The 144,179-nt window shown below is 40.9% G+C and overlaps 1 protein-coding gene and 1 long non-coding RNA gene across 2 annotated transcripts; one reads left to right on the top strand and one right to left on the bottom strand.

The window, feature by feature from the left end:
• Positions 1-31,464: 31,464 nt before the first annotated feature.
• Positions 31,465-37,953, bottom strand: NPY2R (neuropeptide Y receptor Y2). The gene is made up of 2 exons (XM_063337067.1): positions 37,864-37,953; positions 31,465-34,780 (listed from the first exon to the last, which is right to left on the bottom strand). The coding sequence occupies exon 2, from the start codon at positions 34,742-34,744 to the stop codon at positions 33,587-33,589; it is 1,158 nt and encodes a 385-aa protein (XP_063193137.1). The 5' UTR covers positions 34,745-34,780; positions 37,864-37,953; the 3' UTR covers positions 31,465-33,586.
• A 6,576-nt stretch (positions 37,954-44,529) lies between these two features.
• LOC134516125 (uncharacterized) lies at positions 44,530-128,523 on the top strand. The gene is made up of 3 exons (XR_010071227.1): positions 44,530-44,841; positions 126,860-126,914; positions 127,513-128,523. It is a non-coding gene; the product is annotated as an uncharacterized LOC134516125 (long non-coding RNA).
• The last annotated feature ends 15,656 nt before the right edge of the window (positions 128,524-144,179 follow it).

Genomic DNA, 144,179 nt, shown 5'->3' with positions numbered 1-144,179 from the left:
AGGACCAAGAAGTATGAAGGTAACGCAAGAAAATTTAAGTTTAAGGATGCCCTTTGAAAGTACCAGGAGCACTCTGTGATGTGCTCTGTACACGTGAAGCCGATTCTGCACAGCTTTTGAGAAATAGTATGAAACAAAAAGAGTTTAAAAGATGGTCTGGTCTGATCAGAGGCTGGAAGCAGAATCATGCCTGGGGTTCCAATACACTACCTGGGAAGAAAATTAAACATATGCATCAAAAAAGATTTTATTATGGTTCAGAGGTACTTGCCATTGAATAAATAATTAAATAAATAAATGGGTCTTTGCTGAATCAAGGCTGAACTCGATATTGTTCTTGCCTCCCACTGGAAAGGAAAATCCAAAGAAATTATTTTTGTTAATTTGCTGAAGAGATTAGAAGTACTCCTTAGGATGTTCATATGCTACTGAGATAATCTTCTGAACAGTAGCTGGTGTGGAAAAACAGTGTCCTGGCTATTATGGTCACATCTGTTGATTCTTCTGAGACCACTTTTGGATTCCTTCTGTTCAGGAAACTTCAATCGTAGCTAATCACAGCTCCTCACCATCTGCCTCTAACCCCTACCATACAAAAAACAAACTGTAGCAGGAAGACTAATGGCAATTGATATCAAGGACTGAAGTTGTTTGACTGAATCTTTTAAGCCACTTTATTTTAACCGTGGAGTGTGTGTTTGTTTCAAAATGAATTGCATTTTTGTTGAAAAAAATTTTCACTTGCAACTGTTCCTTTCAAGTATAGAGAGAGTGACTGTGGAAGCTCTAGATTTGATCTTCTGAGTTATAGTACTTGAAAAGCTACAGGGGCCGTTTCTTTTTTTATTTTTTTCTTCTACTCTGTGCTGAGAGACCAAAGTAAATTGACCTCATTTTCTTTCCTTTACTGATTTTTTTTTTTCTCAGAGAGCATTAACAACTGAATACTATGCTTTCATTTTTGTACAATTATGAATGTTTTCAAGTACTAGTAAGGTCTGAAAAACTCTAAAACTTTCTCCTTACCCATTATCCTTCCCCAGTACCATGGCATATGTGCACACAAATACTGTTCCAGATTCTGAAAGACTTCAAACTGAATCATGCTTTCAGACTCTTTTAATGAAGCAGACATTTTCATAAAAACAGTTTGACGTTGATCTGGCTTTAAGCCAGACTCTAACACATTTTTGTTTTTTCATTATCAAGATGTAAGAAAAATGACCATTTCAGAATATTTATGCAGTTAACACAATAAAATAGATAAAGAGGCTTGAAAGAATTTCTATATTCTGTACAGAAAAAGTCAAGCTTTCATTGAGTTCTTAGACCCTTGCGTTTTAACGTTTATATTTAAAAGTAATTAATCTCAGCAATTTACAATAACCACTTGGGGTCTTAGAATTATTCTCTGTAACGTTTTGGGTTGTCTTTTTTTCCAATGATAGCATCTGCTCAATAACTATTGAGCCACAGCTTAAGGAGTGAAAGGAGCATAGACATTTCCTTTGATATATCATACAATTTGTGATGAGTTCTATTTATTCTTCAAATTTGCTTTAAACTAGTACGTAATGTTCTTAACGTATGGTTAATATTCTTAATGTATGGTATGAGGCCTATATGAAAAATAGGTTTATTTCTTCAGTGAGTGGTCCACACAGGAAAAGTTTACCTCTAGTACAAAGTTTTTTACTTACTGTGTCAGTTTAATGATGTTCCCCTTCCATTAGCATCTGGTTCCCAAATGCTCTGGCTGCCCAGTTCCACAGGGGGTCAGAGTTGAGAGCTCCGGGAGCAGGCAAACCACTTCTTTCTCAGCCATTAGCAGGGCTTGGCTTTCATTTGGCTCTGGGCAAACGCCTTTTTCAACATATTTAGAGTTCACAGTTTTGCCTGATAAAACATAGCCCTCAAACCCAGTATTCCTCAACCTTTTAAAATTCAAAGGATGCGTTAGCATTTCTGAAACAATGGACAGACTGTCTATACGATGCTGCTGTAGCAGCTTCCTTTTATCAACTTCTGCAATTTTTTGGCTCAACATTGAGTTTTCATTTCATGTCTTATTCCTGCTGTTCTCACCTTTCGTGCTCGAGTAGAGATATTTATATGGCTTTGGGGGCTTTTATTTACAGACGTTTTCTGAGCTACATTCAGATGCTTTTCTAAATCACAGAACGTGAAAAACAAACATTTGGAAGCCATTAGAAACACAAGCCCTGTGCTTTTCCTAATTCTTTCATACATCACTATTAATATTTTTGGAAAATCGCATTGTGTTTGCACTTCAGGATCCAGTTCCTGGAGTCTTTATTAAGCTGATGAAATAAGAAGCTATTGCTTAGTACTGCCAAGAGCACTGCAAAAAGTGATCTGTTTTGCTCCTTCAGTGCCCCAGTGCTTCACAGCAGCTTTTACTATGTGTTAATCTATTTATTTAGGCCACATTGCCTACTATAAGGAAAATTAACAGTGAAGTTTTCATTTGACCGCATTTCCATTTTACAAAGTTGAAATGGGAATTAAAAGATATTACAGGAGACTGCAGAATAAAGATACTCAGTGGCCCGCACCATAAGCACACCAAAGTCTGCGTGATACTGAATCCTTACTAAAAGCTTTCCTAACTTGAGGACACCCATTGCCTTGTTGACTTGCATCCCTTCTGAAGAACAGAGGAAGAGAATTACTGGCATGCAACTAAAAAAGTAGTCTTACCTTCAGATCCAAGTGTTTTGAATGTACAGTAACTGCCTATGTCCCTAAAATCCATTTACAATACTTCCTGCATAAGTTTTGTATACCTTTCAGCTGTTTCTGATGTGAAGCGTGCTGAGATAGCACCTAAAGTTTCCATGAAATATTGGCGTTTATGTGTATGATTTAATAAAGCATGCTTATAGTAAGTACAGAGCTAGTTACACTTTATCTTTTGCATCAGAAATAATTCAAAACGGACGGGTCAAGTACGATTTCTATATTATTTCGAATTTCATGAAAAAGCTTTTGGCAAGACTCACAAAGAATCACTTCGCATGAGCATATTTTTCATGATAAAAGCAAGACAATAAAGTGACTGGACTAAATACATGATTGTCTCTTGTCAATAAGTAAAATGAAAGGAGAACATCTGTGACCACAGAAGAATTCAGATAATAGAAAACTGAACACATTTTACTTTGGAAGACTTGTACTGCATCCAAAGAGATGTGTCTTACTCTGCTTTTCTGTCGTCATTCTATAATGAAAAATATACTGGATATTACTTTTCTCTAGACAAAAAGTTTTTTATTCTGTTGAATGTTAGAATAATTTAGCCCCTAAACAGCCAGAATAAGCATCTTGCTACAAAAGCTGTATTTTGGAAACTGGCATCAGGAAAGCACATGAGTTGTAAAATATTTCACAACTGCTTGAATTGAAGTTTTAACTTTAGATACAAAAAAGCCTGCTTAGCAAAACAAGACATAAGTAGAAACTGCTATTAAAGTGTAGTTTAGCACAGCTTTGTCAACTCAGCTTTGAAAATGATGCTTGCATGGTAACATAACCACTGGAAAGAAAAGGTGATGGCATGTGTTTATGTTTATTCTGGATGTCATAAATATCATGAGGGGATTTTGAAAATCTGCTTTTCAGTTGAGGGTACAATGTTGTGCTTATCTAATAATCACTTTTGTTATGAATACTTGTATTAATTACTGGCATTTTATGTCGTAGAGTTAGTAGCACATTCCAAGCCACCAGCTGAAAATGTGAAGTGGAAGGCCGGATTTTATAGCCTTTAGGTGTCCCAGTATGTTGTGGGTTCATTCTTAGAGTAACGCTGTCACCATTCAGTTGGGAACCTCTGCTTCATTGGGTGTTTCAGCGGCGCTCTCCTCTACGATGTCTTCATCTTCTAACTCTTCAGTTTTGATGGCAGAAACTATGAACAGATTAAATTCTTCTCTCTAGTGGTGTTCTCTGTGCACGTCCTTCCCCACCAGCCCACCCTGTGGCTTTTGGGTTTTCATGGCACTGAAACCACATGTCTCAGTCATAGGAAATCGTGTGCCTGGCTCAGAGACCAAGCAGCTTCTAAAAATGAGTCATTTATGTTTTTCTATTGGGGCCATGTTTGTAAGTTCTTCAGGTAAAAGATTAAACAGCCTTTTATTTTTAAAGGAAAGCAGAGTTGCTGGCATATTGTATAATACCAAGATCTGGATTTTTTGGGAAAAAAAGCATGCCTAATGCTTGTCGTAAAATCTGGGGAGGAGCAACCCTGATTTTGAGCTCTCTGAGAGATCGGACCCCACTGCGCAGAGTGACTTGATCTCTGCTGGAACTGCTTCTGTTGAGACCGTGTTGGAAAACTGCTCTCAGTCCTAAGTCCTCAGTCTAATTCTGACCATAGATATAGAAGCCCAGGTCCCATCAGTTTCTCTTGCACAGCTGTTGCTAATGGAAAAACTTCAGTCTTTTAAACATAGCTCAATGCTATTTATAGTTAGTCTCAAACCCTAGAAATTACTTACAAGAAAAGAAAATTATTCATGTCTTACAATACTGTCTGTGTCCACTTGTTGCTTCATTTTTTTAAAGGGCAGGAGAGGGAGAACCCTGACCATTGGGATTTACTCTTCCCCTTCTTAGTTTAGTCCAGTAGCCAGAAAAATAACCAAACAACTCTCTGGTTACGGGCAGTAAAAAGGAAAAGACTCTACCAGTCTTGGTACAGTAGCAGTAATGGGACATTTGCTCTCTGTTTCAGCTTTAGTGGAAGGGAAGAAAGAAGGAGTGTGCAGTTTATCGGGAAGATGATGCTCCATAATTCAGGGCCAGGCTTCAAGTCCTTGTGCCAAAATTGGCAGGATTTTTCAGATCCACAGTTCTGCTTTGGCATCAGTTCTTCCAATAAGCTGAAATCCCTTTCACTACCTCTTTGCAGTTTGACAGATTTTATTAATTCATGCTTACTTCAATGAGTGACTTGGCACCTTAAAAGAATATACGGGAAAAGAATTTTCTAGCAAACACTGTCTTTGTCTTAAGATACCGAGAGGGGCTCACACTCCATCCATCCTTGTGCCTGTAACAAGCAGCTGATGGGGTCACTCCATTGGCACCGGGGGCTGTGGCAGCCACAAACCTCCAGGACGGAGTGAAATGCTGGAGCCCTATGCCTGATGGTCATGGGGAGGATAAAGGTTAATGCCTCGGTGTGGACTTTGGGATGGATATATCCTCCACCTCACCCACGTCTCCATTCCGATTGCTAGCCTAAATCATACTGCAGTTTATTTTAGCTGCCTGACTGCTTATTTAGACAATCAGTGTTTGTACAAAAAAGAGAAGTTGTTAAAGATTAATTCCTACTCAAACTACAGCTACTCTGGAGAATTTTTACTTCATTTTAACTCAAATATTGTTTCACTGTTCCATTCCCATCACTGATAAACAAAGCCAAGTTGAACTTAAAAATATCATGGACTTCATAACTTGAACATTAGTTAAAACTACCAATTTCTATCAATTGAAGTGTATCAATTAAAGTGATGTAGGGAACATGGTGAATTATTTTAGATAAAGTTAATAAGATAAGCTCTTGAAACTAATCTGTTTCATCTTGCACTTCTTTGGTAGCATAAAATAATTATGGACTAAATCTGGAAGAAAATTGTGATTCACCTAATGATTTTAAAATAAGATTTACCTTTGAAAACAAAAGTCAGTCTGTTTCTCACACGCAGCTTCCCAATTCTACCTACTGCTGCTTCTACTGGATCAACAAATGAGATTTTCCTTAGAGGAGAGGACATTTGAGTTACACATGGCAGGTTTTATTTTGTTATGGAGATAAACATATAATTTTATATATGTACGTGTATGTTCTGCAAGAATGATGGTGTGTAGCGTGCCATCTGCTCATTTCCACTCTTTCCATTTTTGTCACCAGTAGAGACTGAAGTTTTTAATTTTTCTCAGTGTTCTAATTGAATTTCTTGTATATTTAATTTTCTTTTTCCTAAGTGCTAGGAACGGAGCCCACAGACAGAACTGAGTGGTCAGCAAATCCACATACTCAAGGGAACAAAAAGGACCAAGTGTAACATTGGTTACTGGTTTAATACCTGACAAATCAGTCCAGAGACAATAGCTGAGGATCCGTACACACGAAAGAGCTTCTTTGCATTGAGACGAGCCTTGTAAATCTGTTTTCTAGAGAGTCTTTATAACACAGTTGCATCCTTAACTTCTATGACTCAATACCATTTTTGATTCATTGTTTATTCAACTAAGAGATCTTCTTATGAACACTCTTTGAGGTTTTAAGTGTAAAATAAATTAAAAAATACTGTCATTCTATTCTTCTGTTCTTATATTCACTGAATGTCCCTGAGATCTGTGGTATAATTTTTTCCTGTGACTCCTCTGTGTGCTTCTGTGCAGGGAGCACAATGCGTTTGTCACCAATAGTTACATTTTGGAATAATGTCCTCATTTCACTGTGCTCCAGTGTCAGTACCCAAACCAGTCACTTAAGGATGTTCAGCCATGGGTTCCTCAGGCTGTCTTCTTGGTGGTTTCTGGTCCAACTGTACATCTCTCTTATTCTAAAGGTCTGCTACTGGACTAACCCATCCCAGAGAAGTACAACAGGTAATTTTATATTTATTTTTTTTCTGAAGTGATCTATATTCTCTCAGGCACAGCTACTCTTGCAGTGTGGTTAAGACCTGCCTTTCTGCTAGACTGACCATGCTGCCAATAGAGCTTTTCCTGAGGTGCCACAGCAAAGCTGTAACTGATTCTGAGGACTTCAGAAATAAAGGGCAGGGCCATTTCTTCTCTCTTCCTTAATCTATAAAAGGCTTAGTCTTAGGAATGTAGTCATTACCAGGCTGCATGAACACAGTAACTTTCACAACAGTCAGGTTCTTAGCATCTATTCAATTTACAGAGAATCATCTCTGGGGATGAGCTGTTGCCTGCGTTTCTAGTTTGTCCTTCACAAAATATTCATCTTTTTTTTTTTTTAATAAATAACATTTGATGCAATCAAGAAAAAAATTGACTATTTCTGCTAGAGTTTTAAGAAAAGTTGACCTTGTTTTCTCATTTGCAGTCAGAGATGAAATCCTAGCAACTTTGAGTGATTATACGAACAAGGGATTTAGATAATAAAGAGCTAGAAGAACTTCTGTTAGAAATAGAAGTAGTTGAAAAAAGGTAGAGAGTAGCAACCTGTGAGTTCTCTGTCCCTGTAGCTCTCATTCCAAATGCTAAGGGGTAGAGACAGCCAATTCCTAACAAAGAGAAATTGCAGTAGCAAAGAAAGACAGGTCTCCACTGAAAAAGGGTAATAATGTGGTGATCATTTGTATTACTGTTAAACTCACCTCTAAATCTGAGATGCTTATATAAAGCTGTGAATCTTTCAAGGCTTATGAATCATGATTTTCATGAATTATGAATCATCATTTGATAAAAAACAAACACGCAGAGATTCCAAAAACAACCTATCAAAGCACAATAATAAGAGACGGAAACACCCAAGACAAACATTTAGAGCTAAAATGTGATTAATCTGAATGTTTGTGGCTAGTAAACCACCCTCTCTACTAATGTACTTCTAATTTGTATCATTTTCATGTGATTTAGTATATAGTATTTGAGATAATTGTACTGTAGCTTGCTAATTAAAGAAAAGTAGCAATTGCAGACCATGGCATAAGTTACGATAATGATTGAAATTGCCATAAAATACATCGTTAAATAATCTGAGAATTTTTTCACTCTTAAAAAATACTGTTACATCAGAACTAGCAGTTAGTATTTCTCTTTTCACAACGCTATTCAGGATGGTGGGACCACAGCATTCTAACCACAACTGGCTGCAGTGCAGGCAGAAAATACTACAGCTGAAGAAATAACCTATAATGAAGAATTTGTTCCGCAAACGAATCATTTTCTCATTATGGAACACGATAATCAAGATTCTTACTAATTTAATCATTCTTTAATTATATTGGATTTGGGGAGGAAGGTGTTCCATTTTCTAACCGTCCAGATTCACTGATGGCCAATTCTTCCCTGCAATTTGTCTTCATTTAAAGTACTTGGATGAGTTGTTGCTGCACAGATAAGTTCTGTAAATACAAAGTCTTTGGCTACAAAATAAAGTCAAAATTAGCTTTGAAAGTACTGGTATGTAAACTATGCAATTTCATTTTTCATTAACACGTCACAATTAAAATTTAATTATTTGCATGTTAGTTGGAAGCTGCCAGAAGAGAAGATGCTAGTTTGAATTTTAATGTAAACACACAGTCACAGGATTTTGTGTTATTCATCCTCCTCTGAAAAATAAATTTAGTCAACCTTGCAACTTTATGTTGCTGTAACTCAGGCTGGTCCCATGGTAATACAGGCTGTTGAATATTTTACAAGATTTTCTGTTTCTAGAAGTCACCGGTAAACATCCAGGGCATATGCTGAATATGTTGTAACCTTCCTGGACAGCAAAAACATTGTATGTGACCCCTTTCTGCCCCATACTGCCAGGAACGAGATTGGGAAAAAGGACCAAAGTTGAATAAAAATACCAGCTCTGGTGTGGGGGATACCTCACCCCAGATGAGTTCCCTGTGTCTGGCAGCCCCAGAGCATGGGACTGGGGACAAGCACCCAGGGATGGGGCCAATGCTGGTGCTCTCTGGAGCTTCTACTGGTGCTGCTGGAGCCCTCACTATGTTGAATCATGGCTTGAGGCACCAGGGAAAGAGAAAGGGAAAACACATGTTTTCCTAGGAGAGTAAGCAGTGAGCATCCTGTGATTGGTAATGAAAGAAGAAAGGAAAACACGGTCAACTAGTAATGATCTCTGGTGAATTACCTGGCTCCTCCCAGAAAGTGGTACTTTGGCATCGCATTGCATGAGGTTTTATGAGTGTGCCAGCTCACACCAGCCCCTGCCAGAGCCTAAATGCAGGTTACAGTCGCTGATCTTTCTTTTGTCTTCTCAGTGTACGTGCTTATAGCCTAATGTAGAGGTCTATTTTTGCTTTGCTTTATGCTATACCATGCTCTCCTTCTTCTCTCCCTCAATACCCTGGATAATGTAAAATTAAGTCCGTGCCACATGACACAAAATAGTAATAATGCATCACAGTGGTTAGAAATCACACCATAGACTTAAAAGACAGACAATCAGCTACCAGCAACAAATTGCTCTGAATTGCAGTTTAAATTTAGTCTAAATGTCAGAAAAGATGGATTCTTTAAAGACTGTGGGTAAGCTACAGCTTTGCCATTTGTCTCAGTGTGAGTGTTATCCTGGAACAAGTCAGGAAACAGGCTGTAATTGGAGCCACTGTTCTTTCATTGATTACTTTCTCTGACTCCTAAGTGCGTATGGCAGAGGGGAAGGGAAGTAGAATAAATTCAATACGTTGTTTTTGTGCAAAATCTAGGGCTGGAATGGTCTATGCTGGTTGCACTCCTCATGAGTTGGTTGGACCCTGCTTCTCTTAGTCTCATATCTCAGATCTGAGAGACCTCCAGCAGCAGTGACTTCTTCCCTTCGCTTCTTGATGAGAGGTGTGCTTCATAGAGACAAGGGAAGGGGATTGCTGCTGCTCCAAGGCTGACATATGCCTGAGGTTAGACCTCTGTGCCGTTTACCACGGTCTTGGCATCAGTTTACTCCCTCGCAGCATCCCTCTGTGTACCTTGGCCAAAAAAATCAAGGGGGTCCAGGTGTGCAGACACTTTTGTTTCCTTCTCATCTGCCTAGATGCTACTGGATATATCTGATCTACCCATGTCAAAAGGAGGAGAGGCTTACATACCTTTCTTCCACTGTGCAGTTCAGGGCTGTGCAACAAGCTGCCTTCGGATAAGTAAAGGAAAGAAATAATCTCTTGCACGTGTCCAGATTGGCCAGCCGGCTGACTGACTGACTGCTGGCAGCGTGTCTCTCCCCAGGCAGCCTGCTGACAACCTGACACACATCAGGTGCTTCATTTTCTGCGTGAGTCCCCTTCCTTAGAAATAGGAAAAGTGCATTTGAAGGCTCCTTTTTGGGCTCACAGCTGGATTTGGGAACTAAACAAGAAGTTACCTGGGGCTGACATGGCAGTCTTTGAGATGGCTGCACTTCTTAGGAGGGCTCACATCCCAGACAGCAGCAAAAGAAAGAAACAACAGTATTGCCATGGTGCCATATCTCTGACTTCTCTTCAGATGCGTGCTGTCAGTCTGACCCAGGGCAGGAATAAACAGCTCGCCTGGCAGTCTGTGCCGAAGGTGAACACCTCGGGCTCTCCTCACCTGTGCCTGTGCCTTCACTGCGAGATGATCTTGAGGAAAATACAGGATTGGGACCAAAATAAAGCAGCATGAATGTAGTAATGACTACGTAGAATAATAATAATTAGTAATACTGTGTTTGTATTCACTAATAACTCATGGGCAGCAGCCACAAGAATGCATTTTACTATTTGATGACAAGAATTACTATCCTTCTTAATAATACTGTTCACGTTTTCTTTCCCTATCGGTAACATGCACTATTTGAGTTCTCTTTCTTAACATTATGATAGACGGTGTTTCTTTTTTAAAGCTAATTTGCCTTTTTTCCCTATATTCTCTCCTTAAAAGGAGTCAAAATTTTCCTGCAACCTGGTTGTAGACTGGTTTAGACTGTCCCAGTCTAAAACAGACAGCCAGTTTTGTTTGTTTGCCAGTTAGTGATTTTCTGATGCTGACAGACGCGCGAGTGATAGATCAAATTAATTCTAATTTCTGAAGTGAGCTGGCATTTGAACCGAGCTAATTTAGAATGTTCTTTCTGTGTTTAGTCTGCTCAAGTAATTTAACTGCAAGTGTCTTCCGCTCAGTACTGTCTTTACAGCTTGGATGGTTGGGTACACCGAGCAGTGAGACCTAACTACTTACTCATTATGGCAAACAGATGTAAGGAAATCGGAAGCTCATATGCATGTGATTCCCTACATTAATTGCCCGTTCTGTTTTACAACAGCTTTGTAGGACCGTGGGGCTGCTCAGCTTGCCCTTCGCTGGGGGACACCTCCTCCTCAGGTGGCCACCCAGGGTCCTGAGGGCCATCACCTGGGGAAGGGCGGTGGAGAGTATAAGCTCTATCCATCTCCTGAGACAGTTCTCTGTTTGGTCCTATTATTTTCTTGCTTTCCATGACTCACAAGCCTCGCAATGTTGTTTGAATCAGCCTAGCATAAATATTTTTTTAAAACACTCATTCGTCTTTGTTTCCACAGCTGTCCTTTCCAAAACTGCTTTCATTTCTCTCCATTCCTGTCTTTGCTATTTCATCAGGAATTTACTTCCAGGCCTCTTTCCAAGGCATCCAAAGGTATCCGCACCAGAAAATAGCTCTTTTTCTGAAGAGCCTCTACAATTTTCATTTCAAATAATGAAAGACTAAGCTTGTTTTTCAGTGAAAATTTGATATATATTTTTAAATGGAAAATAGGTACAGCCTACAGAAATTGCTTTAATCAAAATCCCAATTTTTCGGTGAAAAAGCTGTGATGTAGCGTATTTGACAAGTAGACATGGGCAGGAAGAGAATACCTTTTCTTTTGGCAACACTCGTTTAGCACATCTAGCCTCTTGCAGTTCCTTACACTTTAAATTTACACAATATGAAATCATTGTCAATTATGCTAATCTTTTTAATACACATTCTTAATGTTGATAATACTGTAATCTTTAAGACATTTAATTGTTTTCACATTTTATCTTCTTCCAGGCTTGATAGGCAATGAATCCCTTTCCACACTTTCTTTACTTTTGGGCTTTCCCTTATAAAGCATGTGGTCTTCATACAATTTGACCTAGTTCTTCATCTATGTAATAAATGCAGTTCTTCCGTAGCCAGCTCTCCTCATCCGTTTACTTTACTCTCATCTGATTCTCAGAGGGAAATGGAAAGTCTCCCTATGGCTTTTCAAAGCAAAACCAGACAATTTTTCTGGTTATTCCACATTCTGGAAGATGTAGGTTTTTCCTATAGTTTAGGCTATGTTGAAATAAGGTTAGGAGGCTACCATTCTATATTACTGGAACAATGACAAAAACAAAATGCCTCAGAGAGCTAGTTACTGATTTTTAATTTAAAGAAGTCATTTTAGTTGGTTTAGAAAGTTTTGCCATTTGTTTCTGAGCACTTGGAAAGCTTCCAGAGGTCTTTGTAAAAAAAGATTTTTCAATTTCTTCAGAAGTTTTCTTTGGCCAATGCCAATTTCTGCTCAGTCACAGCCCTGGCACTGCAAGTCTGTTTATTTGCATTGTTATCTACCCCAATGTCTACGGAACACGTCTATGGACAGCAAAGGGCTACCAAGATGATTAAGGGACTAGAACATCTCCCTTATGAGGAAAGGCTGAGGGACTTGGGTCTTTTTAGTTTGGAAAAGAGAAGACTGAGGGGGGATCTTATCAACACTTGTAAATACTTAAAGGGTGGGTGTCAGGAGGATGGGGCCAGGCTCTTTTCAGTGGTGCCCAGCGACAGGACAAGGGGTAACAGACACAAACCTGAATGTAGGAAGTTCCATCTAAACATGAGGAGGAACTTCTTTACTTTGAGGGTGGCAGAACACCGGCACAGGCTGCCCAGAGAGGTGGTGGAGTCTCCATCTCTGGAGACATTCAAAACCCGCCTGGGCGCGTTCCTGTGCAACCTGCTCTAGGTGACCCTGCTCTGGCAGGGGTTGGACTAGGTGATCTCCAGAGGTTCCTTCCAACCCCTGTCATTCTGTGATTCTGTGATTCTGTGAGGCAGAGACTGCAGCATGCTCCTGTATGCACACATGCTCTTGGCAGACCATGTCCACGCCGTTAGTCTTTCTGCAATTACAGCCACAGCTCTGTGCACAGAATTCACATTTCAATCAGTTTTTAAATTGCCATTTTTAATCACTTCTTCCAAGAGGTTATATGCCTTTAATCCAGTTCCATTTACAGCTGTTGGTAACTTTGATATTTCCTTCAGTCTTTTCTTGACATTGTATTTTCTTTTTGTGATCTGAGACTGAAGAATGCTGTTATCTCTGTTAATTGCGGATGCTTTCAACACCACCTTGGGGAACTTTAGCAGCTCCTAGGACAGCACTGTGAAACTGTATGGTCTCATCTGTTAGTCATCTTGTGTAAAATTTATATTAAAAACAAAAGTGAACTAATACTATTTTGTTTCTAAAGCTGCACCATTTAAATGAGTGTGTTTCCTAACAGAAGCATATTGTTTACTACTTTGGAGAAATGATACCAGTATGTGGCAGGTAATAAACAGAAACATTTACCTTAGTAGCAAAGTCTTTTTTCCATAAGCTGCATACATTTATTTTTCTCTTTTGCCATGACACCCTATTACATTTTAGCTTTTGTCAAGCTCTGCAGAGAATGCATCTAATTTCTGTTTCTACTGCATAGTATTTCAGAGTTCATTACGAATGTAGTATGCTGCTGGTGTTGTTCCTGAGCAGCGCTGTTTATCAAATCTGTAGTGTCCTATAAGGAAATGGTCTGTTTTGACACAGTGAATATGGAGTTTCAAGTGAAAATCACTTGGGATTCATTCCAGCTCTGATTTTTTCATCATCTAACTTGCTCAATGTCTTGATTTTCTTTTTGCTTATCTGTAGTCGGATATTTAATCATTTACCCCCCAAACCTTAAAAAATGAAAGAAGAGTCCCCCTCATGTTGGATCAAGTGTATGTACATATTGAACAATCAGATAATAAAGCAGATTAGAAGAGACCATGATCATACAACTGTTTAATGAATCATTTTAAATAGTGTTTGCTTCATTGTCTTCAGTTGCTATCGCTGACTGGTCACTTCAAGGGCTAGAAAATGCTGAGAACAGAAATTCCATGGGCAGTCCTACTGCCTACTGTATAATTTGAATTGATTTTTCCTTTTGTGCCATTGGACGCTGCAGCTGCAGAAGGTGACTGGCTTCAGTTTTGTACAGAAGATTATTGCTAGGCATTTTAGAAGAGAAAAATCTCTAATGCACTCCATGGGATTGTTTTTTTTCTCCTTACATGCAGGACTGCAGGTAAGTAGGGAGCCTTGTGCAACTTCCAAGCTAACAGTGCTGGGTTCTTTATCACAAGTAACGGATCTTCCAGACAGCAGGCAGAGAAGTCAGAAATTCTGTAGGAACTATGCCCATAACACCAAGCCAGACCATCCTTATACTGATTAAGGTTTCAGTGCATTTCAGTGAGTGTTTAGGGAAAGGCAGCTCTCTCCCCTCACAAGGTCATCACGCTCTGGCCTTCTATATGGAATCACAGAATCACAGAATGGTTTGGGTTGGAAGGGACCTTGAAGATCATCTAGTTCCAACGCCCCTGCCATGGGCAGGGACACCTCCCACTAGACCAGGCTGCTCAAAGCCCCATCCAGCCTGGCCTTGAACAATTCCAGGGATGGGGCATCCACAAATTCCCTGGGCAACCTGTTTCAGTGCCTCACCACCCTCACAGTAAAGAATTTCTTCCTAATATCTAATCTAAATTTCCCCTTTTTCAGTTTAAAACCATTCCCCCTCATCCTATCGCTCCACTCCCTGATAAATGTGTGTGGGACTGGAAGGTCTCAGACGATTTCCCTAGTCTGGTTCATGGTTGATACGCGCTATCAAAGTAGGATTGGAGGGTCTGTGGTATGAAATGAAAATGCTTTCAGTGTGCTTTTGCAACAGCTTGGCTATGTTCAGCTCCTCAATCAGGATGAATTGCAAAGTGTCAACTCAGTCCTTAAAGAATTACTAAATTGGAGAACAAGTGCTATGTACAGGAGGAGTGACAGAGGCTCCCGCTGAAGTACAAGGACAGAGGTTGCTCATCCATACTGTACCTTGTGCTCCTTGTTTGTATATTTATATGAAAAAAAATGGATTTCTGAAAATAGAGAGTCAGCTTTAGAAAAACTGATGACTGAAGCAGTGAAAGCGTTAGCTTTCTCATTAAATGCTAGTTACTGATAACACTTGACTGACCTATATACTTCTTAAACAAGAAAAAGGTATTTCTAGAGTGTCTGGGGAAATCAGCCGTGGCTAAATTTTCTTTGGATTTCAGAAATTATGTTAATCATTTTATGCCTTCATGTTTCATAATGTGGTTCAGGTTGAGGCTGAGCTAGGCAGCTGTTACTTATGCTGCTGGTCTCAGGCAATGCGGTCGGCTTATTGCCTGAATGAGAGCTTCAGGACCTAGCCATAGCATACTGGTATGAGTATATTAAAGAGCTGGCTAGCTAACCTCTGTGGTGCACATGGAAAGTGTGTAAACCCCAAAGAAGATGTGAAATACTGAAAGAGCCCATGCTACGGTATGGAGCCCCAGCACTGAAGTATCTTAATCTGTATTGCCTTCCTGCTGCTGCTGCCCACCAAACTCCCTGCTGTCCTCCATATGGCGACTTCAGAAGTGACGGGTAGATGTGGGGTTTCTGTGCTCACCAGAAGCTGCCGGGGCATTTGGCACCCTCACTCCTGCTCTCTGTGCCCCTGCTCCAGCCAGGAGAGCCTGCTGATCTCCTTCCCAGAGTACGGACGGGTGCCAGGCAGGGGAATGCAAGGTGATGGGGCACAACACCGTTTCCATTCCTTTCCACAGGACTTCCCCGGTGCTTTGTGTGTGGGAGGATAGCACCTGCAAGAGCTAGGCAAAAGGGAATTTTACCACTCCACGTCTGAAAACTGAATTTTACCAGTATTGTGGAGAAACCTTGGGTCAGCTCTGGCTGTCCACTTAACAGTCACGTTTAGAAGTCTTCTGTAAGCTATGGTAAGGGGTTGTGTGCATCTGCCTGTATACCTCAAATGCTGAACTAGTCATGTTTATGCAGTGTGATATTTATGAACAACCATCAGTGACTTGGGACAGGCAGCAACTTTAAAGACCAGCCTTTAGCCTTGTCAAAAAAAGGTCATAGTTCAGCATGATCAGACATCCATAATTCAGAAGACCAGACATCCAAGTGAATAAACCTCATCCTGCTTCAACCACTTGCTTCAAACCTGCCATCTGACTCCTAGGGGTAGACGTCTCAGGTTTGAGTGGATGTGCACATATCCTAAGCCTGTGCTTCTGCACACAAAAGTCCTACCATTGGACACAGAGAAACCTGGATTATGAGATATGGCATGTAATTGGCAGTACGTAGCATCAAGCTGACTGGCACATGTCGTACTGCCACTGCTCTTCCTGGCCCTGGTGGTGCAGAAGACAAGTTCTGTTTTCAGCCATCTGTTGATGCCAGCCCAGCATCTTTCAAAAGCACCATATTCATAGCGACGGTAATAACTACAGACAGCAGAGGAAAGATTTGGAAGCAGCAGTATTTTCCTGTTAGATTCTCGTGTCTCAAATAATGAGATGCTTGATGCCTGCCTTTCGCTGATAGCTGGCCTACTGCTTGCTTTTATAAGAAATGATTTGCTGACGAAAAGCCAAGCAGCAAAATGCTGAATGTATTACTATGTAATTTCATGTGAAAAGAGATAAAAACAGCCTGTATCCTTGGATAATAACTAAATATTGATTTTCTAGTAGTTGTTTTATCTTCACCCAAATCATCATTTATTGATGGAAACAGTTCAGTCTCTGGTTTAAATAGGATTTGCTGAAGTTTATGTAAACTGTACATACTTTGTATGCGTACCTGTAAAACCTTTAGATATTGGAGTAGTTGCGTTGTTGCGTATCTGATACCCTAATAGAACTTTAAGTAATTAGTAAATATGACAGGGAGAGGAACTAAGGAAATGTAGTTGAAAATATGATACTCATGAAGTCATTATAATGCTATGTTACAGTAATATAATGATAATCTACAGACTAAATACAGTTTCTGGGTGCCACAAGAAAGGATGGACTGACTCAATTGCCAGCAATTTCTGTTTCATATTTTCTAGAGTTGCTAGCACAAATAGGCAAGATATAAATCTACACCCTCTGTTCAGTGTATATTAGGGTAGTAAATCAGTATGTGGAGGACTGGGGCTCACAGAAGCCAGGCACTAGCTGCTGAGCTGTGCCAAATGTGGGGAGGTGACCCAACCTGGTTGTGAAAACCAACCCAAATCTCTGCAGAAGTCTGGGGGAGTCACCCTGGAGGAGCGAGCTGTAGTCAGCCCTTGCCCCTCGCACCTTACTCCCCCTGGCCCCTGGGTGTGAATAGTAATGGCTTCACGCAAACCAGCTTCTCCGTATTTCTCTGACAGTGCAGCATTAGACAAGTGATTTGTTGGTAGATTTTTTTTTATCAATAGGCACAAGACGATGGTATTTCAGGCCTTGTGGTGAAGCTCCTGGGCTTTGTTTGTTGAGGGAGGCAGCAAATAAAACTGACGATTATTCAGATGAAGAGGAACCAAAGGAGCCATTTGTCTTTCATGCAACACATATTTAAGCCTTGAAACCCTTGGCCTTGGAGAGTGTTAAGTATTTGAACAGGCTTAAAAAGCAAGACAGGTTGGCTTGGACAAGTTTGTGGAATTGAAAACTAACAATTTTGTAACATTCAAACATTTATTTAATATAGAGATATTACATCCAGTGGGTGTAGCTCTGGAGAACAGAAAGTATTGTGGGGAATTGTCATATGCCTATTCTGTCGCTGTTCTCCCCCTTTCACATCAATTATTCACCCTTTCTGGCCTTTTGATGTTAAACAGACCTTTGATGCAACCTTGTCCAGCCATTATGATGCTCCGAAAAAATGAACTCTTGCACCTGGTAGCTAATTTTCTGTGTGACTTTCTATACACAAGGTGCAATCTCTGATATAGGCAAGGCAAGTGAAGAACTAAGAGTTTGCCTTGCTATCCTACTTAAGTCTCACTTTATGCATATAAATAAGTTACATTGAGTCCATGTTCAGCAGAGTTCAAGTTTCTGACTCACTTATAATGGAAACTGAATAAATTGGTGTATAGGGCACCAAGAAGTAAAGAATACTAAAGCAGAGAATCTAGGTTCATCTACCTCCTAAAAATAAATAAATAAATCTCATTTTTTACTCTCTTAGCTGTTCCAAACCGAAATTGCAGCGTTCTGTCTATGAGATTCTAAGAGACAGGATTCACCATTATTTGACTTCTTATAACATGTAAAACTACTTCCTTCTACTGCAAGGAAGAAAATGATGAAATGAAAGTAAGTAAGTGCTTTTGTTAGCAGTTACTCTTAAAATAAAATCCTAAAATGTTCATTATTAATGAAAGCCATCAAGAAATCTCTCCTGGATGCATTACAATGTGAAAATGTTATTGGAAATAGGTGTTTCTCATGGGAACAGAGAAGAGGATTTGGTTTTTCGTAGCCATTTTATTACTCTTGTCAGTCACCAGCTCAGTTAGACGACTCATCCACTGCCTCATACCTCAAGGCTGCCTAGGCTTGAAGACCACAAGAATTAGTGTCTGCCTATATAAGGTTCTAAATTACCACCAAAACCCATCAAAAAAAAATTGTGAAATTATGTCACAATTTGAAGATTAGCTCCCAGAATGGTGCTTTTCTTTTACAGTAACTTTTGGGATGGATGCCTTCTCAGCTTGTTAGTAAATCTATCTGGAGACTGGCTTTAAATGGATTTCCACCTGTTAGTGTTAGTGCAATGTCTCAATAAGAGAACCAACAAGTGTCAGCCTACAGGGCTGATGGATGCACTTCAGGAAGAAATAAGAAGTTAGCCAGGGAATGCATACATTGTGGAAATATCACCTGCACCATGAATCTGAATCCAGATGGAGCACTGTCATTCATATGTGATATGTCTGTCTGAAAGATCAATGACTGTAGTTATGAAATACACCAATTTTGAGGCAGGAGGGACCCCATCCTGGGAAAGATGTTGCATATTTTCTTCTCCTTTCTGGCACATCTAAATGCCAAGTAAAATTGTCGTCTTCTTTCAGGAATGTGTGCCACAAAACATACTCACTGGGCCAAATTCTGCTCCTCTGCGCTGTTAAAGAAATGGAGTGATTTCAGTAGGAATAAGTGAGAGCAACATATTGCCCAAAAGATGTGTGAGCACAAGCATTCGCAAAACAACAAGACTGTAGCTTTTCAGAAAATGGTTATAACAAAAGGAAGAATTTGATTTCAGCAAATGTTTTGATCATTTCTGTACATGGTGTAATGAAAGAAACCCAAACAATATATTCTGTTCCTTACTCACTGGGGCAAATGAGTACAATTAAGTTACAAAGAAAAAAAATCACACCTACAGGTGCTTTTTCCTGTTTTTTGTTTACTTTTTCATCTGGTAAACTCCTACTGATCTTTTACTACTGTTGACTTAATGTCTGTATGCTTTACTGAGGAAATATCTGAATATGTCTGTCCCACTTGAGCCTGTACCTCTAGTAATTTCCACAGGATCATATGATTCTGTAGCTGGCTGCTTACTTTCTGCCAGTTCCAATGAAAAAGAGCCCCAGGTCACAGAAAACAAGCAGCGCTTCATGAACATCTTTGCTGTTGTTCTTTCTTTCAGAAGAAGGGAGGAAAAAAAAAAGGAAAAAAAGCTTTACCTAAGTTTGACTATTTCGTCCCTGTTTCTATGGGAACAAGAACAGATGAAGGAGCAACTGCCAAACATCAGCTGTATTGCTGAAACTCTGGCCAATGCAACTGGCTGCTGATGAGGAGCACCAGACTCCATTTGGACTGTCCACTGGCTTGCTAAATTTGAAGTGGTTTCATCTTGCGGTGAGGAGAAACAGGGAACTGCCTCATGTTTAAACAACAGTGAAAATATTTTTCCCTGGCATCTCTTCAAAGCTTGTAATTATCAGCACAAGCTCAGAATAATTTTTTTTTTTTTTTTTTGCTAAGAGAAAGAGCACAAAGACAAGTAAAACCTTTCTGCTTAGGTGATTGAATGCCCTTGGACTTTTCAATTTTTATAGTACTTACAAAGTATGGATACCGCTATTAACACAGGTGTGCCAACTCAAACACTCATCTGAGTGAAAAGGGCACCAAGTAGATACAGGATTAACAGGCCTGGGCCTTTCTATTACCTTCCCCTGACCATAGCTCCAATCCCTGACACTCTCTACTACCATACCATGCAGCTGTTTTTTTATAAAACTTAATTTTCTGGGTCCAAGCCCTCTACTTCTCCTTTCTATCCCCATAACATGTACCTTCAAGCTCCTTTGCAAAAAATCCCTTATCTTCTTGTAATCCTGGTCCCAGACATCTCCATTCCTACTAAATCTTCCACACTAGAGCCCCCAACCACCAAGTTACTCACCAGCCTTTCTTCCTGCGTGCCTGTTTCTGGTGGCACCTGATGTGACCATAGCAGTGGCTGCTCTGGCTTGCAGAGCCCGCTTCCCCTCTGTTCTCCATCCTGCTTCAGGAGGTATTTCAGATATGGGTACACAAGCTGCGTTTAGCAACAATCCATCCAACCAATGAAAAGGTTTTTCATAGGGCTTATGAAAAAGTTTTTCATAGCACTAACGTAGTGCATTTCTTTTTATTGCCTCTACCTGAAATTGAGCACGTGAAGTGGAGAGTTCTTCAGCCTGGTGCCACAATGTAATATAAATGGGCTTAGTGTTACGATGTGCAGTGGAGCTACACTGACCTAATTTATGGGAGCTGAGAATCTGATCAGCAGCTTTACAGTACCTACTGTTCTGTTTGTTTGTGCTCTGCTTTGGAAAAAGCTGAACAGAAGTGTTTAGCTGGACTTGGTGCCAGCAAAAGAGTGTATGGTATAGATTTCTGCATGAGAAACACTCTTCCTTCTTTCCCAATGGTTCGTTCCATTGTCTTCAGGTACATTTGCCAATGCCTGACTTCTTTCTCTCCTTTTTCTTACAACATCCCAGCCAAAAGCATCTCTCAGAAAAAAATGATAGGCAAATCTCTGTCTTAGGCAGCTAATAATTTTTTATTAAACATAACAAAACAAGTGAGAGTAAAATAAGATAATAAGACATCTGGTTTGCCTTTAGTTCTGTCCATGCCAAAGAATACGTTGGTCTGGTATAATTTTATAGAGTTCAGTAGAGCTCTTCAGCATGGATTTACAAACCAATCATACTCAAGTGGCATTCTGTTCATCTGAATAAAATACCTGCCAAAGTACAGTACGACTGAAGTACTCCCGAGTTGCTAGGTGCCACAGTGTTCTGATCTAGCGGGGTCTGCATTAAGTGCTTCCAAGATTACAAGCAACAGGAGCACATCTGTGCCTTAATGGCCTACATCTCCCTTTTGCCAGTCCTGCAGTCACATCATAAATATATACTAGGAACACTACTTAGGACCATATTTTTAAAATGAGCTGTTGTAAAAATCAATTAAGCCATGTGTATTAATAAAAAATGAAAACCCAACAAATTGTTGAACCCTAATAGCCAGTTCTCCCTGCATAGGCTTTGTACTTCTTTAAGGCTGGATGACAAAACTAGGCTGTTTATGTTAAGGCTTGGCTTTCAGCTCTTTCCTCCTGAAAGGTGTCTAGTGACAAACCAAAATCTGCAGCAGGCAAAGGCTCTCAGCAGTCTCTGAGAGGATCAGACTGAATGTGGCTGTATATGACTTTCAGACATTGTAACAACGAATTCATACACCCTATTTCTAATGCTGCCTGTGCTGGGCTTGTTTGTTTTTCTAATTGCAAAAGCCATGTCATGGTGTTTTGAAGAAACCGGTTCCCTGTTTTGTATCCATGTTATTGAAGAGGATTGTTTGGAAATGAGAGTCAGCAACATATTTCTGGGGGAGGCAGTGGGGAGGAAGAATGAGAGCTGTCTTGCCTAAAGATCCAAGCCACCCAAGGTATTTCTGAACGTTAAAGCAACATTAAAGCCCGACTTATTGACTGTCAGAAGAGAAGTACCCAGGAGTGATCGGTAAAGTGCCACAGGAAATGAGGCAGAGGTAAAAGCCTGGCCACACAAAGGACCTTCCCTCTTGTCATGCTTTTTGGGAAGGTTATTGTGGGGTGTTTCTTAACAGGTGCTACAGACAAATACATGGTCTCTAAAATACCATGCAGATACAGAAAATACTACCCACTTTTTCCAAATAACACTGCTAAAAGCCACTCTTCATTGACATCCTAAGGTGTAGGCCCCACCGTAAGGAAAGAAGTGTGGCAAACTATGCAAACTGCATGCTTTCCATTGACTTTGCTAGATGTTAGCCTTAGGGAGACCTGCTGAAGGACTGGGCTCTTGAGGTCATTCAGACTTGTTGCATCCTCATGGACGAACCAGAACTTTACCAAGGACAATCAGGCATCTGCAAGCTTTCCATCCTGAGAGTGCTACAGCCTGAGAGGGTATATGCTTACTTAAGGCCACAAAGCAGCCAGGCAAAAGGAAGACCCACTACTCAGCTACCTCCAGTGAGAGTGGTCCCACAAAATTTCAGTTAGGTGCTGCTGATCCTTCCATGCAACTGAAGGAGTGCAGGCAACGTGAGCTGAAGGCATGCATATGTAAAGGGATGAAATGGCTTATGGGAAAATTTTCAAAAGAATAAAAGCGATTTAGAAGACTAAATTCAAAATTGGTTTTTACTGGATTTTGCCTTCCTCTTAGCTCTTAGCTCTTTCTGGTAACAGAAGCTGGTAGCCATCCATCGTAGTTCAGCAGTAAGCACATTAGCTTGCAGGAGTTCAGATACAGACACCAACACCAAGGATCACACGCCCACTGGTACAAAGATCAGAAGTGCAGTTCAGTCTGTTTGTGTTGGAAAAAACAGCCCTAATAATTTACCTCTTTAATCTGCTGTTCACCTCAGCAACTGTGAAATTTAGTAGAAAAACATGAATGCAGTTTCTAACCTGAAATTTTCAACGTAAGAACAAAAAAATAGGCATCAGTGCTCTCACCTTCCCCATTTTACCTGTTTTTTCTTTGACGAGTCAGCATTTCATTTTCTTTAAACAGGAAGCCCTGCTGTGATAGAGTTGTAGTTCTGTTTGCACTGTTGGCTCTTCCCTGCTGTTTAAATGTCAGTTGCTTTGGATTTGCAAAGACATAAGGCTGTAAAACAGTCTGTGAAGGACTGTCACTCGTATATCCCAAGAGGAAAATCTCTTTTGTGGGGAGATGGGCAACGAAAGGTGGAAGAAGGGATATTTCAAGGACACTACAGTGCCGCCATCATCGCACGCAAAGGTATGTATATTTTTTTTCCCCAGGAACCTACCCTTTCAGCAGCAGAGCCCACACAAGGAGTAAGCGTGTGCACCAGCAGGCACAAACAACTGTCTATGTAACAGGACAGAACAGGTAAGCAAACCACCTTCTTGAGCCAAAGTTCAGTTACAACTTTCAGTTACATCATTCAGTTACAAAGTTCAGTAACATCTTTTGAGTTACATGACTGCCAGGAGGCGAGTGGTACGGACTGCCTCATCCTGCTGCCTTGTCCTGTCAAGCACCCATGCATCTCTTCCTGCTGCTTTATTGGTGCCGAATTACTGGCTTTTGCATAGTGATTTAAGTAGTTGTTGAAGTTGTAGGCGTGGGGCTTTTATACAGAAATCAAGATTTAAGCACTATGTAGCCAAAGACTCTAGTCTCCTTTATAGTACCAAGCTATACGTATACCTAGCTACCACAATATGTCCCATACATATAATCTCACTTGAAGGCTCTCACTTGAGAGCTTGAAAATTTCTGGCATCACCTGTATGATGTCTCAGACAAGTAGTAAACTAAGCAATAAAAGTGAGGGATTGGATTTTATTTTTTTAATGGATTGGAACAGCTATATTCTACTATAGGAAAATCAGAGAAGCCAGAAATGAGCTGTATCATACATATGCAACACATGCATATGAGATTATGAAGTGTTGTAAGAGTTTGTCAGGAATAGCTAAATAATAAACACGAAGCAAGGTTAGAGGAAGTTACTGCCTGATACTATAGCCCAAGCTAGAAGAAGAGATTATGAGGCACACTAGACAGTAGTTTATCAAGAATAAGCCACCAGACCATTAGGGTTTCCAGCTAACTTAAGGGTCAGAAAGGCAGCTTCTGATGTTTCAAATCAGCATTCATCACATAGGCACAAGTACTAAAAGGGAAAGGATGATGAATGGGATTGATAAACCTTTTAGGGTTTATTTCCTGGTGTATTTTAGGGTGTATTTCCATTTTAGGCTTTTGAATAGCAATTATGGAGGGCATTATTTTTCATTTCAATTTATGTCCTTAATCAATTATATACAGGGTTGGATAGCAGCCTTTTTGCTTCCCCATTAGAAGAAAGAAAGCAAATAAAAATGAGGATCCTGAATGTAATGAGTTCTCTTTCTTTCCTTTTTCTTCCTTTGATTCCAGTTAACTGAGCAAACCATGGATTTTCAAATTTGAAGGAAGCAAACTTGCCGTACGTAGTGAGGCTGCCTCCATTACTGTCTAACCCTTTCTTCATTTCTAGTTCTGCTTGTCCTTGCATTATTCCTCTGGCTTAAGGTGACTCATGTTAGATCTCAACACTGGAGACCATAAACTGTGCATCCCTATTGTTAAAGTTTCACCAGGCACCTACAGAAGCAGGAATTAATGTCACCCAGTTGGGGTATCTTGACCCATATTGACTAGTCATACTGACTAGTACAAATTCCATAATTTTTTGTGTCACCTTGTCCCTCTACTACAAGTAACCATGCAAGTAACCATTACCTCTAAGGTTACCCAGTATTTAGGCTTTAAGCCCTTTGAGACGGAAACCTCACTTTGTTTTATACAGATAGAGATAGATAGAGACAGAGATGATAGAGACAGAGACAGAGACAGAGATAGATAGAGATCATACACATATACACATACACATGTATGCATAGTTCATACCTGTTACAATAGCTGTGCAATGCAAATAAACAATAACAACAATAATGAATCAGGCTGGCCATATAGACAACAGGACAGAAGTATTTTGGTTTTTCATATTTTTGTTTTTGGAGAGCTACATCATCCTAGTGTTAGCTCTGTTTGTTCACAGCAACCAGAACTGCACTACTGAGGTAGATTGAGGTTTGAGTACAGTACTCAGGAAAATCCTTGCTGCCTACACATTGGCTTACCCTTTGTAGAAGGATGGAGAATCTTCTTCTCTGTGCAAGGAAATTCAGAAACAGAGGCTATAGCTCAATGAAACTGGGAAGTGCACTGTTCTTCTGGCCCTGTGGTCAGATAATGTGTACTGGCAGTAGCTCTCCTATAAATTTTGTGGTATTTAGCCTTCGGTCTCCTCTACACCTTGTGTGGTGTCCCTCTATCCACCAGACATATCTTCAGAGATTTTGCAGTCAAGGGAGAGCCATACTGCAGCCCACCAGGCAAGGGTTTTCATAGCGTGAACCAAGTGGCACTGAGGACATGTTTGAGGTCTCTCACTCTCCGTGATAGGACAGTGCTGGAGAACAGAGAGAACCTTATCAGTCTTGGCCACATGATCTACTGGGAACAGTCTGTTGTGTGTGTGCATAAGCTCTCTCTGGGAGAATGTTAGTTGGCAGAGTCCAAAACAGTGCCAAGAGGCATGCTAATTCAGTGGTGTGGACTGTCAGCGGCATACTGCTCAGCTTCACTTTCTATTCTTGCTTTATTTAGCAAAATACTTGTAATCGGAGGGACTCCCAGCCTGTTTCTACAGATAGTGTGGAAGCCTTTAGCTCCAGCCATCTGGCATAGCAAGCTGCGCCCACACACGGGCTCACAGGCAGTGAGCATGGACCACATGATGCGCAGCAATCCTTTTACTTGTCTGTAAACCTGGTTTTCCCATCTCTGGTACAGGGATAGTAATGCTCCATCTACTTTGCTAAGGGTGACAATATCTACTGGACAGTATTGATATAGTGATTTCTTAGAGGATCGTCATCGTTTTCCACAGTATTATTCCAATAATTAAAAAAGGAAAGTTTCATCAGAAACATTTCTCTCCACAAACAGCATTTTCGGTAGGGCTCATAAGCTTACAGGAAAAGACTACTGAGTTTAATAAAGGGACCTAGTAGAGTTATGCTTTTTGCTGAGCTTGTCTGAAAAAAAAAATAATTCCTAAGCCAAATCCTAAGTCCTAAAGCCAGATTCATGTTTTAATTTTAAAAAAATCCATAGTCTTCAGCTTTCATTATAAAGCATCTTTACAATCTTAGGTATGAAATCTTACTATTTGTTTGTGTGCTTGCCTCTTGTAAGTAATGATGTCATTTTCTTAAAGTGTGGGATTCATAAAACTTTATTTTTACAGCCCTATTTTGTGGTCTCATTTCAAAATAGTCCTCCAGTGGTTATACTGTTTTAAAACTCAAGAATGCATGCAGACACAAAAACCTGCTGCCTGCTTCTGCGAGGTTGTGCTCCTGCCCACTCCTGTCCCACCACAGCTGCATCCAGCTCTGTCTTAAAGTATTTATGTTTTGCCGTCACCACCCGTCACCCGGTGTTTCTGTCAGTACGAGAACATTATCACTTCTTAGGTGTAAAATATTCTTCCCTGCGGATCCCCCTGCCAGTTCAGTTCTGGCACCAGAAGGATGGCTGATGGAGGCGCGGGGCAGAAATGCACTGCTGGAGTGGTGGAGTCTCCAGCACTTCGCTTCACGTATTAATACAAAGTGGCCGTCCGCTTTTGGTGCCTCGGGGCACATCAGTGCTAGGGCCAGCGGGAGGTAGCAGAGCTAGCCTTAATCTAGCACTAAGGCACGCAGGATGAGGCAGCCTGAGGGGAACTCTGCCACGGCCACAGTGTCACCAGCTGTCCTGGGTTGAGCGACACAGGACTAATTTCTGTTCTAATGCTGGGGAAAACTCCACTTTTGGAAGACTCTAGTGTCTGAATTTGTGAAAATACTTACTTTATAGCCAGCTAGGCTATGTGGGATTCAAGGTCTCAGTGTTTTCGATCTCGCCAGGTGCAGGGATGAGGAGGAGCGAGGCCTTGGCAAGGCTTGGCGAGGCCGGCCAACAGGATTCTTTCATACCATGAACGTCACATTCTATATAAATTATGAAGTTCGCTGTGTAGTTTCTCTCTCCCTTGATGGTGGTGGTCCAGAGAAACTCCTTGCCCTGGTGCCAGACCCCTGAGCCCTTCCCTTCCTCCTGAAGCTGCAGTGCTCACAGTGTCCCACATTTGCTGTCCCTTGCTGGGAGTGCACAACTTCCTGCTGATAGAATTGGCTGAGTATAATTCTTGTGTATCTTATATTAGTATTGGGATTAATGCTGGTTCTTTATTATTATTGATAATTATTTAGTCTTATCCTATTAAATCTATTTATATTTCAACCTTCGTGTTTCCTTGCTTTCCTCGATCCCCCTTTCCGGGTGGGGAGGGGTCATCGGGTGATAGAATAATTGTCTAAACGACAATAAATAGTTACAGGTTTTCTCAAACCATAACACCAGCCCAGCCGAACTGACGAACAGCTGTCTTAGCTCTCCCTGCGCTGGTACGCAGTGTCCATGTGCTCGGTACACGGGTGTCTGTGGACGCGTACTGCCAGCTCTCTCTGAGCTCTGGAAGCTGGGCTGTGCTGAACTTGAGAGGCAGCAAACGTGTGCCACTTGAACGCTGGCACTCTGTGGTCATCCGCATCGGTGTAACTGGATTAAACACCACCAAATGCAACATGAGTGGTCTTCACAGCGGTGTAAACAGGGATTTGAAGTGCTAAAAAACTGATTCACGTTTCCCCAAGCCCAGCTGCTGGCAGCAGTGCTCACAATCTTTTGGGAAGGGTGTCTCTGCCTCAGCCTCTGCCTTCAGGTTTGGTTTGGTGAGGAATGGCCTGGGTCACTGTGGCCATGCTCCGCTAGGATGGGCTTGTCCTCAACCAGCGTGCAATGAGAGCAAGGGCAGCTGTTTTGCCGGCTTGCTTACCTTAAATAAGTTAAAAAGTCACAGTGCTGCCAACAAACTTTGAAATCCAATTGGGTATGAACAACTCTAATTTTGGTGGATGCCAGGAAATAGAAGAATTGCCCAACACCTCTAGTTTTCAGTGCGACCTGGAAGGGACAGAAAGTTTGGGCCCATGGATGTGAAAGCATAGATTCTACTGCTGAAAATATCCTGTATAGCAGAGTTAGTAGATTATGAGAGTTGTGAAGTATACAAATAAAAGTCTGTTTCATATAAACTCCAGTTGTGCAAATTCAGATCCAGGTCCAAGAGACAAACCGCAGCCTGTTTCTCCTAAGCAGTTATCAGCACACACACAAAAAATTATAATAATTTTTCCAAGCTAAATTCTGCCTCCGTCATCAGATATGTAATTTGACAGTCTTTAAGTCTTATAGCTTGAAGCTCTCTCTTTCTACAGCAGCTCAGTGAAGTCTGAGAGGGGAAAGATTTTAACGCAAGCACCAATTTTTTTCACATATCCCACCTGAAATGAGCTTATGAGGAGTATGTATGCATTATTCATCCCATGTACTGTATAGAATTAATAAAACATCCATTGCTTCTGATACCTTATCAGTACGGAGCTGTCTACCTATATTGCATTTAAGTGAAATAATGTACAGACACAGGTTCACTTGCTTGAGAATATGATGTGAATTTTAAAGCTCAAATGGTGACGGGAATTTCTGCTTAAAGTTCCTCAGTTTCCCTGGGCAACACCGTCCGTTGTGCACACAATTGATCTGTGCCTTCATTTGCCCTGGTTTCATGTTAACACGTTTCTCTCACTGCTCAGACTAAGGGAAGAAGGAAAGTCTATAAATCAATTACATCCTCACTAGCCCCTTTCTTGCTTGCTCTTCTCCTTGAAGTAGCCGCTCATTCTCTGACTTCCTCACTTGTCCAGTTTTAGCAGCTTCAGATTTCCTCACTAGCCTTGTATCAATTTTCTTTTAAAATAACATCCAATTTAATATTTTTTAAGATGAGATATGAAAATCACTATTGATAGCATAAATAAGCTTTTATACTGTAGTGTTAAAAAAACGGCTTTTCAGCAACACTAACCTTGCATAGATTTACATACATCTTCTAGCTTCTTAGGGCAAAGAACCTGTAATTTGGCACAAAGTAGCTCCCTTAATGTGGAGTGGCATTTACAATGACAATACCAGGTAAATAACTCAGGGATCCAAAGACAAAATTCATCCCTTAAGGTCATTATCTGGATTAATATAAGAAAAATCCCTGAGTGACTTTAGAAACTATGAAGCAAGGAAATGGATTATACTAATCTGTGAATTCTGTGATTCTTTTGCAGTCTGACAGATAAAATGCAGATAATATTTACTATTCAGTTATTACTCTTAGTGTTATTTAACTTGTTATGTATTTTGGCAATGTATGTATGTCCATTACATATTTTATACAAGACCCAGTTATACCAACTGTGGGGCAACAGAATTATTTCCAACAAACTTAACGCTACCAAACAGCTTTTGCACAGCTCTGCCATACAATTCATATATAAAAAGATATGTATACTAAACCCATTTGTTGTCCAAGCCTAGTTCCTCTATTTTAATTGCTGTGCTCTCAAGCCTATTTATCCTCAGATTCACAGTCATATACTTTCTGCTCGGTTGTCGTCTGCAGTTCTATGTGGAGATCACAATTCTCAATGAAGACTATTTATTCATAGAGCTAGATGGGAGGGTTCAGCACTGTCCCCACATACCAAAAACCCATCGTCACTGGCCTCCCATAAGACCCTGGCATGCTTACTCAGGATTACTTCTCCACTTGTGGTCCAATGGCCGTAGCCCTGAACAGGCAACATGGCTTTTAACACTCGTCTGGAAGCAGCACGACACTGTGCCTGCAGTGCTGGTCCCAAGCTGCCATGTCCTCCTCCAAGGCAAAGCCTGAAAGCCTCAGGAGAGTCCATGAGTGCAGCTCTTCTGCCGCCAGGCTTGAGCTGGCTTATGCCCAGCCAGCGCTGGGAGAAAGTGTGGCTGCAGCTGTACATGTCTAATTATGTCCTGCTCAGTACTCCGCTGCTGCCTAAGCCTGGAGACACGCTTCTGCCAGTAAAATTCGCAAGGCATCAAAACATGTTCTTTCAGCAAGGCCCAGAACTAAGTGCTGAGCAGCTAAGATTCGAGATTACATTTGATGGGATCCGTGTGGTGGATAGGTCTCCTTTTTATAAGCCAACCCCAAAGGAGAGCCCCCAGTAAGACCCTTCCAGAGATTATGGGCACAAACTGGAACACAGGCAGTTCCATCTCAACATGAGGAAAAACTTTGTCACTTTGAGGGTGGCAGAGCACTGGCACAGGCTGCCCAGAGAGGTGGTGGATTCTCCAACTCTGGAGACATTCAAAACCCGCCTGGACGCGTTCCTGTGCAACCCGCTCTAGGTGACCCTGCTCTGGCAGGGGGGTTGGACTAGATGATCTCCAGAGGTCCCTTCTAACCCCGACCATTCTGTGATTCTGTGATTAGCATGGTGCCACTTTCTTGCTCTCCTTCGGCCAGCAGTGCAGCATCTTCATAGTAGAAATACTTATGAAGAACATGGGAGGGCTAACTCAAACTCTGGCTGTATCTGTTTTGAGATCCTCGGCCCGGAAACCCAAGTGCCACACAAAGGTCGTAACCACCTGCACATAAAATCATGATATTCAAAGTTTAATTATTTTATATACAATCAAACAGCTCTAAGAAAATGTATGTTGCTATCTCAGGAGAGGCCGCAGTGTGCTGGCTAAGCCACTCTCATCAAAACTGAGGCGCGTTGGTTCAAACTCTTGCTCTGAATCAGCGATGACATTTCATTTTGGGTGCCCCACCGCCTCCTTGCAAATTCTTCAATGAGGGTTGCTCCTGGTGTTCTCTGGCTTTGTATAAAACTTGTACCTATTCCATGGGAAAAGAATATAGTGCTTCTAAAAAAAACTAACTGAAGCACGACAGGTGAATGGGGAGACCTACATTCCAGTTCCTATTTCAGGCAAAGCAGAGGCTCCCCTGCAGACCCTTCAGTCCGGTGGTTAGAGCCTGTTTATGGGTTTACTTTCCCTCAGGGGGAAATGGGGACAAACCCCAGCTTTCCACATCCTTTTGACAGCTGTGATTCGGGACAACTGAGGGGTGTTGCTACCTCATTGCTTTTGGTGAGAAACTGCCTAGTCTTCTTACAACGTGAAGGGGTACTCAAGTGTGCAGCTGTGTTCGTGTGGGAGCCAAGTCGCGAGGAGCGACTAAGCAAAGCGTGTGGCTCTTCCACATCCCACCTTGAAGTGCCTGCGGGAAAATCCACACCAGGCAGTGGGACACGGTGCGGAGGTCTGTGTCCCTAAAGCAGGCACTGACCCAGGCACCACCTCCACACCGCTGAGGAAAGCCATGCAATAAATTAGCGCACCAACTCTGGCTCAACACGGTGGCTGCAGAGAAAGCTCAGGAAGCAGTAAAATAAAGATGCCATGAAATAGACTGAAAGATAATTTGTAATTAATCACTTTTACACAGGATGACGTAAAGCAGACTTAAAATTACAGAGAATTAGCCCGGCAATTGTAGCTTTAGCACACACTGTCACGGTTACTTCAAAACCGTCTATATACCACACTCTTAACAGGCTTAAAAGAGTTGAAACAGAACTTTTAAACTATTTGCTTTTTAAATAAAGGAGGCTATTTGTGGCAATAATACTTTTGATGAAGGGTTCAGAGTCAACTGTAACTGATACATATGACTGATGCCCATAATAATTGCACACTTCTGTAATCCTTCCTCACCCATAACAGTTTTGAGCTTACATTTTGGATATTATTAATACTCAGACAAAAATAACTTGTGGACAATATCATGTTCTCAACATGGTTGAGAATTAATCTATTTTTGTAAAACTGTTTAAGAATGATGGATACTTTTTCCTGCTTGAGTAAACACTAGCTAATTCTCTAGACCTCCCTTCTCCGCTCATGAAAATCCAAGTCCAAATGATTTCATGGATATTTAAAGGATGGTGCCAAATACTGCACACACAAAGAAGAATTTCTCCACTTGATAAAGATCTGATACCATTCACTACTACATTGCTAACGCTTCAGTACTGGAGTTTTGTTGTTTTTTAATTTGCCAGAGAGTACACAGTGAATTTAGGAACAATGAAAAATGGAGAGGAAAAAAAATGAGGCGGCTGAAATTTAGCTGTGGAAAGAGACTCCAAGTGAAAGTATCATGCTTATTTTCATTCCAGATAAGCAACAGGGCAGCTTGAAATAAACATGGATTGAAATTTTCTTTGTCTCTTTAATAAGTTCAAAGAGGCTAAACAAAGACACAGAAGAGTTGAACATTGCTGTTTACAACACAGTAAACAGATTAAAATTTTATACCTGAGCAAAAAAGGAATTTAACTATTAACTACAGCATGCAGAATAACTGATAGGTTATCACATAAAGCTAGCATACTGTTATTAGGTTACAGTCATTCAGATGTTCTTAATTTTTACAAAGGCTAAAGACAGAAAAAGCTCCAAGATGAGATGAGTGTGTGACATAAAACCACAATAAGTAAAAGCACATTTCCATCTAGCAGCCTTTCCAGAGGATCAAAATTATCTGCTGTTTTATTATCCAGGAAGAAAGCAGCAACAATTCAAAGCCTGTGGAGTTAATAACACGTTAGACATTTAAGCAGGTCCTGAAAATTAAAATATTGGCAGTTTATGAAGTGCTCACAGAAGACCTGAGCCTGCATCCCCTGCCCTCAAACGCCACTTTAAAGCACTGCATTTGTGAGCTGTTCCCAGCGCAGAATGAAAGGGAGGGATCTGCAGGGAATAACTGATCTGGTCACAGGCTTGCAATTTCCTCACCAGCATAACCACAGCCAACTCTTAAGGAATGACTTTTTACCCCATTTGATTGACCAAAACCCACATTTCATTTTATGTAGAAACTTGACCTTTCTTCACATTCAATCTGTTGGGGTTTTTGGTTTTGTTTTGTTTTTTTTTCTTCTCTTTTTTTCCCCTAATCCATTTTAAATGCTTTGGTTTGAAGTACTTCAGTACAAATCAAAACCAGTAACATATTTCTCTTCTTAATTCCCTTATCTTCACAAAAGGTGCCTGTGGGAGAGAAGGGGTCTGAAAAGTTTAACCAGCACAGCCCATTCTTCCCAGACAGGCTTCGTTCTCCTGGCAGATTTCTGTTCTCCCTGATCTCCGTATGCAACATAAAAATTACCTGCTCCTGCCGTCAATATTCCTACGCTCCAAATCAGCCATTTGCCTTCCTATAGCAAAACCAGCAAACTCTGTCATTTAGACTTGTGAAAAAGCGATGGGAGGGATGGGAGCGTCTCTTACCCCGTCAGAGACAGCCATAAACAAAGTCTCTCCCTTTTACTTCCTTGGAGTTGTAGAGTTACACACTCTTGATGCCAATCAACTCCCCTCAAATCATACCACCTGCCTTGACTTCCCTGCTACTTTTCTTTCACCATTTATGAATAAAAATATGCATTAAAAATGCATGTGTCAAAATGGATCTATCCCTTGGTCTGTAACATATATAATTTCTTCTTTAAAGTCAGACATCTTAGACATTGGTAGGTTGTGTGAAAGAGTCTCCAGGGAATTGAATCCTCTTTGCTTCCAGTTTCTTCCTGGCTTTGAAAGCTGCTGATACTTCAGGGTGGATGGAGTCCAGCCGCTGTTCACACTGGAAGGCCGTGAGGAAGGCCGTCCTGTAGTTGTTGTTCATCCAGCCGTAGAGAAGGGGGTTAGCAAATGTTGAGCACATGGCAATGACGTGAAACACTGTGTAGATCAGTTTGTATTCTTTCAGGTCTAACACCTGGCTGTCAATGTCACTGACTAGCTGGAAGGTGTGAAATGGCAGCCAGCTGACAGCGAACACTACAACCACACAAACCAGCATTTTAGTGGTTTTCCGCCGCCGGTGGTGGTAGTGGTCATTCCCTGCCCCAGGACTAACGTGGTTCTTGAGCTTGGTCCAGATACGAGCGTAGGCATAGGAGATAACTGCCAGGGGCAGCACGTACTGGATCAGGAGCATGGAGATGCTGTAGATGGTGCCATAGTTGAGCTGCCCCTCCCCTGGCCACTTCTCAGAGCAGACCACAATCTTGAAGTCAGGAATGATCTCGATCAATGAGTACTCACGGAAGATGGCCAGAGGACTTGCCAACAGGGCACTGACTGCCCAGGCAACTCCTATAATCAGGAAGCTGATCCGCTTAGAGATCTTGCTTTCCAAGTGGTAGACGATGCAACGATGCCGATCCAAAGCGATGACAGTCAAAGTAACGGTAGACACGTGCACAGCAAGAGCCTGGGCATAAGGCACCAGGTGGCACAAGACAGGGCCAAGTTTCCATTCGCCCAACAGGGTGTAAACCAAAGTGAAGGGCAGGCACAATGTATTCACCAGCAGGTCAGCCACAGCCAGGTTGGCAATGAAGAAGTTAGTCACTGTACGCATGCTTTTGAACTTGATGATCACGTGGATGACGAGGGAGTTCCCGATGACCCCCAGCAGAATGATGGAACAGTAAGCAAAGATGAGGATTATCTGCACTTCAACTAGCGTCGTGCTGTCCTTCAGTTCTGGTTTAGGGTCCAGAGCCAATTCGTTGAGCGGGGTGGTGTATCTCGGCAAGTACAGCTTGGTGAACAGCTCCATTTTCATTGCATCTGTCTGGTTTTCTTCGCCAACTGCTTCCAGGGGCCCCATCCTTGCAGAAGCCTGGTCTAAGCAACAGAGCTGTCCCTGAAAACAAAACAGTACAGGAACACGTGGAGAAATCAGTCCACGGTAGCTAAGACAAGAAGCAACGAGCTAAAGCTACAGCTCTTTCCTCCTCTAACCCACGTTCTACATCTCAGGATTAAAAGACGATCTGTCTTAATATATTTAAATTCTGTTGCCCTTACATTTGAAGCCCGATCCTGTAATATTATTCAGGCATGACTCCTGCTGAAAATTGGGACAGATTTCAAAAGCATTTCAAAGACAAAGTTTGCCTAAGTAAATGCAGAAGGATTAAGATCCTGCTGGGCAGCATATCCTTTTATACAATCCACTACCTAAAACTACTGCTGATTTAGCACAAAACTTCCATTAATACCTATGGGAATTCTACATGGAACGGCACCATCCAGACTGCTATTAGCATAATAATCTTCCAGCTTTTCCTTAATGGAAAGTGTTTCCTTTAAACAGTTACTAAATTCTTATAGGTTTATGTCCCTCCGTAACACCAGAGAACTAATTACTGAAATCTTTTTTGAAGAAACTTTCTTTTAGGAAAGTTTGTGCCACATGGCAAGCAAAAAGACCACTCTAACTGAACTGAAATAATAGCATTTCTCTGAAATCGCTGTGTAACCTATTAATGCTTAAATTAAGTCAAGAAACAATTAAGATTCAGTTATACATAATATTTCCATTCTGTGTAATGTTTGAGAAAACACAGCTCCTTGGAGGGTGCCTATCAGGGATTCATTTCTGACTGCTGTCACAGAGAAGAGCAAATCATTCCCCTGCTGATGTCAGTAAGAATTCCACCACTGGCATCAAAATCACGTTTTGTTGCCTTCCCTACGCAGGCTGAGCCAAATTCTGTGCTGCCTGAAGACTTCAGTAGGCATGGATGGATATATGGATGTTTTACAGTTAATCGCTGACTTGGACTTCAGTCCTATGTAAAACGTGCATGTCCCCACGCAGACTGCCCAGACCATGGGTGGCATGCTGAGCGAGCACCTGCGGACGCCTTGGCTTGACCTGGGGAAATACTAAGAAATTGCCAGTGCCCAGTGGGCTCACCAAGAAAACACCACTGTTGGCCACTGACGGGAAGCCAAACCTGAGTTACCAACTCTGCTTCCCCATTCATACATTCCCTAAGGAAAGCAAGAGTAGAGAAGAAATGTCACTTTCTTGCTATCAGGTGTTACACATAGCTTAGTTCATCTTAAATTCAGGTCTGCCTAAAAAGGCAGTCTAGCTATTAATGCCTTTGGTTTCATGTGGCTTTTTTAAAATTATTTTTAATTTTTTAAAAAAATCAGATCCACTTCATTGTAGGTTTTCATTTCTACCTCTGTCCCCATCTATCAGTCGCATCCTTAGGTGCTACTTCCTAACTGAGAAACGAGGGCTGTCGACCAGGAGGTGACTGAGTCCTTTGCGTTTGCTTGCATCCCACACAATATCCCAAACAACGTCTTTCTGCAAAAGCAACAGATCGACTGCGTGAACTGAAAGGTATTTTTTCTCCAACTAAACCAGTCAGAATTATGCTATAGTATTTAGTAAACATTTACTGTACAATTAGTAGTGTAAGCCTGAGATGTGAAACACTGTGAGGTACCTAGCTGAGATATGCCAGCTGTTTCTACAAGCTTAACCTGCTGTTTTCAGTAATATAATCAGTTATCAACTACTAGCCTCAGTACGGGTGGCAGGAAGGGACTCCTTATCAATACACCTTTAGTCCACCAGGTTAAAAATGTAAGAGATCCAGCCCAATTTGCAGAGCCAAGGCTATGTACGCAGAAGTTCAGAACTCTGCTGAGCTTTTTCCTTCAACCTGTGTACCTACACCCAAGAATTATGCTTGCATATATTACTAGAGTAGAGATTTGGTGAGGTCCCTGAACTGTCAGGTGCTTCAAAATCTCATGATTTTTTCAGTGCAAAATAAGAGCAGGTCATATTTACACAGTGTAGTAGAACAGTAAGAGGGAAGGCAAATTTCACAGGTTTTTCCCTCCTTTGCCATAAATAGAAGCAGAAGGATGTAGCTCAGCCAAAGAACGTAGCATCCCTTTCTTCCCAAACAATATTTTCACTCGTTTCTCTAGTCCCTGACTTTCTATTAATTCCTATTTCCAACCTCTTTTTTTTTTTTTTAGCAAAGCCTTCTTTTGTTCTGACGCTTTTATTTTATTTGTTACTGCCCTGTTTGGGCTGATGAAAGGCATTTTTGTCTTGCCAATAAGACAAAACTGAGGGAGGGAGGAGGGACGACCAGGGTTTCAAGCAGAGATGAGCCAGTGTGTCAGTAAGCGATGAAATAAATTGGACAACTTTGACATTGTCGATGGGACAGTTACGTGGGCAAAGAATCAGCTGCTTTCAGAGTACGGGGGGAAACTGAGGTGGCATTTGATGCCTCAGGTAGTGTTTGACAGGACCCTGTTTTGGTATGAACTCTCCAGCTGATGGCATTTATTTGCACACCTTGCATACTACTCAGCACTGGGGGGGGAGGGGGGGGGGTCCCCAATTTTTTTTTTTTTCCCAGGCAGTCATATCCTCAGGGGCGGGCATCAAATTGCATCTAACTTTCGGCAGAGGAAGGCCCACGGAGGCTTTAATTCGTTTCTGAGAGCGAGTAAGCAAAAAGGGCGCAATACGTGCTTACATTAGCAAGCGGCATTTCCAGCAGGACCGCAGTGCCCGCGCTGGGAAAGGCTTGGGGGCTGCCGGAGGCGAAGGTGGCGGCAAGCATCCCTCCGGGGTGCCACCGCCGCCGTCCTCCCGCCGCTCCCCAGGCGCCCTGCCCGGGGGAAGGCAGCGCTCCCCGGGCGCTGCGGGCAGCCCAACGCCACCCCGCGCCGGCCGCGCTCCCCTGTCCCCCCCTTCCCACATGCACCCGGGGTGGCGAGCGTGGCCACCGCCGGCTCTCGCCACGGGAGCCGGTCTCCCAGGGCAGGGCAGGGCAGGGCAGGGCAGGGCTGGGCGAGGCGGGGAGCGGAGCCCCCTGGCCCCGCAAAGGAGCGGCCGCTCCCGCCTCCCACGGCGGGTCCCCCCGCGCCCCCGCCGCCCTCCCCTCGCACACTCACCGGGAGGGTTCTCTCCTCACCGACGATGGGGCAGCGGCGCGGCGAGGACCGTCGAAAGTTTGGCGGCGGCGGCGGCAGCGGCCCCCGCACGCCGGGGGAGCGGGGGGCGGGACGGGGCGGGACGGGGCGGCCCGGCCCCGCCGCCCGGGGAAGGGCTCGGGGGGGGCGGCGGGGCCGGCTGGGCAGCCGCGGCTCCGGGAGGGAGGGAGGGAGAGAGGCGGCTCGGGCTCAGGGAAGGGGGCTGCGGGTCGCGCTGTGGCGGTCTGTGGGCTGCGCCGCACTCAGCGGTGCCGGCGTGGAAAAAACCAGGGGTTTGGAGGAAGGGGGATTGTGCCGGGTCCCGTGGAAGCGCCTGCTTCCCAGTTTTCCCACTCCCCGAACTGCCTTCTGGAGCAGTGTAAAGGGAATGCCTTTGCTTCAAACAACTCCTGGAATCCCTGTCACAAGCACCCCGGCTCGCACAGATTTGCTTTCCCCATAAGAAGATGAAGTGGATGTTGCCAGGGCAGGCGTAAGGGTGAATAAAGCATTTACATATTCTGTCAAGAGCAAAATAAAAGATTGCCTTTTTATTTACGAGGCTGAAAGGTAAAGACAACAGCTGCTGTTTATTTAGTTCTATATTCAGCAACCTTTCAAAAAAGCTCTCTTGCCAGCCAGCTTAACTGAGGACTGGCTCCAGCCAGCATTGCGGCCCTTCTGGTAGAATCTAGCTTCGTTAAATCCATCAATAGGTTCTGCTCTGCTGTGTGCCTGATGCCTGTCTCCTAGGTATAACTTCTGAGATTCAAGGGAAGGTCTTCTCAATGCATAGTCGGAGGGCCTGATTCACCGAACAGTGCTTCAGCCCTAGTTGTAGCTCCCAAGAATAGGAACTGAGAGACTTTTCTTGCTCTGTGCCTCCAGCACTGACACTTGGACAAGCCTCTTCCCAAACCTTACAGAAGCTGCTATCCAGAACAGGAATGCTCCTTTACTTTCTATCACTTAAGGTAAATTTGCATTAATATTTCAGGTAGTTTCAAGGATCAGCAACTATCTTCCCTCTTCTGTCCCTCTTTTCTTCTAAAGGAGACTGTACCAGACCTCCTCCTTTGCCAAAGGTAATGCTTCTTGCTTTGGTTATAGCTCAATAGCATGTACTTATCAAGCGCACAGAATGTAAACGGCACATCAAGGAGTAACTTCAGCGATTTAGAGTTTGTTTTGAAATTCAAAATATGGCTTGAGAACCCCCTTAGATCTTTACTAATTCAGGCTATCTCTTCATGAAGGGCCTCACTCTTAGTCCTTCAGCACTTCTGAGACTGTTAATGGAATGCTCCTGGCTTGTTGCAAAATAGCTTTCTTTGATGACTAAATAAAGAGCCAGGAGTTTCAATTCTCCTACCCCTGTTTATTTCATTTCCCAAGTCAATTTAATTGTAGGATTTCTTTTTTGGTCTACCAGCAGACATAAATGCATGCCATGAGTTTTAGTAATTAGAGCACTTGTATAATATATGGCTGTAACAGCCTGCAGTTCTTCCGTTCCATTCTCTTACAAATAGTCAACAGCGGCATTTCACTCATCTCAGGGGTGTTGCTATTGTGCCCTACTCCGTGTACTCTTTCTAGCTTAATATATATTTTTGCTGCTCCTAATGTCTTGGAGAGTGTAGTGAAATGCTACAAATCTGTACAATCTGTCCAGCTCAAATCATCTGTGGATCCCATAGCTGAGGAAAAGCTGTTCCTTACTTTCACTTCCAAACTCCTAGAGAAAGTCAAGAAGATGTGCAAGTTCCTATAAACTGTTAAGCCAGCGAGGGCTGGCTTCCCACGCAAGGGAGAGAAGGGATTATTTCCTGTTACAAGGTGACTCTGTGTTCAGGCGTAACTGAGATTCTTCATGGGAGTGCATTTCCAATAAACAACAGCAGTTTTTATTGCTCATAAAAGAGTGGTAGTGAAGGGCCCCATAAACACCACCTTGAACCAAAAGCCCATGAAAACACTAGTATCAAGGGCAGAAAGAGTCAAGTGGCAAGTAGGCTGTTCAGTATGAAATGTGCTGCTGGGTGACCGCATCCAAAGCCACTGGGGATACTTTTCTTTGTGTGCACTTAAATTCGTATCCCATAAACCGCAACAAGCCCAGAGTCATTGAATCACAGAAGTATGTAAGTTGCACAGGACTTCCAGAGGTCTTCTCACCCAGCCTCGTGCTCAAAGCAAGTCTAGGTGCAGCAGGTTGCCCCAGGCTGTGTCCAGGCATGTTCTGAGTATCTCCAAAGTGAGAGATACTGCCCTCACTGAGCAGCCCATCCCAGGATTTGACGACCCTCCCAGTAAGACAGAATTTCTGTGTACCAAGTCAGAGTTTCCTATATTACAGCTTGTACCAAATGCCTCTTATCCTAGCCTTGTGTTACTCCTGTTGTGGACAGTAGTTAGATTTCCCTTTAGCCTTCTTTAAGGCTGAACAAACTCAGTTCCCTCAGTCCCACTTTGAAAGTTACGTGGTCCAGCTTCCATCATCTTGGTGGCCCTTTGTTGGACTTATTCCAGTCTGTCAATGTCTTTCTAGCACTGGGAGCCCCAAACTAGACCCGGTATTTCAGATGTGGTCTCGCAACTGGTGAATTGAGGGGAATAGCCACTTCTCAGCCTGCTGGCTACACTCTTCCTATGTCTTGATATAGACTGTAAGTTAGACTGTGTAGGTGAGCTTGCACTAAATAAATGAGCTACGTGAACTTTAAATCCCAGCTTCCTGTTTAAGGCAAGCCTATAAATGAGCTTTTGCTGTACTAAGGTGAAATACGGATAGCCTAGCTTAACAGCTTGAAAAAAATATGTTGGACTTAGGTTGTTTCCACTCTAAGTCACACCTATGGAGGTATGGCAGGGTGTAAGAAATTTGATATACATAGCTTACTTCTGACAGTATCTGTTTAACTCTCTACACTGTTAGAAAATTGTCTTGTCAAATTCCATCTGACATGGAGTTTTTTCAGAGGGAGTAATAAGTATTTCTGCCAGCTCCTCAGAAGTTTACCAGTTCTCAGAAGCAAAAGAAAGGTCTGCATGTAGCACCCAGACTTGAAGAAGTAACGACTTTTGTTTCAATCATAGAGCTAGGAAAGAGTTGCCAGTCTTTGCTCATAAATTGTCCAACATCAGGTTTGCCGGAGTGGCAAATAAGGCTTGATGAATATCAGCAAGACAGAAAAGGCAGCATCTGTCCCATCTGCTGTCCCCAGACAACGTTCTCCTTATTTCATTTACTGTAAGGAGTGAATTTAAAAGAAACCACTGTCCCTTGAGCACTGACCTTTCAAAGCAGTGCTGTGCTGCATGCCACTCACTTGAGCCAAACTCTGCCAGTCCTTCATCATGCGGATTTTCCTAGAGTGAGTCAGGTTTTAGGGAATGAAGCGTTCTATGTATCGTGGACAGTCCTTTAAAAATAAAATGGAAAGAACAACAATAATACCTGAAAACATGACCTTAAGAGAGAATATCTGTCCTGAATCTTTCATATGGGGCCAAGACGGAGATCAGAAAGTGTAAAATTATACAAGACAAAGATTTTTCTTGCTTAAAAGGCCAGAACAAAATTGTTTAAGTAGCTAAAGAATGAAGTTTCTATTCATATAGACCTGTGAACGTTTTGGAATACACTTATAAACTGTGATTTGTTCTTGTTCCTTTTTGGTTTATATTTGGCCTCACAGGTTCAATTCTACCTCTCTCTCTTTTTCAAATGCAGTAATAAGAAATAGCTGTATGCATAAATAAGTGTAATCAATCTGCCTTAGATGACTAAGGGGATAAATACTCGCCAGCAGGGAATGTAAGAAATTGGTAGATATGTATAAGTACCAACTTCAAGTTGCTAACAGTGGTACTTCACAGCCGGTGCTGGTTAAACAATCAGTTTAGTGCAGCTGGTTCAAAAGCTAATACCACCAAAGGCTTGCTTCCATTGCCTGTGTGCTCACAGACTGTGACTGGGTTTCGGCACCATTTCCACATACGACAGGGCTGCAGAGCCCAGCGCTGCGTGCCAAACGTGGTCTTCTCAAAGCATCTAGCGCATTGCCACACCCCTGTGTCATTTAAAGAAAGTTAAAACTGTACAGTCAAGTAGCTCATCCAAGAAATGACAGGTTTAAAGTCACCCATTTCACACCAACACAGCTGTTTGTGTTTACATAACTATGATACAGTCTTTAAGTAACTAGCCACATTATTTTTCTTTAAGGTCCACTGCTTCATTCAGTGTCCCAAATTGGCAATCCTTATGCAATGAGTACATTCTTGGTGTTTCTTTATATTCTCAGTATATATTTTGCCATCTCATTCATTCGCTTTACCACCATGCTATCCTTTCTCTGCAGAGAAAATAGAAATTGCCATTTCTTCACAGGGTTTTCTATGGTTTTTTCATTACCAAACCTCCACTAGAACTACTCAACCTTTATTAAGATCTGCTTTCTGTCATTTGGAATTCCAAGAGGCTGACCAAACATTTAATTGGATTTAAAAAATACAAGGAATAAACCATTTTACAGTATTTTGTGTTGCTCGCATTTTAGACGTTTTTTTTTTTTTCAAACTCATAAAATCCTATTTTTTCCTTAATTCCATTTCTTTTTAAATACGGAGATTTCTGTAAACTCCAAAATGTAATGTGGAAGGTGACACTTCATTAAGATATTGAAAGTTTGCTATACAACCAGTTGTTGCCATTTCTAAAGAGGTTTTAGACGTTCCCAAGGCAAGCATACTCTGTTTATTTTTAGAGCATTCATCATAGAAAATAGATTCTCACATATAGCTTAGAGCTTGAATATCGTACACACTTCAGTCCTCAGTTTCCGGTAGCTGGGAAAGCAATATATCTCTAAATGGTTTCCAAAAGTGAGTCAACTATATCTGCTTGCTGTATGCTTGCTTGTACATCAGTTCTTTCTAATTCTGGAAATCCTCGGCTGTTACAAGCAGCAATGCCGCTCAACCTGTGCTTTACCTAAAAATTATTCTTTATAACAATTTTGAAAAGCTACGTGTGTTCATGAGACTTAATTGGATGGTCTTCAAGCTCAGTTTTCGACTTGCCAATGAAATCTGCCGAAGTATTGAATGAATGGTCTTTGAGACAAACAGAACTAAGCTGGAAAGATGGAAAAGTTTGTCCTAGATGTGTTTGCCCCTCTCTAAGCACATTTCTTAGAATATAGAAAACTGATCATAAAGGTTACGTATGTTTTCTTCTCCTTGTAGAGAGTGCATAGAGCATGCCGCTGACTATGCATTATTACTTGGAAATATATTTTAATGAGCTTATTTTTCAAAAATATCCATGTGACTTTTTTTTTTTGGTTACAATTTGATTCTCTTTTCATGAGAAAGGAACTTTCTTGGGTTGCTCTTAAGCTCAAGGAAAGTGTCATCTTTTGACCCTTGCTCAGCCAGCCTACATTAAGATGACTGTTGGTGTGGTTGGCATCTAGGTTCCTGAAGAGATGCTTGGAAGAATCAATATCGATAGGGTAACCTATCACAAATGAAATTATTTTGTTGAATAAATGGCATCCATGAATGAAAACAGGCCTTCTGATAATTCTGTCTGATATGTAATGCCATGTAAAACACATCATGTTCATTGTGAGCATAAATATAAGTTACAATTAAAAAGTTTCAAGTAATTTATGAAACTCTGTCATCTGACATAAAAAAAATGTATTTTTTACTTGCAGTTCACAAGACAGTGACACAACCGCTAAGAGGCAAGTGAGTATCCTTCCCACATGTTGTTGAAAATGAATTAATTCTCCTAAGTTTTCAGCATGTTATTTCAGTTCATTTTTTCACATTTACACAGAATTTGCAGGCTGTGCTAAACCACTCACTGGCTTCATCCAGAGACATTCTGTACCTCTGTGTGGCATTTGATGGAATAATGCCATTTGGTAACAATACATGGCATTAAATTCATGGATTTCATTTGTAAGCATTTTTTGTCCTTGCGAAATTACTTCAATTGCTGAAGGTGTGATAAGGGAACATTTTCCATACCTATTATCACCTCAAATCATTTTAAAAAATTACGTCCTTGCTGTTTCTTTTGTGCACTCTGTCACAGTTTTGGAACTTCAGAAGGACATCTGTTTTAGGCTAAGTGCAGCAAACCTGTACAGCCCTCTTCTCGAACTGTAATGCTGTGACTCATACGCTAACATCCAGAAATGCTGAAGAGTTTCAACCGCTCCATCTTCTTCCTTGCTGATACATCGACGGGATACTTTCCATTACAGGTGCCACATCTGCCGCTGTAGTGAAACTTTACTGTCCCGTTTTTGACTGACGGCTCTGTTTGTGAACAAGTTAAGCTTGTCAGCCAAGCTTCACAAGGTTGAAAAAGTGCTCTGATACTTTTCTAAAAAGTCTGCCTCCCACTCAGAATTGAACTGGCAGTTTTCTAAATGAACTCTTTGCTTTCCTTTGTTAATTGCCCGTGATTCACACCCACATTTTGCAGAGATTGATGGCATTTTAATTGCTAGGAGTATTTTAGGATGGAGGAGAGGGGATGGGAAGAGGCTCGGCGAAAAAGTGGGTAGGGGTTTGGCATGATTGGAAGGCTAACTCTTCTGTGATTGCACACCGCGACGAGATCAGCAGCCAGAGCACCATCTGTGCACACAGCTTATCCATACCTCCTGCCTTCGGCACAAAGGAATGTGTCAGCTCCCGCTTTTCCAGATCAGCTGAAAGCCTCCTTCGTGCTCCAGTGAAATTCTGCAACCGTTCCCTGAAGATCTAATCCCTTCACCCCGCACGTCCGACTGGCACAGCCCTTCCTTCGGCAAGAAGCTCTTCCTGCAGCGCTGCTTTTGCAGGCTGGAGCTGGGAAGGTTCAGCTGCTCTTCAGTGTCACCTCCCTGCCCCGCCAGTTGCAGAACGATCATCTCAGCGTCCTGGGGAATGGTAAGAGATATATGGCTCCCCATAGAAATGTAAAAGCATTTCCAGAGGCTGTGTGTGGCTGTCTGTGGCAGAGGTGTTTGCATCTGAGCTAGTTGTCCTAGACTCCCTGTGTAGTCAGGAGAGAGCTACTTACTCTAACAGGTGGGGTTTAAAACTTGATTCATCCCCTCCTAAAACGGATACTTAGGTTTGGTCAGATGAATTGCACCCTAAACACCACCAACTGTTTACAAGACCTTCTCTGACTATAGTGGGAACCTCAGCAGCTAGTTCTGTGTACGCTGTGGGTACCTAAACTTCAGCAAAAGGAATTCTACCTGTCACTCCTGGTATCATGGTGACATGTGAGTAAATTTTCTCACCATCAGTATCTGGACCAGAATCCAGTGTATGAGCAGCTGTTCCCCAGATCCTTTTAGGCATTTAAACACCTAGTGCCCATTGATTCCAGGTACACAAAACCAGGATTTGGGCCTTAATGCTTTGCAGATTGTATCGAATTTGTCCTTACAGAATCTCTGTGCAATATTCTCCTTGTTGTGCACAAAGGCTGGGGGGGGGACGGGATGGGGACTTGTCTGCATGGGGAAACTGGCCAAAACAGTTCTCCCAGAAAAGCTCCTGATATAGACTCCCTACTCCTAAATATCATTTACTGTGTTCCAGAACAAAATATCTATATGAGAAGAGCAAAATTGCCAAACAAAAAATTGGTTATTTTCATCTGTAAACTCATACTGACCTCTGTATAAGTTTTTGTCATGTTGGCGATCTTACGCTTTCACAGAGGTCTCTAATTCTTTAGCTAACGGTGTAGATGATGGCGCGTTTAGATGGATCTGCCCTTACATGAAGTTAATACCACACATTCCTATCAACAAGTTTCAGTGAGGAGATTCAGGAAAAGCAGATTTTTCTACAGATGCTGTGGCAGAGTTTTGTTCAGTGACTAGGGACCACTCTGTTTCTCTCTATCTCCACACATCCCGTCTCACCCTGGCTTTTCCATTAGGTACCAAAAATCTACCCTTTGGCTCTCACCAATTCACCCTCCCCCTTTATTCCAAAGTCTTCCCCGTGATTCTCACTTTCCTCTGGCTTTGATTCCTGCCAGTCAGGACACTCCCATCCATTTCCACCTTCTTTCATTCCTATCACCTTCTTCCCAACCTCATCTTGCCCACAAGTTTCTGTACATACCTGTTTCCATACATACCTGTTCATCTTCCCTCCTGGGGCTATCAGATGCACTCTTCTCTCTTCTAATAGCAAATTTTGTTCACCATCAGAAAAGAAAAAAAAAGATGTTAATGTCTGTGTGTGAGAAGAAGAGAGATCTTCTTTATCTTTGTCTTTACCTTTGCTTCGCTACAAAATTTGAGAGCAAAATTTGGCACATTGCTTCTTTACCAGCTTGTTTCTCTCTTCAGCAAAGAAGAGTCCTGTTCTTTATAGTGCAAATATCTCTGGCCTACTTAGTGGGAAAGCAGTGAATATCATTAACAGGAATTAAGATAAATTCTTGGGTAATTTTTGTTAGATTTTCTACCACCTTATGACATTTTAAAGAAATCATAACTATGAAAAAGTCAATTGTTTAGCTGATTTACGTTTTCAGAGAAAAAAGACAGAAGCATTGAACAAAAAAACTTAATTTTATCTCCAAACAGTCCAGAACATTTTATCTTCTATCCTGTAGCTAAATATTAGCACAACCATTACACCCTAAGCTACAAACATGTTTCTGAAGGAAATTAGCTTTCCCTTAAACCTAATAGGAAATGGGTATCTGTCTTCTCAGCCACCACTGAAAATCCTAACCTCACAGTTTTAAATTATTTGTGCTCTGGCAGAGGTTTGCACTTGATAGTTTTTCAGGTGAATATTATTTCTGACCATTCAGCAACTAAGCAGAATAGACATCCCTGTGTCAAAAACCGCAGTCAGTTCTGTGTATCAAGGGGTGGCTTTTCCCCAGCATGGATTTACTTCAGTAGCTTACCTCATTCCCTCAGATCTTACAAATACAAGTCAAACTATGAAGTATACAGAACATAGCACACAAAAAAAAAAGTATTGCTAGTTTAAAAATAAGCACGAATCTGCCTGACCTCTGCACAAGTCCAAGAATAAGTGGGAGCTGCTGTTGGGAAGTTCTGTGCCTTATTTGCGGACAGCTTGTGATCGTATACTCTAAAATTACAGAAAAATCAGCAGTGTGAAAGACCTTGACTCTCCCTTGCTAACCATTTACTTGCTCTTTTGGAGTCATCTGAGTACCTTCTGCCTGGAGGCATAAGGCCTACAGCTTGCTCCTTGAAACGTCAAGAGCTGCCAAGCAAACCTCAGCTCCTAAGAAGGACACGAGAATGAAAGGTTTTATTCTGATGCCACTGAAAACAGAGGTAAAATTGATACGAGGTTTGAACAGGGCAGAACAGGACTTTTAGATGGTGAAGCCGGTTGGTCTAGGCTGCTTCCGGGAGCTACCAACCTGCAACCTGTTCCTGTTCAGAAATCCTGAAATCGCCTATCCTAAATATACCCTTATATGTCTCGTCTTTACCTTTATTGCAGTGAAAACGTGTTATTTTTGGGAAGAACCCTGACCATCAAATATTCTTTTGCAAAGATACATTGCACTACCAGGCAGCAAATCAATGAGCTTGAAGACAAAAGTGCTTCACTGTGCTCAAACTTCTCTTTAGGCAAAATAAATCAACCTCTTGCTACAGCAGTGGCTCACGGCATCCACCACCCATCACCTCTCACCCTGTTACCAAATGCAGTAGACATGTGCATCTCCTATATCACCTTTATTTGGAGGTGTACAACTTAGTTTGACCATTAAGGAAATCTGCAATAATTTTACTATTGCAATATTGTAATAAAATACTAATATTTGCTAGTGAAAAGTATTCTCTTAGTTGCTTATGCTTCTTTGTGAACTTTTACTCAGCTTGATAAAAAGAACGCTTCTAGTTAAGAAAAATGTGTATTTAATGTAGATGACACACTCAGTTCTCTGACCTTTTCCTGGTAAACTCAATAGAACAGTGCAATAATGCTACATCACACATTTATAAATACGGTTGCAGGGATATAGTGTACTATAAAATGAAACATTATTTTGAAATCATTCCCATGTCAAATATAATTATTAATGTATATGTATAAATAGAACAAGAATCTGCATTGTGCCGTTCTGTGGAAGACATCCATTTATACTGCAGAGGGTTCATGTTAGTAAAGCCTTTAATGTATCATGAAATTAATAAATAATACCAAGCTTAATGAAAGGGAGAAAAAAAGTGTAAACTTAAAAATCAAGTTTCTGGGAGCTTCACATACAGCAGACTTTAGGTTATTACTATTCTTTTAATCCTAGGTGAGCTTAGCCCACAAACTTCTGGTGCTGTACAAATAAATCTGACAGTCCTGCATTGGTGAACTATTAGTCGGTTCCAGATCTAATCCACGTTTTTTTTCAAAGTTTTATACCATACACATGTGTTCTACTTTAGAAAGTATTAGGATTGTGGTGCAAGAAAGGCCAATTTAAAATCAGGGCTTGGATTCTGCTACCAATGTTTGTTTTAAGGGAAGAGGACTTGACTTCAGTGTTCAGCAGTACTTCACTGCAAGCCCCACAGCTTAAAAAAGGTGCTCAGTCTGGGGGAAAAGTGTCAAGATCCAGACTCACCTTCCTGGCTGATGATAGCTTGCAGCTACCTTGCTGTCTGCTTGCGGTGGACGACCTCCTCTCCCACAGAAAACCAGTCAAAAACTGACCAGTGAAACTAAATGTACGAGGATTCATTACCTGGGATTGCAGAAATAGCTCCAGAGGGGCCGGTCCAGAAGCTCTGCAGAGCAAGCCTTTAAGTCTTCTGCTTTTCGGATAGTCGAGGGAGGGGGACAGGACAGAGTTATCCGCTCCAAACTTGCCTGCTGATTTGGAAAGTACGACATTGATCTTGTAGCTGTTGTTCAAAATCGGAGCTCCTTACTAGCTAGGTAGCCTGGAGCCTGTAGTAGAGAAGGTTTCCACACGCAGAAGGCTTCTGCAGGCACTGGACTTTGTTTTGGTCTGTCCAAAGTAGATCAGTTTTGCTTTATTGCAGATTCCACAGCATCTCTTCCCTCAGGCTGTTTTGGTCTAAGTTTTTCTGCCCCAGGTAGACATGCAAAGGATTGAGTTGATATCGAAAGGAGCCCCCCTCTCACCTTGCCACTGCTCAGTAAATCCTGTAAAGGGAAACCCTGCCTCACTGGCTTTCTGAAGTCGTACAAGTTATCTACATAGTAAATAGATATTTTTTTCAGGTTTTTGACAACCCCCTGACAAGATGCCTAGCAGAATGTTACTGGGGAAAAGAAGTTGCCAAGGGACTGACACTTATATGAATGGAAAGAGTAAGGAGCGAAGGGATTCATTGTCACTTTTCAGGATGAAGAAGAGTGAGAGGTAGCGTCTCTTAGGGAATGAGTTTTATTTAAGATCTTCATCAGTGACCCGCAGAAGGAAGGGGTACGGAAATATGTCTCAGCTTGCAAATGGTACTGAACTCTTTCAGGGGCTCAAGTGATGCACCCACATGTGGCAAGGAGCCCCAGAAAGGCAAGGCACAGCTGGGCGAGTGCGGTAAGAAGTGGCAGATGAGCCCCTGTGTAGTTATATAGTGCATCTAGGGAGAATAATCTAAGCCGTGCTGACGCAGCGCTGAACTCAAAACTGGCAGCTGCAGCTCAGGAAAGAGACCTGGGGGTCTCTGAACTCATCTGCTCAAAATGCAACAGCAGCCAAAAATGCCAAGAAAATTTTGGGTGTTCTCAGGAAGGGTGGTAAGAACAAACCAGAAAATATAAAACCTTGGCGCATCCACATCTTGAACGCTGCGTACAATCCTATTTCCACATTTTAAGAAAGATATAGGGAAATCAGAGAAAATGCAGAGAAAAGCAGCTAAGATGATTAAGGGGATGGAGCCATTGTTGTTACAGGGAAGCAGAAAGGGCTGGGACTTTTCATGATCTTATCCCCCCCCAGGCTGAGTGGGATATGGTCAAGGTTTATAAAATCCTGAAGGCCGCGAGTAAAGCAAATACTGGATTGTTATTTGCCAAGTCCTGCAGTGTCCTATAGGCAATCACTGAAACTAGTTGCAGAGCAGTTTAAAACCTAAAAAGTAAGTCCTTTTTTTAATACAGCAGGTCACTACCTGCTCTGCCTTCTGCAATCTGCTGTTACCGGAGGCTGTAGAAACCCACAGTACCAGCAAGTTACAAAAGGCAAAAGCAGGCAAATTCCAGGACACCAGGTCCACAAACAGCCACTGGAAGGAAGAGGCAGGAATGTGCTCGCTGACATCCTCGGTGCGGTGGCAGGTGCTGGAGGAATGTGAGGGGGATGGACTGCAGACAGGCAGGGTCACGAGTTGTCCCCAAACAGCATTTCCTATTGCCACTGTTGGAGATGAAATGGACGATTAGTTTGACCCAGAAGGCCATTTTCTGTGTTGTCATGAAAATAAGACCCTGCGCTCCTTTGCTAGAGCTTAAAGCTGCCACTTCAGAGTTATTTCCACCCATTTAATTTTGATTGCGTCTCAGTAGGCAGTAAATGGTGCAGGATTTTTCTCAACTGAAAGAACTGTGTGGTAATTATCAATGGCAGGGATTTTTTTTGTCGTTGGTTTGGCCGTGTCATTTTTGTCAGGGGAGTTAGGAAAAATATGGGTCTCTGCAAAAATGAAAGGATGTGAACAAACAGCATTAAATAGATATGGAACATTCATATAAATCTATAGTATTTAAAAGTGATGTAAATCCAGTTAAATAAGAAGTATGTTGAGCAAAAAGAATGAGTTAGGCAGGCACAAACCAAATTTTATTTTTAAGAAACGAATTTTTGGGGCTTTGTTCTGCTACAGTCATTAACATTTCTGGATCCGAGTCGAGTTTATACAGCTGAATTTTGTTCCCAGGTTTTCTGATGTTGTGACTGTTGAAGTTTGCATGAGCAAATAATGAGGAGTTGCTCTATTAAAGGTACCAAAAGCTGGGCCTAAATAATTACAGAAGGAGCAGAAGTCCTGGAAGCTGTATAACCCGCTGATCCTCCGAGGAGGTCCTTTCCCTGGCTTATCACAGCTCCTTGTATCACACACCCAGAGGAGCAGGAGCTGTCTCATGCCTCAGGTCTGTCTGTCCTGCTTGCCACACACCATCCAAAGCGGGGTTTGTCTGCCTGGCTCCGTGGTGCCGGCTGCAGGGTGGCGAGGAGCCAGGCGTGGAACAGGCAGAGCCCGTGGCAAACCATATCTCCTCCTCATGGAGCATCTTGCAGCCCATGCAAGGGCAGGAATCGTCCCTTTCAGCAGACATTCCCTGTCACTTTGAGGATTTCATAAGAACCAAACGCTGCAGCTTCTCCTTACCCAACCTTTTTCTTTTTCACTGTCCGTCTTGTTCTAAATACCTTGCACAGCAAAGTGCTTCTTCACTTTTCACAATTTCTCTCTGTTCCTTCTGCCAGCTCAGAGAAAAGGCTGAAAATGCTGAGGAGCTCTTCACCGCCCCTCACCAGAAGGTGGTTTTATGTTGCAGAAAATACTGACAAAATAGTTACTTTATACATTGCTAGCTCTTCCAAGGCATGCTTACGGCTGCTTGTTTATATTCATCAGGTATCACAACATCTCAAGACAATTATCAGGTGGCGGTTTTAATATCCATTTGCTGTGTCACAATGCAGAGAGAAGAACGCCAAATCACGTCCCCTGGAAATGTGCTATATTTGAGCAAAGGGTTGAAATGAGGTGTCTATTCTTTTTCCTCCCCCCGCCCCACCCAAGAGTAGGAGAGCAAATAGCTAACCAGGGGCCGGGGGGAAATCTCACAGACTGGTTATCTGGCATTTCGATTAATGGATGGCAATTTGCTCTGCATATAATTTTACAATCTGGGTGTCCCTATATATAACAGCAATAGTAAGAAGCAAAATCAGTTATTCTGTTACTGATTTTAAATTTAATTTGCTGTTGCTTGCATCAGCCTTTAATTTAGCTTGGTTTATTGTAGCCGCACACAGAGGAAGAAAAAAACCAAGAGCTTTGCTATGATTAAGGATGGGAATTTGTTTCTGTTTAAAGGTGCTCTAAAATCACTGCTTATTTCAAACACTGTGAAATTTAGTGGGTGTCTAGAGGGTATATTAGGATGTGTTAGTGTTGAAGTCTGGGATCAGATGAGCTGGAGATTGTTGAGGAACAATCCCTCAAGGCAGAAACTTTTTGTTTTCTTGTTTGACAGGTTCTTATAACGCGTTGCTGACATTGTCCCTGGACAATCAAATCATAATTCTGATCATGCCTGATTGATCTCAGCTGCTTGACACTTTCCATTGCTAGCACAGAGGGCTCACTACCCAGCGTGAAGTAAGGAATCAAAATTTGAAAGCCAGTATTCTCTATAACCAGGCTGAACAGCTCGCCCCGCTCCCACAGCACTCCCTATACCTTGCAGTGAATTCAGCTGAAGTCATTCTCTGTGCTTGTTTTCGGTTTCAAGAGGGACTGAGTAAAGGCTGCTGGGATGCACAGATTAACTCCTCCATTCTGTTTTCAGTGCTTTTTCTGCACTAGATGTTCCGGAAATATAATCATTAATCTTCCTCTGTCATCAGCCTAAATAAATCACGGCATTGCCATGAAACATGAGAGAGAATACGTTAAGCTGTCCAGGAGCAAATCCAGAGGCAGAATAGTGGCACCTCTAGTGCTGTAGAGGGCAAAATGTTTATCGCTCACATTCTTTACTCACAAACACCCTTGGGATCAGCACTGACAAATACCCTTTTTGGCATTCCCCAGGGGAAAATTCAATAGTGTCCAGTATTTAAATCACCTTTGAAGGATCACTAACTTTCAGACTCTTAGGTGTGACTGACAGTATCCAATAGCAGTGGCTGCATCCCTTAAACCACCATTGCAGAGACCTGAGTTAACTTTCTGAGGTCAAGTGGTAAACATCTCCCCCTCCCACTTTTTAAGCTTTATCCAGCTTTTGTATCTCCATCAGTACTGCCATAGCACATTAGGAAGCTGTCAAGAGCACAGGCATTTACATCCTTGATGACACCATGCGAGGGAGGTGGCTGGCTCTTGGGCACCATCTACTCACAGTCTCAGTAGGTCATACAGGGCACCAGTGAGTTTCTTCCGTCTCTCTGTTCCCTATTTAGTCTTGATTCAGTCCACAGTGGCAATCCCAGCTTGAAACCTAAGGAAAGATCAGTAAAGCTATATTATTCTTACAATCAGTTTGAAACTTGATTCTCCCTTCTCTTCTCTCTGCATGAGCCCTGAGCCCCAATTTTCTCAGTCTGTCAATATATATCCATTGTACAGTCATCCCTGTCTTCCTTACCTTGATTTCTTTTTGTCTTCTCCTCGCTGCAGCTGTCTTTTATCATGCTTTCTTTATCTTTAAATGACTGAAGAAATAGGCAGGCTTTCTTCAAACAGTGCAGTTTTTTACATGAACCATAAGACAAGGTACGCCTTTACAGCTGATCTGCTTCCCTCATAAGGTAAGATAGCCTATGCATCTTGGAAAAAAAAAGAAAAGATGCATCTGAAAACAGCTTTTCTGTATATAGGGAGGAAAATAAATAGTTCTGTTTTAAAAGACCGTTAGCCAAGCCAGCTGTGATTGCTGAGAGTGTTCAGAAGCAAACCTTATGAGATAGACAGGTTATATACAGGCATATACATGAAACAGTTCTGGGGGGTTTTTTTCCCCAGTTCTTTTTGCTTTTAGGCTGAGGGAAAAAGTTGAAATATGAAAAGCTGAAATTTAGACAGAGGCAGAGCCAGCTTTGCCAAATCTTATAAAGTTATTGCGAGTATCGCAACCGTTAATGCCTTCCCTTCAAGCCCCAAATGCTAGCAGCAAGAAATTGCAGGGGATTATTCATTTTTGAGTACATTTTGAGCCCTTCTGATCTCATGGAAAGGTTTGAAGCTAATTCAGAAATGTAGCCTAAAGAATAAAATAGAAAGTAAATAAAAAATGCAAGGCTTAAAATCTTATGACTTTTAAACAAGTCTGATGTTTCTCCAAGTGCATGAATTTTGAAGATGGGATTGGCAATACCGTGCATCATAGTTTTAATCCAGTTGAAGAAAATAGCCCTGTGAGGCATACGACTTAAAAAGCAGGAAATGCTGTCCTGCCTAAGAATTACCTTAATCTTTTATGTTCAGGTACTGTCCTGATTCAAGACCTTTCTATGTTTACAATCTGAGCAAGACTCTAAAAGCAGTTATTTACTTTGCAAAATTAGACTCAATTATGTAGACAGAATTCATGCCAGTGCTGAGATTTTATCCACCAACTTAAAACCTAGAACAAAATCTTTACTCCTAAATTAGAAACTTCTGAAAATTCAGCTTGTAATGATAATGTTGCACAAAAATCTGTCTCTCAGTAATCTTTCATTGCTCTTTCTAGTAACTTTACTGTGATATTAATTTTTCTGACTTTAGAAGAAAGCAATTTATTTCTAATAATTTATGCAGCAGCTACAGCGTGTTTATTACCACACAGTAGACAGATCTGCAACATGTCAGTGAGCATATTTTGCAAGCCATCTGTAAATACTTCGCTAATAGAGAATGGCACAATTGTAAACCGTCTTCCCGAATTACTGCAGAGTGCAGCTTTCACGTTAAAATACAGAGCATGTTCTTAGACTCTGTCAAGACTGCACCTCGGTGTAGCCCAGACAAACTGAAAGACCCATCTGATATGGGTTGTTGGAGAAGTTTGCTGCGTCTGTGCTGTCTCCGGATTATTAGGACTTTCAAGAATCAGTTTTCTTAGGTGAAACGGCCCCTGTGCAATAGCCCAGGAAAGCTGCCAGTCAGCCACTGCTGCACACAGCTGCTTCTGGGCAGGGGTTCTGTCTGTGGTTTGAGTTCATTCAGTTGGGCCATTTCCCAGATTCTTCTTTCAGGACGCCTTTAGCGTCATCTGTGAAATAAATGTTCTACAAACTGCCATGCAGTGCGCTAGTCCTCCTTTGAAGGAAGACTCCTGGCAGCTCCTCAGGCTCTCAGTGGAGGTGACGCCTGCTTTGTTCCTGGACACTGAGCACTTGTAAGCCATGCTCTAGGCAAAACACCTTGTCCTCTGTTCTACAACTCTTCCCTCACCAGGGTCATCCTCCTAATTACAATGTTTTCCATTGAAGACGGTAATTTTTGTAGTTTGTTTCAGCAATGATGATGGCTGGTAAAGAAGACATACAACAAGCCAAGTGTCAATTGTAGAGGTTCTCTGCATTCGCACTAACAGACCTGCCCCAGATTTGCACCTCATCCCTCCCCAAGAAGCGTCTATGAACACGGACATTTGAAATAGGTTCAGACTGATGCTTGTAGCTACCAGCAGCGAGATATGTGGGATGTGGTTATTTCTGTCGTATTTGTGCTTATCCTTCCGGCCTTTGGGAAACATTATGTTTGTTGAAGACTAGGCTTGCCCTTATGGACTCAACAAGACCATTTTTATCCCTTCCAGAAACAGATATTTGGCAGGACTTTGTTATATGGAGGTGATCAACACCTATAAAAATGGAAACAAAAACAATTCCCTCAGACTGGGCAACATACTAGAATTGTTTATTGCACTTTATAGTGTCTGAGAAGAATGATTCGAATCAAAATCAAAATGACTCTCAGAAGAATGAAAACAGCGTAGTTCATTTTTGCACAGGAAAAGAACAAAATCAAATAAATGTTAACTGTTAAGTGTAACATTGTAATTGCCTGTCTAGTAGCCTATATTCAGGGTGAACTCCCACTGGCTTAACTTTATTTGTCATGCAATTCATTTAACAGATTTCATCACAAAAATTCTTCAGATACCACAAAAGACAAGTCAGGGGACAGTGGTGGCCTCAAAAAAAGATTGTACAAAAATGTGATGAAATCCCAAAAGAAATTAGTCATTTCAAGGGAAATCAAGAGGGGCAATTGTCTGTGACCAGAATTAATTATAAATAAAACGGAATGCAAGCAACATAAATGAACCCAAATTTCCTAATCATAAAACTCAAAAAGTTAATTAAATAAAAACCCATACTCTATGTTTATCCTGTGTGTAGTTGGTATGCTGTAGCTGGAAAATAATAGAACTGCTGCTTAAATAATAATACTTCTACATTACTATATGATTCTTTTTAAAAGAGGTGTTTTTTCAAGTCACCATTCAAGTCCATAATTTTTTAACATTTCATAGCTATAAAGCAAGCTTTGAAACACTGATATTTCTGATTTCTTGAGCTGGCCCTAAAGTAAGGCCTCTGATACAGCATTAGATATTGTGTTGAGCACGTTAAAGAACAGCTTCCTTGGGCCTTATGCCAAAGGAATTTTAATTTCTTGGAAATATTTGCATTCATTTACAGTGAAAATAAGTCTGGAAATTATTATCATTAATATTAAGGAATAATAGAATAAAATTAACAATAATAATTATGCATGATTACTTAATATAGCTTAGTAATTGACCTGTATGGGTTTATGCTATGCCTCTCTCTTAAACTTACACGATGTTCACCCTTTTATTGCAGGGCTGGAACAGTAGGGAGAACAACTTAACCAGTCACCGATCATTGCTTTCAGGGGACCACTGCATCCTAGTAAGAGATGTTACACCACTTTAAGGAACATCATTTCAGGGCTTCGCAATGCATTTTTACAAATATAGGTGCACCTACATACACATCACATGCAGAAAACAAAATGTTTCTAACTCGTATGAAAACTCAGTTTTTGTGAGGTAAAAATGTCTCCACCCCTCAATTTATGCACGTTATTCTAGAATTGTTTCCAGACCAGAATTCCTCATCCAGACAGAAATTAGGCCGCTGCCCTACCCATTGTCACAAAAAAGCTATTCACCGGACTACAGAGCAGGGGGTTCAATTGTTCCAACCCAAAAGAGTGAAGATGAGAGAAGGGAGAGCTACGAATTGTTTGACTACAAGGAAGTATATGCCCATCTATGGCACATGACACTGAACAGCCGCCCATGGGGAGGATTATGATCCATAAATCATCGTCACATTCAGTGATCCTAATAGTGACCACTATCAGTTTCTTTTAAGCATATTGCATTGAGCCACAGGTCTAAAGGTTTGATTGTCCCTCGATAAAGAGTGAGTGATCTGTCTGCCTTTGGCAGTCTGCAGTACAGAAAAAAATCTGTTATGCACTTGCAGTTATTCTTCATGGCAGAGAATTAGTACTTAGGGATTCAGATTTATAGGCTTTCCAAATGCACGTTAGAGCAATTTGAAAGGTTATCATCCCCAGCTGCCTGTCCTTTCTCTCTGCCAGAGGTTATTGCTCTTACAGCAGAGACAATTGAATGGCTGGCACATTATGTGTACTGTTCATGGCCTGGTGCATCGATTTCAGCTTACATTATTAACTGGCTGGGCTGCGAGCGTAGGTGGCAGAACCCCTTGACTTATCATCCCTATTGGACTTAGCTGCAGTGGTTAAAGTGTGTAACAGTTCCCTCCCACACGTGATAGCCAAATCCCACACGTACTGAGGACAAAGCCCTCAATCCCACCCGTGCAGGGTACGAGTTGCTAAAAAGCACCATTTCCCATGCTGCACGTCTCACTCTTTGGAAGGTGGTAGGAGGAAGAAGCGAGTGGCTTCCCGTGTCGCTGTGTCAGCACAGTCAGATAGCTCTGGTAATCAGGAGAAGGCTAGGCACATCCAGGTTTGGTGGGCCCACGAGAAGTCAGCCTGAGAAACTTTCCAGTTTGGATTTCAGGCAGGCAAAGTAATAAAACTGGCTATTTGTGAAAAAGCCTGGAGAGGGATTTGGAAAATTCAGTAATAAGCGCTGCAAAGCCTAACTCTTAAGCAGTGCACTGACCTGTAGGAACCACATTGTGCACCTAGAAGAAAATCTCACGAGGTACACCAAGTCAACCAAAAATCAGAAAGAAATTGTGGTGAGGGACAAGTTCGAAATGGGAACCCCTTCCAGGATGGCTGCTTTCCCAGACTCACCCTGAAGCCCAAAAGCATCACAGCCTGGAACAAGTTGTTCATGTATTCACTTGAGTGAAGAGGAATGCAGCTTCAACATCTGTTCCAGCTCTGCAGGGGAAGGGACCGAACGGTTGTCTTCTACATGTCAAAGGGACTAGGTCACCTTGGAAGTGTGCTGCTGTAGAAGGTATACATCCCTTCTTTTTCATCTGAATAATGTGTAGTCTGAGAATGACGAGTCTAACAAATATTTTGGATATCTAGTTTGTGAATATATCTTGATCTCCTCGGCACACCCAGCAGTTTGTGAATGCCAGACAGCAAGAGGCACCAAGGGGCCGTTATGGATGCAAATCAGCAGAATTTAAGCACCTTGGGGGTGAGGAAGCAGTTACTCAGAATTTCTGAAATTTCTAATAGCAATCTAATTTTGAAAGTAGACACCTTAATTTGCAAGTAGGATCTAGGTTCCTGCGTGAATTTGGCCTTTTTGATCTGGAAGTATTTAAAAATGTATCAGTGAATCAGTGAGAATTAGGGACTTTGATGTCTTACGTGCCAGTTTCCATCTGTAAGCATCTGAATACCTTTCTAAGTCTGGGCCACAATGAGTTCTGTGAACAACGCTAAAGTCTGCGGCTTTTCCACGGACAGAAATGACCTGGCTTGTGCAGAGAGGTTTTATCATGAAGCAAAAAAATGGTGTTAGTAACATCAGAAAGACCCTTTGAGTTGGGCATTCCTGCACAGAAAATAAAATTGTAGACGATATCCAGACATTGTTAATTATATTCAACTCATTAAGCACAAGCATCATAGAGAGAAAAATCACTTAGGATTGACAGGTTTTTGTATTGCCATCCTTAGGATCACCCCATGTTTAGAGTAACTCCCATTCATTTCTGTTGACATTAATGGCCCATTAAGAGTTAGATCCAGTATCTGGCACACTGCGCTTTGCCTATGCCAGTCCCCACCCCCCTGCTTACAAAGCTTTCGTGTTCTCTGGATGTTGCTGCTAAAGCAGGGGCCAAAGAGTGTGGCAGCAGCAACTGGCCCTTCCCAGCAGAAGCAGGTGTCACTGCCACAGCTTTATCTTTGGGGATGATGGCTGCAGAAAGTCTCATTCTCCAGCCTCCATCACCCAGCAGCCTAGCCCTGCTCCATCACTTCCCGCCATCCCAGAAGGTGCAGTGGGTCGAGGAGGGTCCGACTGCAGGGAAGCAGCGGGACCCTTGTGTCTTGCAGGAGAGGAGGGTGGAGGCGTGTGGCGGCGTGGGGCTGGGTGCTGGGATGAGGTGAGTGAGGAGTGTGGCTTATGAGTCTAGGGAAGAGGGGAAGTAGACAGGGATCCCCAAAAAAGAGGCATGGTGAAACACGTGGGTGAGGAGGGGAGAAAAAAAGAGTGACAGAGATTTGCCTGCCCTGCCAGGCTTCCACAGCTCTCTGAAACCTTACCTTCATCCCGCTCAGAGCTCTTCAGACTTCATTGACCCCACTTACTGTCATTCCTTTTCCCCAAGAAAATGAAATCTCCACTGACCCCTTCCAGTCCCACAGTCATACCTCTGAGGCTGTTAATGATCTCTTCCCATCTCCTCAAACCCATTCCTCCTCTCCATCCTAGCCCCTCTGCTCCATCTTCACCATAGCCCTGCAGTCCTCGCGCAGCACCTCCCCAGCCCCTCCTCACCACCCCGGTGTCCTTCACCACCCAAGGGCCCTGGGGCCGTCAGCCACCGTTACACTGTCAGGAAGCCCCGAGTGAGCTCCACTGGTTGCACCAACCTCTGTTGCCGGTGGGAAACGTTTTCTCACCCAGCACAGCCCTTTGAAGTCAGGGGGACTGCTCCTGTGTGTAAGTGCTCACCACAGAGATCAAGGAGAACATGAACAAATCCAAGGTATTCTGCCCCAGCGCTGCCATTTCCTGCGCTTCTCCCAGAGCCCAAACAATCAATACACTGCTATGGGTCTGCCCCTCGGTGCTCCGCGTGGCTGGCAAAGATGAGTATCCCAGTATTTCAATCTTCTATTTCACTTTGTCACTGTTCTTGTACGGAGAAGAAACCCATAATAATGACATCCTGTAAAGTTTACATAAGGCCAGAGTTTCTTCTGTATCTTGCCTTTGCAGTATTATCTTCTATCTGAGACCAGGCCTCGAAGCTAAAGAGTAATGTTTTACTCAGTGATCGGCAAGAGTGGGGTTAGCCATACCCTTGTAATAGACAGAAGTTCTTTGAAATTAACCATCCTATTTTGATGAAAGTCCTGATTGACAAAGTGCCCGTGTATATTTTAGATAGGAATATATTCAATTTTTGAATACCTATCTCATTCTAGTAAATGTTAGCTTTGCTTCAATTAATTTTAGCTTTCTGAGGCAGTGGAAGAGGTTACTGATTAGAAAGCTAGTTTGGCATGGGATCAGATGTAGCGCGATACCCGAGTAAAGGTAACTACTCACAGCACAGCGTGTGCAAATGACACTGCCACAGGATAAATAACAAGAGAATAAGTCAGCAGAAACTGACAGTAGAAACTGACAGAGAAAAACAGAGAAAATATAAAAATAAACCATAAAACAGAACTTTATTGCAGCTTTCTATTGTACTAGCGTCACTAGAAATGCATAAATTGATTCCATTTACAAACTCTTTGTAAACCACTCCAGATGAGAAAGAGCAGCAATGTAAAATTCATGGTATTTGTGACTGGCCTTTATCAACAAAGAGTAAACAGCCATGACTTCTAATAGAGCTTCTGCTGCTGGTGTAACATCTCCACAAGAGGCTCATGCTAGAACTTCAGACTGCACAATAAATATGTCACAGAAGCTTAAGCGTCTCTTACATAAAGTGATTATTATATATCCTCCTCTTATTGGTCTCCCAGCTATTCACATTCAGGCTTTGAAGTGTCTGCTTTTATTCCAGCCCTACCATCCTTTTTTGCTCTTCTGAAGTTGCATAGAAGTTGTTCAGGAAGTCGGCGCCAGCGTCTCTGTGACTGATATGTAAATCAAAAACAAGTGGGAAAATTGTAACAAGCCTTTAGGGAGACAGAAGGGTTCTTTATGGCACTTGCTTGATGCTCAGGCTAAGAGGAGCTATTTCTAAGGCTATCAATTAGGAAGAAATGAATAACGGAGGTTATCAGCATTGTAGTCATTCAGGACTGTTATTTCAGCTCTCATTTAGGCTGGTGGTTGCTGAAACTTGTAAGGGTACAGCAAAGCTCTACCGCTCTCAGCCCATTTTTATCGAATTAGGACTCAGAGAACACTACTAGGATGAACTGACTCCCTTGTCAAAGAGGCCTCTTGTAAAGATTAAAGAGGTTGATGTATCTAGATGTCAGCTAAATATCTCCTAAAGGTATCCTCAGGCATCCTGAACTCTGTTTGTAGGCGAGCATAAGCAAGAACTCTAATGTAAGAAGAGTCTTACTTCTTATTTATACTCACCTATAAAGAGTTTTCCCAGATGCTGAGATTAATTTGCTCTGTTTTGCTGAGAGAGTAACAGTGGCATAAGTTTTGTTGGAGAAATAATTAAGTGAAAAATAAAAATCAACAACAATTACGCTAATGAACAGTTATATAAAATCCATTCATTAAAAAGCAGGAAATGAAAGGGATTATAACTCTGCAAGAATTTTAAACATGGGAAAGGTAATACAGTGGATAGCTAGATCTGTTATTGGATCACAAATAATGCCCTACTTTAGAGGAAAATCAGAGAAATAAATTTTTTCTCCTAGAAATCTACCTACAGCAGAACAAAGATTGACCTGAGGCTGGATAATAGAAGTTTTACTGGTACCTTTATTTTTTTTTCCCTAAAAAATTACAAAAAAATACGTAGGGGCTGACTGGTTTCCCGTCCAGCCACTAATGTGAGAAAATGACACCTGCTCTATACATATTGCCAGAGGTAAGGAGTGGAAGGTTATGGGGGAGTCCAAGCGAGCACTAAGCAGCAATGAAGAGGAGAATAAAATATTTTTATTTGAACTGTTTAAAGAAATCAAGCTTTGTCATTGCAGTCGTAGATTGATATGTAGTTATTTAAAAACAGGAAAATAGCTTATTAAAAGAACAAAAAACGTGGAGACAAAGTAAAAATTGAAAATACCTTGGTTCACGGGTGTCTGTGTTTATTTTTATTCCACTTTTCTTTTTTCTTCTTCAGTAGAAAGAACCAAGAGCAAAACCAAACCAAACCCAGAACTAGAAAAAAAAAAAGTATCTGAATCTGCCATGAGTTAAGGGCCTGATTGAAACTAGAATGAACAAAATTTAAAAGCTGAATCTGTTAGAATCATAGAATCATAGGGTTGAAAGGGACCTCTGGAGATCATCTAGTCCAACCCCCCTGCCAGAGCAGGGTCACTTTAGAGCAGGTTGCACAGGAATGCATCCAGGAGGGTTTTGAATATCTCCAGAGATGGAGACTCCACCACCTCTCTGGGCAGCCTGGATAAAATGGATTACTTGACTACCAACCACAAAAAGCCTCTGTCAGGTACTCATTCACTTCAATAGTAGCCAAGCACCATGCAGATAACTTACTAGTTTACTAGAACAGCAAGAAAAATTGAAAGCTGTGAAATGCACAAAACTGAAACTGAATATTTGTTTGCCCATGTTTTCCTGGTTTTGCTGTATAGTTGCCAATTACTGGAGGACAACCTGACTTCCCTGTGGTCACAGATTCACTGTTACGTCCTTGCTTTTTTAATCAGTAATTATAACAAATCTCAGTAAACTTTCAAATCATCGTTATTACATTAATGAAAAGTATCTTCAAGTAAAAATATGACAGCAGGGCCATTGTATTGAGATTATTTTTCTTACCAGCTTTGGTTCGTGTCTGAAGCCCTGTGTCCAATTATGTTAGATCATTATGAAGCAAATTATTTTGACATTTTATTTTAATAGCCTGACTTCGCTTTGGCCAAACATGAAACGCTGAACTTCCAGGGTATGAACTTTCCCCACCAGTGTATGTTTTGGGAACAGTGGGCAGAAGAGTGAAAGAGAGGGGAAAAAACTGTTGAATCAATAGCAGAGTAATGACCCCTTACTGAATGAATCACATGCTTTCCTAGATGGAAGGAGGGAAGCAAAATTGTGCCCTATTCTATATTCTGATATTTGTAAACGTACAAATTATTCACAGCTTAGTCTCAGCCCCTTTCTTGTTCAGACATGTCCTGGTTTGAGGTAAAATAGAACGAACTTTCTGTTCAGTAATTTTATTTCCTAGCTAGGCCTCTTCTAACTCTCGGAAATTAACAGCATGTTGTGTCCGAAGCGGTTCGTTCAGAGTGATGAGACAGTTTGTGCCAAGGAATGGTATGCAGAGACGCTCTTGCTTATACTTATTGCTAGAACAACCAAGGTCGGCTAATTTTGTTATTTGCCCTGTTAGAGGGTCAGAAGCAGACAAGCGTAGAGGGTTCCCACCTGTGGGGAGGAGCAAACAGGACAGGTGACCCAAAATTGACTAACAGGGGTATTCCATCCCATCTGCCCCATGCTCAGTATAAAAGCTGAGGGATCAAAGGGTCAACTCTCTTCCTTCAATGGCTGATGTCCGAGGAGGACCCTGTCTGTTCATCTGCCTTTGATCCCGATCCGTGTGTTCCTGACTCCAACTCTGGAACCCGGTTCCCACTCGTCGCGGAGTCCAGCCTGGGACTTCACCAGTGCCTGCCGGTGACATCATCCTGGGAGCTTAATACGGTTTTGTATATACTGTATCTATTTCATTATTTTCCTTTTTATTTTATTCTTAATATTTTATTAAAGTAGTTTAGTTTCTTCTAAACTTGTAAATCTCTCTTTATCTCTCCCGCTCCTCCCCGTGCACAAGAGGCTGGGGGTGAGCATCTGTCGCCGGCCATTGGCCAATTTGGCCAAAACCATGACAAGATAATAAGCTCAAAGATGCCTATCTTCAGGATATTCATTCTTTGTGAACCCAGTGGTGCGTTATCCCAAGCTATGTAAGGGAAGAAAATGTGTTTAGCTTAACAGAAGAAAATACTGCACATGCGATTTTAGTAAAATCCTAGATATATTTGCATGTCAACTCCTTATATGTCAGAAACCATATTCATCTGTCTCCTCTTGTGGGACCAAGTAGAAATAATCCAGAAGAGAGAGACAAGGGTGATCCAATGAGTAAGAAATTGTGCTTCAAAGAGAGATTGAAGGAACTAACATCTTTTGTCTAAAGGAACAAATGAAGATGGGTATTTATCCAAGTGACATCTCTGGCACATGAGGTTATTGTAATATGAGTTGCTAGAGACTGAGAGGTTGTGTTGTGCCCCAAGAGAAAGAGCCCTGTGTGTCCTTCCTTCGTACTCATCTCATAGTGGCAAAGGCAAGGTATTTGACTAGAGGGATACCACCAAGGAAAAGAGGTAATCTTGTGTTCTTATGGGAGACAGAGTAGAACTTGCCCTTGCACGCCGTGCTTGTCTTTTATAACCTTGTATAACCTTACAACCCCCACTTAGGAAGTATTTCAGAAAAATTGGTTATTGAAGGAAGGAATGGTGTAGCAGGAAGGCTGAGAGAACTGAGAGGGGACTTCTATCAGCATCGTTGCCAGTAGGAGGAAAACAACCAAATTACATACCAAAGGCTTGTGGTTTGTGTTTTATACACCTGAGATTTGGAGTCAAAGTACAGGCTGTGCCCATAGTTTTATAAGGCCTCTAAGGCCTCTATTGCTAGAGGGTTAGATCGTTCATTTTTCTATCAGGGTGTTTGAGCTAGACTTTTGAAACATTCTCCATACTTTTTTTTTTTGTGAGACATAACAAAGGATCATGTTTGGTAGGAGCCATATTAATTTTACAAATAATCAAATACTGTCTGAATTAATTTTAATTAATGAAATGCAGAATATTTCTGAGGGTTTTTTGGTCAGCAATATATATATGTATGAGGAAGGAGGATGTTCAGAATTTTGCAAAAACTCTAGAATCCCCCCTGGAAGTATGGGTTTACACCAAAGCAAACTGAAAGCTCCAAGCAATTTGCTCTGTACTTTTAGAATAGATTTTTTCAATTGAGGTGTAGTAGTATATGCTAGGAAACGACCGGAGAAGAATATTTACTTGTACATAGACTAACACAGAAAAATCTAGAGTACAAGAGAAAATGCAAATTGTCGACATTATAAAAATGTATAGGTATGTATTTAGTACAAATGCTGAGCCATCTACATCAGATCAAGGCAATTATATGCAATCCTGCTCTCAGGGACATGGACAAGTGGAATCAGGAAATCTGCATATAATGCGTTTCTTCAGTGCGGGGGAGACGTAGCGCAAACAGTGTTCTCAGGCAACAGTTCCATTTTGTGGTTTCAGTGTGCTGCTCTGTGGGAAATGTAAAAACTATGCTTTAAAAGTATGAAATAAAATAAAGGCCAGAGAATTATATCCCCTTAGCCAAGCTGCCAAAAATATTTATGGAACTAAAAATCTCAAGAGCATAAAGAAATTCTTACTATGTTAATGTTTGTACTGGGAACTTTCCATTAGTAAATATATGAGAGGGAATAATCATATCCATCCATCTGCTTAGTGGCTGTTCAACCACGGAAGCTGCTACATGTCAATTATTAATCCTCCTGGGGATAGAAAACCGTTTTTTTCTGGAGGTCTAGTTTTCTGTTTATTTTTTCTTTTTTCCCCCCTGCTATTTAAAAATAATCCTTTTCTTACAGATATTGACAGATGCGTTTTCCTCTCACTAACATGTTCCTTTTTCATACAGCTCTACCATCAGCCACATTGCTTTTTTCCAATAGGAAGATCAGGGTGCGTGAACCAAACCTTTTTCAACTTATTGAAGTTCTTTTGAAACTCTTACTTCAATGCCTGTGTTGCAAGGATGGCTGTTCCACCAACAGTCATTAAGACATTTGAACAGCCATGCTGTTTCTATTTTTGTTGATCAGGTAGTGATCTTTCTTGTTTCTAGCACAGCAACAGACAGGAATGCAACAAAGCTATTTATAAAATAAAAATCAGAAGTGTCTAATTTAGATACAATAAAATAAAATAAACAAAAAAAACCCCAAACTAAACAGAAAAAACAACCAACCAAACAAAAAAAACACAAAAAAAACAGGGACCATAGCTCCATGGCTACTGGTACTGTTAATAAAGCTAATCAAGCAAGTGATATGTAACATCAAAGAGAAATTAACTTCAGTGAAAGGGGGTCATTTTCTGATGCTATCCACATTAAGAAATCATTTATTTTAGCTGGAATCAAGAAAGGTCAGTTAGGTTTTTGTTGCTGCATGACTCTACTTTTTACAGGTTGATTTCTGACAGGATCTTCTTTGCTACTAATGCCACTGTAATAGCATGGGAAAGTAAGTACATAGCATCAAAGAAAATCTTTGCAATAAAGGTATTAATTCAACTTACTCATCAGAATTGTCATAGAGTAAAAGCTACTTTAATCAAGCCAATCACTGAACATGACTCATCATGAGCAACTAATTTTTGCAAATGAATGAATAAACTGACAAAAAAATAAACTTCATACAGTACAGTTATAAAATCCTTTGCTTAAATTATTTCAGAAAAATGAGGAAAACATCAATAACAAGATTACAAATTTTCATTTTAGTCTGGTTATTAAGTCTTTTTCAAAAGTTAGATAAATAGCATTAGTTATACAGTCTGTACAAAAGGTTTGTCTATACTATATATCATAGAATCACAGAATTGCCTAGGTTGGAAGGGACCTTTCAGATCATCAAGTCCCACCATCAGCCTAACACTGACAAAAACCAGCACTAAACCATATCTCTAAGCACTATGTCTACCCATCTTTTAAATACTTCCAGGGATGGTGCCTCAACCATCCCTGTTTCATTCTATCTTATTACAATATTGTTATCTAGTGGTACCTAGAGAGCCAAGAGAATGAGAATCCCACCGTGCCGGGCAATGCCACGCAAATGCACACACAGCAGGAGACAGTCTCTGCCTCAGAGACACCACACTCGGTAGATACTTGCTACCAAATCAGATCAACAACAAAACTGAGACCAGGGCCCAGGAGTGCCTGCACGAGGTTCTTGTGCCCACCCTGCCCCAGCCCTGGGGAACCCGGCTGCTTTCCCACCATGTTCCTCAAGTCCTGGCCTGCAGACCTGGGCAGGAGGTCAACATCAGCATGGAGCTGCAGGGCATCAATTTGCAGAGATAGTGAGCGGTGCTATTGCCTGGAGAGAGTTGGGTGGAGAGGATTAAAATAAGCATCCTTCCAGATTCGCACTGCAGCTCATTCCAGGCCGTTGTCAAGGTCCTCTGGGTTGTCAGTGTTAAAAGCACAGCAGAAGTTCATGTCAAGTGCTTGAGACATTATAAACCTGGTCAAAATCCCTCATGCATTTCTGGGATTATTTCCAGTTGCTTTGGTAGGTTTCACTTGAGGCTTTACCTGTGATGCTGTATGAGAGAAATATTTACAAACTTCTTTTTTTTATTCTTTTCAAGCATTTTAGTTTCCAGTTTTTTAGCTTTCGTTTCATATCAAAATGCTGTTTTCAATGTGCAGTTTGCGGCTTTCTCTGTCTTCTAAGACTGAAAGTGACTTGGACACCAAAACTATCTGGGGAAGTAGAAAGGGACAGATTTTACTTTTGAACAGGGCTGGTTTAGATCCTGCAGAGAGAGTTGTCTGGGGGAATAGCAAGACCTGAATGCAATCTTAAATGGGAAATTCCTGTCTCTGTAAAGTCATAACTGTACAAAACTAACATGCAGGCTGGACCTCCACGAGTGTCTAGGCTTTTGAGAAACAGAATTGTAGATGGTCAGCATCAGTAATTACCTTCTGCATCCACTCTAGAACATCAATACAGAAAATGCTTGCTGAATCCTGAGCACGCAGAACAGCTAATGAACCACTGAAGGCTTCTCTCTTGCTTTATGCTAAAAGGTTTGTAAGTTCTTAATGTAGGACATGCATCATTAAAGAAATATATAAATGACGGTCTGTTGCCGTTTTCTTATTTAAAGGTAATCAGCACATTTTATTTAAACAGCTAGAATAAATACATTTTATGGACATATTTCTGTCAGTAACGTGTGGTTTTTTTAATGCCATTATAGCGTGCTTTTGTCCTTTCCAGGTGGAAAAGGACAGACCAGATTTCTGCTGAAGCAAGGGAAAAGTAGACATATGGCTTGGTTTATTACAAATTATAATTATTTCAAAGTTATTTGAATATTAACAAATTCTTTGTTTTAAGGGAACTATGAATTTACAGTACCAGAAAATTCCCACAAATATAACATGTTACATATTAGTGATTGTGATACCTCGTATTTCCAATGGTGTAGAAGTTCTCACAAAAGCTTATGCAACTGCTGCTTTGCATTTCTTTCAGGCTCAAAAACCACACAACCTCTGAATAAAATCCAGGTAAGAGCACACAGCTTCACCTGCTTCCAAGTCAAAAGCAAAGAAACAAAATGGAAACACATGGCAATTTCAAAGCACAATCAAAAATCAGTCCCTCGCTGATCAGTTTCCACAGAAAAATTGGCCAAGAGTTGAGAATCTTTTCAGATATGATCTACATGTCAAGTCTGAAATGAAAACCAAAACCTGGCAGATCTTGACAAGTTTTGAACTGATGACATTTACACTGCTTTGGTGATTATATAGCTTGGATCTGAGAGCTTCTTGCATCGAAGGAGCCAATGCTTTCTAACCCTGCTCCCTCTGCTCTCTCTGAAGATCGGGAAAGTGCTTTGGTTTTTTGCTCTGCATTTCAGTGAGTTCCAGCTGTAAAACAGGGATACAAATCCTGATTCAGACGTCTCCCAGATTTTGAAGTTTTGGATCTATGGCTGCATTTGTCCTTTCAAATGCTCTGACACATCAGCTAAGTGTTTTCTTAAATTAAAATGCCCAAAAAAGCAAGATACTAATGACACTAGTATGCCTGTTCAAATACCTTTATGCTTCCTACAATTTATGTGTTTATTAAAAGATAATTACATTTTATGACTTGTTACTTCACAGCTAGGTTGCAGTTCTCAGTTTGAAAGATTTACCAAGCACAAAACATGAGGAAATAACAGGGAAAGTGTTATGCAGTCTGGAGCTGGTGGATAAGTGTCTGAAAAATTGTATATTTGGAATTTTTCGCAGTGAAAAGCTTTCTTCAGTCTTTATTATTTTTCAAGAACCTGTCCTGTCTACCTGATGGAGAACTGCAGGATGATGCCTTCATGAAATAACATTTTAGTCTGAAGTAACTTGATTTTCTGTCTCTGTTGTGCTGTATCTATCTGACAGTTATTCAGAGAGGTATTTGATAGGCCCCTTTTGATTCTGCATGCCCTACCTCATCCATCGTTGACCGTGGCACGTTTCAGTTCCATTTCTACAAATTAAATAAGCAGAGCTCTCTCCTACCCTGCCAGGAGTGGGCCTTTTAGTTGCCACTGCAAAGTCATAACGACAACTTTGCAGAGACAGAGTAATAATAAAAAAACATTGTGAAATCTGGACGTTGCATAACATGTTCTGTCTCCAGATGGTGAAACTAAGTTGTCTGTAAACACTTTCCAGTATTGCTGAGGGAAGGAACGTGGTGAAGAAAAGCAAGGGCTGTGGGTATGAACTAGACTTTAAACCCCTGCTTACCGTTAACTTCACAGGAGGAAATCTTCTCATTGTTTGTTCCCAGGTCCATCATTATGACTTCTCATACAAGATAGGATATAAAATTGTGAAGAGTTAAACACTGGACAGAATTAGGTTTTTCGCAAGATATCTCTTGCTACTGTGGCACTTGGAGGATCCTATCTTGTGCTGCAGAACAGATCAAAGTGCTTCAGCATGCAGCAAGGTAAAGCAGGTCAGGAACTGTCTCCAGAGGATGCGGACACATCCAAGTTTCTCCTTCTGAAAAGTTAAGGTGTATAGTAAAAATCTGACCCAGTCACCAATCAGGGAAATTCTTTTTTTTGCTTTATTTTGTGGCTTTTTAAGTCTATGGAATAAATTTTGAGCCCCAAAAAGCTGCAAATACTCTACACAGTTCTGAATACACGTAGGTTAATTTAAAGAACTTTGTTTTCATGTGAGCTAATGTCACTGTAGACAGCAGCATCATTTTTCTCCTCCACTAATTTCCAATATTGATGTCTTCAGACCAGCTCAACCTAGCTGTGGATAAGTATTAGTTAATGACAGCAGATTAATTATTATCATCCAACATATAGGTGCAAAAGAATCTTGTAAGAATCAGAAGAAAAATACCCCTTCTGTGTGACCCCCCTACCCGAAATCATGTTTCTTCTCTTATCAGTCATAGTACCCTCTCCTCGATGGTCCTGAACTGCTGCTGCTGAGTAAGATGTTCCCACAAATCGCTTCAGTTAGTCATTTCTCCAAAGTAATCACCATGTTGTCAGGAGCTGAATCAGTCTGATTATATACTCTGATGGATCAGCACTCTTGCATGGTGTAAGGAAGGCGAAAGAAAATGCTGGCAGTGAGTTAGTCCCTTGATCCTGGTGGAAGTGAGGTCCCTGCTTCTGCAGCTTGTCCATTGGAGAAGCGAACAGGAACCTCAGAGCAGGGATGGCCCCAAACCTTCTTCTGCCTTTCAGTAGAAAACATACTCAGCATCAATTTGTGCCTGTGGATCATGTATTATGAGCACTGATGTATCTTTTCACGTTTATTGTTAAACAGAGATCCCACCCCAAGCAAAATAATGATGCAGCAAGACGGGAAAAAGAATTATTTTTTTTAAATCCCCCTCTTATTAGTAGCTTCCATATAAAGCGTGAGGCCAGAAGAGTGCTTACCCTCCTAGTGTTGCATTTAAATCAACCCATGCCATGAGTGACAGCTCTACAGTCCTGTTTCTGCTGCTGTGACTGCACTTCATTTTATCTGTGGAAACTCTAGGCATTTGCATTAGGAAGCACCTGATCTGACTCTCAATCCCCTGCAAGTTACTATTGCGCATTAAATCCAGGGGCTAAGACTCCACCAAAATTCCCAGACCTGGTAAGCTTTAACAGTATTTCTGTTCAGCATCATAGGATGGCAATGTCATCTAACATAAGTAATGAGAAACAAATTCTCTAATTTAAGAGGAACAATCTTGGGAGCCTTGCTTAACTGCTGCTTTCATGTTTCTAATTCTTATGTCTGCATAAAGCAGTGAGAAGAATAAAAGATCAGGGACTGAGACAATACAGTTTTACCAGGTTTGTAGAAAGCTCCTTGTCCAAACTTCTTTCTTCTAAAAGCAAACTCCTAGACTGCAATGCCTCTTCCCCTCTCTGCAGCTGCCTTCACCAAGACATGCTCTGTCACACTGTGACTTCTCGCTGCCAGCACCATTTCAAGGAGGGTCATGGCCCAGAGGGCGTGATGTGCATGTGAATGGCGAGTCACATTTTTACGGTAACTATAGATATTTGGGCTCTCACCACCACCTCTGATTTTGATGCAGGGTGTGCTTCACGAGGGGTTCCAGCAGAGAAAGTTCTCAGCGGAGAGCAACCAGGCAGCGTCAAGACCCAGCCATAGCACCAGTGACATCCCAGCGCTGGCGCCTTGGTACCAGCACAGCAGATCACATTGTGCTGAGTTGGCCTGCCCTGGTCCAGATGGAGCAGCCCACGTGATTTCTTATAATAGCAGGTGTTCATGCATCCTATGAAAAAATGCCTGGGAAAAGCTGCTTTTCAGTGGAGTTCTGTTGTCTTTCAGTGGGATATTTCAGGTCTCGAAAATCTTTTCTCTTAGAGCGTGGAGGAAAATGTCCAAGTACTGTTGCTTGAGGAGAAGAGCACGGGAGAAAGTGCACAGCCCCAGCGCACTCTCGCTCCTGCTCACAGTAGTTAGCATTTTCCCTTCTGCATTAGGACTACCAGGTTCACCAGATGTGAAGAACATCTGAAAGGAAGATGCTCCACTGCTACGAGGCAGACCTGCAGCATCCCACTTTGGTCCAGCTGTGACTCTCCTACGGATCTTCCAACAGTGGAGGTCAGGACTAGGCTGAAGAGCCCTCCAGATCAGACTACTGTAAAAATGATACCGATTTTCCTTTGAGGGCAGAGCTCAGACCGTGTTTGCAGACAGCCTCCAACAAATTACTCTTTATAATTTCTGTCTCGAAAAGTATGAATTGGTCTGTAATAGAGTGTCACTGAAAGCTGGCCTCTCCCATTTCTCTGCAACGCTCTTTTAAATGATGCCGAAGCACTAAGCCTAGCATATGATGTTCATATAACACCGTGGAGAAAGAAGAGAACAGCACAGCCTTATTGGATGGGGCAACTACTAGGGAAATTCAGGGAATTAAAGCTGTTAAATTAAATGTACCGCTGGCTTGGAAGGAAGCAATTTAGGAGTGAGGGAAAGTCAGGAAAGGGAAACCTTACATAAATATAATTAAGCAGCAAAATCAAACAGGATAGAATATCCTGTTTAGGTATCTAGATTATAGACAAAAACCCAAAAGATGCTCGCAATAGAAATAAATACCATAATGACTATAATGAGAAGTGTATTTGCTTGAAATATAAGGGAAAAAATAATGATAGCAATTTAATACCTAGTTAAGGGAGATCAGCACAACTCCAGTATCTTTTAAAACACATTACTGATAGCAACAAGAAGAGAGAAACCTAAATGAGGCCTTTCACAGATTCATGCACTGAACTGTGGGAATTAATATTTATGGAGAGTCTCAAGGCTTATTTCTTATTTACTTGTGTTTATTCTCAGATTTCATAGCAGTACAGCCTTCTTACAGCCCAGGTCCTTGGCTGCCGTTCATTTTGGATTGTTATACTCTGCCTACTTAAATACATCCTGTTCTTTTGCCTCTCTGTGGGGGTTTTCTCTCATGGATGAGCCTGAAGCTAGGTCTGTAGAGGAGTCCTTCCTCTGTTCACCTTCTTGGGCTCACTGGGTGTCTCTGTAGGCGTCTCTGACATTCAGTTAGCTGATTAACAGTCAGCTAATAGACATTCTAGTCATATTTTGTTCATTTTGAGATGTTGCAATAGGGGTATGTGTTTATAGATGAGTACTATATGTATAGTCTAAGGTCTGGACTTGCTTAGGAAAACACCAGTGCTATAGTTTTTATAGTCATTACCAAGGAGCTCTCTCTTTTCAATACAATATGCTGCAGAAAACCACAGGGGAGGGACCGTCATCTTCAGTATCTCTGTACATCTGGGGCTATTATAATATAAAAATAAGGCTATAGATGCTGTTGACAAATAGTGCTATTGTTGTGGCAAGTTAAAGGAGTTCTGGAAGAAATTAACTGACTGAACTGACATCAGTTCACTGATGGTCTACAGCATAGCGTTGACCCTTCAGAAAACACAGGCTCTTTCAAATGTGCATGCAAATGTGAGCAAGCTGCTGACATATTTGATCTTGAAGTTACTGTATTCCCACTGGGGAAACTAAGTAGAGCTTTCCTTTCCAATTCTAATGCTTCATCTTAGACCAGAGATAGCACATGCAGCAACCGGTTGCACGTTCATATGCACCGTACAAAAGATTAAAACATTGAGCCTGCCATACTGGACTCATTTTACCAATTTAGCAATATTATTGGGAATTTGTTGGGTGCTTATAGCACTATGATAGGGCTCTGAGGAACTTTGCAGCAGCAAAAATGAGTAAAACATGAACTCGGAACAGATCTGTTTCGGAGAATAGATGTGGACCCTGCTATGATTTCTTATCTTTGATATCTTCAAGATGGCATTAAATTGTCTACTGAGCCTTTGCCATGTCTACTCTCCATCATCTCTCTTTGCAATCAAACCAACTCAATAACCGAGTCAAGGATTTTTCAGGGGAAGAAGAAAGTAGGCAATTTACCCTTAAACCGCCATTTACAACATGAGGAAATACAATAAAAAATTCTGCTCCAGCTCCTGTGTTGCAGGAATAGAATTACCTCCGAGGGTAACAAAGGTAGTTTTTATGATAACAGAGACATTTGTCTAGCACCCTAGTGAAAGACTTTTCTATTTAAGTCCTATCTTCTAGGATCAGAACTGCTGCATGCTATAGCAAATCTGCCCAAATCTGTCCCAGAGCAGCTACTTTACAGTGGTGGAAGATGTCCTATACGTAACCTATGAACAATATCTGGTAACCTTTTAAATGTGAGATTTAGTATTAAATAGTTATGAAGATACTGTGAAGAATTGCAAGTCTTGTGAAGAAAGCCGTATTTTTCATGATTCAGAAAATTGTGCTTCCATGTCATTCGCACACCCGTTTTGCTGATTGCTTTTGTACTATCCAGAGGTGCTGCATCACACTTAGAAATAATCAGATCTCAATTCACTTTTTGAATCATAAAGGCAGGGGAAACATTTTTTTCAAAGAAACACAGAGACGAACAATTGAAACCCATGGAAAGGTGTAAGATATGATCATGTGCTCCAAGAAAACAAAACAAATTGTGTGGCATTTTTCTCTCAGAAATATGAAAAAATATCAAGAAAAAAATGTTTAACATAAAAGGAAATAATTTATTTCATTCTGAAACAGATTGTTTTACTTTTGATTGCATATTTTTCTATTTTTTCTTTAATATAGATTCATTTCAAAATAACACATGACATTTCCAAAGTGAAAAAATTTGTTTCAATAAATTTGAAACAGAAAATCCCAAGACTTTTTTAAAAAATTCCTTCTCTGTGGCCAGAACTCTTTGTTAAATTTACTCTAAATTCTCCAAAGCTTTGGTCATCGGAAAGGACATTTTCCTGTCAATTTCCTGATCAGTGAAAAGTATTGTCCAGATCTTCCATACCTTTCATTTTTAGTGGATTTATTTTTTTAGCTAAAATGTGCATTCTAAAAAGTAAAACAATTTGGTAAATATCCTTTATAATGCATGAGATATCGTAGCAATTTCTTTGCGGCCATACAGTTGTCATGTTTCAACCAGCTGTGGTTCTATAGCCCCTTATCACATGAGAAACTAGAAAAATATTTGCAGATGCATCCGCAAAGTAGGCAGTGTACAGTTCAAACAAGGAATTCAGAAGACATATATGTGAAGATGGAACATGTGCTTAAACATAAGTACAAGTCAGCATATCATCGAATCATAGAATTGCTGAGGTTGGAAGGGACCTTTCAGATCATCTACTCCAACCATCAATGTAACACTAACAAAAACCATCACTAAACCATATCTCTAAGCACTACGTCTACCCATCTTTTCAGTACCCCCAGGGATGGTGCCTCAACCACTTCCCTGGGCAGCCTGTTCCAATGCTTAATAACCCTTTCAGTGTAAAAATTTTTCTTAATATCCAGCCTAAACCTCCCCTGGTGCAACTTGAGGCCATTCCCTCTTGTCCTATCGCCTGTTACTTGGGAGAAGACGCCAGCACCCACCTGGCTACAACCTCCTTTCAGCTAGCTGTAGAGAGCGATAAGGTCTCCCCTCAGCCTCCTTTTCTCCAGGCTAAACAACCCCAACTCCCTCAGATGCTTCTCATAATACTTCTTCTCCAGACCCCCCACCAGCTTCGTTGCCCTTCTCTGGACCCAAATCCTAAATATCACCGTAGTTGTTCTGACAATGTATGCTTTGCTAGAGCAAACACTGCAGTCATTTGCTCTTTGGATCCCTTTGAAATCAACCGTAACCTCTCCCTTGACTTCATGAGACTCAGGTTTTTACCCCCCATATATGATGAAGTCCCAGGATCACATAGCATGAGAGGGATTTCACCTACAGTGACAGAGATTTCACATACAGTGGAAGAACAGGGTCATCTGACAGTAAATTATGATATTGCATGAGGAACAGTGACAGAACACTCCACTCAGTAAATCCAGGTGGAAAGAATACTAATGGCTCAGAAACATGAAAGATCAAAAATCTTTATTCAAATACAAACTGTCATTCCAATAGTTACTCTTGATTTTTTATATTTGCTTAGCATGTATGCTTTTCTCTCGGCTTTGGTAAGCATAATGCTGTATTAGTGCTCCTGCAATGACATATGCATGTGCATATAGTTGAAGTAATCTCACCAAATAAATGCTCAAAACAGCTTTGCAATACAGCTTCATGACTTATTCATGAGGCATGCTGTTTGCAAATGAGACCACAAATAACACACACTAAAGGAACTTTCTTCTGCATCACTTCTAGTGGTGCCTAATAACTTATACACAAAGCTGCATATAAACATATGTTTTCTATTATAATTGTGTTTGTACCAAACTATTTCTAGGTGAGTCAGATAATGAGCAACAGCAAAATACTTATCCCAAGCTCCACATTTTGCTACTGTGTGCTCCTGGAGATATATTAACTATATTTTTGCTCCAGGGATCCATTTATTTGTTCAGAGTCAGACCATAAGGGTGAGGTTTTTATGGGGAAGATAAGTTTCAGTTTTCATCCTTCTTCCAGATTTCCGTCCAAATTGTTTGCAGAACAGTTACACAGTGCTTGGGCTGATTTTATGTATAAAACATTTATATTTTTTCACATTTATCTGTCAAATACAGGATTATAAATGTAGTGCCAAAAAAAGACAGAGATTTGTTGTCAACAGATTCTATTTGTCAACTGCATTTCTATTGTGGTGACAACCGCGAATTTCTTGTTACAATAACTTTTCAGAAAATCATCTTTCTATAAGCATACGCCCATGACTTCACACTTTCAAAGCCAGGCAGCATTAGTGTTTCACCTGCATAACAAAAATAAGCCTCATAAGGAAAGAAAAGACTAACTAAGGATTGTTCTTAAAAGAAAGAGTAATATCTTACACATGCATTTTTTTAAAAGTCCTCCTCTGTATAAGTGGCTTCTTAGCATCCAATTCAAGGTTGCAAATAATAGTGAGCGTTGATAAGCTGGACTCTTTGGAAATAGCAGCAAATTAAAGGTATCTAATTTTGCTTTTATGCAATATATTTTTCTATGTTTTATCCAAAATAATTTTGAAATAGTTACTTTGTGTACAAAATGATTCAACAGGTACTTCCCCATGTCTTCTTACTTGTATATAGCATAACATTCAGATAGCTTATTGCCGGAACAGTTGTTTTTCTCTTTCTATATCTATTTTATCAGTAATCACTATTACTGTCTGTTATCATACCATGTTGTAAAAATACAAAATATTTTCTAAGTAAGGTATTCCTCCTTGGAGAGAGAAGGTCAAAATTCAAACAGATATTAACATTGCACTATGTGACTTCCATGTCCCCCTTCCCCTGGAACAGACCTGCGTTAAGGTACTCCAGTTCCTCGCATGATGTTGGAGGAGATTTGGGATCCTATGAACTGGAGTCATGGGAGCCATGGAAGTTCATGTGGGCCTCAAGAGTAAGCAGATACAACAACATAAAGAGAGGGAGAAGCATCTGGTGAGGATTCTTGACCAGAAGTTGTGGCACGTGGTGCTGAGGGACATGGTTTAGTGGTGGTTTTGGCAGTGTTAGGTTAATGGTTGGACTCGATGATCTTAAAGGTTCCTTCCAACGTAGACAAGTCTATGAGAGGACATGTCAAGTGCTTTCAGTATGGAAATTAGACACACTGATTAAGACACTCTTTTTGGAGACGGAAGGCCTCCTTTCAGCCCTCACTTTGCTTAAGTTAGCCTCAAGACTAGCCATAGCCCCCACCCATGCCCCCATACCAGCAGAACGTCTTTACACCTATGCTTTTGGGGCAGTGAGAATAAATGTTTTCTCAGTTGTTTTTATTGGAGTTGTTTACTCTGTGCAAATAATTGGAGATTCATTTAGTCAGAGGCTTGAACATGGCTCTGCGGTCTACAGACTCAGTCTCTCCTTGCAGACTCTCTTTTTTTGTTTGTTTTTAAATCTGATTCAATGCATATTCAATCACTAATGGAAAGTTAACAATCTGCAGCAGAAAACATTGTGATTGCCTCCTCTTAGCACAACAGTCCCTGGTAATTGCAGAAGTTTGCTAATTTCTAAGAAAACTGCATCCAACTCCTAGTTTTATATCAGACAAAACGGAGCTGTAAAAACAAGATTTTTCACCTCCTGAGTCCCGTAGCCACTGAGGGTTAGCAAAAACACAATACCTACATGAAGAAAGCCTTGCCTGTGATGTCTTTTATGTGAATCACAGCCTAGTCCTAGTCTGAGAACATCTGGCTAATCTGACCACTACAAGCAAGATTGGTCTAAACTGTTTGGCCTAAGACACTCAAATATATATTTCTGATCTGTCCGGCTTTCAAAACATAAACCTGGTGACTGCTACTGAAGAGAAACTATCTGTTCTCAAAGACAGTTAGTATGGAATGATGTCTCCAGCCTTTGTCACCCAAGAAATGTCATGATCAGGAGACAGGCTGGAATAAAAGATAATGATGAAAATGTTGGTTCAAAATCTATGGGAAAGGATTTCAGTTCTTGTGCATAATACAGTAGAAACAGGTGTGAACCATTGTAAACATAAGACAGAATTTTTTATATATCATTTGTTATTAAATGCTAACTAATCTTCTAGGGCAATGAAAGGAAAAAAAGTCTCAGTCTGAATGATTTTAATATAATTCAGCATTGGGTTGTCATTTTTCAACATTCTCAAGCATTTTCAATGTTTACAAATAATATTTACTTTCTGTTGCTCTTATTTTCCTTTGCTGTGGTTGTTCTTGTTGCATCTGTAGCTGAAGGGTCAGTGCCATTTATTATTACAATTATTTGTACTTCCAACAAACTAAACCCATGCCATATGTAAAAATCTGCTCCCCTAGTCTTAGAAGCTGGGTGACTTGGGGTACAGAAGTCATTCATTTTGAAGTACTATCAGGTGATAAAGTCATCCGACAAGGGAGTGTTTATTCGTGTTTAGCAATAGAGAAGGCAGGAGGTCTGTGCAGAATCACATGAATTTATTTAGATTGAGGGAACTCACTTTGCCTTCATGAAAGATAATTTCCTCTGTCAACACTGGGACTGCTTTAGTACTACAGATCAACACTGGATAAGTTTTACCTTCCGTGAGAGCTTCCAACAGTAGCAACTCAGCAGCATTAATCCAATTATACACAGAAATATAGTGCATTTGTTGCAGAACACGAAAAGACTTGTTTCTTGATTGGCGTTTCAGTATTTGCCGAGTTCGTGATTAAATGTAGATTAAGTTCTTCTTTTGGTAAAGTCCAGGTTTTGCTGTCAGAAAACTTAAGTCAGCACAGGTGCTTGTTCCAGTCGATCGGCTGATTTTCTGCTCAAATCCAGATGCATCTTTTAAGAGAAGTTTAATTAAGCCAGCATGACAGAAGCAAAGGGCAAATGGTCATTTTGCGGCAATTAAATCAACAGGAGAAAATATTCAGAATATAAATATTCAGAACGCAGATATTGTGAATGACATTTTAAAATATCAGGCAATGGGTTTTGATATCAACACTGGGCTATCTTTAGAAAAAGAGAGCAGGTCAGAGCTGCGCAGAGCTGCCCTAGCAACACAACGCATTGCTGATTCCTGTCAGCAGCTGAACACCTTTTCATGCATAAAGTGGGATAGCTAGTCAGGGAAATGGGGAATAAATAGGAACGTGATTGAAAGGAACATGAAATACAAGATTTTTTTCTGATGCTACTGTTATTAAATGAGTAATAAGAAGTGTATATAGCGAAAAATAGTAGCCTAAAGCAGGAAAATGGTCAAGAACTCGTTTCTTCCTACGCTTTTTCTTCCTTGGTAAAGCATTACAACCACAATCCCTGCAGCACTACCTTCCAGGATATTAATTGAAACTGTTTAAGTAAACAACATGTCATGTCTGATGGTATAGAACACTTCTTCAAGAGGATACCATGCTTTCAAAATAAACATCTGGTCCTCTGTACTGGAAAGGCTGTTTTCGTGGTTTTGCATAAAACGTGCCTTTCTCCTGCAAATGTCTGGGATTTTTGTCAATCTACAACTGCTTCAAATATCAAATAGGAACCTCAACAATTCTTAAGGACATGTCTTTCACACCCAAACTGGACAGGTGGAACTACAGTCATTACTCCCAGATAAAATGTTTTTCTATCAATCAGAAACATCTCTTAGGTTCTTTGGGATACGTAAGTAGTGGGAGATAGAAAAAAGGTCAGTGGAATTAAGAACTTTTTAAAAAACAGCAAGCATGGGTGAAAAACAATCAAAAAAACTAAGACTCATGAGAGAAGTTACCCATAGAAGACTATGCAAAAAAAAGTCACACAAATTGGCATGAATCGACCTACTCTCCCTCTTACCTCACAACTGAAATACATTTTCTTTAAACTTTTTCTTCCTCCAGAGTGTATGAAGTAAGATCAGGTAAAGGCCAATATCCTGAGAGTCTCAACATTGGAAAAATGCTTTTGCAACTCTGGGATTTACAGCACACAAGACCTGTCCAGAAGTTTTCTTCATTCACTGGGAGTGGATTATGCCTTTAACAGTACTGCTGTATTGTACTCAAGAGATGAAATTGCACTGGATTGCAATAGTAGGCAAGTTTTATTCAAGTATTTCAGTTAATACCACAAATGAAGCCAGGCATCTTTGTTTTCTGCATGTTTTGCACAAGGTCCCTTGGAACTGCAGATATTTGGGTATAACAGCAGCTACGTTTCATTTCACAAGCCAGGTTTAGCACTCCTCATTCATCACATTAACAGTGGCAAAATCTCCACTTAGAGTCCACTGACAAAATGATATCATTATTGCAGGAAGCTCCAGAAACCGAAGTTGAACTCTAACCCATGTTGGAGCTCTTTCTCCAACACAACAAAAGTATTTACTTAATGGGCTACTTGGGTCCTGCCTGGCTAGAGCAGCTGTCTCATGATACTGGGGAGCAGAAGGAGGAATACAGATGTGTATGCTAATGTTGTGTAAAGGCAACCACGATAACGGACCCCAGTAACTTACAGGGCAAGGGGAAAGACAGCAAACTCTAGCCCTAACCCCAGTGAAAACATAGATGTGTCATTACTGAAGGAGGTACAGGAATCCTTCTCGTGCATTCGTAGGTCACTGTTGGAGAGGGGCAGGATTTGGCTTAATACATGAGGGCCTTTAAAAGGTTCTGATCTAGCTCAGAAGTCAGACTGTGTTAGCTTTAGGAGGTAAATGTAATTTTAATCAGAAAGACACCTCTTGTAACTCATAACCTGGCTCTTTCCTGTATACTAAGCCGAAGAAGTTTTGGGTTTTTTTAAAAACAGGAAATACATAATAGATGGTGGCTCCATGAGCAATTACATTACTATTGAATAATTTTATTAAGGGCCAAAACCCAGGAACATTAGCCCTTGCAACAAGTAAGGATTGGTCACATCTAATTCATCACCTCAAAAACAACCAAGGAAATTATGTTAGCAATTAAAAATTAATGCAGTCTACAGATAAAATTAAAAGGGAAAATTAATGAGTGGGGACTGGATCCTCAGGTGATTTCTTTCAATACACTATCTCTGCAGTAAATAGGATTTCACTGATGGTCCTCACCTGAGAATAAAGGCTTCCAAACACACTGTTTTTCAGCCATATTATGTAGATAAGTTATCATTTACTCCTGTTACACACCTCTAATTTTAATAACCCCAGTTAGCTTGGAAGGTGTCACAATCACCGACAGAGGATAATGCTTGTGAACCAGCAGACACGGTTACTGTCTCAGCCGTATCCATTGATTTGCCAGCTGGCCACAGGCAGAGTAACCTTATCTTCCCCTGTCTGGATTTTATCAGCTGTCTTGTGAGGATAATAAAAGAGTTGGGAGCTGTGAATGAAGTGTCATTGTATGCATTATATTACCTATTATAAGCAGCAGGTCTGTCAAAAAACTGCAGGGCATTTAAACATAATAGGAGTTTTGTTGTTTCACTAGCTCCTGTGGAGGAAGAAGGAATCTCAACAGTAGCTTGCTTTGCGCTTGGGATATTTTCCCAAGCCCGCTCCAGCAGACCTCCAGAACCACTCCGTTACAGCCACTTTGTCTAGCTCTGGGCACAGCCGTGCTTAGATCTTCAAGTGCCTGCTGCATACACGGACTGGTTCCTCTCATAGCTGATATCACAAGGGCTTCCAGACCAAAAGGCATGAACTTTTAGCTCTACTAGCTTTCACAAGGCACAGGTATATTTCCACCAGGTATGAGTTTTGTACTGCAGGTTTTCCCACCACCTCCAACTCAAGAGTAAAAAGGCATAACTATCTTTGCAGCAAAGTGAACATACCTAAGTCAGAGTTACCTCAAACTTCCAGCCAGCTTGGTTCAGTGCAGTGCTATGTGTGTTTATCTGCTGAAATCCAGCAGCAGTTTAGTGTTAGGTGTTTCGTGTTAGGTTCAAATTGCTATAGTTGCAACCCCACTGTCTCTACCCTCAACCTGAGCTTCAAGTTTGTTTTTCAGATAGCCAGTTTTAGGGACACATGGGTCAAGCATACTCATAGCCTGAGACCTCCAGAAATTCCATTCCAGACACCTTCTTTTATGTAACCAGCACCAAACAGCGACTGAACTAGGGGTATCGGTAGCTGAAGGCACCGGGAATGTTGCTAACTCCTGTGAAATTGCCCAGAGGGAGAGGATGTCAGCTGGAGCTAATGATGCAATGAGGGGAGATATGCAAATGTACTCAGAGATTTTAGGCCCACGTGGAGGAAGACTCTCATGGCTGCCTGGCTGACTGTATCTCCAGGGTTGCAGACTCTCCGTTACAGCTGCTCTGGAAAGCATCTCTTCAGCAACCTGATTAGCCTTACCCTGATGGATGATAAAGAGAAAAGCAGACAGTGTTTGCTTTACTTTTTTTCCAGGGCAGAAAGCTGTGGTATTCTTCCTCTTCCTTCTGCCCCTTGCCCCTGAAAAGAAAATGAAGAACTTGTGAGTTGAGGCTGGTTGAACATGCTAACCTGACTAAGGCAGCTTTTAACAAGTAGCAGGCACATACAGCAGCTGTGTTGGGCTGATGTGTGGGCAAGGATACACAGCAGTATTAATCACTGCGAGTGGACATGCGGTCAGGGGGGGAGGGCTCCTGCTTCAACAAAGAGCCACACCCCCTTTCCTCAATGAATTTAGGACCTTCTGTGATGCTGGACCCCTTTCTGCATGGTGTGTTTGGGCAAGAGGATAATTAAAAAAACTTATGAGACAAACTGAGAAACACTGCTGGTCTTAAGGGCTGGCTTTGTGATGTTGCAAGGGGAGCAGCTGTGTGCTGCCTCTTCTGGTTCTTGAGGTTCATGACTCTGCTGGAGATGTGCTGCTTTGGTGTAGACCTTCAAGCCCAAGTAGCTGGCTGCTGTGACAACTCCTCTCGGATTGCGGTGGTACCCACAGCAGACAGTGCCCAGCAGGCTGGGGCACCAGGGTGCTGGGGTGGGATGGGTCCAGCACAGCCTGCTGGGATGCCGATGGAAAGGACAGTCACTTACGGTAGGTCTGGATGTGGTTTTAGATATAGGAGGTATAGCAAATACAGGTAGCTGGGAGCGGTATGTTCCTGAAACAGCTGCGCATAGCTCATGATTAAAATTTCTCGGCAAGCTTACAGCATCAAATGCTTTTTCCTGTGATTTATTCAGAGCCTGTAAAGAACTCGAGGCTTAATCAGAACTGGTTAGTGCCCCTTCTCTCTTGATGGACACTGAAGTTAAAGCAAGGCCTCTTCTGTCTCCAGCTTTCAGCTCGCATCCCCCTCTCTGAAGTCTGTTCCAGGAGCGAAGAGGGAGCAGTCTCTTCCCTGTTAATCATTTTGTTAGTTTTCTATTGGGACAGACTAAGTGTTATCACACAGGTGACCCAGGGGCACTCAGCAGCGCTGTTCCCTATGCTCTACACAGGGAACAGAGCCTTGCTACTGGGCAAAATTTAGGGCATAAAAGAGATTTTCCTATAACTGTTTCATAAATAGGTTTTGGTTAAACGTTAAAGCAGAAAAAGCTGTTTGTATGTCTGCTGACTATGTTAAAATCATCATGGGGAATGAGAGGAAGGAAGCTGTATGCCTTAAAATCTTACTGCATGCCATTAAATTAACCAAAAGAAAACCCCACTTACATATGTTACTGACAACAATCTGTAGCAGCTGTTAAACAAAAGAGGACCTTCCGATTACAGTGGGAAATAATGGAAAAATATTTCTTGTAAATTTGCCTCTTCCTTTTATTGACGAATGAAACTTACTTGCAAAAATTATATTAAGTAACTTTTTTTACAAAAAAAAAGGAAGTTCAAAGAAAGGAGTGAAAATCGGATTTTGGCTGCAGAATTGTTATTTTAACAAGGCTTGAATAAGACTTCTACTTTGCTACACCCACCATTTTATAAACTTGCTTGTTGTAAGCAATCATGTAATACCAACAATGTAAAGGATTTGCCAAAACTGGCTCCTATTGTATATTACCATTATTGTAGATATATAAAACAGAAGCTCACAGAGGTAATTAAAAGGCCGGTTTCTGCCTATGTTTGGCAGCAGGCAAGTCACAGAGGCAGAACTGTCTCTTGGTACAAGAGGCATCCCACCGAATTCAACAGAACTGATTTCATTGATAACAACAGAGTAACTTGATTCACAAGTGAATGCGAATTTGTATGAGAAATCCAGGACATGATGTAAACTTCTAGAAATATAAGCAATTTTGGATTGATGAAGACAATTCTGTGCTTTAAATTCTTAAAAAGATCAGGAAGCCCCTATAAAGGAAAACAAGCAGTGGTGTGCTTTGAGGTCATTGACTTTCCCATCATTTTCACCTGAACCTTCTGCTCTGTTGGGTTCAAAGCGTGAACCAAGTGCACCATATTCTCCACTGTCTGAGACCCTGACAGCGTGGCTTTCTGGTGAGAACCCTCGGGTTGTTTCAGTGTCACTTTATTCTGAATCCCGAAAGCTTATTGTTAATAACTTATGGTATGTTATAGATGTTAACTGTATGAGTCTTAATCAGAGGCTTCTCATGCAGTGCTTGGACATCATTTGTTTGGTGAAGTGGAAATAAGCTGTGCATGTGAACTAAATTATATTCTTGCTCCTACTGACAACAAAAACAGTTTAAACAAAATGAAGAAAAAACAACCAGATGTGATGTGGGAAAGGCAATGTTTGTTTTGGGACACTTACTGGGGTGATAAGGGTAAGGAAGAAGAAAATCTCCTTTCTGACTGGCCCGTAACAGGAATGCATGCAGTCATAAGGCAGCAGCTCCAATCCCATTTTGTTTATCCATGTTATCTTATCCAACTGAACGAGAATTCAAATTCTCTGATCAAATGTACGCACTCCACACTGGCTCGTAGACAAACAGCAATACAAAAATAATTTTGATGTAGTTATGACTATGAGACCTTAGTGCTGTGGTACAATTCCATATGAGCTTGCAGGGCGGCAGCAGCGACAGGGAGGGGTACCCGAGCAGTCCCTGCAAGTCTTGTACGCACGGTGTCCCTGCCACACACATCTGGGAGCAAATGGTGTTGTGACTCCACAAAGATTGCTGCTGCCATGTCAAGTTTCTCGCAAGTTCCGCTGGATTTCCCTCGATTTTGGAGTGACCTCTTATCACGTGCACCTTTTTCACCTTTCTCTCTTGCACGGATGAGACCCGGCCGGTTTAGCCGTGCTTCATATGGAGCCACTGCCTGATGTCCCAGTCCACCTGTGCTGTTTGCGTACAGGAAGATTGACTTCAGTGAGATTAGTAATGTCTGTACCTGATTACTCTTTATTCAAGCATAAGTCCCACTGAAGATAATAGGAAATGGAGAAACAAATTCTATATATCTATACATGTATTTATCCTAATTTCTAGCCTACAATCATAGCTTAGGAATTGGATGGATTTCTGATGTATCTTCCTAGAAACTAGCTCTGCATCCTTGAAATGTGAAATTTCTTTTTCTTTTATTTTCCAGTCATCGCTCTGCCAGAATAGTGGCAGCTAAACCATAAAACATGTTGCATTTTTTGGAGTTATTGTACCATGAAATGTCAGCCCATATAGTTTAAAAACACTGTGTGGGGGATTAAACACACAATGAAATTAGTTCTGATAGATTTCATAACCAACACCTCACACAGCACTGAAAATGTGTAATAAATTATGGAGAGTTTACTATTAAAACCTAGTTGATGGCCACAGACAGTAATACCTGTAAGCATTAAACTAGAAAGGTGCTTTGCCCACTTGTTTGTGATTTTTCTGATATCAAAGTTAAGTGACTGGCTAAACAGGTACCCAGGGACATTTCAGATTCCCTTGAGTGTCTAAGACATCTGCAAGGAGCTGGCAAGGATGGCATACAACATATGGGAGACCTAAGTCCTTCTGCGGCAGCAGCTGTATGCCAGGTAGGGTACCTGAGGCACTTAAGGTGGCATTGGATGGCTAATTGGGAAGCTATGTCCTGTCCCTTAAATCCTGTATTTTTCCATCAATTCATTTGCCATTAGCTGCGATTCAGAGGTGTTAGAACAGAGAGTAATTAGCTGAGAGTTATTGTTTGTCCTTCAAAGGTAGGAGACAGCTCAGATACATTGCCTGTGGGAGTCAGACAGACACCTCATTTAATTCAGCCTTTGAAAAGTGACACCAAATGTTATCAATAAAGCTGAAAGGCTATATGGTTGGCCATGCTAAGGGTGTGAAGTCTAGTTACTTGGTGGTTCTGGGTATGCATATTACAGATAGGATGATCAAGGTGGACTAATAGAGCTTTCTGGGGGCGGGGGGCGGTGAAAAGATGCAGTTGCTTGCTTGGCTGGGCTGTATGTGGTTTAGATCTCCAGGCTGGTTTGCCACAGGAGTATTTTGGTAAGAAGTCTGCAAGGTTAGGCTGTACCAACAGAACTGCTGTAATGATCTTAATGCAGAAGTTATGTAAATAGTTATTTAGTCAGCACATAGTTAACAAAATGCTTGCAAAGTAAATGAATGGTTGAACTCAATGATCTTAAAGATCCCTTCCAACCTAGACGATTTTATGATTCTAAGTGGGAGTATAAAACAACATGCTTGAGGGGTTAATCCTTTGGGGTGACTTTGCCTGGACAATATATTTAGCAGCTATTCATTAGAAAAGAATAACCATCTGTTTAATATTTTTTCTTGTTACTGTTCCTTTGACTGAATTAATTTTATGCTTTATTTGTTTGGGGTTTTTTCTCTCCCAGTCATAAATACCCACAGTAATAGCTTTCAGGTAGATGTCCAGATATGCAAAAGGAATAGCTGCACAATTTCCCCTGGGTCGATATCAAATATTTCCCATTAAAAAGGAACTTCAATTTAGTAAAACAGAGCTCTAATTTAAAAACTGGTCAATTTTCAAATGTAGGAGAGGACTCATCTGTCTAATTTAAGCTTGTAATCTTTCTTTTGGTAATATTTTCTAGTCATGATTCCAGTACATTTATCATTATACTATGTAGATAACTATTAGATTGTTAAATAAGATTCTGACCTCAAGGCTGTGAAAGTCAGTAAAGTCTCTCATGTTACTTCAGTGGGCAGTATATCACACTATGATTTACTTAGCACCAAGCAAGAATATTATCTGCTGTCTTATCTATTGGATATGATAGGGTATTGACAGCAATGATGTGCAGGAATATATCTTTTATTTATGGGCTGATTCTCCATCAGTTACCAGAGCTTAAATTTGTTCACGTAAGATGAGCTTCAGTAACTGTTTTTCAAGACTACATAGACACTCTGTAAGCGTAAAGACCACTGAGATTAAGAGATTTTTAAAGATAAATTGGTAGGTAGTGTCTATTTTGTCATGATAAACCTGTTAAGCAACCATAATCGAGCATAATGACTCTGCAACTAAGAAAAATTTCTGTAGAAGTCAACTTCTTACAGGATTCTCAATTTTTTTCAAAGTGACACAAAGTTCTCCCAAATCCTGAATCTGTGGATTCACTGTTTCAGATTGAAAGGGAATCAGCTTTTTTGTATTACTTCTCTGAGCTGTTTATCAAAAGTCAAGCCAGAGTAAACCTTCCTCTATAGTAATTTCATTTATTCTTGCAAACTCACACTCTCCTGCTGCAATTTGAAAGGAAACGTGAGGATTGCTGGAGTTACCATGTCTCTTTCAACTGAAACAGCTGCGACCAGAACAGGTTGTAGCTCTTTAAATCATTTTATTTATAGCACTAATGGTGTTAGCCACAGCCGTACAGGTCACAAGTCAGTACCTTCCTTGATTTCTCTAGAGACAGTAGATGGTAATGATCCTCAGCATAAGGGAGTTACGAAAGTGAGTAAGTAGCTTCAAAATCATCATAACTCTTACCAGGGATGGGGACGCTTTTATAAGCTCTATAGGTCACAACTTGATTTTCCAAGCACCAGCTGGACTGAGTCTGCCATTACTGAGAACAGAGCTCAACAGTGTGTTTTACAGAAGAGCTGACCACTTCCAGCCTAAGCAACAGAAGAATTAAGTTTCAGGGATGTTCAGATCTTATATAAAAAGACCAAGAGTCTCCTGTAATTATAGATATTAAAATTGCTACTGCAGGTAACTTTGAAAATAGCAACATTTAAAGCACTAACTGCATTCTTCATGACAGTCATCTATAGTACGTGAAATGCAGACTAGGCACAATAAGAAAAACTAAGGGTAGAGGTCATGGCCAATACTGGTTACCACATGCATAACTCAAACATTTTCAAAATAGTTCATTCTTTCATATCATTTCTTTTGGACTTGTGTTTAACAGCAATCAGGTTTCAATATGGGCCAGTATTTAACATTTTGTATTTCCCAAGAGTTTTAAATATCAAAGTTTGTATGGCTCCTCAGAGGGCATTTTATAACGAAGTGGAGTAGGAACAGTGCTAAAGACTGCCAAAAAGTTGTCTTCTGTCACTAGGGACTAATTCCTCAAAGTTCATTGTGCATATTTTTCACAGTGCTCCTCTGGACCCCGACTGTTCCTAGAATATTAAGTATGTTGTCACCTATTTCATGGGCAGAAATTCAAGCAAGTATACTAGAGAGAATAAAATGCTTTCCTTGTGTGTGTTTAAACAATTATCAGATATCCAGTAATTGGCTTTCATATCTTTCCTCAGCCTTTTTTGAAGGGACCTTTAGCAACACCATGGGAAGGCTCAGGTCTCTTTCTATTAAAAAACATTTACCTGTAGCATGGATTATGTTCAGGTTGCTTTTGTTTTGTTAAACTCCAAAAATAAGTGGGCAAGACCAGCTTCTCAGGCTTTCTAAAAGCCAGTTAGGACCTCAACTTTAAAACTTTAAGCTTTTCTAATTCCATTTAACAGTTATTTTGTCTCATTGCTATTTGAATAGGAGGCAATGAATCTTATCTGTTAAATAATGAATGTGCAGTAATGGGGACATATTCCAAAGGTTTTAACAGTTCATGCACAGTTAATGGCAGAGAAAGCACAAGGAGAGAGAAATGCATCCGTCAAGTTGCAATATTGAAATAATACATTATCATTATAGATTATAATGTTAAAAAAATAGATTATTATCAAACACCCTAGCCAAGTTAAGTATCTCATAGCTTTACTGCAGCTGAGACCGTAACCATTTTGATCACAGCAGAGGAGTACTTACCTGCAATTTGTGAGAGTGAAACACAGTTTCACCAGCAAGCAATCGTAGGAGGTATTTCAGGATGGAGAGGCTGTTGAAACATGACACTGCTATCTTTTTGACATAGGCTATGTCTAACCTGAAAGACTGGGAATACCATTTCTGGGTTCAGGTGCTTGTTTCAACTGCATGACAACTCAGCATTGACCCAAAGACGACCATACCCTCCTCCTCCATTTTCATACAGGCTGAACAGGACAACCAAGGAGCAGGACCATAGTGAATGCTGAGCGTTTTCATGTCTTTATAGACCTCCTTCCTTGGGCCAGTTTATTCAAATGCCTTTAGCTCACACAAAAAGATTCTGCATGTACATATACAGCTCAAATGCATATATTTATTTATTACCAAATTATTTATTACCAAATCTGAACAAAAGATAGCTGAGATTTAATGAGCTACTAGGCTAAGCATTAGTATGCTCACCACCTCCAGTAGGAGTCCCAGGGGCTTTCTGCTGGTCTGGCGGGTGTCGGTCAGGAGGATGGTCAGGCTCCTTTTCTCCCAGAAACAAATCATTGACGTTGCTGAGTTGCCATCTTCCACCAACTTTGTTTTTTTCTCCTTTGGCATTTCACACATCTCTATTCTAGTGGTCTTTTTTCTTGAATTCTTGAACTACTCATGATCATCCTCTTACCAACCCTACCTGTTTGAAATTTTATCTTTCTTATAGCTCTGCAGAGAGTCACACAGCTCCTTCGTGTCTTAACAATTCCCTTAGAAGTCCAAGCCAAGGTTATACTGCTGCGTCCCATCGGAGTGAGGGACATGGTCTTTAGAGCATAGCACAACCTGAGCCAGGGTGGCTATTGCAGCAGGTGTTGCACAGAGCTGGTTACACCCTACAGCATAGATACAATCCCTGAAACCCTTCAGATCTTTACCTTAATTTTTAGAAGAGTGGGAATTTCACCTGTGGGAGAGAGAATTGCATCACCAGGTCTTTGTTCTCACTCTTGACCAAAGGACCTTAATTACGGAGAAGTATGGGAGATAAAAGACAAAACACTGAAACATCTCTGCTTCTGTAAGCACACAGCATACATTTCTAATCTGGAATGGTGATACAGTCTGCGAAATTTTGACAAATCTTTTTTTTTTTAATATCCAAAATACATCTTTACTTCAGAATGCTTTCTTTTCAGTTGCACATTTAAATAATCTCTGTTTCTTTCATACATTTTGCTGTAGCTAGTGAAGATTGTTTTCTGAAAAGATTAGCAAACAGTTATTGTAATCTCTATGCTTCAGTGCACGGAACAAAAGAAAGAACATGCAAATATAGGGGCGGGGAAGGACCTAAAAGAAATTATAATGTTATTCTCTTCTTCTGTGTTACTTAGTGGTAATGCACTATTCATCAGTTCTCAGGCTATATCAGTTTCTGCATTTTTAAAGTACTGAGTAGTTTACTAAATAGATTGTGTATGAAGACATCTGGAATATTGAGATCTTTCTGATGGTTTACAAAAATTGCAGCCTCTATTTTCATAGGTGCTTCTCCAGAAAATTCGATCAGAAATGCAAGTCGCTGTGTTTCTTGGCAAAATGTGTGCTGTGTTTCTGTACATCTAAATGCACAATGGAAACAACAGGATGGTGATCTAGCAACAGTGATTGTGTAGGTAGAGCTAATACAAAGAGAAATTTACTTACCTGGAAAATTCTGCTCCCTGATACCTCATAGCCAACTCCGCTTGTGTTCCCTTCCTAGCCCATCTATAGCTCTGAATTTGTGAGAGTTATCCAAGCACGTCATCCACTGCAGGATTTATTTTCTGTATTACTATCTTTCAAGGCTTATGTTTATGTGTAAGAAAATATTATGTATGTTTTGTGACAGAACTTGAACCTGCAATATACCGGGTGGTAGTAGGGAAGAATTAGGGCTCTCATTGGGTTTTTTAACCTTTTAAAAAGTTGAACTATGCCCTAGAGTATGAAGGAGGAACAACTTATGTTGTACAATGCCCTGTTAAAACATTTCATCAGTAATGTCCTTTTCTTTCAGTGTTAGGTCATGAAACATATTTCAGCATGAATTTTTAATTTGCAAGTTTTGGTTGATCTACTTACTGCAAACCATGCAGCATTGGAGAGACACCAGCAAGGACTGAGGTGGGGGGATAGCTTTTTTCCTCCTTCTTTTCTAAGCTGTGGAGAATGATATTGGTCCTGTAAAAATCCTGCTGGAGACACTGCATTGTCCTGTGCTCCCTAAACAAGATTACCTTCTTTCACCTACTATTTCTCAAGGAAATAATCTCTTCTAGTCTTCAGTAAGAACACGAAATTATTTTTTTTCTTCTTTCATTGTGATTTATTTTTTATATAATCTTCTCCCTGCCCCCAAATCCTGCCTACCCTATCATCCAGAAAATGACATATCCCCCCCAAAATGAAGATCTGAGGAGGAACCTTGCCACATGCAGGGCAACTGTTTGTCAGCAGTATAAATGCTCACAGAAAGTTCTCTCTAGCTCAGTATAAGAGCAATGACACTATTTTCATTAGCCTCGTCAGGAATTAGGTCATGTCTGTTGTCTTTACCAGAACCAAAAAAGGAAACGTTTCCTAATATAGGGAAATTTTCATCACAAGTGATGTGACTTTCAACATCACTAATAGGCAAAGAAATATCTGTGGTAAGAGCAAGTGAAGTCTTGAAAATAAAGGCAGACAGCTACCCTAGCAACTCTCGCACATATTTGATAATACTTCAGATTTGTTAATATTTCTGTCTCCTGTCAAGTGCTTAAGTCTCTGCACTACAAGGAAAAAAAAAAAGTGCATTTTACTAAATGGCTGCGATACAGTGCTGAGCATCACTGACCTAAGTAATATAATCAGATGCATGTGTTCATAAGGATATAGAAGAAGAAGCCACACCTGGTCTTATCTAGACTGGGACTAGTCCTGCTTCAAGTAGGAGGCTAGACTTTATGACCTCCAGAAATCCCTTCCAACCAACGTTTCTACGAGAATAGAAGCATAAGAAAGTGCAGTACACGTCTGCTGTACTCCCAAGTTTTGTACATAGTGTCTGGTATGATTCACGCTATTTTCTACAAGCCTTGGTAGAAATTCTGCTTCAAGCACTCTGTAACCACATCAGAAGATGGTGTCTACCCCAGCCAGAATGAGGAAGCTTGCCGAGATCAAAAGACCAGAATACCTTCATTTTTTTCTCTAGGGATCCTGCTTTAAAAGACCATTCCTTTTAAACAGATATCCAACCTAGATGGCATCATATATTATAACTAATCAGCTTGAATTTATAGTGGAGAAAGGAAGGGAGCTTTGAAGGGTTTCTACTCTGTGATTGTGAGGAGTGACCTCTAAAGAACAGAGCTCAATATAACTTGGCCTTTCCCTTTCTGATTGATGACTTTCCTACTGTGAGAGAAATCTATAGTCGTTAGCAAGACTGTCATGACTGCTTGCAAAGACCAGTTTCTCTGTTCACTGAACTATTCTTTTTTTTTTTAATTCACAAAGGGTATTTTGTTAATAAGAAATTGGTAGCATAAAAAATGAACTGCAGCATTTCTCTTTCTAGCTGCTATGAGGTTGTGATACGTGTTTCAAATCAGATTCCCTGAGCTGTAAAGTATTTTCTGTCTCACTGAAAGGCCCACCTTCAACACAGACAAAACCTAAGCAGAAAGTATCAAAGAACACGGTTATGACTTATTTCCAGCATAATAGTCAAGTCTTGACAAGCTATTAAAAACTCGTTAAAATAAGATGACTATGGTAAGAGCCACCTAACTATACCACATGATGCATTTGCAAGCACAAGCTTAAAAGAAGAGGAAAAAAAAGAAAATTGCAAATGAAAAGATTTGACAGATGGAGCGATATGGATGTCTTATTTCAGACATTCTTAGTCATGGTAAAAACACGTGAATGCAGCCTGACTCCACTTTTCCGTGCTTGGGTATAAAGGATCTTCAGAGCAAGTCTCCTTCCATTTTGAGGAGAGGAGCAAATTATTCATAGCATCTATTTAGCATTCTAAAATAAAGTGAAACTCTAAAACATATTTTCACAGTGGAGTAGGTAATTTCAGAAGTATACCTAATAAGTAGAAGACCATGCCAATTTCTGACAAGTGAATTTCCTTCCTCTGCCCAACTAGTAAAGGCATCTATCTTTCCTGTCTTCAGTTCACTCCTCCAGCTTGCTCACAGATTTAAAAATGCACCTGCTCACACTTCCTATCCCTGGTGACCCGTTCTAGCTCCTGACTGGTTTTTGTTGTTTTCAGTATTCTCTTGGTACACACACTCCTTTCATTTAGCAATAGTCACTCTATATCTAGCATACCACAGTTTCTCCTCTTAAAATGATCAAGATCACCTCTTCTCTTCAAGCACCTCTACTAGTTAGGTGTCCAAAGCAATTTCCACTTGCTGCCTCACTAGCTGTGGTGTTTTCCACCCTCCAGAGCCCAAGACCTCTCCAGCTGCTTTCCCTTCTGCTGAAACTGACCTCGCACACGCTCCGACACCTTTCTAGCCAAGCCTCACAACTGATCATCTTCCCATACCCTCTTTATGTCTCTCAGTGTCTTGAAGACCACTGACACCTTAGCTTCCCTGGCCTTTTCCACTCCTCATTCTCCTCTTCCTGCTCTTTTAGTGCATCTTCCAAAGGGTTCTTTTCCACTTACCAGGAAGGTAACTTCTGTTACAAGCAGCCACTGGGTTTTGCATATTCTTTTAAACAAGGACATTTGCTAAATTCCTAATTTTCAGTTTCTTTTGTCTTAATGTTGTAGAGTTGTTTCTAACTGGTTAATCCAGATTGTCTGTTGTTATGAATGTCAGAAGGAAAAGCTAGAGACTGTGACAACAGTGGTAATTTTGCAATCAATAAAATGCATGTTTTGCCTCAGCCACCAATTTTATCTTTCGTAATTTACCTTCTGCCTCAGAAAAATGCTCAGCCAGTAGCTTTCATCCAGTTTTCATTGTTTGCTCTTTAATATTCCCCGCATCATGAGTAGCATCTCTGAGGTTATTCATTTCTCTACCTGCTTCCTGACCATGATCAGAAGCCGTGCACTTATCTGAACTTGATGCAGATAGGGACAGAAATTCATTACTCTTCTTAGGAACTCTTTTCCCATGTAGATGGGAGCAGTGGTATGTACAGACATCCCCACTGATACAGCGGGAGAGGGCTGGGAAGGAGATCCTGTTGTACATATATTTGCAGAGCCACATGTCATTCTGTCACGCAAGCCACTGTCTCACTCCTGATGACTTCTGCGATGTATCAGATGCTGCAGGTGAGACCTCTCCGATGTCCCTCAGTGAGTGATGCAGGACAGCATGGTCCAACTGGCAGACACCAGACTGAGTCCTGGCTTCAGGCGAGCTCTGTCTGCAGCAAGTACATGGAAGGGATGGCAGGTGCGCTGCACCAGGAAGACCCTTGGTGACAGTAGCAACGAGTCATTTTTTGGTGCTGCAGCCATGTGGACTGTCCTTTGCAAGCACCTTGTTACTACTGCTGAAGCAGTGACTGAGTGTCCAGAAGCTTGTTCTTGCTTTTAAAGGAGTAGCCTTCTGCAGATGTGAAGAAGGAAAAGCTTTACACAGCTTCTTGAAGCCAGGATTAGATTCAGACTGGCCCAGACCCTGGTAAGGATTAAAGTAGTCTCTGGCATGGTCGAGGTAATTTATTGCTTGTTCTTTTGTCTGCCACTTTCCTGGTGAATGGGATGGGGAGAGATATTTTTTTTGCCCTGGAGCCAGAAGGGGCCATCTTGCCTGCAACAGGGAATTTGCAGCTTCAGTTCAAGATACGCAGTGCACTTCGCATCACATCCGCTTACTCTCCCAGCAGGTGTCCTCAAGCTGGGACTCTGCCACTGGTGTAAAGCTCTTGCTTTGATAGATGGGAGGAGGCTTACCAGGCTTGTGGCAGTGGAGGCGTGCTGACCTCCATCAAGATGAACATGCCTAGGGACTAGATGTATAGACGTATTTAAGAAACGTCTAGATGTGGCACTTCAGGGCATGCTCTAGTGGCAGATATTGTAGGGATTTGGGGTTTTTTTGTGTGTGTATGGTTGGACTCGATGATCTCAAAGGTCCTTTCCAACCATGAAAATTCTATGATTCTATGATTCTCAGTATATAAGGAAACATCAGCACATGAAGGGTAAATAGGTGAAATAACAGTTCAGTGCAGAGTAATAAAGACAAACTGTATTCCATTTTCTTCTGCATTTTTGTTGGTTTTTTTCTTTTTTTTTTTATGGTGTGTTTGCTCTTTAGTGATTTTATGAACAGCCCTCAAAGGTTTATAATACTCTTTTTTCCAGTGTGGGTGGATCTATTTCCACTTCATTTTGAATGTTGCCTTTTAATCACAAATGCCATTCAGCTGTGCTCAGTTTAAGCTCTGTGCAAATCCCTCAGCTATACTAGAACTACTTGTTTGTTTAAAGAGAAATCCCTGAAAACCCTGTGAGGTGGAAATCTCTGCAGAATGAGGTCTTTGCTCTGGATTCCCTGTAGTGCGGAGGAAAACACCCCCAGCTCTGACAAGCAAACAGCAAATATGGAAAGAATGGCCTGGTTCTCTTATCTTTCAAACCTTAGCTGCTCACGCTGACTATAAAGACACCTTGGACGGGACGGCAGGAGCAGGGTAGGGTTGACGAATAAAGGTGGAGGGAAAGCAGAAAAGATGAGCACTACAAAATCCTTGTCATTCAATGGCAACTTTATATTTCTACCTAGCACATAGTACCCTAGAGTTCCAGACTAGCCTCATTCTTGTAGACCAATTTGAGGCGTGATTCAGGTAACGTGGCCGGGAAGTTGCAGTTTCAAAAGCCAGGAGACGCCACACACAGAGACTATACATGTAAACCCTTTATTCGTTGGTGTTTGTGTTGAGCTTGCTGCAATAAAAAGAAAAGATGCTGAGATAAAATTGAATGCAGGAAAAGCTTTGTTGTTGCTTTCAATACAGTCAGGATTTCATTTGGTCTGAATTGGTCATCTGTACGTTAGACGAATAGCACCAAAACACCCTGTATACATACACGTTCAGGGAAGTGAGCTTGCTGTTTATTGTTAGGGTGCTGATACACACCTTAAAGTACAGAAGGGATACAAGTCCACCTACTATACCCAACAACATCAATAACAATGGGTTGGATTGGGCGCAATTTGGTATCATCGAGTTCCTGATATTATATGCAATTAAATGAGACAGTCTTCCTCTACTTCCACCTTCAGGAAACTCTTCCTGGAAGACTTCCAGTTCTGATGGTTAAGCTCCCTTCTCTACTTTCCCCACTTTTATTTGTGACTAGTTTATGCCCATCTGTTCTTATGTCAAGACCACCTTTCATTTTAATTCTTCTCCCTGTGCTGTGGCAGACATCTCCCATGCTTGTTAGACTCATGACCGGGCTTCTCTGTCCTTCTGGTCGTCCTGCCTTCTGTTCCATTCAGAGTTGCTTACTCTTGAACGTGGTAGCAAGAATTATATGCATTTCCCTAGTGCTTTCTATCATGGTACAAATACCTGCACATACATGTAGCACTAGATCCCAGCCAAACAAAATAGCCCCCATAATTGCTCCTCTCCAGCACTTTATCCCTTGCCCTGTAACACTCATTTAGGTGCACGCCATGGGAACCCGAAGTGGGAAGTGCTGAATACAAAGGGTTAGAGCAGGCTGGAACAACTCGGGAGAGAGGTGCAGCAAGGTGCACTATACCAGAGCAAGAGTGCTGATGGCTGTCGTGTTGCCTGTCATTATCCAGCTGCCCCTTCCTCTTGGTCGCCATGCTGATGCATTCTGGAACTGCACTGGCATGCATCACCCCAGTTTCTCATGTTCAGCCTGTGATTACTTGGCTTTTCCTTTCCAGTGTTTGCAACAGGTAAGAGTGTATATAGAGAAAAAAAAAAAAAATCTTTTTTCAGTTTTGTTACACTTTATCTTCCGCCCCACTCCCTCTTCCTGTCTGGCAAGCTGTTTTCCAGCTCTTCTAATGTTAAGGATCCAAAATTCTGTAGAGTTTGATTAATCGATATAATATCGTTGCACCTTACTGGCTTTTCTCTGTGAACATCCGTGTGCCTTTCATGTGTTTTTTAGAAGAATGAATTATTTTACTTATATATAGTCAAAAGTATTGAAGTCTTAAGACTTCTGTTTCTAAAGTCATAGAACTGTAGCAGCTGATCTATAAGGCAATGCTTGTCTTTTCCCCTTTTAGCTCTTGCTGTTTTCTGTTGCTGGCAGGTTTTCCAAATCAATTTTGAAAAGAAGATAAGACGGGACCTATTAAAAGATAATATTAAATATCCCTCACTGTAGTTCTCATAGTCTTCTAGGGAGAAGAAAAAGTATAACTAGCTTCTTTTGCTTGAGGCCAGATCTGTTTTCCCTGCCTGGGACTTCTGAAAGAAAAGGCAATAAAGCCTTAATTTTGCACCTGTATCAGTGGACTGGAAATTTGACAATTGCATCGATTGCAAGGAGAGAAAGTGAGAATGCAAACTTGTATACCTCAGCAGCTGTCTCATTTCTGGATCTTCTCCCTGAAGAACTTAATCTGTGTTGGCAAGAGGTTATGAGGTCTTAGTATCAGTGCCATAAAGGTAACATGAGCTAGAAAGGATAAGTTAAATTAGATAGGATCAAACTAGCTAGGATCAAATAAATAGACCAGGGTAGATTAAATTGTATAAACAAGGAAAGATTAGGTTGGGAGCACTGGATTAGGTGGAGTAGGTAACTCTGGAAGAGCTACTTCTGAATAATTTGAGGGATATTCTACAGTTCCTATAAAGTTAACAAAAATAAATCTTTCAGTCTGAGTTGCTAAGGTGCTACAGCCATGACAAAGATTAATGAGATCCTAAAATATGCAAGGAGAGGCATTTCCAGTAAAGGGAGGCCATTAAAGACACTATAGAAAGCTCTAGTGAAACCTGATCTGAAATATGGGTACTATAGTTCTCATTCAAAATGAATTCAGTTTGGAATAAATCCAGAGAAAAATAAGTCAGGAGAGGAGGGAAATTCCAAGCCTTATTTATTAGAAGCTAAATTGCCTTTCATTCACCGTAGTAGGGGAAATAAATATCAATCAGCAGAATAATGAAACAGGATCTTTTAAGAAAAAGATATATCTTATATATGACAACAACACAGAGACTGTCTTATGTCACCTGGGAGACCCAGCCTTGATACACTTGATTTTTTAAAAAAACAGCCTTATTTCTCCATGGAGATGACCGTTTTCCATAGTCACAAAGTTTGAAATAGCTGTATGCTGAAATATAATGAAAACTAGCTGGAGGAGGGAATCAGGATTTGTCCCAGGCTAAACAGAAGATACTCAACACCTCGCAGAGTTACACACACCATCGTGATCTAACATAGGTCATAGCTAGATTTTTTTCCTATTTTTTTGGTCAGAATTTCACAGGTTTATTTGATGGACATTTTCATCAGTCATACTCTTAACGAAAAGAATGTAATTTCTTATTAATGTACTATATCTGAACTTTTCCCTGCGGTTAGTTTCCTTGGTTCAGCAATTTTAATGACTTTTTCTAATGAAGAAAAACTAAAGAACAAAGCTGGCAGAAATAAGGTCAATAAATACGTTATACCAGGCATGAGTGCCTGTATTTTTTATCAACTTTGTTATGAACCAGGGTTAACAAACTAAGCTCGGTGCAGCATGTGTTCACGGAAATCTAAACAAATCCTTGGAAGCTGGCACTTCCACGGCTGCTGATGTTGGCACTAACATACTTTGCATTAGTTCGCCACAGCTGGAGATCTTGATTCACAGACATGAAAAGAAACGAATTGATTTTCCTCCCTTCCTTCCCTTCCTTCCTCCTTTCCTTCCTTCCTCCTTATAAGCCCATTTGAATCACAGTGTAAAACTGTGGACCAGCAGAAAAATGTTGGCTGTGGAATATGAGGCATATGGACGATTGCACAGAAAATTAGACAATCAGTTGCTAATCCATTGTTAATATGGAGGCCAGATTGAAATGCATGTGTAGATAGAGGACTGAGACTATGCATCCAATATTTAGAGTCTCTGGGGGTGATGCCGAAATGGTTGACTTCTCAGCATCTGAATATCAGATCCCAACAAAGCATTTAAGCTTTAAGCTTTTTCCTGAAATAAATTAGGCACCTAAATAAGAGTTAAGAGTACAGATGTTGTATTGAATCTGGGCCATGGTGTACTTTTTTTCCTTTATCCTCGGTGTTGCCGAGGGTGACAGGGCAGAAGACTCTCACTGAGATCTTTTCCAGTCCCATCAAATGCTTGAAGAAACATTGAAAACTACTGTGCAGTAGAAAACTGCTGTAGAATGAGTTCTTATTAGTCTCTGCTTGAGGATAAAATGGGGAAAGGACAGCTAGGAGAGGATGAAAGAGAAAAATAACAAACACGGGGCTGGTACCTGTGCACGTTGAAAGTGATGGATGTATGGAAGGCTGCTTGCAATACCTGTAATCTAGCTAAATACAAAATGTCAGAGGAAAAGCTATTTGATATTCTACAGATAAAAAGAGCTGCTTTTATTCATCTGTGTGTAATGTCAGTAATAATAATAATTTGGCATACATTATGGCAAGGACGTTTTCTGTGCTGTGCCACCATTATTTTGTTCACATCGTATCTGTTGCCAGCCAAAGAATTTAGTGGCCCTATCCTATAGTTCCAGCTCCTGTTGACACTAGACAGAAGACATCTCCAGAGCAGAAAATCCATGCTTCCCTAGCTCCCTCTTTTCTGGCAGGAGTCCCTTCACCCTTCTGCAAGGACCAGAGGTGGGGAAGCTGTGAGCACCCCTCTGACAGCCCTTCTGACGGAGGGAGAGAGGAACCGGGCTTCTAGGGTCCAGGACCAAGACTCATTAAACAGCTTTTTGGCAGACACTGGGTAACTACAGCTCCTGCACATAAAGCTGCAATTTTTGCTTATTTTAAGGAATAGTCAACTATCACGTTTTGGGCCAGACTGGCCACTGAAACAAACAACAGATGCTCTCCCCCACCTCCTCCTTTCAGGGAGAGGAGGAAGAGAGAGAAGAGAGACTTACGAGTTTAACATAAACTAAACTACTTTAATAAATATTAATAATAAAATAATAAAAAAGAAAATAGTGAAATATATACAATATATACAAAACCATATTGAGCTCCCAGGATGATAATCACATCACTGAGAAAGTCCCAGACAGGACTCAGCGACAGATGGGAACTGGACTCAGGAATGCACAGATTGGGATCAAAGGCAGAAGAACAGACAGAGTTCTCCTGGAAGAGGCCGTTGTAGAAAGAGGGCTGACCCTTTGATCCCTCAGCTTTTATACTGAGCATGGGGCAGATGGGATGGAATACCCCTGTTGGCCAGTTTTGGGTCATCTGTCCTGTCCGTTCCTTCCCACAGGTGGGACCCCTCTACGCTTTTCTGCTTCTGACCCTCCAATGGGGCACACAACAAAGTTGTCTGACCTTGGTTGTTATAGCAGTAAGTATAAGCAGGAGACTCTCTGCATACCATTTCTTGGCATAAATTATGAATAATCTGGTTTTATCGCTCTGGAAGCAGACAGGGTATGAAAACTATGCTGTTAATTTCAGAGAGTTCAGTTAGTTAGAGGAGGCCTAGCTGAAAAGTAAAATTACTGAACAGAAACTTGGTTCTGTTTTACCTCAAACCAGGACATCAACACTTGCAGGGACCTAGCCTCAAGTTTGTAGATTTTGCTTTAAAGATCTCACAGTTTACAGAGATTATAACTTCTGTTCCATTAATGATATGGATATTTGTCACACTGATGTGGCAGACAAATGCGTGTTCTTTTTGCCGCAATCAGGTAAAGCTTTATCTTAGATTTCTGAGAAAGCCACAGTGTAAAGACACATCCTAAATCTATTCCTCAGCTTTATCTTGGCCCAGCATGTGGCGGTGTACTTTTAGATTGGTTAATCAGAATTCCTCAGGCATTTTGTCCTGTCTAATACCAAAATCATTAATCTTACGTCTGTAAGATTCTCTGAAGGCCTGTTGTCACCGGGCACACATTAGCTATACAGCTGCCTGCACATAGTGAGCAACAACAGTGCATTAATTTCATTTGCAAGACTGTTTTCCAGACATACATTCATCTCATCTGACCTGTGCTTCCTGCTGAGCTTTTCCAATGCCAGGAATTTCATAGACCGTAATTGTAGTATATCTATCTACTTTTTTGGTAGGAAAATTTAAAGTACAAGCATTAAAATCCAAATTATGCTGAAAACTGGGATCACAAGTGCACTTTGAAAAACGGAATGAAGTTTCATCTTTCTGCCAAGAAAACAGTTGTTTCAATAGCCTACTTAATTAGAGGTTACTGAGCTATTAAATTATGGATTAATTTGCATATATATTCCGCCTCCCAAACTGGTATGTGCATAGCTACATACAATTTCACATACCTATATAAAGCATGAACCTACATGAGGATGCAGATGGGTAAAATTAGTAGAATCTGGACACATTATCTAACATTTTAAGCTGAATGGAAAGCAAGCTTTCTACCTTGAAAAATTCTTAAGATTTGTATGCCATAAGCATTGCATCAATCAATCAGTCTGCAAATATTTCTCTCTTACTTTCCCGCAGAATCCTTGAGCACCCTGCAGCAGTGTCACATTTGAATATGGAATTTATGGCTCTCTGCTAGGATGTGAATTGTGCACCTTGGAGCTCTTCCCCGGGCTCAGGGCTTCCCGGTCACAGAGCGCTGCTCGTTGGAAAGGAAGAGGGGAACAGCACACACGTGCTCATAGTTGTTCATATTAAGTTGCTGTTCCCCTCAATTTATCGATTTCAGGGTGCCTTCTAAGGCAAGAAGCTGAATGAAGTGATTCTGCAACGTCGCCTTAGCTAAAATCCAGCCAGACACAGGATAAGAAACTGAAAGTTGCTGAGATCAGCCTAACGTGTTAAATTGTGTTGTAGAAACTCATATATCCTCCTGCTGGCAGAAAGTCTATTACAATGCTGATGGGCAGGAGCAGATTGTAACTGGTTCTGGCATCATTTAGAAAAGGAGGAAGAGAAGTCTGTTACAAGTGACAAGGAATGGCACAGTTATAATCCCCTATACCTCAGGTAGAGATGAGGCTGAGGAATTGTGTTTCCTGTACAGAGGGCTGGCGGGACGCTTGACCCAATATGATTACCGAGTAAAAGGGTACGGTGGCCTTTATACCTCCCTCTGATCCAAGACATGCTATAAGAAGCACATCTCTCAAGCCACTTCTCTAAAATACTGTGGCCCTTTATCACAAATAGCTTACAAATACACTTCAGAGGCACTGGGAGTCCATGGGAAGTCAATAGACTCCATGGTATTCCGTTCCTCTGGAAGTCTGGGAATAGTTTTCAATGGTACTTTGTAGAAAGGGAAGATCGTAAAACAGGTATAAATATTACATAAACCCACATTTACACATCCAAGTACTTTCCTTTATATATTCAAGCATGCTCAAATTTTATAAATGAACAAAATGGATTTCCTTTAAAAGACTGGCATTCTTTCTTCAGCCAGCCTGCTAAATTAAACACAGCTTGCTAAGAGCAAGGCAATTATCTCTATCAAAAGGCAATAAATTTAAAAAGAACTGAGTCAGACACTCTTAGATTAATGTGGAAATGCAATGGGAGCTTATAATCTTTGCTCAAACATAAGGCCAAAATATAAAGAATGCTGTTGATGTTCATCCCTCAAAGTGTATCTGTAACAATTGAAAAGCAAAGCAAAGTGTGATCTAAGCCACTTTGTATCACATAGTTACCATCTATCATTTGCCAAATCCGTTTGAAATTCAACCATCTCGTATTGATCCCAAAGAAATAGCTACATGGGAAAAAAAGATGTCTTTTCAGGGAACTCTGTAGTGAACTTAAGTGAAATGATTGTTTAGTACTTTGCTGAAATGAATCTTGCAAAAAATAATTCAAGCATAGATTATTTTTTAAAGTGCCAAGTTACCAATTATAATAGTTTATTTTCAAAAAGATCTGTCTTGCTAAATACAAGTTCATGAGTAAGTTAAAAAAATCAGGAGGGAAACCATCAGGGCAAAGGAACTATGTGTATAAAATATGGTAGGTATTGTCAACGTGTGGTTAATTACATGCCAATATAATGTAACCAGTGTATGGTTAATTACATTACTTACTGCAGTTCTTACATTCCTACAATAAATTTAAGGTTCTAATTATTCTATTAAGTAAAGCATTTTCAAAAACCATGACAGAAGAGGGAAATTCTTATTTTGATTATATTGTAATCAGCCTAATGATATTTCCTTTTCACATCATTAAGCAATAATTCATGGTGCAGTGCAAGTAATTCAGATTAATTCTAAGAATATCAAAATCATTTACCTATTTTGAATACGATACACACTCCTGTGTCCTGGAAGCAGTGAAGTGAGATTATTTCTGATCTCTTAAACATATTTTCTAATCTGATTTTAGTTTCTACCTCCCTGTATGTTGCCCTTACACCTCCTCTAGAGTTACACTGACAAGAAGATTGCTGAGAATTCACCTTTATGAACGAGCGCTAATGGCATGGTAGCATACCATTAGAAACTGGATGAAAACAGATACTCTTAGGAAACTGATCTTTACTCACAGACTATGGACTGGAAACACAAAACGTTTCTATCACATAATGGGTCTCAATATGCGGAGACTGAGGAGCGTAAGAGGGGTTGGGACTAACCAAGGTACACGCTGCCCTGTCTGGCCGACCTGTTTCAAAAATACAGCATAGGAACGGTTACATAGAAAATAATGGTATTTAAGGAATAATGTTCAGGGAAAAACGTCAATATACACAGGGTGAAAAATGCAAAGAAGAGTCTGAAAGACCTGCAGGCACTGCGATTTAGAATTTTCATGTTCGGTCAGGGACATTTTTCAAGGGTAGAAGTAATATCTGGAAACATCTTGACCACGTGATGAAAAATCACTGAAGATGTTTGCAAGCAAAAAAGATACAACATTCAGTAAGTGCAGCTCTGTTCGTCTTCACAAGAGCGTGAGTTGCCCCCTTTACTCCCCGTGGGATGTCTCCCCTGCAGCGTGCTCTTTTGGCAAGCATGGTGATTCAGCAGCCAAGGCATATGCGCTGGTGTGAGTTCCTATGCTCTTTTTGAGAGGTACGGTTGGCTACCCCTGGAAATACTCTTCAGTGCAGAATGGCAGAATGGCTGGAATAGGATGGGACCTCCAGGGATCATCTGGTCCATCTCCCCTTTTGGCTGTGTGCTTTTAATAGTCACAATACAGACTACTTATATCTCTAGCACACTTCTAGCACCTATTAATAATTTAGCTATTGTTTATAAACTATTTATAAATCAAGTCCTAGTACAAAGTGTAGCCAAAAATCCAACCTTTTCCTGACTGGAAGCCTATCTCTAAGAACGTGGCCCCAGAGGTAGGTACAGAGCACCTGGGTCTTGGGCTCAAGCCAAGGGCAGGTGAAACATCCTTCACCCAACCCCAACGCGCTGGAAGACTCAACCTCTGGATCTCAGCAGGAGGAAAGCCTGGCAACAGAGCACATCCACCCTACAGTCTAGCTGACCTGCAGTGCAAGATTAATATTTTACTAGTGAATTCAACTGAATGTTATGCTTAATTGACTTTACTCTACGGAAACACATTAGAGAGGTGCTTCATGTGCACAGTTGAAATAAAGGCACTGCCTAGATTCCTAGATTGCCCACTTTGTGCCCCTGATACATTGGTTTGGTTAAAATTTTGGCTGATTTTGCCAGAATGAGTCATAGCAATACCAAAAATGTATTAATTGATTTAATTTAATTTTACATCGCTAAAGAGCCCGTTTGTTACACAGCCTGGTTTTAAATCTCCTGCACCTGGAGTGTAGAGGAGCAGTTATTTGATTATGGCTGGCTCTGAAGACTACAGTTTCCTAGGGTTGCATATTTCATGTTTTCTATGTCCCATGGCATCTCCCCAGGGATGGCTGGGTGAAACGCTGCTTCCCTAACAGAAGCACTGCAGCTGGCTATTTGTCCCTCATTCTGCTGCAATAGTAGTTTCTATTTGTTCAAAATATGTTTTCTTTTTTTCTGATTACTATTGAAGTGTACTTTAGTTGTTTACTGACCCTTGTAATAGGCAAGAATTTAATCTTTTAGCAAGAAAGGAATCCCGGCATTGTTCAAATGTGAGCATACACTGGTATGTGCAACAAAATGAGACCCCACCACCCTCAACTTCTATTTCTGTTTAATCATTGCTCCAAACAGAGAGTGAAGGGGTAGGATTAACTTCCAAAAATTATCAGCAAGAGAGAAAATTTACAGCAGGCATGTTTGCTATCTTTATTTGGATTTATACAGCTGTATCTGAAAATCCTCTCACTTAGTGATTTCATTTTTGTGAAAGACATAAATCCCTTTTGAATTCATCTTCTATAGCTTTCACTGAATAGGAAAAGAATAACACATATTTTTTTTCAAACTCATCAAAGCATCAGTTCACTTAAATTGTACGTTGTATCTGCTCCACTCAGACTCCACAAGTTCCCTGGCATTCTTCATTCAGCTTCTTGTTTGGTTATCTCTTATGCTATGCATCATGAAGATAGTAATGTCCTCCAGGCTTTGGGCTGATACATGCAGTCATTACTCTTAGATGGATGGGTGTCAATTTAGAGTAAGAGTCTTCGTGTCCTAATGGAGAGCGTCCCAGAATATCACAGATGCTTGAGCGATCTTAAGTTGGGAGGGCATCTTCCACTCCCACCATTATGGGAGACAAAAGAGTAATCAATATTTTTTTCTCTGGCCACACTTTTCCTCAATTATTCCATGGGAGGGAGAGGTCCATTAGAGAAAAACAGGGAAACTTCAGTAGGACAAGCCAAAGACCTACTCTTGGAGGTAGCATCAATATTAGTAGTAGTACAGATCTGTGTGGTAATAATGTTCAGAAACTAACCCAGAGCATGAACCACCATACTAAGAACTTCATAACGCACAGCAGAGGCAGGCCGTGCCTCAGAGCTTAAGCTCACCATAGAAGATACATACACTGGGAATATTATTGGGTGGGGTGGGGGAGAAAGCTAAGAGTTGGAACAAGCCTGATATCTTTGTTCAATGTAATCAAAAATGTGAAAGACCGCCTTGCTTTCTTTCAAGAAGATAACTGATTTCAGCATCAGAACTCTTGGGAAAGAGGTGAAAGGTTCAAAAAACATGGAACAACAGTATTATTTTTTTTTCTTGACTGAGTGACTCATATTTAGATAAGCAAGAGTTTTGCATGTGACATGTTAACAGGAGAGCCATATTAAGTAATAGGTTGAAAGAAACAGTTACCATTTGCAATGAGGTATTTTTGCTTTTTTTGCATGCCTTAAATGTTAAGTATAAAAGTTTGTAGAAAACCTAGGACAGGATTAAGTTCATACTTTCTACAAGCAACAGAGGCTAATTTCAGCCATAGTTTCTTTTCAATTTAACTAAATTAATAACTCAGTACAAATCATTCTCCCTATATATTTCTGTTCGGCATCTTTTCTTTTAAAGGCTGATTATTGCAGTTCTGTGTAAGTAGGGGATGTAAGGGAGACTTCTATTATTTTATGTCTTCCAAACTCAGTTGTTAGTTTCTAATTGGCTTACTGAAAAGCACTGGAGAGGTGAATTACAAACACACCAAAGGAATTATTAAGACTGATGTAGCAATCAGTTGATAATTCCCATTGCACCTTCAGTTCCTCTTGATTTAATTTCACTTGACACTGATGAGAAGAACTGGCATCTTAATACACTAACTCTATTTTTTCTTTTCTTTTCTACGGAATCTTTCCTACATCTACTAAGAAAACACTATACAAACTGCTATGCTTTGCGTAAAACATTTAAATATTCCACAAATAAGGACTTGGACCTGGGCCTTTGAGATCAATATATTAACCATTGGATCAAAAAGTCATTCTGGTGCCCTCCTGCCAAATAAAGACTTATAAACTTAAACAAAGTGGCACAACTTTGGCAAAAGAAACTAAATCCCAACTAAGAATACCCCGAAGTTCATAGGCTAGGCACTGTCCTGAGAGACAAGAAACTGCACCTAGGCTTTGTTTCAGATGCAGAATCTGGACCCCAGTAATTAGGCATATAATCAGCTCAGCACTACGAGCACATGGCTCCAGGGTCAAAATTTTAGGCGGCAACTGATTTAGAGTACTGAGGATTTAATTTTGTACTTGAATGCCTATCATTAATGATGTCTATTAGAAATTTAAGTCTTTTTGGTGGATTAATGTCTCCTGTCTCAATCCTTTATATGCAATATATTGTCAAATATATTTAACATTTAAAACTGCCATTTGGTTCCTGGGTCTGTTACTGGTCTGCTTTTTGATCTTGAGTTAGCCATCCACTTTTTCAGCCAGCAGAACAGATATGATGCTATTTTTCAGATTCTTCCATTTCTGAAGGCTAAAGTACATCTATACCCTAAGATGGTGTTCATAAACTAGAAACCCTTTGGGTTTTCATAAGCCCTGAATTTTCTGAAAGATGTTTTGAGCATACAAAATACAACTTCAGCTTTGGTAAACACAGAATTGCTACTAAAAAATCTGCAGAGAGCAAACTTTTTATATCCATTCTCTTATCTGCGCTATTCTAATGGCAAAGACATAGAAGACACCAAGCACCATGCCAAACTAATTTGTCTTGAACAAAATAGAAACACATTGCTTTGGGGCAAATATTCATTAAAATTGTTTCCATCATACCTACTTCCTCAGGTACCTCCTACTTGGTATTTTGCAATTAAGACAAGTTCTTTAATGCAGTAGCTTTCCTTTTTCTCTCCCCCTGCCAGTCAAATCATATTACAAAAGCTTCTTCTACGCTCAGCCAGACAGCTTGCTGTAAAGTGCTCACTTTTCTCTTAAAAAATAGACGTGACATGCAACCCACCACTCTGTACAGTCTGTCATCAAATCATCTGTGTGGCATAATCCCCACCCTGCTATGTCAGGAAGGTAGCATGTATTCAGCTGTCTATCACTTCTTTATGCTCATTAAACCTTTGATGAAGTCAGTGAGCCAAAATAGAACGTGAAAAATAGATGATCCTTTGAAAGCTTTATGAAAGGGTACTCAGACATGCAGTCATTTAAAGAAAAGTATAGCATGTGAGTATGAAAGGAAGAGCCGGTATCACAGAAGGGCACACTATTTTTTGCTTCGATTTCCTTTAAAATAACAATCTGCACTTTTGGTTATATGTTAATGAAAATAACTCTTCTGCGGCTTAATGCCAACTTTACTGTAAGCTTTATGCAGATGAATGAACTTGAAACAACTAAAACATTGTTATTCTACTAATTCATTTAAGACTTACAGTGTAAGACAGAAAACTCTGCCTTTCTTACCAATGAGAGTAAGACAGGAAAGCACCACCTTGGCTTTCTTCATTAATTCATATACGTATAACATCTACTGATTTCAAATATAATTTTATATGTCTGTATAAATGCACCCCATAGATCTATGTCTACAGTCATTGCTCACATTAAAAAATACAAAAATACCAACCCAATGTCATAAAAAAGACAGGTTTTCACTATTTGAGATGCACAGAAGGGCATATTTGTGAAAATTATTATTTAATGTTGCTGAAGAAAGTTTGATATTCCCAAGTGCTGAAGAAAAATCCCCGAATTATGAGATTTCGTAAACATTCATGGGATTTTTGCCTTAATTAAAAATACATGTATTGTGTGCTCATGATTTGAATTTGTAGATATACTTTTTTACATGGCTTCAGCCATTTTTCTCTGCAACCCTGAAGACTAGAAAATTTATTTCCTTATAATCTGATACATGTTAATTTCATGACTGCAGTAGTTACAAATGTACATCAGTTGCGAGGCTGCTAACAACGTCTTGAGAACTTGTCATACTGGCACAGCCCAGCTTGCTCAGAGTGGACTAATGGACCAGCAGCGGACCTCCTACATCTTCACAGGCAGAAAGAGCAAAACCTTCCCTCCACCAAATTATCTCGCCTGGGTTTTGTTTTGGTATCACCCCTCCAGTCAACTTGTCGAGCAGTGTTTGTGAGCTAGAGAGTGAGTCCCCAGTAGGAAGCGGTACCTTGAGACATGCAAAAATAACTTTAAAAATGCTTGGCATGAACGCGTCAATGCATGGATACTTTCAAGAAGAAGTGAGCACAGCATGTTCTCCTGACACCCGCTGAAGGTCAGCATTTTAAGGAGCAGTAATTTTAAGCCAGTAGAAAATTGAGACATTACACTTCAACTATCTACAATTATGTATAGGATTCAGAAAAGAAGAAGCAATTAAAAGAGTCATCCTCTATCCTTCTGTCATAAAGAGCCTTGGCTAGTTGAGAGGAGACATAGTGGTCACCTTTTACCTTAAATATGCTTTTGCCACAAAAAAAAAAAATTACACATTAATTAGTGTAAATAAAAATAAAAATACAGGCAACCACTTGTATGATTCGCGTATAACATACAGATTTTAAAGATGACAGCTACTTTCATCTTAATAATAGCATTGAAGCTGATTTAGAGAACCCAGGAACACATTCATGGCTAAAACCCATGTACAGTCTTTGACTATGTGTCTTTGGTAGCAAGCAGTAGTGAAAAACAAGACCAAATATCTGTGATGCAGAGCAACGTGCAATAAGTAGGGGTGATTGGAGATTTGCCTCAAAAGCATGCTTCTGATCTATACTAAAATGCGGGAGGAGAAATTGCCTTTGTGTCCTTTGTGTAAGGACCTCAGCAGTCCTTATCCATAAAGGTTAGAGAGGACCAGAGCGTTAGAGAAAGAAAAAAAAAAGAGGTTACCTTTGTTGCTTGCCCTACTGACTACCTTCAGGCAAGTAACAAGCAACGAGATAAAAACAGTTTTGAAGGTGGATGGCTGTTTCTCTGAATTTTTTGTGCAGTCAGCATCATTGCAGCATGCTTTTCATTTCTTCATTTGTTGGCACACAGATTTGACTAGGAGATGTGGACATTTATCACCTGTGTGATGGTATGCATGGAAAAGTGCATAATACAACTGGAGTGTCCTCTGACACCACTATATTATGTTTGTTTGGTCATGCATGTAATGACTTGGTTGAAAAATGTGGAAAGTTTGGTGGTCTAACTAACTGACACATCCAAAGCAGGTAGACAAAAGGAAATAGAGGGTTTGAGCTAGAAGAGAAAGGCCACAAGTATTACATGTTGGAGATGAGTGGAAGCAGACCACTTACCAGGAGAAAGTAAGAATGTGGAGGATGTGGCAGTTAGGTGGTCCCATGCATGACACCCACCAAGAAGCAGGTACAACAGCCCCTGTTCAAACAAGTATATTTGCTTGCCATTGAGATTGTATAACAGAACTATTTTGTGTTGCGGTTTGTTAGTTTTTTCCAGTTCTCCAAGCACAGTGCAGCAAATACTACATGGAAATGTATGCAGCTACACTCCTTCTCAAAACCTTCTCTGTTCACTGGCAACTAGTTCAACCCTTTAATTACAGCAAAAACCACGCTAAGCATTGTAATGTACTCTGATACTGATTTTCAGACCAAAAAGCATCAACGTGTCATAGAAAAGGTCAAATTTATCTTGATTTATCTCGCACTGAAATATTCAGTAAATGAGAAAACTACCTTCCTCCGGCAACGGCTGCATTCCTGTGGAGAGCGCTTTGTCACTGGGTTTCTCCCACATCAGTCATGGTTTGTTGCTCTGCAGAAGTCATATTCTGTAGATATTACATCAGCCAAAATACCTAATTATTTCATGTGTATTAAATCTTTTTTAGGCAGCAGGAAGAAGACAAAAATACCTCTTTTTATGCTGCTAATTATATACATACATGCAGACAGGAATAGGTAGTGGAGCATGAGGAAGACATAACAAATCAAAACAAAGGAAAGTGTCTAGTATTCCTGTCCCTCTGCTATGAGTTTGGTATGAAAGCAAGAACTGTATACCCTGATATGCTCCCTGTGAAAGCCACTTAGTATTCTACGATTCAGAGCAATAAAATTAATTGCTTTAGGCTGCCACTTCTTTTAACTGTGTATTGCTACTATCTAATGCAATCAGAGAGATGATTATAGGCTCACAGACCAAGAAGCTCCACCCACTGCCTGGAAGCCAGGATGAACTGTCCTTATGCCATCTGTAGCACGTTTGCCTGCTGAGTACTTCTCATGGTGGGGATTCCTCCACCTTCCAGTGCTTTGCTATCCTTACTAGTAAAAAGGTATGTGTAAGCCAAGTCTCCTCTGTTGCAATTTAAGCCCATCTTTTTTTCTCCTGTCCTTAGGAGACATGAAAAAACAGGTTATTCTCTTCCTAATTACTGCAGCCCCTTACATAAGATTGTTCCCACACTTTTTCCTCTATTTTTCACTTCCATTCAATCAATCCTGAAAAAATATACTCTCTCTGATCAGCTTCCCTCTGATCAGCTTCCCACAAAGTTCTTGCCTAGACTTCGTAAAACTAGCCCACACATTTCTTGAAATTTGAATGCTCAGCAATGGGTACTGTTTTTCACTAAAAGCCCAGCTTGCGCTGAATGGAGTAGGATTCTTTCACATGCTACATAGGTTATAACCCCAGCTGTACATCACCTTGAGGTGTTTGCCTTGCTCACTGCAACATGACGTTGGTGACCCGTAGTTCACCTCGCAGACAGAATAATCTTCAGATCTTTTCTCTAGAAAAATGCCATTTAGCTAAATGACTGAATGATGCCCTTTCATAGAAAATGTCAAGTCATGGTAAGTCATTACATTGGACCTAGAAATTTGCACGTGGAATTTTGCGCTTACATGTTTCTATTGCTTTTGAATGGCAGTATTTCTGAACAAACACGTGTGCTTGACATTTTGCTTCTACAGACCTAGAATCTGTTTCGAAAACCTGAATTTCAACACTGGAAGTCTTGCATAGCAAGTACCAAGGCACAAGCCAGGGCCTGTGAAAGCAGGCATTTCAAAGTTGATGCATAAAGAACAAAGACGATAAGTGCAGAGTGGCATGAAGGCAGAGAGAAAAAGGCAGGCAATTAGAAATGGATAAACGGGTTCAGTTTAAACAAAGTTCTTCCTAAAACGAAACCAAATTTAAACATGCTGAAGGCTCAGAAAAGCCTCATGTGCAACTCTTCAGTTCATCGCTCTTCAGTCAGCAGTTTTCTCTTTTGGAGAGGTCTGCTCTTCCTGCTGCCAGCAGGTGCTTTGGAGATACTGCGGGGACGCGCAAACCACTTCAAGCAGCTGGAGTACAAGCACTCTACAGTGCTGCAGGTTTGGCAAAAGGGCTGATCGGGGCAATGAATGAGGGGCTCTGCTCTCAACTGCAAGCACACTTTGCTTACAAACTGTGTGCTGGTGACGTATTTGGGCCCAAATAAATTCCCCGTTGACTGGCTGGTGGTTATTAGAACCAACTTGCAAATTTTTCTGTTGATCTTCAGTTCTGTAGTGTTATTACTTTAGTGTAATCCTAGGGTCATCTAGGCAAAAAGTGTCCAGGTCAGATCCTAGTATCCACACCTATATTTTCATTCACTCCTAGTGCTTCTGTAGGAACAAAAGACTGAAAACAAACTGCATAGAAATTGAATATGAAACTTAGTATGTGGCTTTTCATTACAGTATTTTATAGAATGAAAATTCATGAAGTTATAGTTCTACAAATGTTTGGTCATTAGAATGGTAAGAGACAAATAAATTACTCCATTGCAAATGAGGAAATTTCTGCACAGTGTTGTCTCATGGGTGTATGCTTTTTCTCCTGTTCTAAGTTACCACCAGTTAAAACTAAGATACAATTATGAAAAAATATGAGATGATTCTTCCCTGCATTTATGGCTACATTTACAGAAGGAGAACTTCAGTAGCTGATAGAAACAATTCCTGAGCAATAAAATAATTGATCGTGTTTCAGAAAAAAAGTGTGATTTTTTTTCTTGTGCTTGTAGAAATGACAAATAAGTAATCCAAGGATTAAAGTCTGAAGACAACAGAGCTGTTTATTTGAGCAGCGAGAGCAGCAGTGGGAATTAAATGAATAATTCTAAGATGACCCCTGACTGCAGAACTGTTGTCATAGTGCTCTATAAATATACCATCTCTGTAAAAATACTGAATTTTTACTCTGTAAAAATTCCTCATGAATGGTCCCTTGTACTATATATTTCCCCCAGCCTTAGCAACACACCCTCTTGTGGCACATACCAAGGGGCATGCAGCCCTCCAGTTCAGGCACTGCCAAAAGTTGGTACGCTGAAGCTGAAAGTTGAAAAATGTGTTTAATTGTCATATTTTCAAGGCCAAGCTGTGCAGAGACAGAGGCGGATAAGTCCCCGGCAGCTTTAGGGGACAGAAGACACTAAAATTTAAATTTCTGGAAGAGATCTAGCTGAGGGCAGGCTTTCTGGACCCACTGGAGCAGTCAGACTGCAGGACCAAGCTGGCAGTCTGCCTCCCGTAAGCCCTGGCTGCCAAGCATCCATCTGCCCCAGCTCTGCCCCGAGCCGGCTCTGCTCCCTACAGATACTTGTGCCAAGGGGTGGGTGTTGCAAGCTACAGACAACCCCAGGTGCCCAAAGGCTTGTGGCCATGTGTGTGAAAACACACGGCGCGTGCTTTTAAATCTGTCTCTGCGGTCAAAACGAAGGCAATGGCCAGACTGTGAAGGGTAAGTGAACTTCCATGGGTCTCACCAAATTCAATGCAACAGGCCATAATGTGATGCCACAATGTCACAATTGCCAAGACGTGACTGTAAGTAGAAGATAACATAGCAGCTTAATGAGTCTTCCTTCACCCCAGTTACATCAGTAAGTGTTTTAGTGTGGTCTTTAACAACCAAGGCTTCCGCTGTAGGTAATCATGGAGTGTGCATTCGAAGAACAATGTGAATACTAGCAGCGTGCTCTGAAAATTGAGGATAGATGCTAGAGCTATAATATCTCTTCTTTATCCAATAAAGAAAGAAGAAAAACTCCTCCAGAGTGCTTTCTAGACAAGACAGAAACATTAAATAATTAAAAATGTGTGTCACAAGGTTTTATGTGTTGTCAGGTTGTAGCAGCTCCGGGAATATGAGGCCACATTGTATTCTGTATGGTTGTTTAAATACGGATTTTCTTTCTCGCCTCCATCTGGTTTTTCTTCCAGATCCATAATAATAATTACAGTAATAATAATTCTTATATCATGATTAGAAAGAGGATGAGCAGCCTATCCACTTGGGATCAAGACATGAATAGTTGGCACCAAGGGAAAGTTTATAAAACATTTCCTGGTGTCATTACACCCACTCAAGCTCCGAGGAAAATTATTATCAATACTTTGTACTGAACTCTTATCAGTTGCCATGACGATTTCACTGTTATGCAAAATTGAAAATAATTTAAGATCAAAAGAATCATATTAGCATGTAAAATTTGTCTTTCTGATAAAATTAATCATAACAAATATAATTGACCTGCTTATGAAACATAATTGCCTCGGAAGAAGAACAGTTAATGTTATATTTATTAAGTACGGAGAGTAAGCACACATAAGGATTAGTACTGTAATAAACCATATAAGAACCAATATCATGAGAAAATCACAGAAACATGCAGATTTTATTTTTAAGATGTCAAGATTTCTGTGATTAATAAAATTAGAATTAATATTCATATAATAATTTGGACATCTATTATTGGATCTTTTATATTTGTACAATACTTTTATACATTACCAATAATTTTTAATAAACTGTTTTAAAATTTGAGCTGTGCCTTCATCAAAGAAGTTCAATTGATCTCCCATTTGATCATCCATTATCTTGCCAAAGGGAAGGAAAATTAGTTCCTCTGAAAAAAGTGGTTGACTTTTTGCTGGTTGACAGTCAGCAAATGCATCCCATTGCTTAAAAAAGCAGTAGTAAAAGAAGAAAAAACAACTACTGTTGTGCACCTCGAAAAGAAAGCCTACTATTCTAATGAGAAGGAAGAAAAAATTACCAAGTGACTGTTCTTCAAAAGCTCATTTCCTACCTTGCCAAAGTCTATGCCACTGCTGTAACTCCCTGACCTTATGTAGCACGCAGAGCTGCTAGGGAGGCTGGCGGTGTAAAAAGGGGATAAAGGCTGACATGCAGCCATTTACACAATACTGGAAAAAGTTTTCTTCCAGCAGGATTTTACAAAGTATGCGAGCGGGAACGGGCAGAAAGCATGCACTTTTGTGCAAAGAGGAATTTGTAAAGTGCTGCCGTGCAGCTAAGGGCAAAGAGAACATATGGTGCTAGGCATAACCGGGGGTTAATAGGATAGTCACCATCTTGCTTGCAACACAATATGCCTATGCGGCTAAAAAATACAAATTTCGAGGGCTTAAGACAAAGCTGTGCCTGTGGGGACTGTGGCACTGTGCCTAGCCTGTGAGTTGCCAGAGAGTATGCTGCATCCCAGCCCCCAGCACCAGCACTCAGCCTTCCTCGGATGGCCGAAACCTAAATTAGTGTCTGTCAGCTTGTCTGCATAGGCAAAAAAGTGAACTGCTTCTTCCATCAATGGGCAGAGCTTGTGAAGTACGGTCATTGGGGTATACAGGAGCACAGCCGCACACATGCAGAGTATCTTGACTTCCAGCAGAAAGCACAGGCCCCGGTTAATGAAGCCAAAGCGGCTCCCGAATAGGAGCTCAGCCTACAGTGAAGCTCATGCATGGGTCCTTCACCTGCCACTGGAGATGTCTTGCCTCCCTGTTGTATTTAGAGGTTTTCTAAAAAAGGATTCTCCAAGCATGGCATACTTTGCCACGTAAGATGCACCCAGCAAAAGGGAACTGCCAAGCACGCTGATTTTCTTGGTTCCCAATAGTCCTGTGACTTTGTCGCTCTCTCAGCCCAACACAGTACAGCTCACCGGGCGAGCTAAGAACAAGATCTTACGTTCAGTTTCCCGATGTCTCACTCCAGACCTTTAAACCCATGTCCAAATTTCTCCATGGATCACTTCAGACATAATCTCCTTTACCCTCACAAAACCTCTCGGATCTTGTTCCCCTCCAACCTTACGTTCCTCATTTAGGGCTGGGGTGTTGGCTGCTCCCTCTGACCAGCCCCTGCCATGATCACCAGCTCCTACATCTCCTGCTACATTTCGATAAAAGCATTTTCACACCTTTCCCAATGCTGCTACTCACTTTTGGAAGGCATTCCCCAGAAACACGAGCGCAGCTACGCCATTCTTCCCCTTTATCTCCTTGTTTAAAATTTTTCTTTGTCTAGATGCCAACAAAGCAATTAGCCACAGTTACGCTACTAGCATGCTGGTGGCTATCAGGATGGCTGATCTGATAATATTTTTTTTTCCCTCCTCTATTTGCCTGAGCACATCATGCATTGTCTGCTGTTGTAGATTTCAAGCATAACTGGATGGGGACAGGAACCCCCATTATCGTTATGTTTTATTCTCTGCCTGTCACAGTCAGGTCTCCAGTCTTAACTTGATCTCCTTTGCTACCCAAATACAAATTATTATATTTGAAGAATCCTTAAAGTTGTGCCTAATATTGAAATAATACATCCTTTCGCAGCAATAAAGTAATTAGCAGATCTCCTTCTCCTTTCAGATTAGTTATATTATTTCTCTGGAGCCTCATAAGAGATGCTGGTAAGGTACAAAAGAAGGTAAAGCCATCAATATTTAACCCACACAACAACACTGTATGGGAGACTTGTCACAGTACCAAACATTTCTGTGTTGTGGGAATTTAATTATGTCTTGCCTGTTTCATGGAAACTGTAACCTAGATACGGAGCCACCAAACTGATAAACATAACTCAATATTTGGCATGTTATGAACAACCATATTTCAGAGGAAATTATTTGACTTCATTTATATAGATCATAAGCCTGAAACTAAATTACAGCCACGAATTTTGGCTCAGCAGAGTTCTCTGAACTGTAATAGCAAAGTCTGAGATAAGGTCTGGGTTTTTTAGACTCCCAGGAAACAGAATGAAACTTCCCTTTCTTCTTATAATGTCAACCCTACCACTGTACATTTCTCCCTATAGTAACATTTTTAATTATAAGCCTCATTCTCCATGTAGTTGGACTAAGTGAAAAACAAAAGTGCTCCGGGTTCAAACAAACTGCCACAGGTTGGGAACAAATGATAAACAGTTTTGTTCGCTTATTTTATTCATGTGCAAGACAAAGAACAGATTAAGACTGACTTGGGAATGTCTTCGCTTTCTTTATAAAATTAAAATGTGACTGCTTCATGCTTTTTTTTCAACCACTCAAGGTATTTTCTGATGAAGAACATCAAACTCCAATTTTCATAAGCGAATACAACTGGTAATTACAGCTACTCTAATTAGCTGTAGAAAGTACAGCTTTCTTTTTTCCAGCATCCTTACAGGGAAAGTGTCCTCAAATCTCTCTGGTTGATAAATGAATAATGAATTTAGCTCACTGTGCCTCAGCAGAGGAAAACACACGATGTGAAAATCTCAAAAACAGTAGTATACTAAATTTTCAAGTCAAACATAACCATAACAGTTTCCCACCTATAGATGCCGTAGATTAACATTTGAATCCCATGCTGATCTTGAGTATTTACAACTTCACAAATAAAACAATAAAAGCCCAACATAATTTTGAAGCTGTTGCTTTTATCAAACATCTCACTTATTCTCGTTCAGCGTTAGAGCACCACAGGAAAGAGGGATTACACTATAGAGATGTAAATTAGCACAGAAAGTCAGTGCTGCTTTGCTTAAACTTTGTGATAGTATCTCCAAGGAACTTACCATGTATTTCAGTCTGACACAATCTTATTTTAATTTCTAAATGCTTGTGGTATACTGCATACCTCTATACAAATAAAAACCACTTTATTCTTAAACATCATATGATATTTAAACGATTTAAAAATTAAACAAACTTGCTGGATCAATTTCCCAAGTTCAGCTGAGCTACACTCGACACTGAGCTTGCAAGAAAATCAAAGAAAAAAGTGACTTTTGTTGTTTTCACCTTCTTTCCTTTGTTGCGTCTCTGGCAGTTGCAGGAGTGTCTTTGAGAGTCTGTTCATTTCAAGGTGCTTCAGATTTCATCTGTACCATCTTTCTTTATCTCCAGCAATTATACACTTATCAGGCTGACTAAAAATAATTCAAAGGAAGACTTTGTTCCACTCTATTAAGGAGTTTTCAGCATATCTGATACAAGTTATGTAGTGATAAAAGCTATATAATCATGCAATTAATTATTCTCTCCTTTGCGTAAATGATGCATAAAGTTTTGTCACCAAGAAGAAGGGTTGGCCTTCTATTCACTGAGACATTAATATTATTAGGCATTTAGATGTGAAAATGTGTACTTAATTAGGATTACGACTTGAATTTACAAAAGCCAAGATATTCAAATAGTTGATATCCAGTCTAACCCACCTGCTGGTGTTTTCTTGCCTGATCAAGCCCAAAATAGTAACATTATTAACTTTTCATTTCTGGCCTTCGTTGTTCTATTATCTCCCTGAAAAGGTAATATGCCCTGTTTAGCTTTAGAATTAAACTGTAGGTAGTCACTTGTCATCTTTCTCCATGTTTTCACTTTATTTCACATCATCGGTCTTAAGACTGCCAGACTTACGCTTGGGAGAGAGTGGTGAGTGTCTGGATGCTGAAGCTTTGCCAAGGTGGCTCCCCAATGCCATCCAAACGGATCAGACACGGTGGTTGTGATTGCAAGGTAGAAAGCTACTCACGCTACCGCAAAGTTGTTAACGTGGGCTAGAAATCAACTCTTGTGCTGACAGCTACTCACCAAAATTTGCCTTCTCTTAGAGAATCCTGCATTTTAGGGTTTAACTATTTTGAGACCGCATTTTAGAAGTTCTTGTGAATCCTTGTCCCACTGCCTTACCTGAGAGAAACCTAAAAAAAAAACAGCTGGAAAGAAAAATAACTAGAAGGAATTGCTCAGATTCCTGCTAAGACCACCCAAGTACACTTTGCAGTGCTTTTACATACAGAAGAATCTCATTATTTTGTACTTCATTATTCATATCTTGGGTAAGCCACACAATCCAAGCAGAAGTTAGCGAGCTCTTCCCACATCCAGTAAAAAAAAGTTAAGAGCAGAAGCTAGAGGGATGCTTTATTTCCAGTAAATCGTTGGTGTTACAGAAAGAAAATTCACTGCTTTCACTTGTCTGCAAATATTTAAAACTAAAACTGAACTGCCAGCATTAATTAAAGCTAATTCTTAGAGTCCTCTGTACTTCAAGATAACTGTACTGTCACATTCCTCAAGAATGCACTTTCTTTTCAGAGGAGCAAGAGGTATAATGCTGCCAACAAAATTTCGGCAAAGCTTTGAATCTTCCCCTTCCATGGGGAAGTATGTAAATAGATGACTGAAATGGAAATTGTTACATAAAAAACTGAATCAGCCAGAAGGAATAATTTTATTTTTTTTTTTAATTCATCGTCATGAGATGATACTAATATGGAATCCAATCAAGTCTGTGCTATAAGCAGAACTTTGGATCAACACAATATCTCCTTCAGGACAGACAGGACATATTTTCAGTGCCTTCCATTAAAAGAATTCATTCCATTTGTAGAGTCCAAGGTTAGTGTAAACCAACTTTTCTGAGTAATAACTAAGTGGAAACAAATCCTGTATGGCAGATACAGAAACAACTTTTAATTAAAGATATGAACATTGTTCAGATATTTCATTCAGGTTCTGAAGAACTACTTTGCGTTTGCTCTTGTTAACTCATTTATAACCCACAGCAGCCTTGGTCTGGCCTAAGAATGCCAAAAACTGAAAATTAAACTGAGTAACATTATATAAAGTAACAGATGGGAAAAGGAATGGTTTAAACACAAAGCTAAATCCCACTGCTGGAAATTAAGCACAAGGCAAGGAACAAAAAGCAATTTATTCAAAGGACTAAGTCCGGCAGCTGAATGGCAAGAAACTCATAAATATCATTCTGTACAACATTAAAAATAAGAACATCTGTTTTACTATAATTATTACAAACCTCCAGGTTTAGTGCAAGTCATTCTTTTTATGTATAAGGCCACCATTCTAATCAACAAAGAAACAGCACTGCAAATGTGGGATCCAGCCCAAAGGTTTTGTGCAGCTTGAAATGTTGCAGACTTTTCACATCTTTGGAGTTTAATTGTTAATGAATATTCTGGCTGTTGCTTTTCATCCAACTTCTGTCTGTGGTCATACTTTCATATAGCAAGTTTTGTGTCAAATTTTTAGTCCTGCAACAAATCCAGACAAAGATGGAGATGGACAAAACATACTTACTTTTTATTTGTGAAAAACATTTTATGAACTTTTTTTTTTAAAGCGAATCTGTTGTTAAGGATATGTTACAGGAGCTACTGGCCTCTACTTTCTCACGTGACCCCTTTCTCATGTGATCCCTTCATTTACCACTATTCAGGTTTCCTGATCTGGTGCTTTCCCCCACCGTGGACTGCGTTCAGGCAGGATGGTGAATGTCTGAGCTGCAGCCACTCAGGAGAAAAACAGAGGTTTTCCTGAAGAGAACTCCCTGCTGTGTGGTGTGCCCTATCACATCTGGGAAAGGGAGCAGAAGTCACGAGACAGCAGATAGCCACTACACAGATTCCTAATTCAGGTCCTCAAGACCGAAAGCCTGACCACTGCATCCACCTGGCCCAAGCATCCGGCTTTTCTCTCCAGATACCTGAGTGTGGTAAGGACGGACCATGCCTGGGCCACACCCGGCTGCATGGTTGAAACATGCACTCTGATCCAAGATCCCAAAAGCACTTTCAGATATCACAGTGCAGGCTTCAAGTCGGTGATGTCCTTTCCAATGGTCTCTTGGCTGTTCTAGCAAATGCCAGAAAGAAACGTGTAATGCAGCTGGTAACTCCAAGCTCCGGTTTCTCCCCTGGAATTGAGCAGATCTCCTACACTGCAAGAAGCCAGTTTGGTTAACTGTAGAGGTATAAAAGTGGACTCACACAAAAGTCATTATTCCTGCATGGTTTATGGGTGCTTTACACTTTTTTGTCCTTATTTTGATATATATTGATTACTATATCCTAAATTAAGAATGGAAGTAAAATGGGAAACATTAAGTGATTTTCTTGCCTACAACTGGATAAGTAGGGAAACATGAACCGAACAAGCTGTAAGCTGAAATAAAGGGAAAAGTGGTGATTCGGAGTGACCTTAATTCATCACAGGCACATGCTCTTCTAGCATTTAATTAGGACTCATGTGTGCAGAAAAACAAATTTTAAAATATTCTTAAGTCAATCCTCCAGAAGACAGGAAGATCCGTGTAAAAACATCTTTAAATGTTTTAACATTTAATTTTAGCGTGTAATTTAGTAGACAAAATTAAGCATTAACTAAGGTCTTTCCAGACTTTGATCCAAAGAGTTGAGGCTGAGCAACAAGTCCAATCATTCAGTGAATTAGTCTGCCAGTCAAGGCCAGTTGCACGAGGGCAAATGTTCTCAGCATCATATCTTGCCCTGAGGCTGATACTTGTTCCTGGAGGCAAAAGACGGTATCAGTTTATCCAGTTATTTTAGCAGATAGACAGCGTGCCAGTCTATTTTACTATTCAAAGCAATTTGACTTTACCTGCTGACAGCTTCACAGTTAATTCCAGAAAATGTGTGCTGGTAGGTGATCTGTTCTTGCATGCTACTGAATAACCTAACTCTTCACTTTGAAAGTGTTTGTAGATTGTTCATAGGGAATACATTTCCTATGTCATCAGAAATAACACTTTTTTCTCCTGCATACTTAGGCTTCAGCTTACAGTAGATGTGTTTCTTGATGGCATCTTTTGTTTGTTGGTCTCTGTTAGACTTCACGATGAAACTAGTCTTGCTGTGAGGTGAGTCACTGTCATCATTTCAATTACCAAAGAATTATTTTTCTAAGTAATATGAGCATTTCTTGCTATGTAGCATTTTCTAGTTAAGAATAGCTAAAATCTACATCAAAACATCACAGTTCTGTGTGTTATTTTTGTTCTCCTCCTACTCAATGCACAACTAGTAACACTTTTAGTGACGAACATCTTCCACAGCCACAAACTCTTTGCTCACACTGGCTGAGATTCTGCTGTCTTTCCTTGTTAGGAAACCAGCTTTCCAGACGACCTTTCTCCTTTCAAGGGTTTGCATGTTTCCCTTTGAAACTACATCTCATATTCAATATTCCTCAGGAAACTGCTGCAGGGACTCCTAGAAGTTCTTCCTTAGTGGAGACCTTGTTGCCTACCTGCTTTCATAGTGTGGTCTCCAGGAGATATCCAGTGTGAGTGTGCTCTTGCATTACCCGTGACTTTGAATTTTTGTCAGGTTAAGCCAAATTTCTGTAACAACCAAATTGGAATGTAATTTAGATTCTGGACAGCATTTAAAGGGGGTGGGAGGACAGGACAACCAAAAAACCATGAAAGATGTGTAGGTACATGCTGCAGCGATGGCGAGGGCTGGGTGGCAGGTGAAGACGGTGGGAAAATAAACTGTGGTAGATGGCTTGGGCAAGGGAGTCCTTTTTCATTTCTTGAATAAAAGTCCTTGCAGCTGAATAAGGTCTGTTCTTGAAAGTACTTCCATGTCCAGTAAAATATGAGGAAAAAGTATCTGTCTGTGTTATTCTGGTCCACGCATTAACCTTCTAAAATGACTTTTTCAAAATATCATACTTCTAAATGAGAATACGATGTAGCAGCATAAAAAGGCATCCTCTGTGACAGAGGGAGAATGGAATGCAAAAGAATTTACCAATGCAAATAGCAGTATTGGCAGATTTAAAAAAAAACAAAAAACAAAAAACAACAAACAACATAGCACATATGTTTGCATATCTAGTACAGGAAAGGTTAAAATTCTAAATACCTCCAACCTTACCTAACAAGTAGTTTTTATTTGCTATTCAGAGTGTCTTTTAGGGATTCTTCAAAACTGTCAGAGATAAACAGTTAGTTCTATTAGCAAGTACCATGCAAACCATACATGCAATAAAACTGCGAAAATAGCTAATCCAAAGGACATCTACTTCCCATTTTTGACAAGTACCCAGATTGGCAAATTCCACAAAGGCCAAGGAGGCAGATAATGTTTAAGATTATATTGTTTCTGTATGTGAACAGGTTTTCCTCTTTGGTCCCAACAGATTTCCTCCAAATCTCAATTTTAAAACGTTTCTGTTAATGAATCATATGCTAAAATTCCCTATCGGTCTTACAGCTATGAAGCAGCAAACCCAGTCTGGCACCGTGAATCATAATACTTAGTGGCTGAAGAGATAACTCAGAAAAAGAGAGACGTAAAATTCAGAGTCACAGTTACAAAAGTAAAACTCCTGACATTTCCCCCTTCCATTTTTCCAACCACACCAAGTGCGAAATGATTTAAGGTCAAGTCCTCACTAGGCAAAGCAGTGTATGCTCAGTATACTGTGAAAACCACCAGCCTTATTATCACAGAACCTGTTTAATGTGAAAAAAATGAAAAATGTCAGTAAGCCAAGTTTTACCAGAGAAAGAAAAACTAATTCTAAGGAAGTTCAGGGCTGAATGGTGCTGTTATAAAGATGATAACATTTGCCTCAGCAGAAGCAATGCTTCCCTGGATCAATTCATCATTCCCCTTATCTGCTACTTCAAACCCCTTGTCATTCACCTTCAAATATTACCATTTCTTTTCAGACAACTAGAAATTAACTTCAGACTAGTTCTTACAGCCAGTAACTACAGTAAATTTTTAAAAAATATTTGCCAATAGAAGTCTCAAAAATGTGAAGGACATGGTTAATCTGAAGGCTTACAAAGGAACCACTTTTGTTAATTTATTTTTACTGTATTGCTAGCTAAGATGGTTTCACTGGAATTTTTCCCTTCTGTGAACTCTGTGCCCTCTAGTCTTTTGTGCCTCACGGGGTCTGAGTGGATGTGAAGAAAGTGCACAGCCCCTGGGTGAGTGATTACGTACTCTACTACTACCTATGAGGGAAGCAATGAACTATGTCCACCAGCCTCCCTACAGTCCATTACAGAAGTCATTGGTTTCTTTACACCAGTAGCGGATGGTGTTTTGGACAGATAAATAAATTCATCAGCTTTGTGACTCAGGAGTGAAACATGCTCTATGAAGAGCTTGGTCCATGCTTGAGATTTATCCTCAAGTTTTTTTCCACTCTGAATTTTCTACAACTTCAACATTTGCAAACAAAATTCTTCTCCCCTCCTGATCTGATGTGAATTATTCATAATTGGCTGCAGAGCTACAGGGAGGAGCCTGGGCATTTTTGCACCTCTGTCTCTGCCAAGAGCTGAGGAGAAGGGCTCTGGCTCCGGCGTTTCCTGGCAGAAGATGACAACCATCTCCCTGCTCCAGCACCAGTTTGAGATGCTCTGGATCCACCGAGCTGTATCCTCCCCCAGTCTGCTGGCTTGCCACCAAACATGCATCAACATTCGGATACGCAGTCGTTGTGCCAGGTTGCTGTCTGCGAGATGAGACACCGAGGCTTAGCACTTTCATTTACATGCTCCAAGAGCCATACACAATTTCAGACCTGACTTATGCAAGTAAATAAAGGATTGCTGAAGCCTAGCCCCTGCAAACCCAAAATACCCATATTCCTCAGTAAGTTCACAGGATGTTTCAAAGGACCTGCTTCTTCAAACCCTTTCCTATTGCTATGGTCCACATCCTACGGTATGAATGAAAAGCAATAATATCAATAATATCCTCATTTCAATCGCTGCACAGGGCTAACAGGCCTTGTTAGCAAATTATTTTCACAACAAAATGTGAGATAATTGGACTACAGAAGCAGTGTAATTGAAACACCAAAAAAAAAGTGGTGCAATGCTTACACCATTAAATAATTCCATATGATTTGGAGATATTCCATTATCTCTAGAATGTCTTTTCAAAGGGAATAGATGAAATGACATGTCCAGAAGTTTCCTTATATGATCAGTGGACTTCGGGATTTTTTTCTGGTTCTTAGCTTTCTAAGTGAGAATTCAGGATATTTCAATAAAACATGATATCATATCTAGGTGAAGAAAGATTTTACTTTAAAGATGAACCTGAAACCTTTTCCTACTGCACAGACGACTATAGTTCAGCATCCTGAATCTATCTTTTCTGTGGAGGAGTCAGAGAGCCAGGCTCATATTTAAAATAGTCCTGGGCAAAAAAAAGGAATCTTAGAGGTTTAATTCAGTCTTTCCTTAACTTTAATGGGAGCTGGACCAAAGCCTGTCCTAGATGAGCGGTGGAAGCAGACCCTCCTTGCATGCTTGTGCCTGCAGAAGAAGCCTGGAGTGACCTTCTTCATACAACAGATTCAATACCTTGAGTATCACAGCAGTGACCTGAGCATAGAGAAACCCTGGATGTAGCTGGAGATACTTTTACAATATGAGTTACTGACTGCTGTGCAAAGCACCTGTAGGGACTTGTCTTTCAGTAGATGTTGTTTAGGTTCATGCAGTGATATTCGTTAAATGTTCTGAAGGTTTTAAAAAGGCCGACATTTTTCTTGTTGTTTTGTCTTGCTTTCACACGATTAATTACTGGCTACCCATTAGAGTGTAAGTGCTAATGTGTCGGACTGGCAGAGGTGTAGGAGGGAAGCCTACCTCGACTGGCTGAACGAGCGCTTTCCCAGACTGTAGCCAGACTCTTTTCAGTGGTGCCCAGCGACAGGACAAGGGGCAATGGGCACAAGCTGGAACACAGGAAATTCCATCCGAACATAAGGAAAAACTTTACTTTGAGGGTGACAGAACACTGGAACAGGCTGCCCAGAGAGGTTGTGGGGTCTTCTTCTATGGAGATATTAAAAACCCACCTGAGTTCCTGTTAGAGCCCAGGATGCTTACAAGAATATTTCAGAGAACAGAGTAGATATTTTACTTTATCAAAACTTAGCAGAAAGAAAAAAAAAAAGTAAAATGATACAGTCCAATAAACAGGTTTTTTTAATATTCCTGATTCTTTTGTAGTGTCACCAGCTTCACCTACTTCTGAGAGCTTGTGGATGCCATAAAAACTTCACAGGTATTGATAATTTCCTTCAGAATTACACAGTAATCACAGTATCTTTTTTATTGCTTCCAAGACTTCTATCTGAATACTACTAATTCTTGTATAATGATCTTTTTATTGACAAAGAGTTTGTCTAAGTAAGAATCAACACCATGTATTTGTAAATAATTAGACTACTCAACTGCTGATTACAATACTGCATTGATTGAACTAATTCCTTGACTTCCTTACTAAATGTTTGTGTCTAGAATCTTGGTCCTTTGCATTCTTCGTTGTTATATTTTTTAAAAAATTACTAAACCACATATGTGTATGTGTATTTATGTATGTATTTCTGCCCATTAAGTGATTAGAATTGCCGCAACTAATAGACAGTCACAGTGGTGGCCCACACAAAGGAAACAAACAGCAGTCACACATCATAAAGCAGTCACTTGAACAAACTTATGGCAATCAACCACGGACCAAATTAAGCCCCTAGGAATGATCAATGCAGATGAACCAGTGACAATAGTTGTCCCTAATATGGTTGTGGGACAAGCCAGAACAAAAGATATTGCATTCTCGATAGTGGGAGGGGAATGTTAATGATATGTCACTCTCTCCACAGGAGTCACTGGAGATGGATCTCCGTGGTCTGTGCGGAGCCATCAGCTGTGTCCCCATGCAAACGTGGACTTGGCAGGCACTTTCTGAACAACAGTTTGCAGGAGGAAAGCATGCAAACGAGAAAATGAGAACCAAGGAGGGCAGAAGAGAGGGTTTCAAGACTTTTTGTCCTAGGACAAAATCTACTTCTTTGAAACACTTCATAAATATCAACACCCCACTCCCCCAAGAAAAAAGCAAGCAGACAGCAACAACTGGCTGAACACTGGTCTTTCTAGAAGCAGCTTAATTACAGCAACTTTTGATTAATAACATTAATAGCAACACTTACAGAATCAATCATTGCTAATTTCTTTCCTATTTTATATAAAGAATAAACTCTCTAACGTGAACCTCAGCCAGAGCCTGTTGCAGAAATCAACCTTCCCAGTCAAAAAAAAAAGTGAAGTCAGGTGTGAGAAGAGAAAAACAAAATGCTTTCTATACCCTTGTGCTTTCGCTGGTGGAGAAACTCTTTACAAATTCCAGTGACAGGCAATTTCTGGCCGAGGACTTTTACCAACAGCCAGTACATTTACCGATTGCTGGAAGCCCCCAAGTGAAGACCAACAAAAGATCTAAGAGCAGAGTCCTCAACACATAGCCTGTGGATCTGCCGGGGTGCTTTAAAATCTAGCGCAGGTTATTTGAAAGGATTTGTCAGGGCTCTTGGCTGTCTCTGGTGCCGTGGGACCGTGCTCCTCTGTGGCAGCACTGCCTGTCCCTGCCTGGCTCACCATGTAGCTGCCCTCGCCCCCCCAGACTCGCCTTCCCCTGGGGAGCAGCCCAGCTCTTGCGGCTCCCCAACGGAGTTGTGTATGAGATGATTTTAAAACAATCCCTTTAAATGTCAAAGCACTTTCCCCAGCTGAACATGTTACATGGTAACGCATTATTTCTTGGCCCTTGGTTCAAGGCCAGACAGGACATTTTATGGTCAGTGTGGGAAAAGGAGCAAGAATTTTTTCCTGCTTTTTTCCCTGCTCTGCTTTGCTAAGTAAGCTGAGCAATTACTGTCGTGCACCAGAGAAGACTTTCCAGCTGTGGAAAGTCCCACAGGAGAAATTTTGAGGAATAAAATGCCTCTAGAGTATTCTGTTAGGGGGTTACTCTCTGCTCACTGTACTGCCAAGGCAGATAATTGACCCTTCGTGGAAGAGGCACATAGCGCTCAGCTCCAGATGTGGTAGCTAGAAGGACACGGCAACTTTTGCAACATTCACATGCTATCGAATAACTGACCCTCAGGAATCTCACCTGTCCCCATATCTCCGGTGGAAACACGATACTAGGCCTGGCCATACCTATCTCAAGGAGGTCCAAATATACGGGGAATAAAAACATGCTGCTAAAATGGTGAAAAGAGTCTTAAAGACGTTTCCCAGAAATCCATTGAATGCTCAAGATGTCTCAGGCTTCTAACAGTGGCTATCCACATCCAGATGAAATAGAAGTGAAACTGTTAGAATATCAAGATTGTGTGATTTACGAAATGTTTTCTGGGATGTTCCAGCCTTGTGCTTGTTACTGATTCACTGCCTATTTCCTGGCCGAAGAGCAGGCCTCAGAGCAACTTTTGATGTGTTTTTCTGAGGGCTTCTTACCATGGGACCATGACAACTCTTAATTAGGAAGCTTTCTGTGGGTTTTGCCCAAAGCCACTGTCAAAATATCTCGGCGCTGTTCTCTATAATGGTTAGAGATATTGCGAGGTTTTTGCACGCATATATAGATATATTCATAAATATAGAAATATCATCTAAATTTCTAGTGCTTTTAGCTTTGATATAGATTGCAAAGCCTTGTGATAATATTAGATGGATGTAATTTGTCACTCAGCTCTTCACCCTGTACCTGCACTCAGGTCCCTAACCCATCTGCCAGGGACACCACTAAGCATTTCAAACAACTCAGCAAACTCTAGAAGCTCCCATTCCTTCCAAAAACACAGTTTGGCAGAATCATGTTTTCTCCTTCCTCTCCAACTGTGCAATTCACACACACCCACGGACTTGCCTTCCCTCAAAACCTCCTGGCGTGAAGGCTGGATTCAGTCCAGAAGCCACAGGATGAGGAAGAGTTACTGATCAAAGTGCATTTTTTCTACAAGTTTTCCATGCCCCGTAAACCTGCGCTGAGACTAAGTGTCCTGTTATTTAGTACAGGAGGGCACTAGGGGCAGCGGCAGCGGGATACTGGCAAGAGGAGAGGAAAGGCAGGGGAGGGCAATGGTGCAACTAGGACTGATGCGGTGAAGACTCCCAGCTCCCACCTTCCCTTTTTGGCTCCAGACACAACCTCAAAACCTCTGAGGCAGCAGGGAAAATGAAATCCAGCAGTAATTTGCAAGGGAAATACAATTAGTGCATTAAGGTCCTTTCACTAAATAATCCCTTTTTCTCCATCACAATAGTGCCTTCCCTTACCTCTGCTGAGAAGGGCTCTAAACTCCACAGGGGACAGGCTGAAAACCACCACTGAGAGTCACTCGATGGTTGTTTTTCTGCACAGAAGCTCTGTTGGAGTATCATGCGTTTGGAGTAAAGGGGGTGCACAGCTACCGCCCTTTTAACCTTTCAGAGATGCTGTGGAGAAGGAAGGGGTGACAGTAGGACATCCAAGCACTTTCCTACATCCCAGGCATACTGAGGACATTTTCTGTTGTTGGGGTTTTTTTGTTTTGCTTTTTTCCCAAAGTAAATTGCAGATTATTTTTAAATCCTTTATTTTGAGCTGGTAGTATGGTCACAGTTTACCTAACTTCGCCATCTAGTGCCAGAGTCACTCACCACTTGCTAACAGCAATAAAGGCCTAGGGAGACCCTAGAGGGCAAGACATTTAACAGAAAGAATATTACATCAAATATGTGTTGTCTTCCACAACAATCTTGCACATCAAATCTATGTTTTCTTAATGTAAGTTTGTTCTCGAGTTCATTGGCATAACTTCACAATTACTCCACTCGCTTTGTTGGAATACTTGCTCTGGAGGCAGTATCAATTTTGGAGAATTAAAATAATTGAATGTCACGTCTAAGTGCAAAGAAAGTTTTAAACTTTGTATGGGAATTCAAAATGTTTTAAGGTCGTGTTTCAAGAAGTGACGATGTTCTTGCGAAGAGGTTGATGATAATGGCTGCCTTCACACTCCAGGTACCAAAGACATGATTATTTTTGTGTTGATAATCCTTTTTCACAGAAACATTGGAAGAATCATTGAAAAAACTGTCTGAAGATGTTCATTTGCAGATACTATCATTATAAATACCGGTTCAACTGTCCCTTGTAGGACATTACATACTAACTCTTCCTGCAACTCGTGTCTGAATCTGTTTTCTCCAGCAGCACTGCAAGTTTCCTACGTGGCTTTTTGAATCATCCGTTTAGCTTATAAGAACTTTTAAAGTAAGATCTATTAAACCAGCTACATGAGAACTGATCCATCATAGCTACCTACCACCTCTTCCTCTGCTGAAACACTGAAATAGATGCACTTTAGAGGAGAAAAACAGATTACAAATTCCAGCAGAAAGAATGTGAAAGCAGGAGACAAGCTGTCCTCAGACACAGGATTCCAACAGTGATTGGCACAAAACCTTAGTATTTAGTATATTTACTAAAGTTTTATGTTTACTTAAATTTTATATTTATTTAAACCTTAGTATTTTAACTGTATATTTATTTAATCATTGTTATTTAGTATATTTATTTATTCAGTATAAGGCACAAAACCTTAGTATTTCTGAGCTGCAATGAAAACTATTCCACTTTGTTACACATTTTCCATCACAAGTGACGTAAAACATGTGAGTGAGCACGCAGTCCCTTCCCGCAACCCAACGCCAAAGAATCCACCCATCCATCCTGACAGGTAGTGATAAAACCTTAAGGGCAAAGAACACGAACTCCCGACAAAACTGTTTGAGTAAAGACTGGCAACAGTGACTATATGAATTCACCCATTCTTACCCTACAGTAAATTTGAAATTCAGAAGAGGAAGAAGGAGAGAAAAAGAGAGTAAGGAGCAGGTTGCACGCACTGCTGGGCATGGGAGCATACTCGAGCAGTTGCCAGGGAACCATTAGAGTACTGTAGATCCACGTTTCAGCTTGGTTTATGGTTACTGCTCACGTAAGCAAGCCATAAGATAAATAGACCTGGCGTTAAATCAATGAAAATTATTCACAACTAGGGGGAGGCAAACAAAGGGACCTGGACTTTGCCTATACCTTGAACTAGGACCCTAAAGCCCTTTTCTTCCTTACAGAACATGGTATCAAAAGACTTTCTGTAAGACAAGAAGTGCATAAAAGTTAACTCCTGTGAACCCAAAAAACGCTTGAAATAAAATCCTCTCCCCAAAGATAGAGACCACTTGTCAGCGGAAGTGCTGATTAATGACCTGTTTCAATCAAATATTTAAGCCATTCTTGCCTAAACTGCATAAATATAGAAAAAGAATTATTTAAAAAGCTCTATGTGTTTCTTGGCAACGGATTATTTGGTTTGGCAAAGTGAAATGCATTTTCATAGGACCTCTGATGGAGTTTAGCAGGAAGGTAATACACGCAAAAGTCATTTGACTTGGCAGTATGAGCTAAATGGTTGCGGAGTGATGAATGATAGCACTACATTTATATTCATATTTATATAGTAGTTATGTTATTTATATAGTACCTCTTAAAAATAATAGCACTTTAAGATTTTCTGCAACAGAATCCTAGGAACTTACAGTGCCCGTGGAAACACAGTCCAGTGCTGCACCAAACTGTTCAAGGGGGACGCGCATCTGAGAGGAGCCAGCCTTCCCCCAGGCTGTAAAATCCTCTTTGCTATTTAATTCCATGAAAATCTGGGAGGCTACAGGGAACAAATGTATGTTTCCTCTGGATTTCCTTCTCCCAATTCTTGAATGAATATATTGTAAATAATCTTCCAAATGCTACAAACACTAGAGTTCACTGCACTTACCGTGGTAATGATACGGTAATCGTATGGTATGGCGTGACAATGACCACATGACATGTGATCATGGAATAAACATTGTGTGATCACAGACACAGCGATGAACACAGCCAAAGCAGCAAATCTTTGAAAACAGTTTATTAATTTATTAATACAGACTCTAAATAAGTCAGTTTCAGGTGTTAATACGGTGGTGTTATACGGCTTAATGATCTCCCGCATTTATCAGTAGCTCATTCCAAGAGCACAGGACTTTGGAAGAAATCAAACCTTTCATTACAGCAGGGGACTCAACACTAGAGGCTCCTTAGGTCTCCCTCAACAAAGTACCTTAACAAATAGATATCACACGTTAAGAGGACAGACAACAGCCCAAAGTATATGCCATCTCAGTCTTTCAGATTTTGTAAGTTGTGTCTGGAGATGTTCACTGAACACAACCTCTGTGCAAGCCGTTGTTGAGAACTGCCCCAATGAGAGATGCATGCTGAGTAGATAAGAAGACAGAACAGACTGAAAAACAAAACCAGAAAAAAAATATTAAGAAATGCCTCTCATCTGACTTTAGGAATTTGCGTATTAGCTCAGCTAGACAGTTCTAGCAACGAAAAGCCAAAAACCCTAAGCAACTTCTCTGCTCACTGAAATTGTCGGGCCAGGTCTGTTGCGGAGGTGACTTTGCCTCAGCTGGGTCACGCAGGGGAGGGGCTGCCTCCTTGCGCACCAGCCGTCCTTGCACACCAGAGGGTCTCTTCCACTCAATAACAGCTCTGCTACAAAAGAAAGCGTTTTGTAATCTTGAACCGACCGGCAAATTTTGCAGAGGAGATGTCAGACCCCCCGGATTCCAGCAAACCCTCCCGTGTAATATTAGCTGTGCATGCGCAGTGCCAGAGGGCAGCCCAAGAAGAGGGGTGGCAGCGGGCACCACGGTGTGACGCACAGCACTGCAACTCCTCGGCAGAGCTCTGGCAGGGGGGATCAATTTGGGGCTCCTAGGGCAAACTGCAAAGGGGCAAAAATGCATTTCAGGTCAATCTCAATGTTTGTCTCAGCCTGAAAACAAGTATTTCACACTGCCCTTTATACTTCATGTCTCAGTATTTCTTCCCTCATTCTGCTTTACAGATTTGAATTAAGTAGACAAATTTGGTCTCCAGAATTTTTTTTAAATTAATTTTTTCATCTAAAGAAATATTTTTATGTCCTCATTTTAGTCTTATTGCATATTAGTTTGAAGGAACTTAAAATTGCATTTTGATAATTTGGTGTGTTGACTGTAGCTGGATGCCAGGTGCCCACCAAAGCCCTGACTTTTTTCACTCCCCTCCTCAGCTGGACACAGGAGAGAAAAGGGTCATGGGTTGAGATAAGGACAGGGAGATCACTTGGCAATTACCGTCACGGGCAAAACAGACTCAACTTGGGGAAATTAATTTAATTTATTGCCAATCAAATCAGAGCTGGGTAATGAGAAATAAAAACAAATCTTAAAACACCTTCCCCCCACCCGTCCCTTCTTCCCAGGCTCAACTTCACTCCCCATTTCTCTACCTCCTCCCCCCAAGCAGCACAGGGGGACAAAGAATGGGGGTTATGGTCAGTTCATCACACGTTGTCTCTGCCGCTCCTTCCTCCTCAGGGGGAGGACTCCTCACACTCTTCCCCTGCTCCAGTGTGGGGTCCCTCCCACGGGAGATGGTCCTCCACAAGCTTCTCCAACGTGGGTCCTTCCCACAGGCTGCAGTTCCTCACAAACTGCTCCAGCGTGGTCCCTTCCATGGGGTGCAGTCCTTCAGGAACAGACTGCTCCAGCGTGGGGATATATCCTGAGTGTTAAAACTTACCATGTGTAAGTTGCACAGCCCTTCAGCTCTGTGTGCGTGTGTGCACAAGTCCTGCCAGCAAACCTGCTCCAGTGTGGGCTCCTCTCTTCATGGGTCCACAGGTCCTGCCAGGAGCCTGCTCCAGCGCAGGCTTCTCCACGGGGTCACAGCCTCCTTCGGGCATCCACCTACTCCAGCATGAGGTCCTTCAGGGGCTGCAGGTGGGTATCTGCTCCACTGTTACCCTCCATGGGCAGCAGCGGGACAGCCTGCCTCACCAGCGGCTTCACCACAGGCTGCAGGGGAATCTCTGCTCCGGTGCCTGGAGCTTCTCCTCCCTTTCCTTCTTCACTGACCTTGGTGTCTACAGGGCTGTTTTTCTCACATATTCTCACTCCTCCCTCCAGCTCCTCTTGCACAGGTTTTCTTTTTTCCCCTCTTCTTCAACATGTTATCCCAGAGGTGCTACCACTGTCGCTGATGGGCTTGGCCTTGGCCAGTAGCAGGTCTGTCTTGGAGCCGGCTGGCATTGGCTCTATCAGACATGGGGGAAGCTTCTAGCAGCTTCTCAGAGAAGCCGCCCCTGTAGCCGCCCTGCTACCAAAACCTTGCCACAGAAAGTCAATACAGATAAAAAAACTTAACATCTAAAACATTTTCACCAAGCTTGTGAAAACTAGTCTAACTTGTGCACTAATGCTGATTCTCTATAAACACATAATTTAAAATTTACATTTTTTCCACTATGTCAAAGAAGTTGGTGATGCTTTCTCCCCCAGAGAAACCAAAATATAGTTTGCGTATTATTTAAATTAATAACAAATTACATAACAAGTAGAAATCATATTATGTTACAGTTTGTGAAGAAAGCAGGAAACATTGAAACCTCAGGGGAAATGCAGAGAGCAGAATGTAATTAGTCATATTAATTTCTGGCCAAAAGATTAGATTTTATATCTATACACTTATTAAAAGTTTTACTAAGTGACAGCAGCTGGCAAAGACTTTGTAATTGTATACAGAAGACGGCAATAAAGACATTTGGTTATCGCATGACGTTTTATACCGGGCACTGCATTTTCTAAAGAGCTGGGGAGACTTTGTGATGGGTCTCAATTCAGGTCTCAGGACATGAAGCATCTTTTGAAAATCCAGGATCCATTATTGAGACACTCTGTTCTCCAGCAACAGCCTGACTGATTCGTGACATCTGATGTGGGTGCGCGATTAACTCACGGCAAGAAAACAGGCACCCTGTGCTAAAAAAATAAAGGAATAATTTTCAAAACTAGCTGTTGACGAAGATGCACAACACTACAACTGGCTTTTGTTTATACTCAGTGCTGCTCACTGCTTCTCCAAGAACTTCACTCCAACTGAGTGTAACGAACCACCGGAGAAGTAAACCAGGCAGGTCGTTCACAGATAGCTTTCAGATATCGCCCGCTAGTGATGGTACCAAAGTGCCGCCTTGGCTCCCCCCTAGACCTCTTCTCCTGAAGGGAAGCTTTCCCACCTGCACCTTGTCAGGCCACAGCAACTAACACACGTTCACAGCTCAGCTGCACAGCAGGAATGTTTCACCTTCTGCTGGAAGGTCCCTCAGACACAGGGCAGAGCTACCGAAACCCCCGCCGCCACCGGCAGAGGTGTGACTGTCCTGGGCACCTCTTTGAAATGTTTCTCAGTCTGCTCCCCCGAGCAGGGCTGGGGAGCGCTGGGGGAGTTCACGAGGGAGCTGGCAAACAGCTTACACTCACAGAAGATTTTCAGAATTAATTATTTTCTGAATTTTGCACCGATAGATTTCTCAATTTTCATTTATCCTAGTAGAGTAAGACCTAGTCTGAATCAAATGTTTTCTTCCGGAACAGATGCCAGGAAGATACTCACTGTATGAGTACTGGTAGGCATGTCCTGCCCAGCAAAAGACCCTTATTTTTTCCTCATCTGAAGACCACAGGTCCCCTTACCTGCTGAGTCCTCATAAGACCTGGATGGTACTGCTTTACAGGCTTTTATTTATTTGGAAACATAGCTGTTGATACATCTTACCAGCTTCATTTTTCTTTCTATGCTTGCAGCTGATTCTTTTATAGACTTTTTTTCAAACTAAAATAAATGTATTGAACTCAAAGGCAACTTGTGTAACTGATGTAATTGCTATTTTTAGTTTTACTATGAAGAAATATACATTGTCAGTGTTGTTGTCAATATTAAAAACATACATATGCTTGTCTCTGTTGGAAAGAAATCAGATGCAAAAATATTAATGGTGTTTTAAGTATTACAGGGCTAAACACCAAAATGTGTAAGACTAGTTTATGCATTCAGACACTGATGCATTGTCTTGTCTTTTTTTTCAGGAATACAACTTAAAAAAATGGTCTTAATAAATGCAAAATAACAAGTGTCCTACCAAAATTTATTGAAAAGCTATTGATTAGAATAGTCAGCTTGCCTTTATCTATTTGGAGAAAGTAAAATTACCCCCATGTGAACAGAAGCTTAGGGGGTTTTTTTAGTCAGTATTAGAATTTCCAAACAAATTACCCAGAGTAGCTATCCTGGCTGAATAACTCTCCAGCTTTTCCATAAACTTGGACCAAAATCCACAGTTAATAGTCACCATTTCCCCAACTCATAGCTCTGGGCAGCAGTGCTAAAAAGTACTAATTTGAGCTAACTCTGCTACAGTATTTCAAGAAGAAAGGTTATTTTTTCCCCCTCCTTTGGCAGGTTATTTTAAGGTGTCAACTCAAATTTTTGGCACTGACGTCAAATCTCTCCACAGAAAAGCTGTTCCTATTCTCCGCAGGGTTGTTAAACGTAGAAGTAATAGACTTCATTTTCCACTAACTGTAATTTTTCCACTATCCTATTATTATAATTTTCCAACATGCTCTTGACAGCATTGTTGGCTCTGCCTTACCAGAGGAAAGGGGTCTATTTATTTGTTTTGTCTTGATGACATTTTCATCACGGAGGAGGAGGTGGCCTTCAGTACACACAGCTTGCTTTGGAGCAGGAAGGAGAGGAGCGGTAGCCATGTCTGTACTGTGAAGGCGTACAGAGCTCACAGCTGTATGGGGGAATGGGAAGAATAAATCTAACAACAGCAGTAATAATAATAATGACACTGATGTGTGCAGTGACATCTTACAACGCAGGAGATTTTTCAGACCAACCTTGACTCTAAGCATCTCCATGTGATGCCAAGAAATGCCCCTGAATGGTCCCTATCTGGAAGCGTCCTACGAAGATGAACACGGACCCGTATCTCTTTTCACAAAGACTACTGTCTTACTGCAACAAATTCCTCTATTTCAGTGTGTCTCTCTGTACAATAAGGTGCTGCTAAATGGCAGTCATGCTTCATAAACTCAGAAAAGTGAAAGTAGTGAGTAATGTATCAATATAAAGCAATTCACTAGGAAAACGCACAATGCAACAAACCTGTTCTCCATGTTTAAATGCCTCACTGCTCCTTAGAGCCTTAGCCCAAGGACTGAGCTGCAGTGGAACTTCGGGTAATCCCAGCTGGGGCAAGGCACTCAGGGAAGGTGAGGACTCCTGAGGAGCTGCGGAGGATCCAGGCTCTGTGTCCAGCAATATTTCCTGTGCAGAGTAAGTTATTCCTATTGTGACAGCTCAGGACATTGGGAAAGCAAAATATTTATAAATGGGATGTCATGTCAAATTTACCATCATAAACGTTTGGGAGGAGACAGACAACTGCTCTGCTTTCTCTCTTTAGCCAGAAAGGATTTTAAAACCAATTAATCATGGCTACGATAAGTTTTGATCAGTAAGCAAATATTTAATTCTGTTCCATCCTTTGTATTACTTTTAAAGAAGCAGGAGGCAGATTTTTAAGGTGAATTTTTGGGTTGGATGTTTCTTCTCTGGAGCTATTGCCTGCCAGGACAGCTGTCTTAGAGGTCCACGTGTGCACGGGGTGAGCAGGTGAGCACGGGGAAACTCCCAGGCACTGAGCTGCAACGCCTGTCCTGGGGAGGTGGCTGTTCTCCTGAAGGAGGAGAAGATCCCCCTACCATTGTTTTCCTCAGATTTCCAGCCTGAGAGAAAGCTTCAAACTGCAGCCGCAAAAGAGGGGCTCCCTCCTCAGAAGACACTGAGAGATATTACAGGAGAAACTGGGCTGGTTTAGCCTTGGCTCCCTCAACAAGGCAGTTTGAAGGATATTTGCTGAACTTTCTACAACAAAGAGCTCATAGCTAGTTCTCCTTGTCCAAGGAGAAGGTTTTAACGCCTTTTCTTGCCCCTGTACACAGACAGGATTCAGAACAGCCAGAAGGATTAAATGCCTACCCCCCCTTTCCTGCAACAGCAACAGTTTTTGCCATCTGTACGTGAGTTGCTTTAGCTTTATAAGATTCAGCATCATAATTGTCTCCGGGAGCTGAAAGACAAGTGAAATGTTGGCCTTTACACACGAGCATTTCACAGATCACTGTGCCACAAAACAGTTACTTGAGCTAACTGGGAAAAAAGAATGGAAAAGATACCAGTTCAGGTGAACTTAAAAATGAAAGAATAGATGAGCCAAAAACAGATCATGCCATTATTCTGCAAATGTGTCATTATGGTCTGTTGAACCAAGACTTCAGCAGGACAAAAGTCCCTCAAAACTGTGCTAAAGGGCCTCAGAAGAAACCCAGATCTGTTCCAGGCTCAGTTTATACCCATGCTGAGCCTGATGAGAATTTGCCTGAGCAATTAGTGCAGGACCTCGTTGAGTGGGCAGCTGTCTCGGAGGTCCTGCAACATTGGAAGCCTGTTAGCCCACCTTGAAAATCAGCTGTCATTGGAAAGAGCTGTGTGGAGAAGCCAACGGGTGATGGCTCCACAGAAACAGGCTTGCAATGTTAATGGAGGATGGGAGTACTCAGTTTTGACTTGTATTTACAGCATGGCACCTCTGGCTTGAAGTCAATCATCTCCATAACTCTTAAGGCCTTGAAATAACCATGCAAAATTGTAGCGTATTTAGTAAGGCTGCTGGGAGAAGTAATGCCATCCAAACCTTTGAACAAGTTCATCTGTTCTTCTTTTCTCGTTCTTCTTCTTCCCGTTTTAAAAAGATTTATGGCAAACGGAGGATGATACTCTTTTGCCTACTGAGGGATCCTATCTATTGAAGCTGCAACTCAATTATCTGAGAAGCTTTTCAGAAATCTTCAGCGCAGCAGCAAAATTTAGCGTGGATTAGCTTCCAGCTGGGAAAATAATAGGTGGAAATTTTTTTACTTTACATATGGGAGAATAAATACATGGATATTTCTACATAAAATGGTAGTGATTTCTTTTCTATGTATAAATAATTGCTGATAACTTGATGTAGGGGAAGGAGCTAACGATTTTGCAATTCTGCTCTGTGCCTACATCGTGTGCCTAATCTTTTGGCCTTGTTCATGTACTTAGCCTTATTCCTTCAACCTTGAACCCCTTCTGTTTGCTAAGAACTGGGACTAGACGTGGGGAGAAATTACTAGAGTGAGCATTTCAGTTGAAATCTCATTTCTAGGTTGCTGCAATATTTGCAGCACTGTAACTTTAGTAAGAAAAACAAAGGCTTGGGGTTAAATTCCATGGCATGTTTCAGTCTTTTTAAATTACTGCAGATCAAAACCCTATGTAGCCACTCTGAATTACACTGGAAATGAGCAAAACCAGCTATTGCCTTAGAAGTTTAAAGTAATGTCTGTAATGGTTCCACAGTTTTTTGGCTCAGGCTGAGCATGCTTAAAATGCCAATTAGGCACCTAGTCTTTTCTGCTCTTGATCAGAGCCCTTCTGGGAACTTTGTGGTAACCTCAAGGGTGCACTCCTTTTCCAAGGGAAAAGTAGCACACTGTGACAGGTCCTCAGCACCACAGAAGTTCTATCTCCCTGAGAGCTCTACAGGACAAATTAGCTGTTGCTGTCAGCTGGGGGTTGGGGCAGATGAGTATCTGGGCAGGGGCTTGGTGGGCCCAACAGCTTACAGCTGAGCTGCTTCGTGCCTCAAGGAAAAGAAGTTACAGGAGCATATTTTCTTATAGTACTTGGGGGACATATGATGGATGTGTGCTCTTGAAAGCTCTGTCAGGTAAGGGAATATCATTTTTATGTGACTTCTTTTTGAGTGAGCTTTGACGCTCAATCCTGGTGTAGTAACATCACCACCAGTAATATCCTGGTGTACTTTAGGTGTCCACACTTCTTGTGATGACTGGGTTTTACTCTAAATCCTATCTATACTGTTTACCAGCAAGTCAGTTCTCACTACCATTGTCAGTGAAGAGCATTTTAAATCATGTTCTGGTTCATGATATGGACAAACTGGTGGTTAAATTCTGGTTGCAGAAATCTTGGTGATGAAGGTGATGGGGAAGAGGAGAAAAACAGAGTTTGTTTGTAGCTGAGTGGTTTGAGCACAACGTACAGGTATTTTACTTGCTGCGTAAACTGAGAAACATGAGTGTAGCTGAGGAAGATGAAATGACAACGCTCTGCTTTTTCTCTTTTATGGTTGTACTTTTTAAGCTGTTTTCCTGAGCTATTATGCTTGCACCTGAAAGGTTGTGCTCTGGTATGGGAGGTAGATATAGGGAGGAAATAAGTCTAAAATGTAGTCTGAGAATATCCCCCTCTGCCAATATCTAGGGGTTCTTTCAGTAGGTGCAGAGAGCTCTGCTGCCAGGGGGGAGACAAGAGAAAATGGTCTGCTCTAATTTTTTGTTTAACTTGGGGAAATGCTGTGGAAAAATAAAGCACCTGTGCAGAAAGCAGGGGGGGAAAAGTAGGGAGTCAAACAATCCACATATTTAGATTCTGAGATGAGGAAATGAATTATATTCCCCAACACCCTAGTTGATACTAACACAGTGGTAGCTGATTACAAGAGGAAGCATTTATGTTAATGAACTTATTTTGTGATTCAATTTTCTTTCAACTTCTACCATCTGTTTTAAAATACATGTTTCTGTTAGGATGCTAATAAGTCCACGTGGTTTAATGCTGCGTGCTAGTCCCCAGTAGCTCTTGCTGATTTAAATGCAAATTGTATTTTGCCTGAATCTGGTCTATTAGATCTGGCCCTTACTTGAATTACAGTTCCTGGGAAATGCTGAAGGGAGGAAAACATTCATGGAAATGTACGTTCACGTGTCTCATCTGCTTGATTTGGAAATGGTCTGTCAAAATGTAGCTAAAGTTTGTAATGTTTGGAATTGTGTTTTGGGCTGGGAGACCCATTTATAGAAGGCAAATGTCTGGCTTTCTTCATTAGCTGCTGCATGCCAGTTTTCATGATTAAAGGTGGCACTGCTTGGGCATTTCTTTGAGTTCTAAATTAAATGTATCTGGCTGTAACTGAATACCAGTCTTCCAAAATGGGAAGTCAATTTATTGGTGTAGTGGGAACTCTCCTCCCAAGCAAGGAAGAATGGTCAGTGGTTTTAAACAGTTTAATGAAGCTCTTATCAAAGGGCTGATGGTGAATGCTTTGCATTCAGGATTTGCATGAAACTTTTAATACCTAAAACTTCTGAGGGCTGTGGCACAGAATTAGTCTGACAGTGGAAGTTTTCAGCAGCATCACACCCCCTTCCCTTAAACCTGAGCATTTCATGGAAGACTTTTCTGCTCCTCAATACAAGAGCTTGTGCCGATGTCTGTGTGTGTGTAAAGCATTGATTTATGCGGCTGTTCAAACCAATGGTACGGAATAGGCAGAGAAGAGAAGCAAATGTGGGGCCCTCAACTCAGCCATAAAATGAAGACTTTTTTTTTTTTTTTTTTTTTGTAGCCATGTGGATCACCATGGCTTTCCTTCCACAGCCCATGAGAAGTAAAGAACACAGTTGAATGTTGAATTTGGCTGGTTCATGGGAATCTGTATGACTCACCTCTGCTAAAATTAGCTAAGCTTCATTTGTAACTTGTTACTCAGTAAACACACACACAAAAAAAACCAAACCCTAAGAGACCAATCAGGCACCAAGGGACGGTGTTGACTTTGTTTTCTCAACGAGAAGCTTGAAAACTAATACCATTTACTGGTATTCCCGATAAAGTCACAAGATGAGCTGCAGATAAGTGAGCTGTAGTATTTTCCCCCTCTCCCTGGTCTCTCCTTAGCCTCACTGAGCCTCGTTGAGCACAATGCGAGAACATTTAAACTCTAAAGTAGTAGTAGTAGTACGGCAGGTCGGAGTCCCACTAGATAATACTTTGCTGTCTTATAGCAGGTTCCGGCCAGTATAAAATGGGAGTTAATTTTAATCTTTGACTTAAGCTTTGTCTTAGTGCCAGAGATGTTATGATTAGTTTAACCAAATTTAACAAACTTCAAAAAATATATATTTTTACTGTTAGGATCTTTAATGTAGTTGTTTTCATGTGCAGACTCTCTTTCTTTGAAGGTGGCTGTTCAGATGACAGTTTTTTCATCTGAAATGACAGCTGCACTAGCCAGGAGAGTTATAACAGTTTCTGCACTACTGAAAATGAGATGTATCTTCCCAAAATGGGGATTCATTTTCCTAAAAAAGTGACCCTTAACTCAATTTTAACTTATTTGATTTCATAGATGGACATTAATACTAAGCAGATGAAGAATTCCTCTGGATTTGCATTTTTATCTCTTTTTTTAGTACCAAAAATAACCCCATCGTGACTAAGTTAATTTTTAGTGTAGTAATAAGAATTAATCAGAAATGACTGTCTTTCATTCTGAATGTTATAAACCACATACGAGTTTTACATTCTAAAAAAACTTATTTGCGAAGAGGATTAGACAGGATCTTCTAATCCTCATTCCATTTCATCTGTTTTATGAATAAACTATAAATACTCATTCTAATTGTGTCACACTTGCCACGGGCCTGATCCCAAGAGATGCTGAGTATCTGGGCCCGCGTGGATCACCACCGACGTCCTGCTCCAGCGTCGCTCCTGCTTTCTCAGCAGCCTGCTTTAGCCACAGCTGCTTTGTCCTCTCTTCTCCTGGCTTTGGTTAGATGTAATGAGTGTTTCTTCCAAGCAGGCTAACAGAATATTGCCGTTCTTTAGAGGTCCGTGCTTGAAAAGGGTGTTGTAGCTGCAGCAAATTTCACAGGGCATCAAGCCTGCAGAGGCAGGCCTGTACTTAAATTTCTACGGTGTGTATTCCACTGGGCCTTACATGCGGCGCAAGTAATTGCGTGGCTCAGGAGACATGATGTTACATGAAGTAAGATAAAAATTGTAGGTGTTCGTGCCTTGCTGTGGTTTATGCTGACAGCCGGGGGTGGGGGAGGAGGGAATGCTCACACGCACAAGAGAAGAATGTGGGATTTTCACACCATTATGGAGTGAGATCTGCAATGTAACTACAGCTAAAATTTGTCCACTTGAGGTGTCATCACCTCCCACCGTTTGATACTATATAATGCTGGAGAAATTTGTAAGAATTCTGCGTTTGCATTTGGCATAGTCAGGGTTTTGCAAATCATTACTAATAATGTGATGAGAGAGACTTGAAACGGATGCGAGTGGGGAAATAGAGGAAGAGGACAATATATTGGGGGCACCTAGTGCAAAGAGGATGGTGATGGCATAGAATTGCTCTTGCTGCCTCTGTGATACATTCAGGCAGTCAACAGGAGAACAGAAATAAGCTGAACAGCATACTTCAGGAAACTCCATCCAAGTAGTTTTCCTTCCACTGCTTTTTACGGTCCTACAGTGCAGCACTATGCCAATAAATGAGATTGACAGCAGGTCTCCTGGAACAAAGGTGCCGCAGCAATTATCCAGGACAGCTTGCCAGTTTTCCTGGGGCCTGCCAGG

Source organism: Chroicocephalus ridibundus, chromosome 5 (assembly GCF_963924245.1).
Source record: "Chroicocephalus ridibundus chromosome 5, bChrRid1.1, whole genome shotgun sequence".
Taxonomy (NCBI): Eukaryota; Metazoa; Chordata; class Aves; order Charadriiformes; family Laridae; genus Chroicocephalus; species Chroicocephalus ridibundus.
This window is presented reverse-complemented; position numbering and strand designations above follow the sequence as displayed.

Bases quoted from the DNA above. Each gene is read 5' to 3' on its own strand.
- NPY2R (XM_063337067.1), bottom strand. From the start codon at position 34,744: ATGGGGCCCCTGGAAGCAGTTGGCGAAGAAAACCAGACAGATGCAATG.